The 144179-nt window shown below is 39.9% G+C and overlaps 7 protein-coding genes, 2 long non-coding RNA genes and 4 other non-coding genes across 17 annotated transcripts; 4 read left to right on the top strand and 9 right to left on the bottom strand.

Moving 5' to 3' along the window:
* Positions 1–36339: 36339 nt before the first annotated feature.
* On the bottom strand, positions 36340–37732 carry cxcl18b (chemokine (C-X-C motif) ligand 18b). The gene is made up of 4 exons (XM_046401409.1): positions 37572–37732; positions 37235–37349; positions 37047–37139; positions 36340–36477 (listed from the first exon to the last, which is right to left on the bottom strand). Exons 1-4 carry the CDS (start codon positions 37642–37644, stop codon positions 36417–36419), a joined length of 342 nt encoding a protein of 113 aa, XP_046257365.1. The 5' UTR covers positions 37645–37732; the 3' UTR covers positions 36340–36416.
* Positions 36403–40538, top strand: LOC124065737. Its single transcript, XR_006844485.1, has 3 exons — positions 36403–36539; positions 37273–37337; positions 38550–40538. It is a non-coding gene; the product is annotated as an uncharacterized LOC124065737 (long non-coding RNA).
* Positions 40539–43757: 3219 nt separating this feature from the next.
* Positions 43758–49363, bottom strand: LOC124065723. 3 transcript variants are annotated; one of them, XR_006844482.1, is made up of 4 exons: positions 49241–49363; positions 48634–48700; positions 46208–46406; positions 43758–45466 (listed from the first exon to the last, which is right to left on the bottom strand). XR_006844482.1 is itself a non-coding variant. In XM_046401393.1 (2 exons), the coding sequence occupies exons 1-2, from the start codon at positions 46447–46449 to the stop codon at positions 45073–45075; spliced, it is 636 nt and encodes a 211-aa protein (XP_046257349.1). In that variant the 5' UTR covers positions 46450–46497; the 3' UTR covers positions 43758–45072. The 3 variants fall into 3 exon arrangements, 1 of the variants encoding a protein (XP_046257349.1); XR_006844483.1 differs by having other exon boundaries at positions 46208–46397; XM_046401393.1 differs by lacking the exons at positions 48634–48700; positions 49241–49363 and having other exon boundaries at positions 46208–46497.
* A 5183-nt stretch (positions 49364–54546) lies between these two features.
* On the bottom strand, positions 54547–56151 carry LOC124053547 (ladderlectin-like). The gene is made up of 4 exons (XM_046378803.1): positions 56016–56151; positions 55584–55709; positions 54939–55038; positions 54547–54683 (listed from the first exon to the last, which is right to left on the bottom strand). Exons 1-4 carry the CDS (start codon positions 56097–56099, stop codon positions 54616–54618), a joined length of 378 nt encoding a protein of 125 aa, XP_046234759.1. The 5' UTR covers positions 56100–56151; the 3' UTR covers positions 54547–54615.
* A 226-nt stretch (positions 56152–56377) lies between these two features.
* On the bottom strand, positions 56378–59578 carry LOC124053291 (ladderlectin-like). The gene is made up of 4 exons (XM_046378364.1): positions 59275–59578; positions 58026–58151; positions 56643–56742; positions 56378–56454 (listed from the first exon to the last, which is right to left on the bottom strand). Exons 1-4 carry the CDS (start codon positions 59455–59457, stop codon positions 56378–56380), a joined length of 486 nt encoding a protein of 161 aa, XP_046234320.1. The 5' UTR covers positions 59458–59578.
* A 3777-nt stretch (positions 59579–63355) lies between these two features.
* On the bottom strand, positions 63356–74889 carry LOC124065709 (ribosomal protein S6 kinase beta-2-like). 2 transcript variants are annotated; one of them, XM_046401368.1, is made up of 18 exons: positions 74654–74889; positions 73687–73708; positions 73441–73495; positions 73125–73162; positions 72913–73027; positions 72264–72332; positions 71952–72099; positions 71695–71752; positions 71451–71551; positions 71057–71147; positions 70641–70731; positions 69479–69586; positions 68613–68675; positions 67428–67505; positions 67112–67219; positions 66805–66917; positions 66444–66648; positions 63356–65802 (listed from the first exon to the last, which is right to left on the bottom strand). In XM_046401368.1, the coding sequence occupies exons 3-17, from the start codon at positions 73492–73494 to the stop codon at positions 66471–66473; spliced, it is 1413 nt and encodes a 470-aa protein (XP_046257324.1). In that variant the 5' UTR covers position 73495; positions 73687–73708; positions 74654–74889; the 3' UTR covers positions 63356–65802; positions 66444–66470. The 2 variants fall into 2 exon arrangements, with proteins under 2 accessions (XP_046257324.1, XP_046257315.1); XM_046401359.1 differs by having other exon boundaries at positions 63356–66648.
* Positions 74890–83675: 8786 nt separating this feature from the next.
* trnak-uuu lies at positions 83676–83748 on the bottom strand. The gene has a single exon. It is a non-coding gene; the product is annotated as a tRNA-Lys (tRNA).
* Positions 83749–84092: 344 nt separating this feature from the next.
* Positions 84093–84165, bottom strand: trnat-ugu. The gene has a single exon. It is a non-coding gene; the product is annotated as a tRNA-Thr (tRNA).
* A 466-nt stretch (positions 84166–84631) lies between these two features.
* Positions 84632–115312, top strand: LOC124065698 (E3 ubiquitin-protein ligase DTX4-like). 2 transcript variants are annotated; one of them, XM_046401345.1, is made up of 12 exons: positions 84632–85145; positions 86232–86458; positions 100717–100931; positions 101091–101971; positions 110140–110201; positions 110303–110464; positions 110663–110724; positions 110823–110989; positions 111074–111227; positions 111322–111411; positions 111562–111660; positions 111779–115312. In XM_046401345.1, exons 2-12 carry the CDS (start codon positions 86248–86250, stop codon positions 111908–111910), a joined length of 2235 nt encoding a protein of 744 aa, XP_046257301.1. In that variant the 5' UTR covers positions 84632–85145; positions 86232–86247; the 3' UTR covers positions 111911–115312. The 2 variants fall into 2 exon arrangements, with proteins under 2 accessions (XP_046257301.1, XP_046257291.1); XM_046401335.1 differs by lacking the exon at positions 84632–85145 and adding an exon at positions 85305–85949.
* A 194-nt stretch (positions 115313–115506) lies between these two features.
* Positions 115507–115594, top strand: trnay-gua. The gene is given in 2 exon segments: positions 115507–115543; positions 115559–115594. It is a non-coding gene; the product is annotated as a tRNA-Tyr (tRNA).
* Positions 115595–116064: 470 nt separating this feature from the next.
* Positions 116065–116136, bottom strand: trnae-cuc. The gene has a single exon. It is a non-coding gene; the product is annotated as a tRNA-Glu (tRNA).
* A 5630-nt stretch (positions 116137–121766) lies between these two features.
* LOC124065621 lies at positions 121767–123528 on the top strand. Its single transcript, XM_046401148.1, has 3 exons — positions 121767–122065; positions 122238–122516; positions 122603–123528. Exons 1-3 carry the CDS (start codon positions 121849–121851, stop codon positions 122737–122739), a joined length of 633 nt encoding a protein of 210 aa, XP_046257104.1. The 5' UTR covers positions 121767–121848; the 3' UTR covers positions 122740–123528.
* Positions 123529–139688: 16160 nt separating this feature from the next.
* Positions 139689–142119, bottom strand: LOC124065690. Its single transcript, XR_006844479.1, has 2 exons — positions 142041–142119; positions 139689–139975 (listed from the first exon to the last, which is right to left on the bottom strand). It is a non-coding gene; the product is annotated as an uncharacterized LOC124065690 (long non-coding RNA).
* Positions 142120–144179: the final 2060 nt, after the last annotated feature.

Here is a 144179-nt window from a genome sequence, read left to right as displayed (position 1 = left end):
GATATTATGGGTGGTGGGAAGGTTGTTATGATACCACTTTTTAAATTAACCAATTTAATGTTTCATTCAATGTCAATACAACAGCACTAGTGGAGCATCATAATGCCACCAAGCCCTGATGTCCAAAGGTACAATAAATTTGTTTTGACAGATTTTGCAGCCCATCTATATTACTAATTACCAAATATAAATACACAGCGGCCTTCCTCTGTATAGCCTCACTACAGTTAACCAGAAGAAAGTGCAAAAGTCATATAATTGAATACACAAATAAATAAATGGGCCAAGAACACAGCAGCGGGGGCAAGAAGTGATATATAGAAATAAAATAACTGCTGCTGTGCTGCAAAGAGATCTGCACACTTTTACATAGTGTGTAGCACACACATTCACAATGTTACTAGGCAACAGAGTGAATGTACTCACTTGTACTCACTGTATGTACTCACTGCAAGTCTTGTGTACCATGAAGTGGTTCAGCTTCTCTGCTTGACCATCCCTCAGCCTGTCTGTCCCACTGTGACCAGTTCACTCACTCACGTCACCATTAATGTTGGTGCATTATTGTTTTTACTCTGTAACAGATGCAACTCGAAATGTATAGCAACGTACAAAACACGTTATAGAAAGTACAGGAAAATTACAGGTGAAAAATACTCAAAAAAGTACAAGTAAGCAAAAAACTATGATGATATCGTGAGTAAATGCAGTCTGTCACTTCCATACTTGCCAGTTACAGTTTGTTGTGAAGGTATCACCAGTAACCACAGGTATGGCCTTATTATCATCAAACATCACAACTTTAAAGGTAAAAATATGATATTCCCTGCCCCTAGAAAGCAAACACAAAACAAAGAAAAAAAAGAACTAAACCCACACTGCTCACTAAACTCAGATGGAAATTAGACAGAATAAGAAGCAAGCCTCTGTTATTCCATTACCTTAAATGTTTTCTGAACCATGTTTCAATGTGCTGTCGGCAGATGGCCGCCATTTTGTGTTTCTAACAAACACACATCAAACTGTAAAATTAAGAGGTACTGATCAAGTATGAATCAAGATTATTTTACTGTATAGCCTCAAATGTGAAACATATTTTACTGCACTGTTCAGCTATACACTACAGTAACATGAGTGTGAAGTATTTCTCTGTTCAGGATACCATTATTATGATTATTGTTATTATTATTATTATTAGGCACTACAAAGCAAATTGCTTTACATAGCAAATTGTTGTTTGCTACTATATTAATGTTCAAAATACCATTTAACCTTTAAGGGCTCTTTTAATTTTTTTCATATATTTCAACTAATGATGCATTGCACTAATGGACAAAATCAAACAATAGTGAATACAACTACACTTAATTAAATTAAAACACTTTTGAATGGTAAGTATTACAGGAAAAAAGTTTTATAAATGAGAGCAGAATGTAATGGCATGTTCATTTGCCTGTGTTTGACCTCAGAAAGACACAAACACTGCCTCTGTAAGTTTTAGAAACTACTATTAACCTTAATCTATTTAAGTTGTCCCATTCTTCATAGCACAGTTTGTGCTTTAAAACAGTTCAGTGAATCTTGATTTAGATATACTTTCTTCAAGCTTGTATTTTAAGCTGTAAGATAAATGACAGAATGCAAAGAATACCATTTATACACACCTACTGTTTCAGACACAACTGTGCCGAGCCTTTCCAGATGTCTGACAGTGATGTATCATTAAAGTCACTGTCAAGTGACCTCATCACAGCTTTCATATTTCTGAACCTTTTCTGAAAACTTCTCATCTCATAACGTGTTGTGTGATTATTTTTTGCACTAAGCTCAGTCAGAATGAAGTCCAGGTGTGCTGCAGGAGATATATTGAAAGGTTTCACTATAGAATATACTGCATAGGGATGGAGGTATTAAACATATTTTCGGTGTCAAGGTGTGAAAAATATCACTGAAGATGCACTTTGTGGCTTCTACAAGCTGAGATGTTATGTCGAAGTGCACAGCAGCAGACTGAGACTTTCCAGACACTGAAATGGCCACTTTAAATGGCTTTGAATATACCAAAAAGCTATAAATCTGAAGTGTGTCTTTTAATATATTTTTTTAGCCATAGCAGCGTTGTTTCAGTCATTTCAGTAGCTCAGTTACAAATGACAGCTTTCTGGTGTTGTGCTACTCACTGGAATCAACCAGCAGAAGGCAAGCAGCCGCCACAGGGCAGCTAATCAGCCGAATCAATCTTATATCTGATTATTGCAGATACCAGGAACGACTGTCACAAGTGAAGAACAGGAGCAGCTTCAGTGATTACTCAAGTCACCAAGTTAGCAAAAGAGGCCTGTGAGAAGGATCCAGACATTAAATGATGTTGTTAGGTTGTGGAGGTTGTCAGTGAATCTTTAATGCAGGCATGACAGCATACCAGAATTTTATATAGCAAACAGTTTGTGTTTCTTTCTTCCTGTCATCTTAGGTTTCCACTGAAAAAGGGGAAAACAACCTATTTTTATTGACCTGCAGAGACTGTGAAGGAGTCTGGACTGAGACTGACTGAAAGGAGAAAGGTAAATACTCCCTCTAGTGGGATGTCATGCTGTGTATTGAGCAGAAACCCAGTGATCACGGGATCAGCTGGTTCAATATGGAGCAAGATACTTAAGAGCCTCTTCTTCTTTAACGAGACAACACAAAATCGCCAGGAGAGACTGGCACTGTCTCACATTTAATATTGACACAAGGCTTTAAATTAGCTGCCAATGCAGCCCCAAACCATAAATACAAAAGTGTCAGTACTGTGCAGACGAATAAGCTGCCATTTAACAAGTGGCTGTGCAGACGAATAAGCTGCAGACAGTGCCAGACTGAAACACTGTAAACTCAGAGCCACTCGTTTCATATACATTACTGGAAAGAAAAAAATCTTTTATTATTTGGAGGTTATGAAAATAGAATTTCCCATCCAGAGCTGACGAATGAATTGACAGTGACTGTTTTCAGCACTCATAAATGTTTGATCCTGTTATAATGTGTACACAAGACAAAAAATATTCAGTTGTTGGTAATTCAAGGCAAATAAGTCATTACCACTACTTCTCCTTCAGATTACTATGCTAATGTGATTATTTTTGTGTGCTCATTCCGCAGTGATTGAGGAGTGCACAAACCGTGGCTGTCATTTGAAGCTGTGTGCCTCGCTGATTTGAAATGTGAAATATTGTACAAATGACCACAGTCATTTGCTGGTGTACAAGATAAGATAAAATATATGCAGGGAAAATTGTCTTGGAAGCCATGTGCTGCAGAGTGAGAGAGAGAGAAAAAAAAAGAACATGCTCATGATGCATACTTAGTACACATGCACACACTGCGTATTAATTCAAGAGGCATAAATATGTAAATGAAGTCATAAAACCAAACATTGTTGACAAAACATGAGTCAAAGTCAAATAGATTTTGTAGATGAAGGGCCACATCAGTCAACTATTCCTAAAATATCCACGCTGCTATTTAATCCTTGTCTGCATGCATAAATGAAAGATGAAGTACATGTTGATTGCACAATGTAATGGCACTTTGATTAGTTCTTGGTAAACCTCACTTTCACTCTGCTTTTCTCAAGCTTTCCTTTTTGTACTCAGTTTAATTGTAGTCCCTGTGTTACCAAGCATCCAGGACCAGAATGAGGACCCACAAACAGCACCACTTTGTAGGAGGATTACGTGAGGGTTGTGTTTCAATTTAACAACCATATTAACCTTATCAACCATTTAACCTTAGGTTATGTGATATGATATGCAGCTTATGAAGTGTACCTGTGACCTTCTTAAATAGATGTGATGTCATCAGCTAGACTGTCTTCCCCGCCCTGTTGTACTGCAAAAGTATACAATCCATTTGCAATAGAGAGATGAAGAAATGGTGTAATTGTCAGCTACTGTTTTGTTCGATGTAGTCAAGCATTTCTTTTATCTCTCTTTCTGAAAAAAAAAAAATTAATGTGTTTACTATCCTTGTTGCAAGACAAAGGATCTAATCTATTTACAAACTTGTCATTAGAATTGTGATTTTAACAAAGTTAAACATTCAGTCAAGGCCTTATGGGAGATGGTAAAAAAGTCACTAAAAATAGCCATCCACTGTCCTGTAAGAGCTGGAGTTTTAGTTGTTTGTGGGATTACAAATGTCAGTGTGATTTTCAACTATGTGTCCGGAAGTGCTGCTTTTGTTTGGATCGCAATCGTGTAGTAGTGTTAAAAAGTATTTCTAACAAACAGCTGTTGGCCCAGTGCAGACACCAGCTGTAGTCCACATGCAGAGAATATATTGGCCTATATTTACAGAAGTCACAATAATTAGCTCATGCTAGTATATTGTGCTGTCTAAATATATTAGTTTTTGTTAGCTTTCACACAGCAAAAAGCAACTTTAGCTGCCTACTACCTGCTGTAATACTGTTCTTCTTGCAAAAGGTACAAGATGGAAAGGTAGATAAAAGATTCAGTATGAGATTTGTTAACCTCTGAACTTAGCAAATGTAGGGTTCTCGTCTAACTGGACCCTTCTCCCCACTGGCTTTGGACTTGCTGTGGTCTCTTTTCCATAATCCACATATAACCGGCTACTGAAAGCCAGTCCTTGTCTCTTACATGATCTATTGTCAGCAAATTTTTAACTATCAAAAACAATGGTCAGCACAGGCTAAAAATGAGAAGCCTGTCGGTTGAATGTTTTATACGTTAGTTTTTTGCCAATTTGAGCAGGAAGATAAAAGATTCATCAGCCTTGGGGCAAACCAGGTATTCTGTGAATCTGGACACCACCAGACTCTAAGACATTAAATGACTAGAGGAGGTAGTTCAGTACCATTTTGTCCCTTATAACCAAACACAGAAACTGTGGATGAAGGATGAAGGATGTCTAGCAGTCCTCTGCATGTTGACGTATAATCCATTGAGCAACAGCTGTATGTTGAAGAATAGCACGATAATCCTCGGCCTTAAATTCCCCCTGCTGAGAGGACTCAGTCTTAATTTAACCTTTTTCATCGTGGCTCTCGTACTTGTTGGCCAGAGTGTAGCTGTTCGGGATTTGAGCACTATGAAGACAATAACTTGTGACATTACATGGAAACACTTCCAAGGATAATGCCTCAAAACACTCTCTCCTCTCCTCTGTTCTCTCTCTCTCCATCTTTGATTCTCTATTTCTGACTTTCTCTGTCAGAGTGAATAACGAACAGGCTGCTCCTCTTCTCTTACCCATCCATAAACATCGACTCCTTGCTCTCCAAGCACGGCACAGGCTGAGACATATAATACTCCTTGCTTCACCATCAAAGCTAATACAGTGACAATAGCCCACAATGCACCTATTAACAATTCAAACAACAGCGTAAACAAGCCTCACTGCAGCACTTGACATTGTTTTCAGGATTCTTATATTACTGTATTTCACTGTTTGAGCATGTCTGACCTAAAAATGAGCAGTCAGGACTTGTTTGATTCCAGTTTCTTCAAAGAAGAAATGTCTTGGGAACCAATTTGCCAGCTCTACAGGACGGCATTGTTTAAACTTTTTCTGTAATGAAACAAAATATTTTTAGACAGATTTTTATAGCTCGTCCCATCTTGTATTTTTAGGGTCTTACAAATACAGTGCAAACTGCACTGAGCTATCCCAGAACATTGACTCTTGAGTCAGAGGTGGCATATGGTGTCTTTTTTTATTTTTTTTCTGCGTAGCATTTCCAGACAACGAGGGTGACAACTTTGTGAGCTGAGAATGTGCAACTGAGAGCTGAGAGAACTAAATACATAGGTAATCAAAGCAAAGTCAGAGGGAAGAAGATACCATAACCAGAAGTGCTATAAAAGTGTAGCTGCTCTTAAGAGCTGCAGAGAGTTTGGAGCCCAAAGACATGCCAAGGGCTTGTACAGATGCATTTAAGACCTGTACCAGGAAAACTCCCATTATTGGCCATTAAATGTCATTACTTATCATTCTGGATGGAGAGATACTGACGAGACATATTGACAGACAGAGCCATAGCAAAATGCTGCAGGCACGATTGATTTAGAAAAGAAGATGAGAGGAGAGACAAGGGGGGACATTTGAAGTGTCATCCTGTGACTTTACTGACACCAAAACATCAGAGATCTACTCCTGTCTCCTGTCTCTCCCTGTGTACTTCAACACTGATGACCACTGGCAACAGCTCACAGCACTTTACAATGCAGCAGCCAGCTTTTGGTTTGTGGTGTTTCTTTGCTGATATAATTAGACTAATGATCTTTGGTCTTGACCAATGACCAAAGATCAATGAAATAATAACAATTAAATTTAAAATTAAGAAAAAATACACAAGACAGCAAAACATACAGTGTTTCAGCATTTTATTTATTTATTTATTTATTTGTTTGTTGTGTTTCAAGGCTTTGTACAACTCAACTCAACTCATGGTCTAGAAACTAGCTCAGGGATGAACTCTGTTCACTTCCAGACACTTAAGACCTGCAGCACACACGTAGTTTAGTTCATTTCCTTGGAGCCAAGGGAAAAAACATATATGATGCTGTATTTCAGCATGATGCAGTCTTTTTCACACTGATGTTTTATGAAGGAACCAAAGGGAATAAACATGTTTTGGCCGTTGTCATCCTGCATCATCATTACAAAGACCCATATGGGGAAATCGAAGTCTTATGACTGACAAAGGTTTGCGCAGTACTTTAATGCTTCTGATGTGCATATTTATGTAGCTTGGTGTAACAAAGGCTGAGGAAGAAATAAAGGATCATGAATATTATTAGCATGATCAGATTGTAATTTGTCCACGGGAATAATTGACCGACAACATATGGAATGGTATGGAATACAAGTAGAGAGAGGATGTAAATAGGGCATCTTGTACAGTAATTATGCAGGGCTTATTACTGTGCAGTCACCATCACTTTAGTTAGTTAATTAGTTAAAATACCCCCACTAACAGGTACATGCACAAATAATTTGTATAAATATACTATATGGTTCATACAGGTCACTTGTAAGAACAGATTTCACTACCAGCAGATGGATGTAGAGACCACTTTAAAAGGTTTCAATTGGCAACTCTCACACTGGCACTAACCAGACAAACGGACCTGAGTTCTCTTCACCTGAGCCGAATAGGTAAGTGGTTTAATCACTTTTAAAATGTGGCTGTAACTTTTGCTGAACAGCAGCGAGTGTGACAAAGGTTAGAAAATGTGGGTTTGTGTTAAAAGGCATAATATACAAATATTTACCCATAAAAATGTCTAAAAGTCCATGTTCCACTCCATCCAAAAGCAGGACCAGACACAAGAGTCAGGAGAGTTAGCAAGGTCAGTTGCACAACAATGTAATAATAAAGATTTTAAAATGTGTATTTAACACAGGGTTTCTGTGCACGACAGGACAAGATCTGCTTGAGTTCATATTATACTTTGCTCCTTTATGAATTCCCAGAGTTAAAACGCACTAATATTTCTTACTTTCTGAATGGTCAAATCCATCCTAAATCCTACTAAAAGCAATATAAAAACAAAAATATATAAACAAATAAATAAATAACACTATACAGTATGTACCTTCTGCATGAATTAGTAAATTAGAAACACCCTCATGTCACTATAAATCTACAAATCTGTACATATAAATTGTTACATGTTCTCATAATTAAACCCAAACCCGGTGAAGCTACAAATATTTAAAACACAACTTCCAGGAGATCTGAGAATGGTCTCTACTACTACAATAATTACTACCTGTAAATTAAAGTTTACCACTGCTTGTACTTGGTTGTTGGTTGTTTTGAGATTATTCTCTCAATACCTTTTTCTTTTAGTTTCTCTTCTAGCCATTTCTTGCTGTCATTTTTTCTAAATATCATTTGTCTTAGTATGTAAAATGTGCGGTTGATGTTGATGTTATGTTTCTCAAAAAGGGGAACCCCACAAGCAGGACACACAAACCAAGAGTGGGTAAAGCTCAACAGTTTACTGAACTTAGAGAGATCTTCAACACAGAAGACGAGGAATCGTTAGCTAACAAAAGTATTCTGATGAAGTTGATTTGTGAGTGCTCGTGGTCTCTATTTTCTCCAGCAGGAATCCAAGGAGCTGAGCAGGGGTCTGTTCAGGAGCAGACAGGCAGAAAATACACAGAGACAGAGCATGGGCAGGTGAACCTCGGCAGAGCAGGAAAACAGGGCAAGGTAAATCCTGAGTCAGTCTTCACAGGGAAAGAACCCATCAGGATACCACTAAGGAAGTATCTGGACAACGTGGCAAAGGTGGAGAAGAGAGGCCGGTCTTAAAAAGGTGGCTGATTGAAGGTGGCTCATTGTGTTAACAGGAATGCCCAGCTCAGCTCTGGATTGGACCCTTAAGGGAGACTGAGCACTCCCACTCATACAACCAGGAAGGAGGTGAAAACACCAAGACACAAACAAGTCAAACCCTGCTGCATTGCCTAGTCTTGCTGCAGCTTACACAGAGAAACCTCAGGAAACTAGCATCAGTGATAGAAGCTGAAAGAGCAAACAGTGGTAGCTGAGGAAATATGAGGATTTACACTGTGACTGATCAGTTTTGAAAGGTGTAACTATCATCTAACAAGCTAAACAAGGCTCCAAATGATACACTGATCACATTGATGAGGAGATGTGAGCACAAGAGGAAAATATTTGCTGGACAGGAAAATCAAGCAGCTTTTTCACACAGAAACTCAACCAACCACGAGGTTTTAGTCAGATAGCAGATGGTCGAGCGCTGAAGGGGAAGTGTGTGAAGGACCTGACTACTGACCAGCTGGGTCCAATGCCAATGTGACAGTTTGGCTGTTTTTGCACAACATGAACATTTGATGTAGAAAGTATTAAGGAAATCATAAAAATACAGTCATATGTACAGCATTCAGTGTGCCCTGCTTCCTGTTTCTTATTACTGCTTTCTGTTGTCGACATGACCTTGACCTCGACCTAATAAATAACCAACAATTCTAAATCAGGTATTATCTCCATTTTGTGAACAATAATAATTCATATCTTATTATTAATTTAAGTGGCCTGTGAGCATTCTGTACTGCTGTACATGCTGCTTTCTACTCTCAATGTCACCATGACTCTGACCAGATACAAGGCAAAACAGAGTAATAGTTTAAATCTCACAAGGCTTATTTCTCCAAATCTGTCAGTTCTGTGGTATTCTCTATTCTCTATTCAGAAGGTTGAGTGTGTGAATCCTGGGCTAATAATGATGTTCATTAGCAATTGACTGACCTTGTGTTTTTTTTTTTTTCAATTAATCAAGCTGTTAGCATTCTCACACCTCGCTTTCTTACACCAAAAGGTTTGAATTCGCTAGCTTGATAAGCAGGTATTGATAATGGTGAATCAGTGGATTGAAATAGTTAAAAAAAACAAAAAAACAAATAAGGCGTTTAATTAGTGTCAAAAGCTGAACACTAACCTGTTTCATCTGTCTCCAAAGTGTCAGAACTCAATTCGACGAGCGAGCGAGCAAGTATTGAGCACCGCTCTTAGAGAGGACCAAGCTTGTCCTTTTCATAGCCCAGTCCTCGCTGAACAAGAAATACTCCCTCAAGACAATGCTTTCTCGTTTATGGGTGCTGTTCTGTGTGTTCATATAACATGCAGAGGGGACTTCTGACCAACAGTCAAAAACCAAAACATGTTCAATTTACAATTACATAAGACCAACAAACGCAGCAAAACCTGAAGAATAATTTGCCATTTTTGCTCAATAAATAATTGTCAGTTCTTTTTTTCTGTGTGTGTTTTTCTGTTTCTGTTTTATTCTGTGCTATAAAAATTATTCAGCTATCACTTAGCACTACACCTACATGGGTCCATTTAGTAGTCCCTTTAAAATCTACTTACTGTGTGTAACTAGGACAATGTTTGTAGAAAAAATGAGTTTTTAAAGCTCCATTATTATTGTTATTATTATTATTTCCATCTTTTGGGGCACACAACAAGCTGCAAAAGGAATATTGATATTATATCATACAAACAACAGACACAGATAATAATTAGCATACGGGGAGTCATGTTTCTGTCCATCAGGTTGTGGGATGTAAGTCCAGTATTCACTCTTATTTTAGCTGTGTATCGGTCTCTACCACTCTTCAGGGAAATATTTGCTTCTAAGTGTTCTGCATTGTTATGTAGCTAGTCACTACCTTTGCCATCTGTTTGGTTCTGGGCAGGTGGTATACAAAAGGTTTGTGTATATCAGATCAGCTTAGCAGGAAACTGCAGTGGGTGGAAACAAGACTAATGAATGGAGTGGTGGGTCAGAAAAACTGGCTAAATGGCTCCATTTAGCTAATGGCAACTTTAGAATTGGGTGATCATTATGTTTGTTGACCAGTTACCCATTATGCATAATCCTTTGTTAGCCATTGTTAGAGAACAATATTTATTAGTGTCGGTTTACTATTTTAGTATTTTAGAGGTTTGAACAAAGTTCCATTTCTCTCAGTTGTATTGGGATAGAAGCAGAATTCTCAGAGGTAGATATTGTGTCTCAAAACCTGGATAAATAAAACCACAATCATATGTAAATACCACTGGAGGTAAATGGCAAATTTTTTTTCAAAACCTGGTTGTATTAATCAGCCACTGTCGTCTTCAGCGGTTTCAGTGGTCAGTCATGTTGATCAGCAATGTTTTTGCAGGCTGTGAAATATTTTTAAAACATTGATGGCAATTATGTTCAATGTTCAGAGTAATACAGGACTAGTCTCTACAGCACACAAACTGAACTGTTGAATAAATGATTTATCTAGTCTAACAAGTGGATGGCTTTCACTCATTTCCTGTCCGCCCATGAAAACATTTAAGAGATGAGATAAGGTCTCTGTGTGACTAACAGATCTTACTGTGGTGGACCTTGAGTTCATGTGATGTGGTTGATATTTCAATTACAGCATAAGCTTATCTTCCTTTTGCAATTGCATCTCATAATAGTCCATTATCCACAGCTTTTCATGCTTGATTATTAAATAGGGTTTCAAGGCTTTGCAAGAGTTTGCCAGCAGCAACAAATGAGGCAGAGAATTGAGAATTGATTTCTTATTGAGCAGATAAAACACCCTCCCTCTTGAAGCCTGCTGAGCTTGACTACACGCTCAGATATACATGACATCTTTATCCAAGGCTGTCATATTTCATTGGGGTCGTTTTCCCATAAGAAGCAAAGAAATGGTGACGCAGACTTGCCCTCTGTGGGTTTTGGGATGCAGCAATGAACACTAGTCTCTGTGGGGAAAAGTGCTAACCGCAGCGGTGAAAGCAAAGAGCTTCACTGCTGAATTATGAGTCCCCAAGCCCCAGAGCTTTTATTGTGGCCTTTATGACACTCAATATATGCTGGCAGCCACACAAGCATATGTACATTTGTCAGCGCACACCCACGCACAGAATCAAACCGAGGTGCATACATTTACTCTACACACTGACACAGACAAATCTATTTGTACTCATTCATGTATACACACACACACACACACACACACACACACACACACACACACACACACACTTGCCATCACAGGCACATTGTTTCTATGTAGAGATACCAGGGACAGTTGAAACACTTTCAATTTTCCTAATAAATCAAAACCCATTTGCAGTGGATGTGTGTGTCAGCTACTGAAACAACATATTTAAAAGGTTTTATAAAATATGTACATGGTACAAAATTAAATACAGTCCCTTTTCTGTATACAACAGTTTTTACAGGTGCTAGGAATGATTGTAACTAAAATATACAAAATTAATCATTAAAATGAATTAATTAGAATTAAACGGTGGTGCAGTGGTTAGCACTGTTGCCTCACAGCAAGAGGGTTCCAGGTTCGAATCCCGGTCTGGGCCCTTCTATGTGGAGTTTGCATGTTCTCCCTGTGCCTGCGTGGGTTTTCCCTGGGTACTCCGGCTTCCTCCCACAATACCAAAAACATGCACATTAGGTTAATTGACTACTCTAAATTGCCCCTAGATGTGAGTGTGAGAGTGTGTGGTTGTCTGTCTTTGTGTGTTGGCCCTGCGATTGACTGGCGACCAGTCCAGGGTGAACCCCGCCTCTCGTCTGTAGTTAGCAGGGATAGGCTCCAGCTCCCCCGTGACCCTGACGGATAAGCGGTATAGAAAATGGATGGATGAAAAATATTGTGGGTAATGCACATCCAGTGATCAAAAACTGTAAGGACCTCCTCAGACAAAAACATTTTTTGTTTAGGTATGGGACAAGGGTGCATGTGTAGGACTTGATTGTGTGTTACTAATACCCCAAGCACCTCATTGTCAACCAGCAGGGTTTCACACTGTATGCTGGATGTCTATAAGTTGAGGTTGCTTAAGTTAGAATTTATTATGTTCGAATAATATAATTACCCAACAGTCAGAATAGCTTTATCAAGTATATTTTTTATGTTTCTGATAAAAATTTTTTTGCATGTGTAACTTAGTTTTAGTATATCTGTGCTCTGCGCTCTGACAGTCTCCCTTTAATTGATTTCATAGTTCTTCTATCTTCTATTTGTCTTTTTAATCATTCTTCTCATTTTAAGTGGTGCAACAGCATTGGGGGTTGTAGCCAACTTGTTTGGTTAAGGCATTTAAATGCAAAGAGCTGTCTGAGTTGCCTGATTAGCATGTTATAAAATTATACACTTGCTGCTACATCTGTCTTATTATCAACATTGTAGTCTATTTATAATGAATACATGTGAGAAATTTAATTTGTTACACAATAATGTTATAACTTTTTATTGGCATCAGTATGAACAGAAAAAAACATGGGAAATCTATGATGATAACTAAATACTAGACGTGTTCTGCTGTCACCTTTAGGGAATGGTCAGACTGGGAGTTGAGCGGTTTAATGATGGATTCACAAAGTAGAGGATGGAGTTGGAAAATAATATGATTCTATACAACTGGTGAACTATGAACTATGGACTTTTTGGCTTGTTGTAAGAGGTTGGGAAACTAATTAGCAATCACTTTCAGGAGGAACTGGGCCTGTTCCACTGGTGAGTAACACTGAATGTGCACATTTTCTGCATTTTAATTCATATTTTTAACATCTTTGGTGGGGCAGATGTGGTCTGCGGGCTGCTAGCTGACAATTGACTGCCTTAGAGTTTGAGTTTTTCCACCTTTAGAGGAATTGGTGAACACATAATTTGCAAGACAAGCCACTTTAAAAGCTGCTGGTGCATCCACACCAAACCACATTTTAGTGACAAACAGATAGTCTTGATTGTTGTCAGAAATAATGTTTGTATGTGTGTGCAGTCAGGAACCGTCTTTTCCATGTGAGGGTGGGTGTGTGTCTGTGGCAATGTTTCGGTGGATGGTATCTGTCAAAGTAGTATCCACATGAATGCCATGCCTCAAGATTTCCCAGCAGAACACTGCATTGAGAAGACCGAAGATCAGTATAGACTGCATTCTTTTCTGTATGCAAAAAATATTAATTTCACCCTTTTTCTTTTCTTTGGCAGGTCTTGTACTTATCAGAAGGTTGGTGGTTCAATCCCTAGCTGCTCCATTCTGCATGTCAAAGTGAAGTTGGGCAAAATACTGAACCCCAAATAGTTCCAGATGGCTGTGCCATCGGTGTGTGAGAGTGTCTGTGAAAGAGTATAGAAGTATCATGGGAGGCTTTGAACAGAAAGCCCTGTATGGCTCCTGATGAGCAGGTCCTTGTATGGCATGCAATGTACGAATGTGGCAAAGTCAGTAGAAAGTATTAATATAAATGCAAGTCCATTTGACATTCCATTCACAGTGTGCTCATGTTTACAGAAAACTGACCAGAAAATTGTATGCTTGGATGAGACCTTTCTGGACACTTTGTTTAAGAAGACAAAAATGTTACTGAAACACATTCTTGGGATGTTTATTTTCCTCCTTTTATATTGCACAAATATTGAGAACTGTAACCATGTGAAGAATTCTTCAAAGAGGAGATTGGAATTGGATGAAATTGGTTTTTCATGCAGTAGTGAGTGTCTATACAATTCAGATAAAGAAGACAGCGAGAGCTTCCATCAGAGAAACAAATATAAACAGGTTGTGTGATTTGAGGCCTGCAGAATTTTTTAATAAATATGAACAAATATTACATTATTCCTCTCCCATAGGCAGCCTTGGGCAGACTATTACCTAATAGAGATATTAGGTAAAGGGTCTATAACCTGAACTGAGGTGTCATAACTGTAAATTGTCAGTCATAGAAAACGTTTTCTTGAGACTTGCACAACTTTCTGATGGGTTAGTACGTCTATGCCATAATTGTGAATTCAAATAGTTGACATTTTCTTCATCCAGTCCTGTCATGAACTTTTAAATGGTCAGACTGAAACACTATCTGACAGATACTTGTGTAAAGATTGCCAGTAAATATCCTCTCCACATTAATCACTCTAGCTCAGGTTTGTGACTGACATATTAAATTATCAAACCAGAAGAAATTTTTCCATTCTAGAATCTGGGATCTTTGTGGCTCTGAACTGGCATTATTGATGATAATTCTCTATGGTAACTCAACAGAACGTTAGTGTGACAAAAAAAAAATAAAGTTCACTCACATTCCGCAGAAACATAATGGCTCTAATTTTAAATTGCTCATGGAATCAAAATAGATACTTTTATCATGTGTTTGTATGTTTGTTTGCATGTATGAATTCTGTGGTAGTTTTATGATAAATGCTTCTGGGCATGGGTTTCATTGATAAGTCTACAACAACACAACTTTGTAACCAGGGATGTGTGAGAACACTATTTTATGTAGGGGAGACATGGGCTTCTTGTGAAATGGGTAAGATGTCACATTTTTAATACTTTTACCACAAGGTGGTGCTACTTAAAAGTGGAATACTAGTTTTGTGAATCTGCATGGTTTGATGTCATATCCTGTCTGGGAAAAACAAAGCACAGTGACTATTTTCACTTTCAAAAGTAAATAATATCAACTTGATATTTTATGTAATAACCTTCTTCTAGTTAAACATTTTAATAATTATATATTTGGAGTAGTTACTAGCTAGTTAGAGGAGAGAATAAAGTGTCTTGTTAAACTTGTTAGTGTTCTAATGTGCTTTAAGCAAGTTTGGGGCAGATTGTCTCAGCAATTTTGGTGCAAGTTGGCACATGTGACAACTTACCCCAGCTTTTTCAGGCCCCAGCATTAACCAAGCCATTCTAGGCCCCAGCAAGCCAGCCCTGCCCATTAGCACCACCTCACCTTGTCATACCAGCTCCACCCACCAATCAACTCCAGAGGAAATTTGTCCACACTCAAAATTGCTAGTCCAAGAAAATGAGTCCGCCCACCGAAAAAATGAGAAAAATTGCTATTCTCACTGACACACCAGTAAAGGAGGCACCTGAGTCTGAAAGACAGGCACAAAGTAAAAAGGGTCTCTTTTAAAAGAAATGCAGCAACCGAATCTAAAATACCAGAAAAGCAGAAGGCAGGCAAGAATCAGCAGGTAAGTATAAAAAGAAAGACTTCAGATAAGTACCTGTGTCTGGTTTGTGAAGTCATTTGAGAACAATGAGTAAATCTAAGTAATATTTTCAATTACGCCTGAATGAATTGACTTGACACACATACCACATAAATTGAGTAAATGTAAGAGTAGAAAGCACTAAAGAAACCGAGTAAACATAATTGAAAACATCTGTAGGAGATAATTGCAAATTTGCTAATGACTTACTAAAAAAATGTGTTGTACTGACTGATTTTTTAAATTAAATTCACTACATCCTGTATTTGATTTAAGGATATTCATTAATATATACCAATATGACCAAGATCTCCCAAAACATTAAAATCTTATTTTAAGACATTCTTCCCACAGAAGATAACAGTATATGCACATACCTAACACATAAAAGTGCATTTTAATAAGGAATTTTTAAAATACTTATCAATGCTTATCAACTTCTCCATAAGAACTGGAGTTATATCACAGCAACAGAGGGGTTCAACTGTTTTCTCATCTGAACCATCAACAGCTAGCAATTAACAGTTATGTGGACACAACCCATAGCAGTACATTCGAAGCTGTTACAGGAAAAGCAATTCAGGATACCCAAGATCATCTTTTTTAAACACCTGAAAATACAAAACTACCTCCTCCTTTAGAAGTACAACATTTAAGTCACTTCTGGTGAAACTGCCTCGAAACTTTAAATTAAAAATTGGATGACTCATGCCTCACAGGAATGATCAAAGAAAAAACACATACACATATTAATGCAAAATGTAAATGTGAAATCAAAAAAACATCAGAGTCAGACAACACCCGGAGGTGGTTTGACGAAATGAACCCCTAGATTGTCCAAGTTTCTGTCCAGAGGAACCTCACTAATTACTGAGGATACAGTCTGTTTTTTTTTTTTTTTTTTGCCTTACACGCATGGTTCAACTGGTTATGAGTCTCAGCTGTGCTCATCTACCCCACAGACGACTATATCATTACATTGTTTTTATGTCGTTGCACCTTTGTTGCCAGGTTTACAGCGTCCACTTCAACGAGCATCTTTTGAAATACTTCATAAATGTATTTTAGAGTTTGAAGTATTTGAGGTCCAAGGCATAAGTTAGTCCAAGCAAGTAGTAGCAGACTCTGCTGAGATCCCCAAGGCGTTTGAGTACAATGGAACCCTCAGTGACGATCCCTACATCCCTGACTTGTCCATCTTCATTACGCACAAGGTACAGAGCCATCATCTCTGCTGCCAGCTCTTCTTCCACATTCATGGCTGAATCACCAACATTCTGTAGACACTGTAAAGGAAACTGATTATAGCTGGCAGGATGTCACCAAAATGAAAAAAATTTCCAAACCCACCACATAAATCAGCTATACAAACATCATGTTATAAGTTATGCATTATTTTAACTAGTCTATATGACATATTTGAATGATGTGAACAGACACATGAAAATAACAACAATAACAATAATAATATCGACTTCACCACTAATGAAGGTATCCATGCATATTCTCATTCATCCAGGTCATAGATAGATAGATCAAAAACATTGAATTAAGTCAACCGGACCTAGCGACATGTCTGCTGGTTCCATAATATAGTGGAGGGCGATAAACTAGGTGGGGCATGAAGAAGAAATGCTTTCTTCCTCAAATGTAATAAGGTCCTTCAAGAGAGGCTCCAGGACAGTTTCATAGCCAAATTTCTTAACATCACTGGCTTTGCAAAAAAGTGCCAAATTAATTGATGTCAACTGGGATCTCAGTTCTGATGGCACATCTGCAAGTACCCAACACACGGCTGTCACTTTATGTTTTTTTCTCTGAGGTTCCAAGTGGATTACATATTTCAAAATCATCCACATAACGTATAAGTGAAATGCTTAGCTCCCCATCCGTGTAAAATCGAAAGGATGAAAGCTGTGATGCATTACCTAAATGTCTTGTCAGTATTTTACTCACAATGTCTTTGTTGTTTAATAGTTGCTGTAAGGATTGTAGAATGAATACAAAAACAACCGTCCATTGGATCAAATATATATCCAGTTGGCTTGATAAAATGGAAGTTTTCTTTAAAGTATGTTACCCTCTTGTACTTAGATGTATAGAGAGTTGTAAGATGTAGGTATACAGAGTTTTTAGTAATTACCAGTAATTTTTCAACTAAATCACTGATAACATTTTCGTCAACAGTGCAGTTATTCTGTGTCAAATCGTCTCTCACTAAATTTGGAATGTACTGCGATGATGATGTACAAATAAACTGGAGTTGTTCCACTAAGTCATCTGAACATTTACCTGTGACATTATAAATGCTTTCTAACTTCAACAAGAGAGAACCAATTACTTCCACAAATGCACTTGCATGTCCTTCGCGATCCAAATCTACAGTAGTATCCAACTCCACATCATCAGTTGATTCCACTGATGAAAAATTGCTTTCATTCTGTTGAACACTGGTTGAAATAGGGAGTTTTACCATCACATCAGCCTTTAAGTCATCACATGAGTAAGATTGGTGCTTTCCACTTCTGTGAGCAGCATAAATACCATATATGTTTGTTTTGAACTCACAACCATCGAAAACACACACTATTGTTTCTAGTCTTTTCAGATGAGAGTTAATGTGTTGAATATACATACATAGACTGCTACAACCAAGTTTCCTAATTCCCTGATGGACAGATAGCTTTATTTGTTTTTAATTTTTTTTAAAAATAGTTGCTAATTGTATCAGCCTTTAGCTCGTCAGTTAGCCATGCAGCTAGGTTCAGTAATATTTGACAACATATTTAGGGTGAAAATGAGATCCATAAAAATCCTGTATTTTAAAACATTATACAGACATCAAGGATCACTTCCCATTTTCATCAAACAGTAAACTTGCTACACGTATGAAATTTTCATTGGAGTGAAACAGTGTCTTCTCAGAGGTTTAAAACAGATTAGTAATGAAATCCTGCTGCAACAAACAGGTTGTCAGCTGAGGCACCCAGCAAAATGATTCATTATGCAACTATTTATGGCGATATCTTGATATCTTGGCTGATTTCTTCTTTCTTTCTTTGCTCACCTGACAATAGCACAAAATGTTCCTTCTGGAAGCAAGAATATATTATTCCACTGTGTGTGAGCATCTTTGTGTGTGAGGGTAGGAGGATGACGGGGTGGCTGCAGGCAGGATAACAAAGGAGATAATTGTCACCGAAGTATGTGTTTAGGCCCGTGGCTAAACAGGGTCTATCAAGCAGGTGCACTGGCGATTGTTGTGCAGCACTATTATCGTTCCACCTCTTATTCCCCTCTCAACAATGGAATCTTGCGTTTGCATTTTTTCAGTTTGAGAACTCATCACACATTCATCCACCTGACTGTCCCTGAATGTAAAAACCTTTTTAGCTTTATTCTGTTTGGCTCCTTCGGGAAAATTAATAACTGAGAGCTTAATGTTCCCAGAGCAAGCACGACTGATTTAATGCCTCACCTCAGAACACCTTAGCATGCATATGTCTTTCTTACCTTCCTCCCTGAGCATCCTTCCACCTCCCTTGTGGGGCCTGGATTTAGTGTTTGTACAATGCAGAAGACTTGTACTCAGAGAGCTGATAAATCCTCCATCAGAAAAGATCAGATTTCATGAATAAGTCTCTGGTTTGTTAAGAGCTGGGCAAGAATAAGCAGGGTGGTCAACTGATGTCCCATAGGACAACACAATGTAAATCCATGAGGACTTTGTTTGTGGTGGATCTGAAATGATTTTCCTTTTAAAGCTTCAGAAAGTAAGTTTGAGGGAAAAACAGCTTGGTAAATAACTCCAACTCTTTCTGTCTGCTAGCAAACAACTTTCTATGCATCAGATATGAGCCACAGTAAGGGAGAGAGCTTTTTGGTTTCCTGTTTTGAAAAGCAGATAGCAGTGAAGTTATGAATATTGTAGAGAAAGAGTCGGACCTAGTTATATTTAACAAAACCAGAATTTGCATAATTCAAACAAACATATGGTATATATACAGGATTTAACAGTTAATCTGTTATATTAAAAGTCATAACTTGTCTGCAGTATATATATATATATAAAATTCATTCATTCATTCATTCATTCAAAATTCTACGCAAAATATCCCATAATGACAAAGTGAAACAAGCTTGCTTGAATTTTTTGCAAATTTATTAAAAATAAAAAAACAAAAATATAACATGTACATAAGTATTCACACCCTGTGATCAATACCTTGTTGAAGCCCCTTTGGCAGGCAGCAGTTACAGCCTCAAGTCTTTTTGAGTATGATCCTATAAGCTTGGCACACTTATTTTTGGGCAGTTTCTCCCACTCTTCAAAGCAGATCCTTTGAAGCTCCATCAGGTTGGATGGCGAGCGTCAGTGCATAGCCATTTTCAGATCTCTCCAGAGATGCTCAATAGGGTTCAAGTCTGGGCTCTGGCTGGGCCACTCAGCCATTATTGTGTTTTCTGTTATTTTGTCACGAGCTAAAAGGGCGACACTTCACGGTCTGGACAGATAATAACCCCTTAACATACATCTTAACTAAGCTCAGGTTAGATGCATGCGAACAAAGATGGGTTTCAAAGCTCGCAGCCTACAGTTTTGACCTACAACTATGTCCTTGGCACAAAGAATGTGGTTGCAGATGCACAAGTGGAGAGCCATATGTCCAGTTGTGCATGAACCACCGTCTTGTGACTGAACTTTAAGCTTTGCGGTTGAACCATATGAATGGAATGGAGGATAAAACAGTACAAGACACATTCAGATGTACTACTAACTGCCAGTTAGTTGCTGATCAGGCTGGGGAGGAGGCAGTGGTCCCTCCACAACAGCCCAACAGAATAGCCGGACAGTACAGGCTTGTCAGGCAAGAAACTACGACCACAAAGCAAAAGGGTCACCTCTCGCTGTTGGGGACAGAGTTTTGCTTGCAAATTGTGGCGAGAGAGGGAAGAGGAAAATTGGAGACAAACGGGAATCCACAGTTTATGAAGTGGCATCTGTGAAGCCTGGAATCAATGTGTACTGCTCCATCCTCGGAGACTGAAGTGACTGTGGTCCCACAAGCTGCGTGCGACGCCTTGAATACCTCTGATCCTTTGGTGCATGCTGCACAGTTGCCTCCTCCTGAGCCTTCCCTAGCCACACTCAGGTGTGCTCACACAGGGCAATGTAGTTTCCTCACAGCCACCTCCACTTTGCACTAGGTCAGGTAGACCCATAAAACCCCCCAGTGAGACTCATTTATGAAATGAATGAACAAGGTGCAGATGACTCTGTGTCAGCAGTAGATTCTTTGTTTTCTTTTGTGGGGAACCCGTTCTCTGGATAGTTTGCTAAAACTTGAGATTTCTGGTTTTTTTTGCATAAAAAGTTAGGCTGTTTTTTGGTTGTATATTATTTGTTTGAGAGTAAATTCGCCATGTTTTTTGTGGAGTTGACTATGTGAGTTGTGTGTTTTATTACCAATGGAAGACCCCCTTGGTTTTGCAAGCTAACATGTGCTATGTCGTGTTTCCAGATGGAGCATTGTTGTTTTTGTCCACATCAGATGACAATCCTTCCTCATTATCCTTTCTTGATGCAGGTATGTTGCAGTCAAAATATTATTAAAAAGGGTACCAGTTCAGTGTGGTAATTCTGTGTAGAGATTGTAATTTCTTTGTTTGTCTATTTTAAGCTAGCAAGTAAATGGCTTCTGTTCTGTTTCATTAATTTTATTTTATATAAATCACTCCAAGTCCACTATATGATCACTGTGTCAGTGTGTTGTACAGACTTACAGAGTATAGACTTTCATACTGTAACATGGGTAATCCTCAATGCAGCGGAGGATTTCCCGGAGACGGAGCATTGTTGTTTTTGTCCACATCAGATGACAATCCTTGCTCATTGTCCCTTGTTGATGCAGAATAAACCTGCTGTTACCACCACCTGGCCAGCTCCAAGAGACTCATTCAATTACCCAGAAGACATATCACACAGGTCATACTTAGTGTCATTGTCCTGTTGGAAGATAAACCTTCACCCCAGTCTGAGGTCCAGTGCACTCTGGAGCAGCAGTCATCTTTCCCTCGACCCTTACTAGTCTCCCAGTCCCTGCTGCCTCAAAAACATCTCCACAGCATGATGCTACCACCACCATGCTTCACAGTAGAAATGGTATTGGCCAGGTGATGAGCAGTGTCTGGTTTCCTCCAGACATGACGCTTGTCATTCATGCCAAAGAGTTCAATCTTTGTTTCATCAGACCAGAGAATTCTTGTGGTCTGAGAGTCCTTCAGGTGCCTTTAGGCAAACTCCAGACGGGCTTTCATGTGCATTTTACTGAGAAGTGGCTTCCGTCTGGCCACTTTACCTGATTGGTAGAGTGCTGCAGAAATGGTTGTCCTTCTTGAAGGTTGTTCCCCCTTCACAGAGCAACGCTGGAGCTCTGTCAGGGTGACCATTGGGACCATTGAGTGACCAAAGAATTTCCCCCCTCCCCTAAATAAAGGAATTCTGATTCTGATTCTTGGTCACCTCCCTGACTAAGGCCCATCTACCCTGATCACTCAGTTTAGTTGGCTTGTCAGCTCTAGGAAGTGTCCTGGTGGTTCCAAACTTCTACCACTTATGGAGTATGGAGGCCGCTGTGCTCTTTGGGACCTTTAACACGGCAGAAATCTTTCTGTACCCTTTCCCAGATCTGTACCTCAACACAATCCTGTCTTGGAGGTCTACAGATAATTTCCTTTGACTTCATGGCTTGGTTTGTGCTCTGACATGCACTGTCAACTGTGAGGGCGTATATAGACCTGTGTGTCCCTTTCCGTGTCATGGCAACGGGTGTGAACACTTACGTACGTGTTATATTTTTTGTTTTTCATTTTAAATAAATTTGCAAAAGATTCAAGCATGTGTAGAATTTTGAGGGAAAAATGAATTTAATCCATTTTGCAATGAGGCTGTAACATAACAAAATGTGGAAAAAGTAAAGCGGTATGAATGCTTTCTGGATGCACTGTAGCCTGTATAGCGCTATATTGTACAGTGTTTATTTCAAAACTGTTAATTAATAACTTTTTCTTTTGTTGAAGCTGTTTTGCACACTTTTGCTGTTAGCACTCTATTCTGTTCTTGTGAGTTCCCATGACAAGTGAATTTCCCTGCTCAATAAGGTTCATCTCATTTTATCTTGTATAGTTTCAGAGGACAACATGATTGTAATTTACAGTACATGTACCACAAGACTTCAGAGAGGAGGGAAAAGTTTACACGATTTAACACAACAAATCTTATGGAGCTATGGAATATTATCCATCCATCCCTACAGCTTAACCTGTGTGTAAACTACAGGTTGGGAATTTTATTTTTTTAAAATGCAAAATGTGAAATTCTGTATCTGTTATCTAACAGGTCAGCCATGAGAAGCAAGTTATCAGTATCAGTATCAACGGAAAAAAAATTCATGTGGTGCATCCTTAATATGTGTGGCAATTAAGAAAAGAAAATTCAGTATAATCTTAATTTGACTGTTCTTCTGTTTAGGCTTTAAGTGAGTGAATGGAATCACATCATCTGTGTTTTATGGACACGCTTGATTGATTAACTGACTGAAATAACAGAGAGTAGATAATTGTAAAGTCTTCACCTACACTGGTAGGGCTACCAAATAGTGCAACTGGTAGCAAAGATTCATCATCCCTGTTCTTTCTGTGACAGTATTCTGTGAAGGACACTTTAATAGAGTTTTCAAGAGGGTCTTTTTAGTATTAATTTCACAGTTGCATAGCTACAAGAGGATTTAATTTGTTCAGGCCAAACATGGTCTGTGTGACTCTTTGACTTGCACTGTTAGATTGGAGAAAGTCCAGTTTGGTGGCTACACAGCTAATTGTCTGTGAAATACACCATGCCTATTTCAAGCCAAATGATATTTCTCCCTTTTCATCAGCTGCAATTTCAAAGCAATGAGGTCACAGAGTGGCACTGAAACTAGTGAGGCATTACAAACCAATACATTTTTCATATTGTTAAGCACATGCTCTATGTTCAAAGTGTCCTCTAACAATACATATACTTAGCGTGGAATATGCCAGGCTTGTGAGTAGCATGCCCTCGGCGTACATCCTGCATAACAAAACAATGGTAAGACTCCTTTGAGGACCTAGAGCTTGATTTATCTCTGAGTTGGCTGCTGCAGTCTTCTTTTAAATATCACTCACTAGAGCTGAACAGGAAAAAAGAACAGTCACCCAGCTGATTAGATTAGTGGACACAGAGCAAATAAAGTGTCGGTCAGCTGATTGGGAGAAAACAAAATGCAGGGCAGGACCTGCTACTACAGATCACATTAATTGTGCTTTGAGTCTAGTGGCCTGTGGCTTACCTAACACTTCTTTTCAGGAATGCAATTAATATGAAATGTCTCCTTGTGATTTCACACACACAACTACTCTCACACACACGTGCACACATGCTACATCTCTGGGGGTGATTAGTGACTTTGTTAACTGCCTCCCAATGAGTTTTACCACAGTCCACATCTACTGCAGCAAGTGAGTCCTAAGGGCACTGCATTAATCAAATGCTCATGCTGATAGAAATCTTGTTAAGGTCTCTTATATTGTGATTGCACAACGACCATACTAATGCTTGTTGTGGCACTGCAGTTTAGTTCACCAACCTTCCCATTAGTAAAATAGATTGTACTGGTGTGATCTTCACCAAGACTCCAGAACACTTCCAGGAGCACAGTGCACAATGCCCACCGTCACTGGGCAGAGAGCTGTTCCATTTACTTTTGATACTGCTTAGCCGTGCAGGGTCGTCACGGGGCTGGAGCTGATCTCAGCTGACAACGGCCAAGAGGCGGGGCACTCCCTGGACTGGTTGCCAATCCAAGACAAACAGTCACACATGCGCACACACTCACAGCTATGGGCAGTGCAGAGTAGCCAATAAGTTAATGTGCATGTTCTTCGACTGAGGGAGGAAGCAGGACTACCCATCCGAATTCTGCACAGAAAGGCCCATACTGGGATTCGAACCCGGAACCCTCTTGCTATGAGGTGACAGTCTGAACCACCACATCACTATGCCGTCCCTATTCTGGACCAACAAAATGAAAATTAAGATTTCAAGGTTAATTAGTTTTTGGTTTAGGTCTATAGGTTTGACCTTAATGAGTTACTATATTCAAATGAATCTTTGTCTTGTCTTTCTTGCTCTTTCATACTTTCTGCAACTAGCCAAAACATAATATTTTTTCTACCTTTTACATCAAGACCTGTCCCTGCAAATTGGCTTTATGAATCTGCTTCATAAAAATTAGACCAGAGGAAAAAGGAGGGGGACTGGAGGGAAAGAGTCAGAGTTTATGGTGAGGTCAGTCAGGGTGAACACGAACACAAAGGCACACTCCTACACAATCCCACTATTAGTTAGCTTACAGATAGTGTCTGTATGATTTCTAAATATTGAATGGTTCAACAACAAAGAAAAAATGTTGCCCGTTGAGCACATTCTCATTCCCATGATGTCAAATCCCATCTTTTTTATGCATATCCCTCTAAATTTGTCTCTACTTTTATCCACAAACTCAGTGTGCTTTACATTTACATGAAACAAAACAAAACTGTTTTGGTTTACACATTAAAACTACATGGTTAGGTTTAGAAAAAGTTTGGTGATATGTGTTTCACACGGGGCACAAACTCTGGTCTCCTAGGTGAAAGTCTTGTGTGTGACCCACCGCTTAACCCCAGCCTTCACCCCTATTGGGAATTTTTGGTTGGTAAACTATGTCATATATTTGATCAGTTGCTCTGATGAGATGCAGCAGGCTTTAATGTACCTCCAATGGAAACACATCTGCATTAAACCATCACCACCAGAACTACTGCACAACATAATGTAGCATACAAAGCGATGGTCTGTCTTAAAGCACCTTAAGGATAAACTGTAAACTTATCTTCTAGCTGGCTGATTACTTAGCTGGCTGATTACTCACCCTTAGCAGAACAGAGATCATTTCTGTTCTGTTCACAGCTGTTTGATAGCTGTTGGTTCGAATATGACCTGCTCATTTATATCCAAACAGGTTCTGGGTGTTGCTTCTTTAAACATTTTACCTGAACCTTAAATATCTGTATCATTTATAGACGCTGACCGGTTGCCCTTTCCATGCTCCACTTCACCGTCATCGCTCCCTCTTCTCATCCTTGCTCATTAAAACCTTCCCTTTCACACTGGTTCCTCCCCATTAGTTCTCGCTGGCCTCTGGAACTTTCTCAACTCAAACTCCAAGTCCTCCCTCAGCCCCCACCTTGTCATTTTTTTTATCCTCATTTCTCCCTAACACTTTCCTGTGTTACCCTCCTTTCACAGGAGACTCGCACATCCTTCTGTACAAGTTTTAATTCTTCTTGATCTCAAGACAGTCTCCTTCTAATTCCCTGTCAGACTCTAGGGCCTACAGGACAGATTCGCATGGAATTTGTTTCACGCTGAAACTGAATATTGTCAGCTTTTTGGATGTTTTAATGTAATACTTGTGTTGCAGTGCATCTTCCTTCTTCATGAAAACATCTGCTCTTTATATTGGTGTCTGGGCACCTAACAATGTAGCTAGTCGCAAAATATTGTGATTTAGTTGTCGTAGTGTTTTATTTAAATAAAAGAACAAAGAAATTAAATGTTCATATTATTAGATTTTAAAGCAAAGTTGTGATTTGTGTTACATGTGATGTCATGAATGAGATCTGCCTTCTGTCCGAGTAGGCAGTTAAAGGTTTCTTCTTCACACTGATGATGAGACAAAAGTTACATGTTCAATTTCAGAGCTGTGTTCAATAACAAAGGGAAGTGTACAGTACGTAACTGTGCACGTTCATGTTTACATACATTCAGGATAAGAACATTATTCAGAAAGAAAAATGTTAGAGATTGATTTTATTAAAACAAACACCTATTTTTAATTTTGTCAAGAGGATTGTGAATGCAAGTTGCTCTGTCATTGTCCTTGTGGTCAAATCTTCTTTCTGATGCTTTACTACACTGGTCACACTGACACAAACTAACGCTGAAAGCTCCCTCACCAGCGCAGAGAGCCCATCAGACGCTCTGAAGTGAGACAATTATAAGTTCTATCCTAAATTTAACGCTTGTCCGACTGCATACCGTGTCAACCCTCAGATATCCTATGATTGTGCATCACACCCATAAACACGCCTTGCGTAGCTGAATAACTAACCATCTGATGTGAGATGACATTTTTTTAGATCAGAACAAATGGGGTCTTGCCCCTTTTCTTCCGTCCATGGCCCACTCACTAAACAGTTTAAAGTGCTAAGGGGCTATTTCCAACCACTGCCGTGAGCTTTCAATGGGAGTGGCGAAAAGGTTAATGAATTCAACACTGTAAGCCACGACTCCCCCATACAGTGGGCGCAGCGAGAGGTGCTCTGGGCTTCACCAGCATGCTGATGAGGGCACAGCAGTGCAGGAGAATGCCGCTGCCCCCTGTAGGTGGAGATCAGCATGTGCAAGGCTTGGGTGAGGGGCTTGTCAAAGGCAGATAGATTTCAGTTAAATATATTTCTGTAGTTAGATTATCTGTCTAGAATTCACAAGTGTGGCTCTTTGAATGAAGAAAAACTTAAAATGTTCGACTTAAGAGAGATTAGAGTAGGAGTCACATTTTTGAACAATTAACAATTAGTTGATTAACTGATCAGTGACCTGACAGAAATCAATGACAATTTTCATACTTAATAAATATTCAAGCATTTTAACAAGTTAAAATATCATTTTTATTTGGCTGGTCCACCTTTTCAAATGAAGGAAAATTTAGATCAGAGTAAATCAAATACCTTTAATTCTTTAATCTTTAATCTTTGAAACAAACAAAAACAAAATGAGCCATTTGAAGAATTTACATTTGGTTCCAGAAACACATGGGCATCATTATTTTTTGCATTATTTTTTTCATCATAAAATAAGCAAATGATTAATTGTAATTAATTGTAAATGTATTTGTTACATTGCAGTGTGTTGGCATTGGGGTAGGATTAAAAAATAGGCAGAGTGAACACTGCTGCATTGTATGATCACACTCCACCCTCTGCCTAGTAATCTTGTCAGTAAGCAGCAGCACATGCAAATTCACCCAGAAGCAGAGGAAGATAAAGAGAAAAGGAAAGGCTTAGAGAGAGAAGGAGAAACAGTTTAACTGTGTGTGTGTCTGTGTGTGTGTGTGTGTGTGTGTGTGTGTGTGTGTGTGCAACAGAGAGAGAGAGAGATGAGAGAGAGAGGGAGGATTTGTGTGTGTCTGTGTATTCCTGTCTCAGTATCTGAGCTGCATCTCACACTGCATCTCAACAACTTGACAGAGGGCGTCAGCATCGAGGGACCCGAACCAGTGACCAGAAACAATCCCCCGGCAGGCTGTGTATTTCTGCTTTCCCTCCACACATCCCTCAATCCATCCCACCCCCCTCCCTCCATTATAAATCAAAACCACATACAGCACGGCGTGCAGCTCCAGAGCAGGCCAGTGGTACATCAGGTGGAAGATTCAATCTATTTGATTGAGATATTATTTGCATAGTGTACACTGCAGCTATTATGACTGTGATTAAAACAATCATTCCAAATTCGTTCTTACGGAACACCAGCAGAGCAGAAACAACATTATGGCTGTGATTGGCTGCAGATAACTTTAGCCAAGCGTGACACTGGTAAGAAAAAAAAAAAAAAAATTCCTTTGGAGATGTATCTTTGCTCTGCATCCCATGAGGCTGTATCATTCATTTTGCACTGTGGCGCAGCATTCATAGTCATGGTCCAGCAGCTCTGTGTTTACTCAGTAGTTATGAAATCTAAGGAACTGATGCTCTGTGTTTTTATACTCCCCATGCACTTACCCCCTTCTGCACTTAAAATGACAAGCGGCGCGTATGTGGCCCCGTGACTCAGAGCAGGAAGGCGTCCAGTCAACACTGAGGGTGGCGGAGGGAGAGCAGTTGGGGTGGATGCACCATCCTTTATTTATGGGGTTGGAAGCAGCCATGACTGACAATCTGGGATAGCAGAGAAGTCCATCTCCCTCAACCCCCCCAAAGCCTCAGGCTGTCTCACACCCAAGATGCTGTCACAAACCTACACCCACACAAACATCAGCACTGCTGGGTGAAAACCTCCTATCTCCAAAATGTCATCTTGTCAGGGATGGTCTTTGCTTGACGAAAGGGTAGAATTTTGTCAACCTGTGGATGACCAGGTAAACTTTAACACCAGTAAAGCTGAAGCTGTTTGGAGACACATGGTTCTGATACACCGTGTGATATGTTGAGCCGAGTGTGGAGAAGAACTGGCGTGTTCTGTGATATGCACAGAGGAGTGGATATGAATGTGACAGACACATGAACAGACTTGCGCTTTGCTTGAGTCGCATCCTGCCATGCTTTCATTCTCTGAGAAGTCTTATTCTACATTACCGTTTCCAGCATATTTCTTTTGTCTTTTTTTGTTTTCCTTTTCTACTGACATGGTGTCCGCGCTCGCTGCCCGCCCCCGCTCAAGCAATGAAAGAGCACATGAAAGCCTTTGCTCCAACAGCGCTCCATAAATATTGCACCACGCAAACATGTTTGGCCAATTTACACTTTTTTCTTTGTCTGACAGCTCCATCAACAAGCAACTGGGTGGTTTCCATTCACATAAATAAAATATCAAGAGGAGCAATATGTGCGTATTTTAAAAAAAAGTTTCTGTCCATGTGATGCACAGTATGGATGTGTTGGACTACAGAGAAGCGAGTGACAGCTCTCACATGGCTTTGATTTTATCTGTTCCAGCATTCCAACAGTGGATTTTGGGGAGATGGCAGCACTAGTGTTTTTTTTTTTCCCTACTAAAGCTATATATATACTTCAAAGCAATAGAGAACGACACATAATATCATGGAAATAAAATGCAGAATCTCCATTCAGGACCCAGCGCTTGCCGCAGAATGTTTAAAATTTAAATATGCTTGTTGCAGCCTTTACAAAGTGCCTGACAAATTATTAGCAGCAACTGTGAGAACGTGAAATTCCTCCCCAGACTGAATGTCTTTAATAGTGTGGAGATGGTGGAAAAGTGTTTGCTTTGTTGGTGAGAGATCTCTTCACAGAGCTTCCATTGGTCTGACAGCCATGGAGAGCCATGTAATAAGTGCCTTAACAGCTGAAACACCCAGCAACAGGATGACAGGGCTTTTGTACATCATGTTTGCTGATCGATACAGGAAGAAAGCCAGCACCTTCTTAAGAACACCACTTGTCCTGAGACTTTGAAAGGAGTCTGAGAAATGTTGAGAGTTAGAGCGAGCTGCGCGGAGGTCCAACAGTAGGATTGAAAACATTGTTCATCGAGGTCAAACTTGATCAGCAGTTCACTGAGGCCTAAAGCATGCTCCGATCAGTATCTTTGGAGGCAATTCGACTCAGAGATGCATGAGCCTCAGCTTCGCCTGGAGCAAAGATGTTTTATTTGTTTTATTTTTTTATTTTTTTTTGCATGCAGTAGCCCTTTCCTTTCATCTGCTGGGTTGTAGCTTGTAGTGTGATTTGTGTTCTACTGTGGATACAGAGCACAGGCTCTGAGCTGCAGAGAGACACGAGCTTCCATGGCAATTACAGTGATGCATGTAGGAGATGTGTTCCAACATGGCTCAGTGGTCAAGCTGATTGCAAACAAAAATGTTAATGCTGGTATATGATATACATGATACTGCAATCAAATCTATATATGTGCCTGAGAGAGAGAGGACAGGACAGAAACTCATACTTTACTTTGTATGTTTTTCAAGCCAGTTTTACAGAACTTTGCCTATGAGGTCAACAAACTGCATTCTCTATTTCTAGATGTTTCATTTAGGCAAGGAAAAACTCTATAAAAATCAATAAATAAATGATAAATGTATTATAATAAATATAATATAATAGCACCTTTCATACAAGTATTTCACATAAAAAGACACTGGGTGAACATAAAAGCAGAGATACAAAATGAATGTAAACTAGATAATAATTGAAAAAAAAAGATAAAAAAAATACATAAAAACAGTAATAGAATGGCATGATTAATGTAAAATAAGATGGAGTATAACATCCAATTGATGTTCATAAGAAAATTAAGCTTACGTAAGGATGAAAATAAAATACAGAGAAATGCTGAATATAAAACAACAAAATGATGATAATTAAAATAGCATTAATAGAATGTATTAAAAAAAACAAAAAAAAATTTAATTTTCTTGCAAAGTGCAAGAGGGTTTTAAGTTTGTATCTGGAAAGTCGTAGCTACTTAAATGCTGCAGTGAATGGTTTTTAGCTTTCTTTTAAAAAATATTCAGTGAGCTAGCTTCCCTGATGTCTGTAGATAGAGCGCTTCATGGCTCTGAAAACATCTAGTAACGCAACAGCAGATTGTCACAGTGTTCACTACAGGGTAAGTGAGGTAGCATTGGTAGAATCACAGTATGAAGAAAGTTTCATGCCAAAATAACCAATGTGTGTGGTATTATTCCATCCATCCATCCATCAATCCATTTTTTATACCACTTACCCGTCAGGGTCGCGGGGGAGCTGGAGCCTATCCCAGCTGACTACAGGCGAGAGGCGGGGTTCACCCTGGACTGGTCGCCAGTCAATCACAAGGCCAACACACAAAGACAGACAACTACTCACTCTCACACTCACACCTAGGGGCAATTTAGAGCAGCCAATTAACCTAATGTGCATGTTTTTGGGATTGTGGGAGGAAGCCGGAGAACCCGGAGAAAACCCACGCAGACACAGGGAGAACATGCAAACTCCACATAGAAGGGCCCAGACCGGGATTTGAACCTGGAACCTTCTTGCTGTGAGGCAAGTGCTAACCAACAAAGACCAAGCTGGAGCTGAAAAAACAAATATTTGACATATAAGTTGGGACAGAGACATCAAAAGACAGGGAAAGTAGTCTACTACTCAAAAACACCTGTTTGGAACATTCCACAGTGTTATAGGAGCTTAGTCTATTACAAGCTACTGAGGGGTTTGACCCCGGAGTGACCTATCTGACACGCTAAGTTGTCCAAATTCCAGATTTCCTTACTAGATCAGGAATGAGTCCACACGTCTCCATTGATTGTTCCATCATATGAGGTTTATTCTCCGTGTAACAAAAAATGTGTGTCCATCCATCAACCCAACATTCAACACCTGTGTCTTAGCGGTCAAAAACCATTTGATTGACCGTTTGAGATTTCCCATTACCTTTAAACCCTTTTGGCCTGAATGACCACAGTCATGGTGGTGCAGTGGTTAGCACTGTCGCCTCATAGCAAGAGGGTTCCAGGTTCGAATCCCGGTCTGGGCCCCTCTATGTCGAGTTTGCATGTTCTGGTTTGCTCCAGGTACTCCGGCTTCCTCCCACAATACCAAAAACATGCACATTAGGTTAATTGGCTGCTCTAAATTGCCCCTAGGTGTGAGTGTGACAGTGTGTGGTTGTCTGTCTTTGTGTGTTGGCCCTGCGATTGACTGGCGACCAGTCTAGGATGAACCCCACCTCTAAACTTAAGTTACAATAATTTTAAAATCTTCCTCTCTCTCTCTCTGTCTCTCTCTGTGTGTGTGTGTGTGTGTGTGTGTTCGTGTCTGTGTTTTCTGAAAAGGGGCCGAAGTCCAGCATTTTCAACTCAACACTTTGGCGCCTCCAAATGGCAGCAAATGGCAACTGCTTGACTTTAAAACCCATGAAATAGTATACTGGAAACCCCCATTCTCAGCAGTACTACATTTCTTTACCGGAATTTCATGAAAGCAACCTCAGTTAATGAGGATGTTATCTTAAATCCTTCATGATTCACCCTGTTATCACATTAGAAAACAATGAAGAACTAATAAAGAAATTTTAATTATTGAATAACACTGACTTTGACCAGTCAATATCGTGGCCTGTTCTGGGAAGGCACCTATGCATGGCGTATGTTATCACAAGACCATACTCCATGACAACTGAACAAACCACATCCACTGATGACGATCTCTACATCAGACTGACAGTCGTTCTTTTCAAAGTCAAGAATGACTTTTCCTTCCCAGTTTTATAAGTTTTATATTTAAACTATATGTGACAGTCTTGGCGCTGGCTCAGATGTCATCATCTGAAGATATCATCAGAGTGGCTAATAAGTGATATGTTTGAGATAACACTCAGCTAAAATTAGCATCCAATACAGATCCCTTTTTAAGGGTATGAGCATAATCGCGTGAAATGTGAAAATCTCATTGGTTATCTGACTGAAGTTAACTCATTCAAAAACAAATATACCAATTTCTGATCAGCCCGTATTAACTCCAAGCTTATATTTAGGACCGAGTTTAAGCACCACCCATTTGGCTTCAGCCCCACTCATTTCAAGCACAGAAGTGATAATTTAGTTGATCAAACAGATCCAGTTAGTGGGCCTTTGAATTTTGACGTTTTTCCCCCTACTATAAAATATAGTAATGGGCATATACAGTATGATGTGTTTTTACAGTAACTTGAATTAATAGTGGGCGGAGCTACAAGGCCTGTAAAGTTGCTACCACAGCATGTCCCAGTCAGATCCAATCAGGACAGAAGCGTGGCAATGTGTATCCTGTCGCCTCCACCTCCTGAGGAGACTGAGGTCCTTTGGAGTGTGCAGGCCCCTCCTAAGGACTTCTTATGACTCTGTGGTAGCCTCTGCTATTCACTACGCTGTGGTCTGTTGGGGACCGGGCAGCACGGACCGGGACAGGAAGAGACTAAATAAGCTGGTCAGGAGGACCAGCTCTGTCCTGGGCTGCCCACTGGACTCCGTGGAGGAGGTGGGTGAGAGGAGGATGTTAGCCAAGCTGACATCCATCATGGACAACACCTCTTGTACATAGCTGTATATTGCACTGTGTTTACTTGTAAATTGTTAATTTATTACCTCTATATTTTTTTGTAGCTGTTTTTGCACACTTTTTGCTTTTTGCACTCTTTTTTTGTTCTTGTGAGCTGCCACGGCAAGTGAATTTCCCCACTGTGGGATCAGTGACGTTCATCTTATCTTAGAGCCCCTTGTGATCTGTGTGATGGGAGCTCTATAAAAATGCTTGATTTTTTTTTTCACGGCTTACAAGAGAATTTTCTTATTAGGCTGAGAAGTGTCAGCAGCTGACTGAGCTTTATGTGTTCTGGCCTCGGTCTGGTGTTAAAGGGCTTGCTGTTTGTTGTCTTGAGGCAGAACAGTTAACAAGTACAGCTTAATGACTGCCAGGCAGTGGCTCAGTGTGGGGGAGGCCTGCTGTTCTCACCCAGGGGACTTTTGTATGTAGCTTATATTTTAACATGTTGTTGTTGTTGTTGTTGTTGTGTTGTGTGTGTGTGTGTGTGTGTGTGTGTGTGAGCCTCAGCACTTAGAGAAAGAGTGGGCTTATTGAGGATCTATTCTTTCCCACACTCTCGTGCTCTGACCCAGACCAGGCCTGCTCTGATTTCCCTAGAGTGAAGCCGCAACAGCTCTGATATTCTCCAGCAAACTTTATCACACCAGGAAAGTTAATGGTCAAAGAATCAAGATGTGTTGGCTCAGCTGACCACTCAAAGAGAGCTGGCGTGTTTGAGAGGCAGAGCGGGCCCTGGCTAATCGATAACCCACTCAGTATTAGCGCGTTAGCATTCATCGACAGACGGGGCAGGGGATGTATGTGCTGTTCCCACTTGACCTTTTATCAGCCTGAGAAACAGGTGTGTAACCATGTTTTCTTTAGGCGGGTTGTGTTATCTGTATTTTTAGAATATATGTTTCTTCTTCTGCATCTGAAAAAGTCCTGTTACGTCAATTTCAGTTCGGAAGTGACGTAACAAGACATTGACCAGTCCAGTTTATTAACAACAAAATGAATGGATCTCACTGCTCGGTGAGGGATCAGCGTGTATGCAGATCTAAGCAGATATCATGTATCTGGCTTAAACAATAAACTAGTATTGACTCATTCTTGCATATAATAAAAACAAATGCACATGTATCAGCTGTTTCAGCTGTATCTCGTTTTGAATATTGTAACTCTACACTATGTTCTATGGTGTTCTAACCTAACCTCTAACCTTAGAGAGAGAGAGTGAGAGAGAGAGTGAGTGAGAGAGAGAGAGAGAGAGAGAATTGTTTGAATTGTCTACAATTAGCATTACAACTTTGTGTAGTGAGGTAATAAAGTATCTAAACCCAGAAGACATTGCTTTGAAATCATGTACTTGATGGTATATGTAAAGTTGACTTTAATAATTTTGTTTCTCTGTTGCTATTTGCATCATCACTAATTTCATCATACTGTTTGATGATGTCAGTATTAAGATAGCTTACAGGTGGTATGAGGAAGGAGGCTTTGTGCTACTGCGTTAGCCTCTGGACGAGCCTGTTGTCTCTGCTGCAGCAACACTTACTCTTCAGCTCAAGGCTGTTTAAGCACAGTTAACACAAAGTGAAGTAAAATTTCAGACATTCACTCCAAGTGAATCACGTACAGGGCCGACATGTGTTCCAGTCATTGATATAATAGCACTTCTCCACTTCCTCCCACTGTACAAAAGTGGATAAACTTCCTGCCCTGAACCAACCACGAGCAGCTGTTAGTCATGACATTTCTCCAGTTTTTATGACGACAAATTAAAACTTATCATCTTGATCGCCACCAGGGGGCGATCAGGATGCCTATCTTTATATACAGTCATTGGTTCCAATCAGTTGCTCACCACAAAAGAATACGAATATGAAGAATATGTCCACAAACAGTTCTACCATCTAAAGTACTCTCAACAGCTGCAGTATGTTGCAGCTTATACGTCTCCGTACAGAAAGTGAACACAACTAAAATTTCAGTTTGGCTTTAAGATTTGTTCCTTGTTGCTCTATTGGCTCCGCTATTAAAAACTTCAGCAGATGTAACTAATCACTTTTCACCTCAGCCAAGTCAAGAGAAGCTTCAGGAAGCCATCCCCGTTCTGTAATGTGGCAGCTGCTGCAAACAGCTGTGGTCAGATTTTCTCATGGGCAACATTTAATTGTTATCATGCAAAGCCCTCTTCTCCCTGAGGATAGAGCGGTTTTCTGTGATAACAATTAATTTTTGGCGCTCCCTGCAACAAAGTCACTGCGGTGTCCTCAAGTGCCAGCTGTGTTTTCTCTCCAGAATAATACCGGGGTTTTTTGGGGGGTTTTTTTTAGATGCTCATGACTGCTTGGTTGGTGGTGATCCACAGGTTTCATTAGGGGGGATAAGAAATAGCAGCTGATAGTAATTTTCTTACCAATGAATTTAAATTAGATTTTTTTTTCCTTGCCAGGAGTCACCTGGGATAAAAACAAACAGAATGCATGGACTTGTATCAAAATCAGTTTTATTTAGTTCGACTCACAAATATGTAAAAAAAAAAAAAAAAAAAAAGGAAAAATAAATCAACAAGAAATTGTAAAGAAAGTAAAATTTTAACAATAAATAAATCAGCATAAATAATAGTTATATCAAGCAAAAAATGAAGGTAGTGGTCTTCTCTCACAGGCTTGCTGTTGTAGTGCTGTACATATTTTTACATTATCTACCCCCTAACCTCCATAACTCCTCTTTACTCCAAACTGTTAATCATCTCCCCTCCGAGCACTCTTCCCCCTCTTGCTGTCATTTCCCAGTCCTCTCCAGTTCATGAGTTCAGTGAAAGCTCTGCTCTCAGCATTCTTAGGCATGTGTGCACAGTCTTCATGTGACCTCTGGGACTCTAGTCAGGATAATGTTCCTCCGCAGTCAGACCTCCCCCTCTTGTACTTTCACTCTGCCTTTCTTTTTCTCTCAATGCACTCCATCTTACGGCTCTCATCTTTGTTTATCCTGAAAAGAATGATGAAGAAAAACTGGGATTAGGCCAGAGGACTAATTCAAAACATCTGAAGGTTTGTGCAGCAAGTTATATGATAATGTGTGTTGAGATTTGTTGAGCCAACATTTCGTAATAAAACTTCTTATTTGCAGACAGATTTCTATCTCAGTGGATTTGTTGTCTTTGCAGTTAAGTGGAAACTTTGCAAGGCAGCATTTGGCTCTACAGAATATGTTCTGATGCAACATTCTGGGGCCAATCAAACATTTTTAAATGGTATGATTTTCTGCCACACTTTCTCCTCGAAGCAGTACAAAACCCAGCTGTCTGGGTTCAGTTCAGTCAGCATAGGTCAGATGCCTGCTTCAAAAGGCTTGAATATGTGTGCAGATTTAATCTCACATGGTATAAAGTGAGAGCTGATTTGTGGCTCTTAAACTGGTACTGAAGTTTAGCAGTTTCACAGCACAAAGCAACCAGAAAAGAGTAGCCAATGCCAGCTAAATCATCTAAGACGTTCCAAAAAAGAATCTGTCCGAGTTGAAGATGATGTTGCTGTGTGACAGCTAAGCTAACTTACCTTTCCCAGCATCTCAAAAAAGCCTTGGCCATCTTTCCCTCAGTATTCATGCAGATTTTCTCGGTAGAGTTATCTGGATTGTTCATGGTTACACTACAAAATACAAAACGAGAAATTAGAATCAAAACTAACACCACTGATGAGAAGAATATAATTTGTAACATAGTCAAAGTTGTATTCAGACTTACATTAATTCAGTTTTATCACATCCTGGTTGCCTTTCAAGGACTTGGAAATCTGACATGTTGCCTCTGATGAACTTGATTGTGGCGTGACATAAGCAGCGTCCAGGTAAGTCATGAGCTGCAGAGAAAGGTTTTTTAGAAAGTTAAGTGTGTACCCTTAGCAAAAGCAACTGCATCACATGCAGCTTTAGCATAAAAACATCTGTTTATACTGTAAGAATGAGAGTGTTGTAGTATAAATGAAATACTGCAATAATTTGATGTTTTTCATCATTGCATCATGCATCCTTACAATCCTGTAAAATACATTTTAATCATCATAAACTGTGTTTCCACTCACCTTGGTTTAGCTGAATGCAAACAGCAGCCATAACAACCAGCAGGACGGTGCAACTTTTCTGTGACAAAGCCATTTTTCTGTTGAGAGAGAGAACAAATCCACAGAGGAGACAGCAAGAGTTCGAGCAGGTTGAGAAGAGAGGAGTGCAGAGCTGCTGCGAGTCTCTTTCCCTTTTATAGGCAGTAGAGTGGGTTTTCCCACGCCTCTTCCCGCAAACCAAAACTTAAACGTCTTCTGGAATTTCCACACACATTGGAATGTGCTCAGACCTTTAACAGACAGCGGAAGGGAAAAAAATCATGCGTCCATTAGTAAATTTCTGAGTAGATCACACATAAATAAAGTGACTCAGTAGATATTGAGATGATTAATGCTTTATGGCAAACTTTTCACGGGCATGTCCAGGCAAAAATACGCTACAGCATCTGTCAAAAACGAGTACAGTTGCACCACGCTGACTTTGATAAAAGTTCCTTTGACCAAGTGTGAAGCTTGAGGCGTTAACGAGCCAGACAAGCTGGAGGTCCTGCTGTCCTGCTGTGCAATTCCGATTTATAGTTAACGGTTCTTACTGTATAAACTGAGCCTGAAGAATGTATTTACCCTGTGTATGTAGATAAATCATATCTGTTATTATGATGAGGCTTTCATTCTTGTTGTTCTCAGTAATAAATAGTGCATAGGAAGTCTCAAGGAAATTCAGTCGAACGCAACTGGACTTCTCATCACTTCTCATCCAAGAGGCTTCATCAGTTCAAGCTCGCTTGACTAGGCTGGGATTAGTCCCAGTGTTCAAAGACAAATAACTAAGTCCAGTTGCGTTCGATTGAATTTCCTTGAGATAACCATGACCTGGATGAATGAGAATATTCACAGCCTTAGTGCATAGGAAGGTGTGCACTGGAAACTGAGTAAAAACAGAGCAGAGAAATGTTTTCTGTAATGTCATCTTTTTTGAAATACAACTTTCTGTTTCAGATTCACATGTTCTTAGACATTCCTCACGCTCATTAACAGTTCCTGGCAAACACAAAAACATGATGACACACTGAGCTGACATGGTGGTCAACTATGTGTGTGTCAGGAGAGTGGAAGTAGGCCAATGGAGTGACACAGGCCTGGAGACAGGAGACCACGACTGCTCTGTGAAACATACTGTAACACTTGTACTGTGGATAATGGTTTAACACATGAATGAATGAATAATGAATAAACTCAGAGATCCGGTATTTACAAGTGTGTTTGCTTTCCATATACATGCTGTGGCAAGAAGCATCCCTGTCATGACCGAACAACTCACAGCGTGTGAAAAGTTCACTTTCCCATATCCTGCACAGGAGGCACATTTCACAATAGATAAACTTGTCTCTCAGTAATTGCTTTGCCAGATGCTGGTATTTTATCTTTTTGCAGTATTAATACATTTCAAGTTAGGAAGGTGCTACATGCAAAATACACAGTACTTTAAACAAATTGAAATCTCAGCATCCATATGTTTTTTTTCAATTGCTAATCAATCAGTTGGCACACTTGAGGTGTGAAAACACTGTGATTATGCTTACTTTGTTGTTACATATTTGTTCCTGTTTGAAAGGAAAATGAGTACTAACAGCACACACATCTTTGAGATGAAAATGTATTCTTGGCCAAGTACAGTGACAAATATAACCTAAAGCAAACAAAAGAAAAAAAGAAAAAAATATGCAAAAATGCCATGGAATCTGTCCACCCAGCAGATCAGCTCTATACAGTTCTTAAGCTGGGAGCATCAAGAGCTGATACAAGCTTATTTCTGTGGTCAGGATTTCACCCGTAAACAAAAGGAGATGGGTCAACAAATTGTTGGTCCGGAAAGTCATCTGAGGACAGCGGTGTCAGTGTTTCATAACCACATTTTGAATCACATTAGAGTAAGGAGGCCTCAGCAGCATGCACCCCGACCACAGAAACGCTCAAACCACAACAGGGCATGGCAAATCCTCTGCTGTACTGACAGAGCAACAGTCCAGAAGCCCAATCAGTCTTCACAGCTGCATCCGGCAGTCCAACACAGTGTGTGACGGCAGCAGAAAGACATACGACAGAGCTATTATTCTGCGCTGCGATATACTGCCGAGGTGTTTCTCTCTGCTTTAAACATTTGCCAGAGAAAGTCATACTGAAACTTACTTGAGGCCTCTTTTTTATTAACAACTTTATTACTTTATTTCCAAGTCAATATGGTCTTCAGCACATTACAGGCCAGCAGTCCTTCAGATCATCACATTTCAGTTTTATGTGTTTAGCTTTTCTCTGAGTGAACTCATCAGGCTCTGAGCTTGTAAACGTAAGCACAAAGATGAAATAGTGGTCTTAAAAGTGGAAACCCCCCCAGCATTACTCAGAGTTATTCTTTTTGGCTTATTCCAAGACAACCATATCTCCAGCCTACCAACCTCAAACAAACATATGTTTGTTTCTTTTGTTTCTGTCTCCTTTGCAGCTCCTGCTTTGCCTTCTGTCTGCTAGCGTCACTTAGCAGTAGCATTAGCGACATGGTTACCACTAGCAGCCTGGCTACTGTGCCAAGCAAGAAAAAACAGCAAGTCACACTAAAAACTTTGATCTCACTTTGAGTTGATCTAGTAGAAAGATTGCCATGTCAGTGCCGGTTTTGAACCCTGTCAAATCCCGATGATAAGGGAAAACATATAGTGCCTGTTAACAGACTTGGAAGTGAATGCTGTTTGCTCTTCACCACGGTGTCTATCACACTGCTCTTTCCACAGATACTCTGGTTGTGTTATCCCACCGTTACCTTGGGATAGCTACCAGGAAAATAAGTAGTCTTATACTGCAGACATGAATGTCATGTGCCATAAATCAAGTCTTCATTTTTCCAGAAAAAATCCAGCCCAGTGGCAGATGGTATAGCATAGTGAAAGCGAGGCTTAGAGAACCAATAGAAACACAGTGCAATCAGTATTTACTTAATGATGATAATGTTAAGCAAAGAAAGTTATCTATTTCCACTTTGAGTAAAATATTATAAAATCTTTTATATGTGACCTCAATGATTGATAGCATTTCCTGTGTTGTTTACAAAAGAGTGTGATACAGTTTTCCTGGCTCTGAGTTTATCTATCAGTTCTGTAAACATAGAGGCAAGTCTGAAGGTAAGTACAACTGCACTGTATGCTTCATGTCAGACCTATAATAAGCATTCTCCACTCCAGATTATTAAAACAAAATGTCCACACACACAACTAGACCTATTACCACTTCTACTGAAAAAGAAATCTCATGCAAAATGCTGCTAAGTGAAAGCAATGATCTACACAGTGATCTGCCACCCAGTCAGTCCAGCAGATATCGCAAACACATAAAGATGTGCTGAGATTAAACAATATGGACACAACTGAACACACGCATTTCTCAGTGGTTAGTAATGTGCACCATAATTTATTATCCATTTTTATCACTGTTTTGCAGCAGCTGCTTTTCAGGTACATTTTAAGCCAAATCAGATAATTGCAATGTTAAGCAAAAGTTTTCAAATCGATCTAGTTAAAAAAATAAATGACAAATAAAGAGAAGAGAAAATAAACAAAACATAATAACATTTTCTATTCTTTACAAGGAATGGTTTCACATTTTAGAAATATCACCTTTATTGCAGAGTTAGATAAAAAATCAATACTGCAGCAAGGAGGCAACTGGCATAGCTTGGCACAGACACTGGAAACAAGGGGAGGGTTGGCACACAACCAACACAATCAAGAAACAGAGAGTCATTGTGCACACTGTTTTGGAATCAGTGAACTTCAGAGCCAGTTTTTGCTACTTTAGGGTAAGGCCAGCATAACTGTTTACTCCTGTTTCCAGTCTTTGTTAATCCAATAAAGCTTTGGAAGCTACCTTAAAAGAACTGAAAGTCACACACTTGGTGTGTGTGCGCCGTGGGTCAGGTGTGGCTCATGTAGCCCCAGGTGGCTGCATTCAGTCAGATTAACTCTAGTTGCAGGACTCTGCTATACAAGCTATCATTAATGTTGGTGGCTCCACCTGAGCTTTTCCCTGTTGTAACAAGTCAAACTGACAGCTGTAAGCAACTGTTAAAATTTAGATGATTAATATGATTATTTTGCTTCATGTATTATTTTTGGTCCAGTTTGTTTTGTTTGTCCGCAGGAGGATTAAGTGGATTGTATCATATGAAAATTGGTTGACCGATTTTTATAAAACTTTGTGGAAGAGTCAAGGAAAAACCAATTAAGTTGTTGAGCAGTTATAATAATATCATAAAATATTTTTCACTTTTATTTATATTGTGGGATTTTGATCAGCAGAAGTGATCTCATTTCAGTTGGATGTTCTACACCACAGTTTGACTAACAGCTTTAACACAAGCTCTTACAAACCATACCGGGCAATTGCGTAAGGGTTCATTTCTAACGAACCAAGCAAGTGACGTGTGAAAGCACATTGCAGGTTCATCACCAGTGTGTGGCAAAATGAACTGAACATGTTAGGCATGTGCAAACCTGTCTTAATTAGTGAATGGTGTGGTGCGGTGAAACATGCAATAAAACAAATTCTCAGGTATGGCAGAAAAAAGTAATCTTTACATTATCCTTATTGCTTTTTCCAAGTTAATGTAGTTCTTATATTCTTCTTATTATTATTTGGAAATATATTCAGACGTGGTTGCATTTGCACTTTTGAATGTCATGGTATGGACTGTTGAGCTTGGTGGTACCTTCCTACTTGATCTTTGTATGTACTTTTAATATGAACCTTCCCCAAACAAAACAGGTGTAAACTTTATAGTTTTTCCTCTTAATAGTTTTATATCACTTCATAGCAAGTTTGGTGGTCTTAGTTCCAACCAACTGACTCAGTACTCAAATACGGGGACAACAATGGAGAGTTTAGGAGCTAAGCATCCAGATGTTTCTTTCAGGGGTCAAGTGGTAACCAAACAGAATTAACAGAAAATTAAATTTTTGGATTTCTTTTGATTAACATAATTCTAAATCAATCTATGAGCAGGCAGCTGCTTGCTGACACATTGACTGTAATATGATTTATCAGTGTTGTATTTACAGTTTATTCAGTGAATGGGCTTTAAAAATTAGCTTCAGGTACTGATTTGCAGCCAGTTTGAACTCAGAGGACTCTTAGGTAACCCTAACCGTAACCCTGAGATAACATAGCTGTCATGCTCAGAGCCAGAACGGTGCAACACTGTCTTGTGATTAAACAAGTTTGTGTAAAGTAAATGTATTGTGACTGTTTTTGTTAGATTCTGAAGGGCCATCATCCACATTAAAACCTGTTTTCCCTCTGTGATGACAGTAGCCTGCATGTTTAGACTCGAGCCCGCAGGCTTGCAGCTAAAATCTCCACGTTTTCTTTATGCTCAGTTGTAGTTGATTTGAAGTTGTTCATTCTTTTGATATTATAACATCAAAACTGAGATCTCAGAGCATGTTCTCACACATAGATTTATTTATGTAATGGCTTTCTTCAGCTGTATGTTGCACTAAAAACCACACTTCAGAGTGTTTACACATCACATGAGTCTTTGAGATATTGCAACCAAACTTTGAACTGACTACAGGAAATCTGTTTCTTATCACTGCTCTGACATGCTGAAGTTGATCTTATTGCAGAGCGCTGCTTACAGTAACTCAAATCTTTTCTAAATTAATGAGTTTTGGAGAATGATATATTATCTTCAGCACCATGCATTGGTGCATTGTTGAAGGAGTGCTGAAAGTCTTTTCTTACCAGCACACCATTAACTTACTGATAATACATGAGTCAGGTTACTCCTTAGGGACAACAATAATCTTTCTGAGGAATAAATTAATTTTCATATTCTGTGTGCTTGACGTATACAATGTTACACAACGTGAAAGAGGAATTTAGGGTCAGATAAAATAGGACTCAAAGGCTTGTTCTGTGGAAACGTCTCCAGGGGGGCCGTTCTGCTCCCTTTTTCCCTCACCACATGTTTGTTGAATGTAACTCAGGCGATTCCTGCCAAGACCCAGCTGGAGATGCTTTCCACACAGTCACAGAACTTCAGGGAAAAAGAAACCGAACGTAGATGGCTGAGCACACAGCATAGCCCTAAAAGATTGTTGCATTGTATGGAGTCAGAGCAAATGTTTACACATCAAGAAACAAAGTCATTGTTGAAGACTGAGTCACATTTTGTTCATAATGGTTTTATTCAATACTTAACAATGTGTGTCTTTAAATATAGAGAATTTAACTGAAACTTGCAAACTTCTGTAGATATACCATAGAATACAGTTTACAGTAATCAAGGTGCTTCGTTCATGTCATCAGTGACATATGAGAATTGACCTATGTGCATCATATTTCACTTTGTTTCTTTGTAATATGTGGTATGGTATGTAAAGTCATAAAAACTATGTGTGTGTGTGAGGGAGAGAGAGAGAGAAAGATAGTATGTGAATATTGAATTGATTTCATATATATATATTATATGAAGTGTAAAAATGTGGAATGACATGAATGAAATTTGAGACTAGTGAGTGACATCTGATGTTATCAAGGCACTGGTGTAATCTTGTGCTTTGGAAATGTAATATTGTTCCACATGGATGTTCCTGCAAGGAGTGTGTCACTACAAGTGAGTCAGCATGAGATCTAGCAGCAATTTTCGTGAATAGTAATGAAATAACACCCTGGCAAATGGATGTATATATATAGAGAGAGAGAGAGAAAAAAATGCTGTTAACCATATTCAATATGGTTTTGCCAAAGAGGAAATTTATTCAGCGTTACATTGAGGAAAACAACAATGAACCTCACAGTCTAGGCACTTCCTGCTTATTGGGCGAACATTAACCCTAAGTATTGGAATGTTACAGCCAATTCGGATAATTCAGAAGGCTATGACTTTGATGACAAAGATAACTGTAGATTATGGATATTCAAACTTTCATTCCATATATTATGACTTTCCAGTCAGGGCTCTCCCACAAATTTGGGCCTTCCCTGGTGGCTAAGGGGTGCTTCACATCCATTTACTTTTTAATTTATTTTTATTTTGGTATTTTAAATCCTCCATAGTTTGGGTCTTTAGAAGAATCTGAAAAAATCAGGCAGGGCATCGTAATATTAATAATTAAATCAGTACCTAAAACCCAAAAAGAGTTCACATTTCCAGCTTGTTTTGGGGCCCCCTGGTGGCTGAGGGGCCCTACGCAACCACTTAGCTTGCTCACACCTCAGGCGGGCTCTGCTCATTTGTTTGTTCTGCCCTTGATATTCTTCCTTTTCATCTTTTGTTTCACGTATTGCACTCATTTAGCACTTCAAAGAGAATACATATCACTTATGGAAAGTGACTGTACTCAGTTACTCCTTACATATAAATGAATCGTGCAACATGAAGCTGATGTCAAAGCACGCTGCAGGGATAACTGAGTAAATCTAGTACTGAAGTCATGAATCTCTTCACCCTGTATATCATACCTCTGACTCACACCAGACCTGCAAACAGAGATTGTCCAATCAACCTGTCCAACAGGTTCTGGTTAAAACGCAATGCTGAATCACAGTTTGATCGGTCAGTTAAAGTAATTGATACGTCTGACAGGTCAATTGGAATCCAGGACAAGTAGGTCCTTGAGGAATTTAAAAATACAGATGGAGCCACAGGAATAACTTTTGGGCATGAGCGTTCCATCCAACGGCGGTGACCTCTAAGGGGTCCGTGGAGAGGATAGGGGGCCGGCTGGGAGAGCTCTTTGATGGAGTCTACATACTCCTCCATGGTGTGTGAGCAACAGTCTGGATCCTCTGTGTCGCTCTCCTGCATCTCGTTGATGGTAGGAAGTCGGTCCACTGTGGAAAGGAGGCATTTGGGCTTCATCCTGCAAAGAAAGACTCCTTAATGTTGCTTTTGCAATGTCAACATTAAAAGCAGTCAGTTTATCAAGAATCCAGGATATCCTGTGCTCCTGTGAGTCATTTCCTCATTGAGGCTAAAGCAGCGCTGGAAGAATCAGTTGGGTTTAACAATGAGAAGAGTCTTAAAGGTCAACAGTCAAAATTTAAGACAAAGCAACTAATTGGAATATTTCACTGATTTTGGTCTATTGTTGAACTCACAGCACTGCTCTCCTTTGATTTTCCTCTCACTTTGTGTATCACATGTACAGTATAATTTATATAACAGAGTCATTCCCATAGCTAGCTTTTTGATCATATTTTCAGAAAGTTCTATCAAAACAACACCGAAAGTTCAAGGAAATTACTAATTGGCAACTGCTAAGAAAATTCAAATTCAAATAACATTCTCAAAACATTGCATCTATTTTTCCTATAATTTGTACCAGATGACAAAGTTCTTTCCACAACAACCCTGCACAGACCTGCAAAATAAATTATTACCCATTTATTCCTTATATGTGTGGAGTCCTCTTAATGCTGTCATCAACAACATGCTGGTGCGGAATCAACTGTTTGGGAAATACTGCATACACATACTAGAAGTAGCTTACCTTACCTTAGAAAAAATACAGGACATGATCTCAGGACCCTCACTGGTAGCTAAGGCCCTGTTTGAAATGAAGATTCTTTCTATTCAAATTTCAGTCCAAGCACAGACTCACCTAGAAATGTGATTCTTCCTGATGATAGTTTCTTTCTTCTCTGTGTCTTTCTGCTTCCCTGCGTGCCAAGGCTCCCTTGTTCTCCTCTCTGTTTTCACCCAGGACGCCAGCAGTGTGTGGGTGTCAACTGCGCTTTTGCAAAGGCTCTGAGCATGTACAGAGCACGTTGTGGTGTCATGGAGGTGTGAATCTGTAAGCACTGTCAGAGGATAAGCCAGACCAGGGGAGCTTTCATAATGCATTAGCCAGACTAGGCTAACAGAACCAATTATAGCTCTCAGGGCACAGGGAGAAAGTCAGGCTGTGATGGTGAATGTGGGTTAGAATGTACAGCACAATAGGAGGGAAACAAGGAGTGACGAGGCGATCAGGGAGTGAGTTATCGATGGGAGAATGTCATCATCTCACATCCTGACAGCTAGTGGCTGCACAAGTTTGAGCTGGAACTTGACTTTTAAAGATTGGTTAAGATTGTGTTTTAAAACATAAATCTATGAATTTCCTCTATTGAGAATTCTGGAGAAAAAAAACCCATACATTTATCTCATAAATACTATCATATGCAAAAAAAAAGTATCTACTAGGCCTCTGACATCATAGTGTATGTAACCTGTTACAAGGAAGAGTTGAGAATTTTTGATTCAGAAGATGAGATTAAATATAGGAGTGTTAAATAACTGAGCTGCTCTATTAACTCTGTTCGTTCTGGCGTTCTTCTCTTTATCACTTCTTTTTATTTCTTTGTTGTAGTAGAAAATGAAGAAAACGTATATTTATTCAGTCAAGATATGTTGCTATGCCATTTTCTATGAACAGTGTAAAAACAAACTGTTTATAGAGACTGAGTGATATTGATTTGATTAAATTATAAGAATTACATTTTAAATTATATGTCAGCCCAACAGAAGTGCTTCTTTCACAAATGCTAACGTGTTCTGCAAGGAAAATGAAAATACAGGGTCACTTGTTAAGACTTGTGTTATGAAACAATCACAGGATGAAACAAGATTAGTCATCTTCCCAGTCAACCCAGGCCAAAGCAACAAACTTCTTTTCATCTGCAAACCCAGGAATTGTGACGTCATTGTTTCCCACAAATCAGTAGTCCACCAGGAATGAGGGATTGCTTGTATGGAACTTTCAATCACAGCAATTTGCTGGATGGAGTGTTGTGCTGCAGTAAAGTTGAGCTGGTTTTACTTTTTGGCCAAACAATCCTATGATCTTCATACATTTTGTCAGTCTGGATCTGGAAGTACTGCAGCATCTTAGCTTGGTCATTCTCAACTACCTTTGGGGGCATCTTCCATTCTGACCTTTGCCGCACTTGATGGTAACTTGTGCAAATGGCTTTGAGTTGACCTCTAGAGTTGTCTAGTTGCCACAGCCCCATCGAGTTCTTTATGAAGGCTATTAGTGTCCTGTTGATGATAAATTTTCAACCATTCCAGTATCCATATGTGTGGCAATGAGTTGTGGGCTTTCTTGTAGTCAATTCAGGGGGTGCACAGGCTGGTCTGCCTGGTCTTGCAGTCCCGAGTGACTGCTCTGTCAACCAGTAGCTGGTGCTTGTCTCCCCTGGTATTGCTACAAATTCCGTTCTGACCCCCACTCATGTATGGATACATGTGCCTACTTATTTTAGCCACTATGATGTCTGACAGGAGCTTCCATGTCGGGCAGATTCAGGTTATTGGTCTGTAGCTGAACGGAATTGGTTATCAACTTAGTAGGGATGGTCTGTAGTGCCGCATTCACATCTTCTAGCAGACTCTCAGAAGGTACTCTGTCACTTAGCCATGGTAATTGACCACAGGGGTACAAGGTATCCATGAGTATCCAAGAGGTCTGTATGATCCTCACAGGGTGGACATCGACAGTCTCACACACTGCATAACGGACCATATAAACTTGTGTGTGGAGAACACTGTACCCACAGGAATGTGCACTGTTTCTCCAACAATAAACCATGGATGACTCCTGACACAGAGACCCTCCTTAAGGAGAAGAAGAGGGCCCTTAAGGCAAGAAACAAGGAGGAGCTGAAGGCTGTTCAGAAGGAGCTGAGGAGGAAGATCAGGGAGGGGAAGGCCTGCTACAGGAAGAAGTTTGAGAAGCAGCTGCATCGATACAATATCAGCAGGGTCTGTAAAGACCTAAAAACCATCCCATCAGACAGTGAGAGACTGGACAAAATCACTAGGAAGACTAAATCTCATTTATGGAGCCCCCTCAACCCAGTGCAGGTGCAAGGAAAGAGAAGATGATAGCCAAATTAACCTGCCAGAGAATAACTCTCACCCCCCTGCATGAAACTCTGACAGCACTGGGCAGCTACTTCAGTGACAAGGTGCTTCACCCCAAGTGTGTGTAATAATGATGCTGTAACTTAGGGACTCATGCAGGCCAATCTTATCTTATCTTACCTTATCTTTTCTTGAGTGTTTCAGCCTAATGATGGCCTCTTTCACATGCATAGACACCTCTTTGGACCTCATGTTGAGTGTTGGGTTCAATTTAAAATAAAAGACAATAAATAAAAATAAGAATAACAACTAATTCCTTTTATTACAAAACTGAAATATCATTATAAAGGCCAGGACATACTGTGTAAGTCTAAGTTCACAAATGCAAAGTGTTTCTCTTTTTACAGAAGCACATGGCATTTTCTTTCACCAAAGAAGAAACACACCTTATGTCATTATCATCTAATTACGTCAGATTAGATAAAACATGTCATATTTATGACATCATTGGTGTTACTTTGTTACGGTCAGATACCTATCCAATCCTGTGATCTGGTCAGGGATTTAGAATTTCAGCTACCCCACACTGCAAATGTGTTTATCATACTTTGCTGCCTAGTTTAATTTGTTAGCTGTTACCATATGGTACATTATTGTTTAGACAGGGTCACAAAGTTTGATAGCTTGGATGTATTTCTGATGTAAGTCTTGCAGAATCGCCAAGAGCAGACCAGAGTATGCTGTCCTGTGTTGTCACAAACAAAGCCAGCAGACCATATATACTCACTAAAGTTTGTTGCAAACTTTTAGTACACAGGTGTTGTCACGTGCAGGCAGGTATGTGTGCATGTGTGTCTCCTGCTGTTCTCTCTTGTGTTCCACAGGTGCAGGCTCCTAGAGTGGATCCACCTGTGTAGCCAGACTGTGCTGCTGATTGGTCCATTGAAGCTTAAAGGTGGCCAATCATCATTCGGGGCCTCTATCTATAAAAGCCAGCCCACCTGCCTGCTCTCTCTCCGGACCTTGATTTTTGTCTGTCAGCCTGTGAGGCTTGTGTTCACTTAGCAAATTAAGGTAAAGGCATGTGGTGGGAGATAGGGCTGACTAGGTAAGTTTGGGGTACCCTATACGTTTTTGCAGCACATAGAAGTTATTTGTCTACATACACTAAGTTTATTGGTTGGTGCCACCCACTGTATTTCATTTATTTAAGTCTCTTTTTAAGTAAGAGAGGTAGGCCTTTTGTTCTTTTCATGCAATCAGTAGTGAGTAGTCAGGCCTACTTTTATTGTACTGTTTTTGATTATTTTGGCACAACCAAAAGTTCCCATTTCTCCCCTACAGTCCTTTTGGTTTAAATTCCTGTTAAATTTAGTTTGTTATAAAAATAAAACATTTTTATTTTCTCCACCACCTTGGCTCCATTAAGTTGTTTGGTTGTTGTGTTACAGCCTCCGGTAACCCCTAGGCTTCGCCTCAGTGGGGGTGTAACAGGTGTACTACATGTGAGCTCAGAGGCCTCAGAAAACAACAAGAGAGAAATTAGTTCACTTATATAATCTGATGCCAGTTACATATAAAGTCCTGTATAGTTGTTTATTTAAAGAAGAGCCTAAAAAAGGATAATACTAAGAATAATGTGTAATGTTGGGTACATGCCAAGCAGAGGTCAGATGCAGGCACACGATAAAACATGTTTCATTCGGTCAGTTGAGGCAGACAAAATTAGAAAATCATTTATTTTCTGAAAATTGTATTATATGTGATATATGTTAGGGCAGCATGGTGCCACAAGGGGGTTCCAGGTTCGAATCCCAGTCTGGGCCCTTCTGTGTGGAGTTTGACTGATGACCAGTCCAGGGTGTACCCCGCCTCTCGCCCGTAGTTAGCTGGAATAGCTTCCTGCGACCCTGTCAGATAAGCAGCATAGAAAATGGATGGATACAATATGTTTTATTTACATTTATATGGACAGGTAAAAGAACAATTTTCATGTTTGAACCGACCAACCCCTATGTCCCTACAAATTTAACAGTAATATTCCTAGTAATAATAAAGAGAACAAAATACAAATGAGCTCATAGCTAGAAATAGAAAAATAGAAAGAAAGGGGATTTCTGAAATATTTCCTTTCCTCCTTGTTTACATTCCTAAAAAACTGAACTGCACTCCTTAATACTAAAAATTAGTTCTGGACCTTAGGAGTCAGTAGTATTGCCTTTTTCATGGGCATAGCCCTTTGCATTATAATGCTGTTTTACACCACAGCAACATTGTTGTACTGACCATGTTTAGACAACAGACTGGCATTAAATTACTTGATTTTTACACAATACATTATGTCAATGGAACTAGATACTTACTTGAAAAAGTTGAAGAAATTCAATTTTTTCCTCTGAGCAATGAAATTCACCCACAAAAGAGAATAACAGATGCGGCCTCCATGTATGAGTTATAGTCAGGGTGGTGTCATATTTGTTACGGTAACAAATTCCAGTTGGTGGAATCAGATGTGGGGAAAAGTGAGCCAGTTTTCTGTGAAAGCATGTTGGAACAGACACTGTCACTTGATAAGGATACAGCCAATCAGACAAACAATCTTAACAACTCATCAGTTCCAACATTTCAGTGATGTCTCACTTTTTAAAGTTGCAGGGGTAAATCAGCGAATTAGTAATTTCACCCACTTAAAGGTTCATGATGCTATTATTCCAGTTCCTCTCTTTCATAATTCTCACTTTACTGTATTTGTTAAAATGTAATGTAAAAATGTTCTCCAGTCACTAATGCAATAATAGTAATATGTTAAATGTGGCAATTCGTCCTCATTAAAATGTGAGTTTTATCTGGACACAGTTAGGTTTCAATGAAAATAAATGGCATAAATTTGCATTAATAATGGTCTTAATGTGTGCAGGAACTGAACTGCTGTTACCTCAGACACAACTCCACTGAGGGCTGACCTCAGGGACACGTAGCTAACTATAAAATAGTGTACGCTAAGCTTGCATGCTAATGAGCTATTTGAGGCACATTTCTTTGTCAACATGGCCAGACATAAACCCTGAGATTAAGACTTAAAATAGATGCTCTGTGTTTAAGAATAGATTCACTGTGAGGCTCAGGTGCCATAAGTACATGGATATTGAGGACAACTGAGATGAGCTGAGTGCACCATGTCACCTGATCCAGTGGTAGTCCACCTTAAGACCTGGGTAATCTGGCTAAAGTTTTTCCAGTAATGTTTTCAGTTTGTGAAGTAGATGGGTGGGTAAACTTTACAGTTGGTAAATCAGATGGAATTACCAATCATCTTCTTAAATTAGCTAGATGGCATTGTTGACAGCAGTAGGATGGATTAACTTGAAAGTTAACACATAATTGAAAAAAGTCAAGATTAAATGAGCAGATCATCTACAGCCAGCTGCAAGTTGTCATTTTTGTACTTCTATTTTGTTCAAACATGTTAATTAGTGCGCTAGGTGCGAATAGGAGGATTTTATAACCTGGATACATCTGAACTGTGCAAGTCTATACATAGCTTATGTAAATGGCATAATTAGCCATGCCTCATCCCCACACTATAAATATTTGTTATAATCTAAAATTACTATTTGACAATCAATTATTGATTGATTGACAGATAATCAATCAATAAAGTCAGCCTCTCTATGTAGCTACACTGAAATGGACAGTTATATCTTACTGAGTCTAGAGGCATTTTGGTCTGCACCTGCTGGTAATGTCCCTTAGAAATCAAAAATGAACTGCAATTTGCATTTTACAGGCTCTTTTCAGGTATAAATTAATAGCGTTCATGTTTTACTGTTTGACCCCTTAAATTTCATTACCAAAACATATTGTTTAAGAGCTAAATTAATATTTGTGCTGTTTTAAGTGAAAAGTTAGACAACTTTGACAAGACAGCTTTATTTGTATAGCCCATTTTTAAGTCAAGTCAAGTCAAGTCAACTTTATTTGTATAGCCCATTTTTACAAGAAGTTTGTCTCAAAGGGCTTAACATAACATCAGCAACATCCTCTGCCCTTCGACCCTCACATCGACTAAGGAAAAACTCCCAGAAAAACTTTTAACAGGAAAAATGGGAGAAACCTCAGGGTGAGCAGTTATGTCCTCAGTATAAGTCACAGAGGGACAAACAAGCAAAACAAGCAAATCTAGACTTCTGATAGTGGCCCAATAGCTAAATAATTAAATAATTGTTGCTTAGCAGTCAGCTGAACTATAACTTAAGTAATATATAGGTTACAAAGGTGTTATCACTTCACTTATTATAATATAAATATACAATATAAAATTCTTTTGAATTAACCTCATTTCCATATGGGATGAAAGATTCACTGCTAGAGAAAAAAAACATTGCGTACTACATGTGACAAAGCCTGTACTGTACTGTACTTAACTGTAATGTGTTTTAACTGATACACCTGGACATGATGTGTGTGGGAAATCAACAGCACAACATCTTTACTGCTTGCAGGAACGCAAATGTTCTCTACCTGAGAGCCTCAGGAAAGGAAGGACAGAGAGAAATGAAGACACAAGAGAAAGAAGATTATCAGTTCAGAGTAGGGAAAGAATGGATAGATAATTCCAAGAAGAAAGTAAGAAAACAAGAAAAGACAAGAGGCAGAAAGATGCATTAAATGCCTCTTAAACCACAGAGTAAAATTAATTTACGTTTTGTTTTTGGCAATGATCGCATTATTTGAGAAGAAATGTTCATTGCTCTTGCTCCCATGCTGTCTTCTCCAAGCTCTACCTGCAGTGGCTGTAAAGTGCCCCCAGCTGGTCAGAAGGGACTACTACACACTATCTACTTCCTGGTTGAGTCACGCAAACAGACTAGAGACTGTTAAGGAATAAAGATAAGAAGAATTAAAAGAGTCAGAGTCAACCAAACAGTCACTGAACCCCATAACAGAAAATGTGCAATTATAAGAAACATAAAAGTATCAAACCAATTTATTAAAGTCTTCACAGTAACATAAAAACCAAATGTACCTTTTGTTTAAAGTACATGGAGAAATTAAAACTTTCCTGTAAGAAAACATGAATGCTTTTCGTCCTGTTTAGAAAATTGGTAGTGGTATACTTAAAACTCGTGTAGTCAAAATAAGTATCATAACAACTATCACTGTCACAAATGGTCAGACTGTACACACTGAACTCTGGCTGTACAGATTACAAGGCTCAGATCTCTTACTTTATTTTACTGCATTACGTCAATAGGAAGTTGACATGAAGTTGGTGCTTGGACATGTAGATTCACCTAAATGTCTTCTGTCAAGAGACTTTGTGATGCCATCTGTTTTATAATGCAGCCACGTTAAACTGTTTTATATGCTGGTGCTAAATATTGATCTTGTCTTCTTGCCACTGGATGTCCACTGGTTGGATCAGATACAAGAGCAGCATTTATCTGTGTAAGTTCTGTAGCACAAGACAAGACAAGTGACAGACACAAAACACACATAAAAAATAAATAAATAAATAAAAATGCAAGGAATGCAGGCTCTTCTTCTGCTTCATTGAAGAAATGTCACTACATTGTCTGATGTTTTAGCTTCTCCTCTCAAGATGAATCCACAAGTGAGTCAGTCTATAGCTTCTGAATGAACAACTGCACAATAAAGGTTGAGCAACTCTGTTCAAACAGGTAGGAGTTTGAAATTGAGTGTGTTATTACTACAGAGCAGTGACATGGACACTGTGTTTTTCTCTAACCTGCAATAGTAGAGACCGACACGCAAAAATGCGAACAGCGGTAGCTTCAAAATGCTTAGAAAACAAAAAGTTAAAAATGCATGATAAATCAATCAAAAATGCCAAAGTTAACACTTGGGCATAAATACTTAATACAGTGATAGTAGCAATGATACTGAGTAAATAAATGAGCAAGTTCTCCCTTGTGATTTGGAGCTTAATTCCAGGGTTGGTGGGGACGTGGATGAGCTACAAATAAAAATCTTGTCTTTACTGTGTAAAAAAGGTGACACAGTCATACGATAAAATGAAAAAGTAACCACACCGAAGCTGTGAGATGACAAATGACTTTAATCTGTTTTCATTTGCACAAGACTTTTCAGAATACATTTAGGTTATACGTCTACTTGACTGAATTACTCTGTCTGTCCTGTTCACACAGAAGAATTCTTCACACAAAACGAAGGGAAGCTTTCGTTGCAGTCGAAATTGCTCCAACCATCTTTAAAGAGAGAAAATCAGAAAGCGTTTGATGCTGTAGGTGTAAAATGTGCTCATGTTCTACGCAGAAAACCATTCAATTGTAAGGGTTTTTGTAAACATGCAGGAATAGCTAAAGTCATTCTGGATCAGTTTTTAAAGAAACAGCTGTTATTCATCAGTCACATTTCAAAAGCTGGTGTTGGATCATAAAACAACCCTTTATTTTCTCAACCTCACAAACTAACAAAAAATGTGTAACAGATGTATGTCTTACTGGTAGTGTATGTTGAGAGGCATGGGTATATGCTGTCTGGAGACAACTGAGTGAAAAATCCAGGATAAAACCAGGAACCATCGAGCCACATCCACTGGTTCTGGAGTGAAACATTGTCTTATTGAAGTGAGGACATATGAGCAACAGTCACTGAACACAGTTTGTTTGCCAATGATTACAATCTAATAAGCTTTGTCCCAAAATGCAGTTTTCTGTAATGCCAAAAATCCAAAATCTCAAAGCCAAAACATCTCGATCACCTCCTGGTGGCTGACTGCAAGATATAGGATATATCATATAACACCGTATAACACCTCCTCCGCCAAGTCAGCAGATGGGACATAGACAACACTAAAACCTCAAGAGAAAATAACATTCATTACTCTGTGAACTTCAGGGGTGCTGTGTTAACTTCAGGGATTGAAGGTATATTTTGGCTAACTGTGCAATGTTATTCAACAGTAACACTGAATGATATATTAGTAGTACGAGTCAAATGATTTAGGTTTTTAAAGCTTAATACTAATTGTAAAGTAAAGCATAAATGACAATATGTTTTGACACAAACGTTTGGTAAAGAAATGCTTTGAGCGTTGAGTGGTGATCTTATATTAAACTCTGAGAGTAAAGCATAGATAATCTCACGTCAAAGTAGAATCCGCCCAACCAGGCTTGAGAGAATCCATAAGCAATGGCTTGGTGGTAGAGGAAAGAATACTCCTGAGGGCTGTGGACAGAAACCAGACTGGCCCCAGCATTTGCACAGCTGGCCTGGTGGAGACAAAGGAGACAGCTTGAGATGGGGGACAGAACGAATGAATGAACATGAATTTATCCAGAACTTCTCATCATTACCCAGCTATTTAAGACGCTGATAAATGTTCCACATAAATAAGGGTGCTACAAAGGACTGAAAAATCCTGGGTTGTGTCAAATCATCAGATCCAGCGTACTCAGTCAGGTGTACGATGTGCACGATAGATGAATAAATAAATGATTGAATTTATATGTCTCTAATCTGTGGCAAACAATATGGAGATGTGACACACTCTAATTCTAGTTATACAGTGTTTTTACATCAGCTTGAGGCCATGTCAGAGATTCAGAGTTGAAGTAGTAACAGCGACCGTTGAACCCCTGCCAGCCATAAGGACAAAGCATCGCTGGTGCTGCGGACAGCAAACAATAAGAAAAGCACACATTTTACATTAATCATGTGGGTTCAAATCCACATCAGTGAATTTTCACCTATGATAGCCCATCTTTCTACTACCACTAACTACTCAGAGGTAAGCTTGTTTCTCAACAATGTCATGATTAAAATAAGATGGCACAATGTAACATAAAAATTCTCATTCTGAATGTGTATTTTTTTAGATTATAACTTCTCTATGAACTTCCCATATATCTTTTAATGCAAAAAAAAAAAAAAAAAAAAATCACTTACGGACATTGGAGTTCTTCACACAGATGGAGGAATAGCTGAAAGTGTTGCATGGTAAACTGCCCGATGCCTCTGTGGAAAGACAAGATTAGAAAAGACTGTGATAATAATGGAGCAGAGCGTTACGTAACTATGCAGATAATAAAACTGTGAAGTGTCTGAAAGCTTTGATATGTCATTCTGAAAATAAAGTCCATGTGCTTGACATGTTAAATCATTCTCAGAGAGTCACTATTGTTTTCTGTGTGTGGTTTTCTTACCAAAAGTACTGAGTGTTAGGCAGGGGTTGGCGCTTTCTGGGAGCTCAAAGCTCCAGCTGTTGTTGTAGAACCAGGATCCATCAATCCATAACCACTGGTCCTGGAGGGAAAGCACAAGATCCTCATCAGTGCTTTGTTGTAGAGTGGCAAGAAATCAAATAGAAACATGTAAAAATGAGCACAACAGAAGAAATGTTAACAAACACCAAGGGCAAACATTACAATTTTCAATATTATCTGTACATAATATGTAAGTTTATACACAAGTTTGTTAGGCTAACAATATTAGCAGTCAACAATCATCTGCCAAAGGTTTGCTGAAAACTAAAGAAAAATAAAGCAATACTGAAAACTACAACTCTTACACTGGACTTGACATAGGACTTATCTGATTCAGTTTTGATAGAAATGCAAAGGGAGTTCTGAATGGATGCAACACTTCAACACTGTCTTCAAAGTAAAAACAACAAAAAAGCTTTTGGTAAATGATTAAAACTGCATGGCTGACCATGTCACACGCTACTCTGAGGACCTGCAGTACCATACATTAAATATGTGTTTTAAGCAGTACAACATGGCCCTGATGTAAATCTTGGTGACTTTCATGGTGTTTCATCACCATGAAAGAGTCCTTGATTTAGGCCACGATAAGTCAGTATGCAGTAATTAGTAAGTGCCTCTGCATGAGCAACCTTTGAATATTAACATTTTCATATTAAAATGTCTTAAAAAGACTAGACTTTTAAGCATTTTGTTGAGTTGTGTACTTTAACATCATCTGGAATGTTTCCGACAACGTGGCATGAATAAAACATTACCTCATCTGTGAACATTTCTGCCTGAGTCACGTCAGAAACATTTCATCAGTAACGGTGGCTGTTTAATGATGAGGACAGCTCCCATCATCCCATGCTACTTCACTACAACATCAAACTGTGTCTTTTGATTTCATTGTTTTGTATGAGAGACCCCTACTGGCAAAAGTACACAATCTGTGTTTAAACATAAAAGAGTTAAGATGCTCTCAAATAAAGCAGTTATCCCTGTTAATCCGTATTTATACAGCAAAATGTTCCAATCTCTCGGATCATCTAAGAAACAAGTATGATGTTTTATGATGTAATGTTATCTGTTTATTGTGTTCATAAAAGTGTCCACACAAAGAGGGATAAAAACATACACTCTTTGAGACCATACAAACATTTTCCCTGACATCCTCACTCATCAAAAGTCACTACCTCAATCTGAAAAACACATCACATCACAAAGGTTATCCTAAATTGTGTTTATTTTTTTTTCTCCTGATTGTCTCTAAAGCCTTTATTTCTTTTTGAAGCTGCAGATGACTACTCCATAGCTGATAACATTACATCACGATTGTACCTGCAAGTAGAAACCACCCAGCCAAGCTTGTGTATTTTCATTACTGTGGACCAGCTGCTGGAGGAAACTGTACTCCTCAGTGCTGTGGACAGAGGCCAGCATGGACTCAAGCAAGGCACAGTTTGACTGGTGGAGAAAAAGAAGACAGAGAGACAAAAAGAGACATATTTAAGTGGAGCTTTCTAAAATGCACATGGTCAAAGTCTTGCTTTATAAGGATAGATCATTTCCTTCACAGAAATTAGCTGGTGGTCAGGTGTGAGATTAAAGCATGCTAGATAATTCTTTTCTTTGGGTCAAAAATTATCCAGAATGCTTTAATACAATAATATTTTTTGTGACCTGATTAAATAAGTGAAATGGCAGCCCATTTCTGCCAGGACAAAAAAACCAATATATGTGAGAATGTGAGACCACATTTATTCTTGAACAGCAGTATAATCACGGCAAATCCACTTAAGGACTTGAGTCCTTCTGGATCACTCAGTATACTCAGCCGAGTTACTTGAGCCCTTTGAGTCACTTGAGTCAGTATCACCAAGAACCTACCGGTGAAACCAAACACCAAAGTCCTCTTGGGTCATGCAAGTGTGAGTCTGCACAATTAAGGGGTGCAGGCAAAATTACCATAAAACACATAACAAACAGTGTTACACTTCCAGCTAAATACTGGAGCAGAGCATAGTGCTATAGAATGTTTGCTTCCAACATTACACCAAAAGATTAGCTACACGTTAGATTGCTATGTGGTTGGATAAATAAAGTCAATAGGGATATTAAATAAACGTAAAATAACATTACTGATAACCTGAGGGGCGCTGTGCACCGAAACCAGAGTGGAGTCCTTAAAGAGATGAGATACTGTGCCAAAATGAATAAGTCAAAGTTTTAACTTTCCACTATTTATAAATTTATTTAAATATTACCAATAACAGTTTTACTCAGGAACTCAATTATTGATTTATAATTAAAATTGAATTCCTAACTTTTCATTCTGTACTTTTCTTGGCAGATATGGACTTCCATAAATAGCATTTATGAAAACCAGTGACTTAAAAATGGAAAATGGAAAATTAATTGTCTTATTTTTATTTTTTATTTTTTTACATGTATTATATATAACAAACCACATCAGGGAATATGTGATGTGTTCCAATCTATCAGTTAAAATAAAAATTAGTAACTAATCATTAACTTTAAGTCTTCTATAGAGAGTGTGTTTGGTGCCGCAGTCTTGTTGAGTGTTTACCTGAGCCTGAGACCAGGTCAAACCCTCATTCACAAAGTAGTAGCAACGTCCCTGGAACACCTCCCATCCTTCATGACACATAATCTGGCTCAGAGAAGGAGAGGTTGTTCCTGTTGTTGAGTCAGCAGTGTACAGTGTGGATGGAACGGTGGTCTGTATGGGAGTGGTGTAATTGAACTCCATCGCTGTAGTCGTGTCTGGAGTGGTAACAGTGTAAGTCTCTGCAGTAGAAGACACTTGAGAAAAGAATTAAATTATTAGTTCAAAACATATGACAAGATGATTGAAATAATGTCTTTCACAAATCAACATATCTTTTGTTAGCTTTAACAGAATGAATGTAACATATATTAGGATAAAGCTAACAGACTAACCTGAAGGGAAAAAAGATTTAGCAGATATTCCACAGTATACAGCAATAGAGGGAGAGGTCATGTATTTGGGACTCACATTTTTATTCTTATTTGCTTACAAGTTGTATGTGAAGCATTTTGTCAGACTTTCATGATCTTACCTAAGTTAAGATGGCTCATCCACAGTGTTTTGTGATTTATTAGAGTGATTTTGTTTTCTTTATGCAAAGGAAATTATAGTAATTTGCTACTCCGCTCTTCAGAAATTGAATTTAATCTCTCCATCTCTGTATATTTAGCCTTGTGCTTTTGAAGCCTGTGTATTAATGTGATGGCATTCAGTTGAGATTTCTACTTTGAAGGAAATGTTTTGGGAATGTTTCTGTGACATAGCATTCATTGGGAGTTGTGCTTCTGATTAATCTACATTTAAGTCTAACATACACTCTCCTATTAGCTTTGTTTGGTTTCCATTAACTTTTAGTTCAAGCTGTCTTAAGGGAGGGTTTATCTAAACTTTTAAATTCTGCATTTTAAAACCATGGCAATGAGAGCTCATAGCAATAGCTAACAAAGGCTAAAAAGCTCTGAATCGGATGGGAACTGCAGAGTAGTGTACATTGGTTCATTTGAATTAAATTACACACAAGTATATACATAAGTGACCATCGGTAGTTTCTTAGCCTTCAAGATAGTCTTTAGGAAAGGATATTTTCCCGTGTGGTCTCACACAACAATTATGTGTTTTGAGGAGGCAGTTGGACAAGATTGTACATTTGGGAGGTAAGCGAGTACCGGTAAGTTTTCAGATTTGCTGTGGTTGTAGAATAAGGTTGCAGGGTTTTTTTTGTTTTGTGTCTGATAATAATATGTTCATTACTACAAACTTCATCTTTCACAGTACACAAAGTTGATTGATATCAACAGGCTATAACAAATATTGATTGGCGCAGCTTTAAAACTGCACTGAACTGTAATTGGAGCTCCATGTTTGTCTCTGCAGAAGTTAGATGTTAATGAATTTTCTTGCTAAACCTAAAATGACTTTTGCATGCATCTGTTTAATAGACAGAACTCCATGAAACAGAGTACAGGTATTGTAACTGCAATTGCAACTAAGGTGAGGTGAGAGTCCAGTTTACGTACGTGATGCAGCCCTGACAGAGAAGATGGCACCCACGAGAACACAGAGGACAAGAGATGACTTCATGGCGACAAATGACATGTACCTGCTTTTGAAGAAAACGTTCCTTAATTGGTGCATGAAATTCATTCAAGCTCATATTATGGTTCTGATGAGGTAAAGATGGTAGCAAAAAGACTTACCTGGTTGTAATGAACAAGAGAGTCTTCAACTGCAAGGTCCCAAACAACTTTGAGATTTATAGTCCCACATCACACAAACACATTTCAGTCTCATGTGTACTTAACATGCACGTGATAAACTAATCAGCACGTTTACAGTCAGATTTCAGTTTATCAGTGTTTGTTCAAGTAGATTCCAGGTGGAAAAACGCATTTGAGCGCTCTGTACGTGTTTGAATGCTCTATTTTCCCCAGGAAGTTAGACAGCATAAGAAACCCAGACCAACAATCAAATATATCCCGGGATTTGAGTTGTGTACAGTATTTTTGTGAATATGAGCAGCAGTAAAGAAGGTGAGCAACAATGACAGTGAAAACTGGAAGATTGCATGTTGTGTTTTGGTACAACTTTTTCTTTTACATCAGTAACATCAGTCATTGACCTAAAGTTGCACTTGTTGACTTTGGTTTCTGGGAAATAGGCTGCTAATCGGTTAGCGAAGGACAATGAAGTCAGGTCACTTGTCCTTAAAGGTGCCCCTGATGATATTTACCGTATTTGCTGTTGATACCATAGTGATTTATGTATCTCGGAAAAAAACGTTAAGATCTGCTGTCACATGTGTATTCGTCGTATATATAAACTTGATTTAAATCATATTCAAATTCAACTACAATGATGAAACCCTGAAATAAAAGTCGCTTCAAATGTCAGCCTACTTGGACACATGGACATGGACACATAAATGATTCTGCACTTCTCCTTCACAAAGAAGCATTTTGCTGTCTTTCAGTACATTATTTTAGTTTTACAGCCCGCAGGTTCACTGTTTTGGTTGGTTGGTTTGTTTGTTTGTCTCACTGATCTCATGGGTGTTTAAATCTTTATTCATTGATGATTTTAGTCATTTTGATGCACTGACAAAGTATTATTACACTAGTCAGCAAACAGTTGCCTATGTTTCGGCAGGTGAAAAAGTCATATTAGCCATTGTATAAAATAGCAGTAAAGGTAATAATCTAACTGAACACCTCAAAGTGTCTTAAACATAGGTTAGATATCTCTTTTGAATAAAAAGTTCATGGAAAATATGTTTTAAAAGTACACACTACCATGTCAAATATAATGACTCATTTTCTCTATTTTCATCTACATCCTCCCTGCTGCTGCTCACTCATACAACACTTCACTCTTTTGTCGTTAATACTTCCCGATTGCATGTTGCTTTAATTAGTGTCTTCTCTTAAATTACCGACATGATTCTGATTCTGTTTATGTTCTCCTGATTGCTGCCACCGTCTGCTGTCACCGTAACCTCAGACCGTATCAGAAACATTGCTTTATCTCCTCAGATAACGAACAAAGGAAATCCAAGATATGACACAGCGTGTTGTGCTGCAAGACTGCGATCAAAGAGTTGTTAAATAAGTCACAGGGCTTTTCTTACTGCAGTTTTGCAGATGACACTCAACTAATCCGGTCTTTTCCACTGTATGAAAACACAAATCTCTCCCTATCTGGCAGTGATCTCTCAGTGTCTCCAAGGAAGGCATGTTCCTTCCATGACTCTGCCATCACCATTGAAAACCCTGAGGTGTCCCTGGTTCAAGCAAGAAACGTTTGTGCGACACTGGTGACACAGCTGTCCTTCACCGCCAACATTGCTGCGACAACCCATTCCTGCATATTTCAGATCATCACCCAGAAGGCAATGCAGGTTCTGGTCCTGGCTTTTGTCACACCTAGACTACTGCAATTCTGTCCTTGCTGTTGTGTGTGTGTGTGTGCACCATCTGGCCTTTATAGCTTATTCACAAAGTAGCAGCCCGACTGGTGTTTAACCTCCCTAAGGTTACCCACATTACTGTTCCTCCATACCGGGTTCTCCATATCTCATTCTCTTAGTGTTCTAAATGAAGCAAATGAAGTTTGAAGACTTGATGTGATTTTTGATTTTTTGGGTTATATCCACATGGTTGAATTGCACTTATTTTAAGTTGTTTTGCATGAAAGCATCAGCTAGGTGAATGTAATGTAATGAGAGGACTGAAAAGAAATGAGATGTAGAGAGGAAGATCTGTGAATAATACTATCCTATTAAGAAGAAAAAATTTGCAAAATGCTATCAATTTTTGAACATGACCAAAAGCAGAGGAAGTTTTTTAAGAACTGCCCAGGACAGATAGACTTCTTCACAGCTTTAGGAACTAAGTAATATTGATGAACCTTAATGAACTTAATTTTAGAATTCAGTACATTTGGTACCCACTGCAGTTTCAGACCTTCTGGTTTAAGGGGGATCCTTAAATGTCTGCTCTGATTAACTTATTTATTGGACATTAGAAAGTACTCATCAGAATCCTTATCAGAAATTTTTAAAATGTAACTAAAATCTAAATAAATAAAATTCTCAATACAACAATTCAACAATTAATGTTTATTCACAACACATCCATCAGTAAATAGAAGGAAATAAAAAAAAAAATCCACTCAAAACTAAACTGTGATCCACTCAATTAGGTTTTTCAATCTTGGGAATTTAAATTTTCCATTATCTGTGTAGAATCCTTTTCACAGCACTGTTCTCTATCACTCAATTATTATTCATTATGTAAATAAAAACACAAAGCTAAATACAATTAAGAGTTGTTCTTGCTGCCCAATGCAAATTTCGTAATGAGTGAGGCAACGTGGAGTTCAGACAAAAAGAAAAACAAAACACAGCTCTAAGTCTTTTTCTTTTCAGGCATTTCAAATATTTTACAATTTACAATTCATTTTGTACCGCAGTTTATACATCATCACTGTATAATTAAAGTGTCATTACAGAAATGTGTGCAGTGTGAAGGTTCACTCATTTTTCTGCGTATAATTCAGGATACTGCTGTGAGTAGAAGAGACCTACAAACATGAGCAGGAAACAAGAATCTTCCTTGTGAAAAAAAATGCAGCTTGGTCTTATGGACATAAAATCATTTAATGTCATTCCAGCAGTTTTTATTTCAAAATGTTTTACTTCCAAAGGCTATCTTGTTCCACAAAGCCATTTTCCGTTTGAGCAGACAGACAATTCACACAGCCACTGCAGCTGCTCTGTGATTCTGCACTTTGGTACCGCAGTACTCTGAAGTATATGCAAAAGTCAACATGCTCACAATAGCAGTGCCAACATGCTGATGCTTGGAAGGTAGGCTATAATATATATTACACTCACCATCTCAGTGTAACAGGCCAACATATTACAACTTAACACTAAACACCAAGTACAGCTAAGGCTGTGAGCCTCAAATGAAAACTTAATCACTGAAGTTTATTCTGAGGGGGACATGAATGTGTGTACCAGATTTCATAGAAATATGTCCAATAGTTTCCCTGACATTTCAAAGCCACAAATGTCATCCTCTAAAAAGCACTAATGTCTGTGGATACTTGAAAACTAGAAGATGATGGTGAAGCTTCAGGAGAGGTCAAATCACAACATTCATAGGGTTCAACACCCTGCCACCAAGAACGCCTGGGCAAAATTTTAATGTTTAAGATATCCTAGCATGTAAGTGGTGAAGCGGCCGACTGACCCTTGACAGACTGACATTCCCATGCCTAGAACCATGTAATTTCATGGTTCTCCTACATATTTTGTCTGTATATATTTATATAGTTATTTCAGTATTTATTTATGTAATATTGAACACTTTGTACATTCTTTATTCTGTCTTAGAGTCAGTGGCAGAGAGGCAATCATTTGAAGCACTGAAGTAAATGGATGACTTATAACAACAAATACAACCATGTTAACTTCTTCAGCCACGTTATTTACATTAATGTTTCCCGGAGCAGGAACTTTCCCATTTTGCCTCACCTTCACTCCAAACAATACTTGCTCTTCTCGGTTACCTCTAATTGTACATACATACATACATACATATATACAATCACTCAACTGGTGACAGTGACTCGAAAAGTGTATCGTTTAATGTTTAGCGCAATTTGTTATCCTAAAGTGATTTCTAATATTTATATTTACAAAACCTGCTCAGGAGAATTCTTGTCTTTGCTACCCTGAAGAGCTGCATGTACTTTAGATACTTTACTTTACATAAGTGCTGAATGCTTCCTGTAATACAATCTATAGTAGGATTTGGATATTCGAAGAAATAATAATGAAAAACTTGAAAGCTGATTTTTTTTGGCATCAAACAAACCTCATAGCCGTTCTATGATCCATCCAAGTGCTGAACTGGCGTTTGATTGAAAATGCCCGCAGTGATTTAACCAAGAATCTTTTCTTTTTTTTTTTTCTTCCTTTTTTTTTAATACTATTTGACCTAAGTTTCATGTGTAAAAATAAGTTTGTTTGGTAACCCAAAATACTCTTTGTATACAAGATTTATAGTTATTGAGAGCACCACTCTTAACAGTGCTTTAACTGTACATTGTAATAATTATGAATGTGTTTACATGAACACAAAATACTTTGATTATTATACAGGGTCTATTTTCATAAAGATTACAACCTCTTAATTCACCCAGTTAGTAAATACACTATATCCCTCTAGTCAAGTGCACTCAAGTGCACATTGTGGTGTGACTGGTCCGTGTGTACAATGTAAGCATGTGTTACGGCTTTGGCAGTAGACATGAACACTGTTCAGAATGGCACTGATGAATGTCAACATATTTTCAGACAAAAATTATCTCTAAAGATCAGCTGACATTCATGGACACATTTTGTGCGTACGATACAGCATTTCATTCAGTAGATTTCTTTATGATGCAGTCCCACCCCAACAAATCTTAAACTACTTTAAGTTTGTGCAGTTAAAAGTTACTTGATAGCCTGATGGCTGAAGGTCAGTTTCACAGCTCCACCTTAATGGAAAAGAATCAGAACTTCAGTAGAGTGATCCTTCATCAGTTCCCTAATTAAAATGTCAGCGATAGTCGACCTCCTTACACAAACTCTTATGAACTAATTAAAAGCTGATGGACTAATTAAACCCAAAACACTTTATATCACACCTTTTCTTTGTTGTAGTTGTATTAGCATGCACATATGAAATGAAGCCATGTTAACCAATGAGTCCATCATCTTCCTGACCTTGACTTGTCATGAAAAATGAGGTGAAGTTAGTAGAGAAATAGCAGCAGTTCTGTTGCCCTCGCTCTAATGCTATTTGTAGAAGAAATGGTTTTCTTATACATATTGTTTTGAGTGCCACAGTGAGAACTACAGTGCAGTGGAACAACTTTAGCCAATATAGTGACCATCTGAGACAAATAATAAAACTCACACTCTTCAATCTGACTTCAAAAAGTAAAAGCATGATATCACATATTGATTTGGGAATCATATAGTAATCTATGTTGCAAACAGGAAGTTCTGAACAGTAAGCCCGAAATACAACTGTGTTCGTAAAACACAATGCCAGCAGAAAGAAAACACTTCAGCTCTGTGCCTCAACGCTTGCTGGATCCTATAAAATGTGAATCTGACTAAGGTCACATAGCACCTTGCTGGCTCTATGAAGATTTCCTCCTCATCTGCGATGTCCTTTCTGCTTCTTGTTTCTCGCAGGCGTCCTGATTGGCTGACTGGAAGCGCCGTTTTCCAGTGGCACAGAAAGCGGAGCTGGCGGTGGAGAGGTGGGAGAGAAAAGGTCTGGCTCTCCATCGATGCTGCACTTGAAAGGTCCAGCTGGGGAAAATTTCAGTGGACTGAAAGAAATAGGGAAAAAATAAAATAAAATAAGACATACTACATGAAATACAAGTACGAGTGGTGATATTAGCAGAGCATTGTGTTGTTTTAATACATAAATATACCCACAGAATGCAAAGTAAACAAAGTATCTTGATGTGTGCGTGTGTTACCTTATGGGTGTGCGTGGGCTGCTGTTGTGTCTGCGCACAGGTCGAGTTCGGGGTTCAAATGAGAAGCCCTCCTTTAGACTTTCTAAGACTGATGGAGCCACGTAAGTGAAGCCCTGTTGGAAAAGTATAATTCCTTCATGACAGTCAATAATATAAGGACAGTGCTGCCATGATACTGGTGTCCTTACTAAAACATGTGTTTTTAGAATGTTAAAAAAGAGAAGTAGGCAGTAGTAATTACTGTAACTGCAACAGAAGTTTCATATTGAGCAGACTGCGGTTTCTAGCCTAAAAATCTGTATCTCACGGCAAAGGCAAGCTCTGCGCTGTTACTGAGTGACGTATCGTCTGGACTGTCAACTGGCGTCTGTCTGGTAAATCTGGTGTCAAACTGGCTGACGTCTTCGTCCGACTGCTGCAGAGACACAGACAGGAAAACAGGGGGGGCCCAAAGAGTTTTATTAAGGAGTACGTTGATAAAAAGGTGTGTTAGGAGGTAGCAAAAGACATGGACAGTAGTCACTGAGAGTGAGATAAGACTGAGATAAGAAAACAACAAGCATAATATTAACTCAACCACAACAATAACATAGTGGACACATAAATGACAACTGGTGACATACCAGGTGAGGCTTGTATGGTGGCTCCACTCTCTTGTTCAGCAGGTCATCCCAGCTGATGTGCCTGAAGAATGGGTGTTTCTGAGGTAGAACAAAAGGGCAAATTTATATATTCTCTACGAGTTGCTGAAAGCCAGTGAAAGGGGGAGTCTTTGTTTCTTGTTTACATACTCTGGTTTTGCTTATAATTGGGCAGCATTTCATTCACATGTTTCAAAAGTGAACTTTTCCACTCAATGGGCACCTTTTCCTCAACTAAAAAACAAACAGTGCCATACCTGTCTTTTCAATAACGCATAAGGCAGTTATCACCTTTCTGTCTTTGCACAAGGCTGTGCTCTCTGCAGATCTCCAGCCCTTCAATGTCCCTGATTTATGCTCAGGGCCTGTGCTGGGCAGCAACTACTTCATCTTGTACCAGAAAGCACTGCAGAGGGTGGTTAAAATTGCCCAATGCAGCATCTCCTCCACTGAGGCTATGCAGCAGACGTGATGTCTGTGGAGTTTTGTCAAGGACACCTGTCACCCTAGCCTCAGACTGTTTTCCCTTCTCTCCACTGGGATTATAGCCATCTCTGTTTCGGCACTAACAGGTCCAGGAACAGCTTCTTCCCATCGGCTGTCACCTTGCTGAAATCTGCACCTTGATGATTTCCACTAAAACCGCCGCTGTTAGTTATACATCATATTTATATGTTTATGATTCTTATGTTTATCTGTATACACATAATGTCAGCCATTACTTGTACTTATATCCGCACTGTACATTTTTGGTTTATGCTGTACATATCACATTCATAGTGTTCATACTCCATACAATTTAGCATATTTATATCTACAACTTGTTACTGCTACATAATCTGCATTTTACTGATTTTTGCAGTTTTGGTCAGATACTTATTGCATTTCATTGTCTCAGTGCCTGCACTGTGTGCAATGACAGTAATAATCTAATGTTTTTCCCAAAATCAGCTCCTGCTGTGTATGTGGACATGCTTTTATATGATATACTCGACTGAGGGAGGTAGGTTTGAATCATCACATTTTCCAATATGTCTCTTGTGCCTTTACAGATGGATTTGACGCAGTGTCAGCTTGTCCACCTATAGGAATCTATATAGGCACATGGTAAAAAGCTAACATGGTCAGTAGTGAGTACTTCTAAAGTGTGTGAAGAAAAGTAATTACCTGGATATCAGCACAGTCTGCTTTACTGGAGCCAAGTCTCTGTGATGGATTCTTCTTCAACAACTGAAAAAAAAAAAAGAGAGCGGTCACCATTAAGATTCATGTTTCTATTAGTTTTGATATAAATCATTTTTCACAATACTGCTTCCAGGGAGCAGTCCTACTATTAAAATAATGAAATCTAACCAGAGAGGAACAGACAAATACTTTCATTAGATTACAATACAGGCAGTGATGTTAATTCATATGGAAGGACAACTCTTTTCATATTAAAATGCCAATATTTGTTACATTTGTGACATACAAGACTAAATATCGGCATACACATATCAGAAAGAAGTCATTTGACCTAATTATATTGATATTATTATTAGTAGCAGTAATTCATTTTGATTTTCATTATTTGTAAGCAGTTTTACTGTCATTTCAAATGTAGATGTAAATGCAGAGGTGTAAAGTTGATATTTGCTATTTATAGCCAACTGGAAAAAAGTGATTTGGGACAACTGATTTGCATCTTGAGAAAATGTACAACTGTAAAAAAAACCTGACTGATCCTTTGTGATTTTTTCAAAATCTAAACTCTGATAGCTGGAAAAGCACCAGTCCCCAAGGAGATTTACGTCCATTCCAACACTGTTGCACAGCTTTAAAAGAAGTAATTCTCTAAGGGAGGTTAAGGAAGTACTTTTATTTTGCTCGTCAGCTTTTCAATCATTATTAGAGGATGCACTTCTTGTAACTCACCCCGTAATAAGAAAGCCTGTGCCAGCCTTTTGCAGACTCATATTACAGCTACATTTGGACATTATCTGTGTGTGCGTTTGTGTGTGTTTGTGTGTGTGTGTGTGTGTGTGTTACAGTACCTTCTTGATGAGGTCCCTTGCATCGATGGTCAGGTACGGGGGCAGGTTAAGTTTACACTTCAAGATCTTGTCAATTGTCTTCTTCCTGTTTTCAGCTGTAAATGGAGGCTGGGGGAAAAAAAAAATCACATGAGGGAGTTGGTAGTTACTAAAAGGAAATCAACACTTCTCGTTTCTCTAATCTGTGAACACAGATGTAAATCCACTACAGTAGGGACAAAGAGCACCTATGCTAAGCCGTACTGAGAGGTAATGAATTATTTTACAGTAACACATGATGATATTATCTAATAAAGTGTAGTCCACAAACTGTTGCTATTATTTGGTCCTTACACAACACTCCCATCATTATTTAATAATAGAAGTTTATAATATTTAACAATAATAATATCCACTATTTTTGTGATTGAGCTACTACAGAAATCACAGAAGAAATAAACAGCTTTCCAAATGTCTGGACTAAACAGAAAGTTTGACTGAATCCTTCATTAATAGAAATTAACTGACTGGTTTTCTGTTTCTTCAGTTATGTTAACTGAGACTAACTCCAATCAAAGGAATGATTTCTTTCTCCTTTCTTATAGTTTATCTCTTCCAAGAAAATACTACTTTCTTTCTGTAGGTCATCAATACAGTTCATACAGCTACTCATAAGGTGAAAGCGGACAGTTAGAAAGGTTACATTTTCTAACATTTTAGTAAAAGTGAACAGATATTACATTTGTTTTTATTGTACAGCAGTGGAAAGTAACAAACTACATTTATGCAAGTACTGGACTTAAGTTCAATTTTGATGTACCAGTGCTCTTGTGGAGCACAAATAGTGGAGTATTTACATTTATCCCCTACTTTGAATTGTACCTGCGTAGAAGTATAAAGGCAAATATTGAGGCGAAGAGGTAAAGACTTCAGGCTCTAGCAGCTACTGTTTCATAAAAAGAGGAGCAGACTGGGAGCAGATCTGGACACCCAGTCAGGCTGCCATCCTGGAGGATGCCTCCCTATAGAGGTGTTTAGGGTATGATTATGTAGAGATGTCTACAGCAAGTTCTTATCCCACAAATATCAGTTGCAAGTTAACAAAAGTAAAACTACTAGAGCTCATCAACATCTCCTGTTTTCTCATAATTAATAACTTTTCTCTCACACAGTTTCAACTTACTGATCCAGTCATCATATCGTACATCAGGGCCCCCAGGCTCCACCAGTCTACTGCTCTGTTGTGACCTGATCTGGTCAGGATCTCTGGAGCCCTGGACAATGAAAAATTAAAAAGTTTAACAAGTTTTTTTTTAAAAAAGTGCACAGATGTGTGTGGGAGGGGCAAACTGGCTGCATGAAAAAATAAACTGTATCAGAAGTATTTATCCTCTAAATGCATTAACAACTACTATGCAATATGTGAAACAGATAAATGTTTACAATCATTTGTATCTTATAACACAAGAGGATAACACAACGTTATGCCTATAAAACAGTTGATGGAGAAGAAAATAGCAGCAACCACTTTTACAGGTAGATAAAGAATGTGGCAGTGTGTCTGTGCGTTTAAACAACAGTGAGTGCAGTTTTACCCACATGTACTCTATTGTGCCACAAAACGTGTGTGTGACGGTTCCATCATGAATTGATTCCTTGCAGAGACCAAAGTCTGTTAGCTTGATGTGTCCTTTAAAAGAGACAAAAGGTACGACTGAATTTATACAAGAAGAGGAAATCACACCATTGCACGTTTCTACCACAATACGAAGCTGAACAGGAAACATCACAAACACACAACACGGTGCTCCTATTTACTCAGGCAGGAGGAAATGAGCTCACATGTCAAACCTGAACATTTTCTATGACAGTTGATGAGTTTGGGAGCTACTTTTTAAGTTTTTAAAAAATATTTTTTTTTCCCTTTTACAAACACATTTAGCCATAAGGTCATGGATCAGGTTATTTAGTTGATCAGTTTGTGGTGTGTTACCTTGATGATTAAGCATGATGTTTTCAGGTTTGAGGTCTCTGTAAATAATCCCGTTAGAGTGGAGGTGACCTAGAGCCAATGTGATCTCTCCTAGATAGAAACTACGCACAAACATAAATAATTTCAAGATATATGACAGGCAGACTGATCTGGATTAAAATGCAAAAGTAAGACTAATAAAGGAATGATGTAACGTTTTTCAAACAATGTGTGAGCATTTACCAGTTAGTGTATGAGTCCTTACCAAGCAGTGTCCTCCATGAAGATGCCTTCTTTCTCTAGCTGCATGAATAACTCCCCTCCTGGTGAAAAACAACAGTGGGATTAGTGGAATTTGAGAATCTTTCCCTCATTCCTTACCTTCCCTATTCATCCCTGTTTTTCTCCCCCTCACTCCTTCTGTTCATACAACCTTGTGGGCATAAATGCCACAAAGGGACCTGATAGAGGTGCAGATACATTCGCTTAAGTTGGTCCATGGTATCAGTGCCTCTGTCTTACCACTGAGACACTCCAGAATGAGGTAGAGTTTCCCCCCAGTTTGGAAGGCATAGAGCAGATCCACAATGAAGGGGTGTCTCACTGTTTCCAGGATCTCCCGCTCCGCTCTTGTATGCGCTGTGTCCTTAGCATTGCACACTATCTTAGCCTGAAGACAAATTATGACAAATTAGCACAACAGAGCATTGAAAGAGACAAAGGAGGGGAAAAGGAAAACGGGACAGAAGGGACATAGAAGGAGAGGAAGAATATATCCTGTTTACCCTATATTTTGTGTCTTAGGAGGAAACTGTAGGCTGAGACAAAAAGTACCTTTTTCAGGACCTTCATGGCAAATATTTTTCCAGTCTGAGCACCTTGAACCTTCCTCACCTGGAAAACCTGAGACAAGACATTTAAATATTTTGTTATTACATGTCAGACATTAATTAATATGGCATTATTAATGTTTTCCCTAGGTTTGTGGAAAACTAAGGTGCATTTATATTTGCTATCGTGTTTGGGTGTACCCCTCCCCCAAAGAAATAAATACAAAAACACACAATTTCACACCATTTTTGAACACCAGTATTACAATATATGTGTATACAAAGTCAGAAAAACTAGGGCAAATAATAAATAAACAGTAAGCTTAATGATAAAACTTGCTATAGCAGTTCACTGGGGACTAACTACTTACTTTACTTTTGATGCTCTTCATGGTGATTTTACATTTATTTGACTGAGGTGGTGACCAAAAAGGCTTGGCTCGCAATAACAGGGAGAACCCTGATAACGTTTATAGCATCATTAGCGGTCGTACATCAAGATCAGTGAAATATCAACACTTGCTCCTCCAGGAAATTACAATTAACACCTCACTGATAAATAATCTTCCCTCTGTTTAATTATACTAAACAGGTGTGAAATGCTGGCATACGATACAGCACACACACTCACTCACTCACACTCCCCTACACACCTTGCCATAGGCTCCTTTTCCCAGCACAGTAAGAAGCTCAAAGCAGTCAGGTCCCACTCTCTCACTGTCTCTGTTGACACTCTCACTGGTCAACTCCACCTCCTCTGTCTGAACACTGAGATGAGCATAATACAGAAAAGTAGCAGTACTGGTATATTTTTTGTACTTTATCAGCTTATCTATTATTTAGATTTAATGGTAATTCAGCTTACTTCTCAGGTTCTGTCACAGTGAAGTCACAGACATCATCCTGCAGACACCAAGTCAGTGAAGTTAAACAAAGTTATAACAGTAAGACAAAATTGTTGTAGCCAAACGTTCATTGAACACACAAAAAGACGTGTACTACATTTTAGATTTAAATGTTCACGGCTATGTATCAAGATTCGGCTTTTATCAACATGGGGCACCACAGAGAAAGAGGCACAAATACACTGCACTAAGAGATATTAACTGTTTTCAAATTGCTGTGTATCTGAGGTATTAACTGATAAGCAGTAGTCTTCTCAGTGAGTGGGGGATACGCACCTCTGTATCACTGATGTCCTCAGTTTCCAGATCTATATCAAACACTCCTGCCATGCTGAAACAGAGACTGTATGGTCAGTCTGCTGCGTTACATTCAAGCGGAGGCTTATTAACATTTTCACCTCAATGAGGAATGCAGCACTGCAGGTATAAATATAAAATGAGCACATTTCCTGATCAATAGGCAGTGACTAGCCTTGTTATATACTGACAAGTTACAGACAGACCACAAGCGCTCATACGTACCTTGATTTGTCAGATATCAGTTCTGTGAAAAACAAAACAGATACGCCAGTGTGTCAGATTGTCTATACTTTATTTTCTCAATAGAATTTCCATAAAATGTGTAACATCACAACATGCACTAATGTTGCTAAAATTAAAATTACTGTTAGCATGATAAAGGATTTTTATCTGTATGACTTGATCTTATGTCAGTCTACAAACTGATTGTTAATTGGTATTTATTAGCCAAGAAGAAGCCAATTTATTGCATACATTTTTGCATTTTCTGTAAGCGTACTGACTGTACATACAGAAATAGTAGTAGCACGGGGGTGAGTGAGTAACCGATTCGTCCGCGCTTAATGTAAGTATATTTTTCGTGTTTATCGAGCAGAATTGTGAATTTCCAAGTCGAAGACCTCCCTCTGAGGGCCTAAAGTCGTCGCACAATTTGCGAACAACAGGCTGAGTCATGTGAGTTGTGAATTAGCGTACCAAACCAATCTGCTGTGGTCGTATTTTTAGTAAACGTGTGGGCTTGTCAAAACTCATATATACACAAAAACACACAAAACCCAACCTTAACCTAGCTTCCATCGGGTAGTTATCTTGACAAATTATGACACAGCTACACCTCTGAGTTAAAAAAAAAATAAAATAAAGACTCTGACAACCGACTCTGAGTTCATGTCCACAATTATATCATCTCATGTTACTGAAGTTACAGACGTTTCATTCTGAAAAGCTTTGAGAGCTAGCTTAACTTCTCACGTTAGCATGCTAGGTAGTTAGATGGCCACCACAACACGAGGGAACAAGGCAGCAAAGTAGAGTTTTTTTAGACACTGTATGCTTGTTTGGGCGATTCTTTGTACTGTAAAAATCCCCCATTGATTAAAATCGGCTGACAACAGCAAACGTGAGTTAACATCACGTTGACAGCTGCTTTGACAGGCAGTCAACAAACATGCTAATGCTAGCGTTTCACCTGGGAACGCGTCTTCATCCGGCTGCTCCTTATCTCAGTTCACAAACCGCTGTCAGTAGTTTGAAGATAAGGTCGTTCTTACACACTCACCGCCTTTGTTACACTTTTCGCAAACTAACAAACAACACCGCGAACACCTGTTTACGTTCCCGTCATGCTCCTCTGTTAAGCATGAAAGCTCTGCGCTGTTGATGTCGTTGAGAGGACCTTTAACCTCTTACGTCATTAAGGGTCATGAAAAGAAAAGACTAATGATGATAATAATAATAATAGCTTTCGTGGTAGCCCTTTATCCTGGTCATCTTCTTATAATTTTCCTTTTCATGTTACCTAAATGGGTTTTCTTACCGAGACTAAGACCTACGTACATCATACAGTATGTCACCCCAAACGCTTCACCTGACACTACCTTTTCTAATAATGTTCACGTGGGATCACAGCACTCAGAACATTAACTTTCTGAGATGAGAGTTCAACATTTTAGGCTATGAGCGTATTTGCTTTCTTTCTGAGTGAGATAAGCAGACGGATGTCAGTGTCATGTTTGAAGCTGAAGACAGGACATAGTTTAGCTTAACCATAAATAAATAAACCCTAAAGACTCGACATTGTCTAAAGGTCAAGGCCTCCCTACACTGCTACAGCAGTGCCAGTCTGACCGAGAGTCCCCAGCTGGGTTTTATGTCAGAGGTCTACCCTCTACTGCCAGTGATGTTTCTCCAGTCAACAGGACTTTTTATGTCTTCCATGACGATGGTCCAGCCACAGGGTCATCTGAAGGGGTTCCAGTCACCTACTCCTATTAGACAGATCCAGCTGACTGGTCTTCTGAGGGATAACTACTTTCTCTCTCTGATGACGAATATGCAGATGCCTGGTCTTCTGATGGAGCTCAAGTCAAAGACTTCTGTGCAGCAACACCAGCTTCTGGATCATCTAATGGAGGACTACATTTTCTCTCCTGTGATACAGATGTAGATTCCTGGTCTTCTGATGGCAAACACCCTCAGAGCTTCTATGATGAAGAGCCAGACGTCTGGTCTTCTGAAGGAGCTAAACCAGCAGACTGCACTGCTGTAGCCTCGACCTCCTCTGATCTCTCTAGTAACTTAAGAAGATTCTTCAGAGAAATCACAACTTCCATTTGTTGCTGCCGGGGTCCTACTGTGGAGGACTGATTAAATATCCACTATTTCTTATGCTTTCTCAGATTTTTATTCAATCACGTGTAATCACCTTAACTTTAACTTCACTTTATTCACACAATAAATAAGTACAGTTGTTTAATTTCTTGCAGCAGAGACAGCATCCGTTATGTAACACACCCTCTTCTGAATATTTCAAACTTTCTTCCGTAACGAAACACTGGTGAAGCCTTTGTTGCAGCTCCTCTGCATAGGGAGAAGGTTAAAACAACTAAGCAATTTGTTCTGTGATCAGATTTTTTTGCCAAGTTACTTTACTAGTTGGTGACATCATCAATTGGAAAACATTTTTATGTTTATTCAATTTGAATAAAACAAAAAATATTAAAATATAAAAGACTCGTTTGGAATTAAAATCACAGATTTTGACATTAACATTACCTACATTTGTTATGTCTATCACGATGCAGAGAGTGGGACCAAAATGTCCACAAACCCCAGGAAATGCTACACCAACTTATAGCTGACTGGCACTGGCAACACGGCCACCACTTCAACCTTGGCTGAGTCCATTTAAATCTTGTAAAGAAATTCCACAAAAGACAGGAATAAGGCAGGAAGAGGGTGAAACTCACATTTCTCAGCTTTTACAAAGAGCTGATGATCTAGCAGAGTATGTTTGTCTGGGAGAAAATTGGGATGTCATCTAGACAACAATGGAGCTATAGTGCCCGAGGAATGAAATGTCAGGATATGTTTGGTGACACTAGCAGTACTTATTGATATGAAAAATTTGGTGTTGGTTTTCAGTAGTTTTTAACAACAGAACAATATAGAGTATCACTAGAGTTATCCTTTAGGTTTGCTCACATTTTTTATCCATTTGCACTTCACTTTACATAATTCCAGTCAGATCTGATTTTTTCAGTTCAGTTACTTCTTGGGAAAGAGGAAGTTAAACGTGAGGCCAACCTTGAAACAGTTCTCACTGTCACATTGAATCTAGCGTGACACATTATAGAAAGTGACCTCATCTGAGACCTCATTACAGGACAGTTTACTCTTTCTGTATAATCTGTTACACCATACAGCAGAACATACAGCAATATACAACAGAAGAATTAATTTATTGCATTTCCTCCACTGGCTCCTCAGTTTTAACACGGAAGCGAAGTTTTGTAGTTATATTCTCACGTCACTTTCAATAACCTAACATTTGTTGGTTTTTGCTTTCCACGAGACCAGCTCACACTTCAACTGATAAATCTGTTAAAACTTTTTACTCATGTTAGTATAGTCCAAATACAGTCCAAAAAAAAATAAAGATAGAAATCAAATTATTGCTACTTGGATCCTGGTAAAGTGTAAAAGCTTTTATCATAGACAGACCAAGATTAGAGATAACGAAACAAAAGCTAGAGGTAGGTTTCAGTGGAAACTGTGACTTGTAGTTAAAAAGGAAGTCTATGTGGTCGAGGTTAGACTAAACGCCATCACTGCCAAGAACAGGAAAAAAATACAGACGCAAAAAAGCTGAAGTCTTTCTGGATTACGATGATCCTTGTTTGTGAGTAATAAATATAATAATAAATAATATGTGTTACAACTTTTGACTGACAGGTAGAAAGTCACTTTCTAAGTGAGGAAATTTCACTTTTCACTATAATAGATTATAGAAGATCAATGTTGAGTTAGGCAGGTGGAGAAACATGATTGAGACAGCAAGGGATGACACAATGACACAATTAAGATTTGTTTGTACTGACAGCAGCAGGATGGATGTGTTTAATTTTGCTTTCCTTCATTTCAAATGTTTGTTTTTTTTTAAACTGTGTCGTCATTTAACAATCTCAAAAACGGGGGGGGGACGGGGAAGACAAACAAGATAAAGTATATAAAAAACTTTAATTGATAAAAATCAACTACAATATATGGCTGAAATATTAAAAAGGTGAAAAGAACAAAAACATAACTAGAAAAGAGTAAGTCTGGAGCAGAGATTTAAAGGACAGTGCTAAATTGGCTTCCTTGGGATACTCAGGAATGGGGTTCAAAGGGTGTGACTGATCTGCCACCAACTGCTATTGGTCAATATTGTGGTCTGATCAGAAGAGCTGATAGGAGAAACACACAAGACAGTTTCTCTACATGCTACTGGATTGCCTTTGCACTGCAGGGCTTGAACAACACCTTGTCGAAAATGTGCTAGGGACAAATCACTGAGCAAATGACAAACTGAACTGAGTGCCGACCACAACATTACTATCACTGGCTATATAAAGACAATGAAAAATACTAAGATTTTGAAATGTTCCTGTAGTACCAGTCCATCTATCCACTCAGTCACAAACAGCTTACTCGCAAATATACGCTGCTCAAAAAAAATAAAGGGACACATCCTAGATCTGAATGAACGAAATATTCTTATTAAATACTTCGTTCTTTACATAGTTGAATGTGTTGACAACAAAATCACACAAAATTATCAATGGAAATCAAATTTATTAACCCATGGAGGTCTGGATTTGGAGTCACACTCAAAATTAAAGTGGAAAAACACACTACAGGTTGATCCAACTTTGATGTAATGTCCTTAAAACAAGTTAAAATGAGGCTCCACGTGCCTGTATGACCTCCCTACAAAGCCTGGGCATGCTCCTGATGAGGTGGCGGATGGTCTCCTGATGGATCTCCTCCCAAATCTGGACTAAAGCATCCACCAATTCCTGGACAGTCTGTGGTGACATGATGTCCCAGATGTGTTCAATTGGATTCAGGTCTGGGGAACGGGCGGGCCAGTCCATAGTATCAGTGCCTTCGTCTTGCAGGAACTGCTGACACACTCCAGCCACATGAGGTCTAGCATTGTCTTGCATTAGGAGGAACCCAGGGCCAACCGCACCAGCATAAGCTCTCACAAGGGGTCTGAGGATCTCATCTCGAGACCTAATGGCAGTCAGGCTACCTCTGGCGAACACATGGAGGGCTGTGAGGCCCCCCAAAGAAATGCCACCCCACAGCATTACTGACCCACTGCTAAACCGGTCATGCTGGAGGATTTTGCAGGCAGCAGAACATTCTCCACGGCGTCTCCAGGCTCTGTCACGTCTGTCACATGTGCTCAATGTGAACCTGCTTTCATCTGTGAAGAGCACAGGGCGCCAGTGGTGAATTTGCTAATCTTGGTGTTCTCTGGCAAATGCCAAACATCTTGCACAGTGTTGGGCTGTAAGCACAACCCCCACCTGTGGACGTCAGGCCCTCATGCCACCCTCATGGAGTCTGTTTCTGACCGTTTGAACAGACACATGTGCATTTGTAGCCTGCTGGTGGTCATTTTGCAGGGCTCTGGCAGTGCTCCTCCTGTTCCTTCCTGCACAAAGGCGGAGGTCACAGTCCTGCTGCTGGGTTGTTGCCCTCCTACGGCCTCCTCCACATCTCCTGATGTACTGGCCTGTCTCCTGGTAACACCTCCATGCTCTGGACACTACGCTGACAGACACAGCAAACCTTCTTGCCACAGCGCGCACTGATGTGCCATCCTGGATGAGCTGCACTACCTGATCCACTTGTGTGGGTTGTAGACTGGGGGTGTCTTGCTAATTGCCTTTAATTTCCACCTGTTGTCTATTCCATTTGCACAACAGCATGTGAAATTGATTGTCAGTCAGAAGTGTGATTGACTTGGAGTTACATTGTGTTGTTTTCCCTTTATTTTTTGAGCAGTGTATTATACAGACAAAGGTAATCAGATAAACCTCTTTATTATAGAATTCAGGTGTTATGGGGCTGTTTTTCAGAGGTTGGCCTCAGCCCCTTATTTCCAATGAAAGCAAAATGCAACGCTTCAGCATACCAAAACATTTTTGACAATGCTATGCTTCCATAGCATAGACTGGCCCGCACAGGGCCCTGACCTCAACCCCATCAAACACCTTTTGGTTGAACTGGAACAAAGACTGCAAATCAGACCTTTTTGTCCAACATCAGTGATTGATCACTAATGCTCTACTACATGAATGGGCAAATATTTCCTCAGAAACGCTCCAAACCAAATCTGGTGGAAAGCCTTCCCAAAGAGTGATGTTGTATGCAAAGCTGTCTGTGTATTTAGAATACAATGTCAGTCCTTGTTGATGTAATGGTCAGGTGCTCTAGTGCTCTTATAGTGCATGTTGCATTAAATCAAGAGTGCATGGCAAAATTCTGTTGAAATTAGACAGTTAGCTGTTAGTCCTGCAGTCCTGTCCTCTGTTTGGCCAATTGTTAATAAGCTAGTAGCTGAAAGATAATCTATAAAAGTACTTTGCGTTTGGAGTCACAGACACTACTGATAGGTGACAGGTGATCTGTGATTGATATTGGTTGATATTGCTTCCAACAGACTTACTGAATTGTTTTCATGTCAGTTAACAGTTTTATGTAAATAAGATTGCTCACTGGGAATGAGACGGAGTACAGGTCAGTCATCGTGGACTTTGTGGACTGGAGTGAGCGCAACCACCTGTGCTTAAACACCAGTAAAACAAAGGAGATGGTGATTGACTTTCGGAGAAGGTCATTACCACATACACCAGTGAACATTCAGGGCTTGGACATTGAGATTGTGGACAGTTTCAAGTACCTGGGTGTCCACCTCAACCATAAACTGGACTGGTCACATAACACCGATGCCCTGTACAAGAAGGGCCAAAGTCGCCTCCACCTTCTGAGGAGACTGAGGTCCTTTGGAGTGTGCAGGCCCCTCCTAAGGACTTTTTATGACTCTGTGGTAGCCTCTGCTATTCAGTATGCTGTGGTCTGTTGGGGACCGGGCAGCACGGACCGGGACAGGAAGAGACTAAATAAGCTGGTCAGGAGGGCCAGCTCTGTCCTGGGCTGCCCACTGGACTCCGTGGAGCAGGTGGGTGAGAGGAGGATGTTAGCCAAGCTGACATCCATCATGGACAACACCTCTCATCCTCTGCATCAGACAGTGGAGGCTCTGAACAGCTCCTTCAGTGGCAGACTGCTACACCCTCAGTGTAGGAAGGAGCGCTACCACAGGTCTTTCATTCCCGCTGCTGTTAGGCTGTATAATTCTATGGTCTAGTCCTCTTTCTTCCCTTATGAGGACTTGTATATAGCTTTATAGTGTACTATTTTTACTTACCTTGTAAATTGTTCATTTATTTCACCTCTATATTTTTTTGTAACTGTTTATGCACACTTTTTGCACTCTTCTTGTGTTCTTGTGAGCTGCCACAACAGGTGAATTTCCCCACTGCGGGATCAATAAAGTTCATCTTATCTTATCTTATCTTATCTGACATTTGTAAAGCTAATATCCATTTTATCTACTCTAGGGTTTACCACCATGGCTGGGTTTTGGATTCCTTTAGTACCTGCTGCTGAGGTCCAACATGTCCAGATGGGTTCAACAGTTACTCTGGGCTGCAACTTCTCCTATCTTTATCAAACAACATGGTTTAAGCACAACCCAGATTACACCCCCACTGTGGTCCTCTATGCCAGCCTCAGAGACGGAACACCAGTCCAAGGTAGTGCATGATTTCATATACTGGTTTGAACAAATATGGAAACATGAAAAACTGAGTTCTAAATTCAAATAAAGTGGGGTCCTAAAGAACATAAAAGTCACAAGTGATCTGTACACTACATCAAACTATTTAAGTGCAAAGCCTGTTATATAACAAAAATTCAAACTGAAAATTCAGATCAGAAAAGCTACCATTTATACGAGGAAGTCTTGGGTGGCCACTCACCACTTGTCTCCTCCTGAGATGCAGAAGCTGAACTTGGGAATACCTCCTGACAACTTTGGAAATTCTAATTACAGAGCAGTTATTCTTGTGTCTAAAACTGATAACAGATGCTTTTTTGTTTCTCAGGGTTTCAGCTCAGCCCTCGTTTCTCTGTGAGGTTGATTAACCGATCTCTGGCACTGAGTATCACTGATGTTGAAGGGAGAGACCTGGGGCTGTACTACTGCATTGCTAATGTGAACACACAGTTAAAGGTTGGGAAGGGAACAATTCTTCAAGGTAAGAGAATATATGTTACATTTTGGCAACTTTATTACAGCAAAACATAAACTATCATGCTTTGACAACCCTTTTCAGATATGTTTGAATATTCAGTTTCACTCTGTCATAAGTTGTTGTCAAGTGTGCATGACAATCACTCTCAAATATAATTTACATAATGTGATTAAGGCAATCAATGCCTAGTTCTTTTGTCATGCACAATTGTTTGTAGGAAGTGTAATAGCCTCTCTCAGTTGCACTCTGTATCTCTCATGCAACATCCTTTTACAAAGCCAGCAGTGATGGTAAGCTTTGACCAGCCCACTCATCCCTTGATGTCACTGGTGACACATATTTCCCACCACAGATCCTAAGTCCACTACACTTAAAGACCCATCATAACATACTTTACACAAGCAGAGGAGATGCAGAGCAGCTGTTTTGGGGACAAGTGTGATTTTATGAAGATGCAGTGTGATTTTATTAAATACAAACAAAATAAAGTAGAAGTTTAACCTTTATTTTCTCTTTGTGTCCTCAGTTTCTTCTCAAAGTCCATGGTCATGGTTTTTCGATCACTGGTACTGTGTGATTGTGAGTTTTGGACTGCTGATTATGATCCTGGCTATTTGCATCTCCAATTGGAAAGCCCGGTCAAAAAAAGAGACCAACAACGAGACCCCCACTGCTAACCATGGAAGACAACGACAAAAACACTTCCAACGACAAAAACAATCACAACACCACCACCAGCTAATGTAATATAACCGTCATACGGCAGGCATTTCAACGTTCTGTTAGAAAGTGTACAACTGTCACTAACAATGTTTGTGAAGGCCCTGAAACAGCCACACTTCATGGAATGATCTTAATCCTGCTTTTCAAGATGTGTTGATTAATAATCATTCAGGGATGTTTCTTTCTTTAAAAAAATAAATTTCAAATAATTATTGATCATACATAGTACACAGTACAGCAATATGAAAACAATGTATAAACCATGACTTGCCATGACACTGGTGGTGATTTTCTGACTGTACCTAAAATAAGATCTAGATGTATCAGAATCAGAATCAGAATCGTCTTTATTGCCATGTAAGTGAAGAGGTTTCACATTACTAGGAATTTGTCTTGGTGATTGGTAACATAAAATAGTAGAATAAAATAGAACAAGGCATCTGTGCATCTGTAACAAACTGCCTGTCTACAACTGTGTCCATGTCTAAATTTTTTATCAGGCTTATAATTAGTTAATGTGGGTTGTTTGTGTCTGTATAGTAGTAGTGGCTGTAGTTTTTTCTTTTTCTCTTTTCTTGCAATTTGTTTGCTATATTAATTTATGTATGTTGCTAGCTGCTATATGCACTTGAATGCAAAGGACCTGTAAGAAAATTGGCAGCTTTCTCCTGAATGTAAATGTATTTTATAACATGTATTTTATAACAAGTAAGAATAAGCTTGCACTAACTGTAGACTGAATACTGTTGAAGAGTTTGGAATGTATTTTGGATTTATTAACATGTGCTAATAAGTCAGATAGCAAATAATGGTAAATAAACTGGCTTGTTTGTTTTTCTTTTTGGGCATTAACTTATTGTATTCTGCCAGATTTTCAAGGCCATGTAGGATACTAATTTTTCATAAAATGTTAAGACATCATTATCATAACATAGTTTAAATGAAGTTGTTCTTCAACAGTTTGAATCAAAAAGTATGAAAAACAATTTTCAAAAAAAAATGTATATGTTAATTTGTTTTCCTTGTATAATTTTGTCCACCCAGGCATATGGTTCTCTGAGTGCAGGATATGGGGGAGCAGTCAAAATGACGGAGTTCACCTAAAAAGACTAACGCCCGAACAGGGACTTGAACCCTGGACCCTCAGATTAAAAGTCTGATGCTCTACCGACTGAGCTATCCGGGCTCTGACTGACTGTACCTTACATTTATATATGTACGCGTTATGGTTAATTCTATAGTTGTATATCATATAAAGCATAAAGAATGTGAACGTGTCAAAATTAATATGTGGTGTTTTCATTTCCTATCATAGCAATGGAAAATACTAGCGTTAAAGCCTTTTGCGATGATGTATAGGCTAACATTACAGTAAACGTTAACAGTAGTCGCCACAACGCGGTTGCCTGTTTGTTTTCGTTACAAAAGAACACTTAAACTGAGAATTAAAAAACACTCAAAGGAAATCTGTTAATGTTGCTTTCGTGCACAACTTGGCCATTTACCTTTTTGAAAAGGAAAATGGAAAGCAGGCCCCAGCGAGATTTGAACTCGCGACCCCTGGTTTACAAGACCAGTGCTCTAACCCCTGAGCTATGGAGCCGTACTTGCTGCTAAGTGACGTCACAAACGCCTAAATCATTGTCAGTCCTATACTACTGCTATTACTGATAACAGTATAATATATAACTAATAATATATATATGTTGCTAAATATATGACAAAAGACACTGCACACTACAACACTCTCCAACCCACAGAGAAAACATTTTCCTAAATGACAGTATGTAAGTAACGAGGCTAAAGCGTCCATGAAATCGATGTAAGTTTCTCCATTTATCCACCAGGTGGCAGTACGTAATCACCCCAAGAGATGAACGTCTGTAGCAGTCTTAAAATGAGTCTCAGTAAAAGAAGCTGCCTGTTGAGGAATTTCATTTTAATACAGCATAACGACCACAAATTGAAACATGCCTTTAAACACATGGTGTGCGTAAAATTTGTTAGAGATTACGATGCCGAATAAAAACAGGCAAATGTCTATATCAAGGAGTATTAAAGAAAAGTCGTCGCTGTTGCACAGTGCTTGGTTTAAACAGAGGAGAATCTAACTCAAAATGTGGTTGAAGCCAGAGTCCTCCCATTGGTTGTCGGTCCTCATCACTGTGGGGGTTTCTGGGCGTGGAGATTGTCAGGAGCCGGGGGAGCAGATGTCGTCCCAGTCCCACTTGTAGCCTCGTACGAAGTTTTCGCACGACAGGTCAAAACATGGACGCGAAAGGATGGCAGTAGGATAAACATGGCAGAATTTATTTCAACGCATCGGTGGGGCATAACGTTCTCCTACCCTTAACCCATTGGAAGGAATCCATTCATTCCGTATTCGGATTTTGCATTTTACTACTTTATTATACGGGGATTTGGCTTCATGCGACCACCTGGGGTACAGGGTGAGAAAAGAGCCATGTTAGAAACGAGAGGACGAAAGGGTAGATTTATTTCATGAAGAAGCCTATGACGATTCTGGATTTTGCTCCAAGTGTCTTGGACTAGGAGAGAGGACCCGGTAGTTCATATCAGCAGGTGAATGTTTGATTTAGGTCCTACCCTTTCAGTGTAGTGGTGAAAACGACTGAGCAGACATTTTAAAAGCCTCTTATAACCAAGTGTACAAATGCAATATCTACAGTAGCTGCAAGATACTAGTACTAACACTAAAGCAACTTGAAATAAGACATAGAAGTAAAAAGTACCTATAAAACAACACTTAAAAGTAGTGCCTCTGGGACCAAATGCAGATTGGACAGTTAACTTTTTGGTGTTGTGTTCCCGGAATCCAGACCAGTTGAACCTGTTCTGATGTGACCCGGGTTTGGGGAGTGTTACTCCTGAGGTTGCGCTACTTTCTCAACATTTCGTTATGCTACGCCCCAAACTACGAAAGAAAAACACACACTAGCTGTTGCTATCTTCACCCTGCTAAGGCTGCTTCTGTCGGGATTTATATGCAGACACACCGAGCTCACGCTGTACAAGAAGTAACAACCGAAGCGTTCATTTTAAACACATTTTCCCCATACGGAGGAGAATTCTTCCTCTCACTCAAGAATCCCACAAAACGTAAAAAGGCCGTCGCTGGAAACAACCGACTCGCCGGAGAAGCTATCGTTGCGTCCGGAGCAAACACTGTGGAATATTTACCACAACATTTAGGCCGTTTCATTGTCTGTGTACTTTGGGGACATTTCAAAATCGCGTGACGGTGTTATAATAAAGAGAGTCTGGCGTGGACCGTGATTTCCTTCTCCGCTTGGCAATGCGAGGAGCTCGGATTTTCGTAGAAGAATGTGCCTCCCTCTCCCGGCGTTAGCTCAGCCGCGGCTCCATGTAAGATAAAAATGGCTTTGTTTTAGCTGTTTGGCTACAGGCTGCCTTTATTCATTTATCACGAGGGACAAAACACTCGTGCACTCAGAAAGGATCCAATTAAAACTGATCAGATAAATAAAGAAGTGCTGCTGCTGTTCGCTATGTCGCTGGCCTCTGCCTCCAGCAGACAGACTCTGTTTTGGCAAACAAACCCCTCGCTCATCTCCGAGGGGGCTTAACGATACTTTTAGCTAACAAATGACTGTTTTCGTGGTATTTCATCATTTGTTTCCACTCCAGGGCCAACATTAACAACATGCTCCTGGCCTCTGCCGTGGTGGTGTGGGAATGGCTGAACGAACACGGCCGGTGGCGGCCCTACAGCCCCGCCGTCTCCCACCAGATAGAGGCGGCGATCCGGAGTAGCGACCCCCGTGGAGGGAGCGTCGTCCTCGGCCAGGTGGACAGTCGGCTCTCGCCGTACATCATAGATCTCCAGTCCATGCACCAGTTCAGACAGGACACAGGTAAGACAGGGAGCGATAGGGGGGAGAGAATGCACAGCGTAAGGGTGTCATGTTTGGCCTTTTAGTGTCGGTTCAGGACCACAAAGCTACCCTTGTAATATAGCAGAGGTGGGCATTACTGGACAGGCTGCTTCTTGGCATCTGCCTGTTGTTTGCTGCTGATTTCTGTCTTGGCTTTTTTAACATAATGCCTTCAATCACCGTTGACCTAAAACACACCATTTGTCTATGCTGTATGGTTCTTTAAGAGACAAAATTGTAATCTCTGTAGTCTGGATCCTTAATAAAAGAAATTATGAATATTACTTGAGATTCAGTCCATCCTCCCTGTGATCCTGACCAACAGCAGTCAGCCAGATGTTGACCAGAAAAGATTTATGTGGGACTTTTGCGGCATTTGAGCAGATCCATTTCAGCAGACACCAGCTCAGTGTTTTCATGATGTAGAGCTTTGCATATCTTGGTCTGGATCTAGGATTTTATGCCAGATCTCCAGCACGTTTTCAGTGCAGCCACATTAAAGTTTGATTAGCAGCTCATGTACAAAGACAGCCATATCTGGGACATCTGTGGCGAGTTTTGACTAAAATGTGGAGGACAAGAATGTAACAGTTTTTGAGTTTTCTGAACTGATCCAATGACTTGTGAAGATGCTGCTCAAAGTAGGGGCTTGATTAGAAAAGAAATTGCAACTGTTCTTTTGTCAACAAAGTAAAGACAGTAATCAACATGGATTGATTTATTTAAAATGGATTTTTTATTATTGTGCTGTAAAACCTAACTAAAATTCAGTACTGTAAGCTTTGAGGAGTAAAATCAGCATCTTGTTTGTTACACAATTTTTCATAATTGCACCATAATATAACCAGAAAACATTCATGACATGTTTTAGTATTGAGCCTTCAAATTGGAATTGACTGATATGGACAATAGAGATTATTAGTAATCTAGAAGACTAATAATTGCTAATTGGTATGGAGAAGGAATTTCTTTAACCTTGCTAGTTTTGTACTCAGCAGTTTCACAGCACAGTGGCTTGGTAGTTTTCTCTAAGCAGGAACATATTGCCTTTTTGGAACCCATCCAGGCTAAATAGTACATGCGTGTGTTATAAACTATGTACTGTTGTTTGTATTTAAATAAATATTTGCTGCAGTCATATTGTTAATATACAGGCACTCGGTGTCTACGCCAGATAAACCTAATCTGTTGAATTGCTCTACAGACTCTTGTGTTGGTTTGGCCCCTTTTCAAAGTGTGTGTGTATGTGTGTGTGTGTGAGAGAGAGAGAGATGGTTGTGTTTGGTTGAGATTCGACAGTATGACGGTGCGCAGCAGCTGCGAGTGGCTACTGCACCACTGAGTTAGCTGCATTCTTTAGCCCTTATCCACTACGCACACAGCAGCTGCACACTCCTGACATGAGGAGACAGAGACAGACCCTGATTCTGTGGAAAGAATGGAATATTTCAAGGCCTAATGAGCAGAGAGTTGCCCCCCCCTCCCTCTAAGTGTTTAGTTTCATCAATAGGCGAAAGTCCCAAGGGCCTTTCGGTTTTGGCTTTGACATGAGTGAGATAGAAAGATATGAGTGTGTGTGTGTTGTGTGTCATGGGGGGGGGGGGTGTAGAAGGAGTGGGAGTGGTTGTTGCAGAAGGAGTGACTTTCACTCCTCTTCCATTGTTGGATTTTGTTGAACAGATGTGAGTTTAATTCTTTATGGCTGTGGGACACACACACACACACACACACACACACACGCACTCACACTCACACGGGATGAAAGTCTGAGGGTTTTGAGGAGGCAGAGGGGTGTGGCTGGCAGATTTGGGGCTGCTGGTTGTTACAAGTTCAGTTAAAATGAAGGAGCGAAAGAAAGATGAAGAAGGAAGGCAGTGACCGTGATCACCTAGGTTCCACTTCTTCTAGGTTAGCGAAATAGTGGGCTTTGAGTTCTTACACTCCTGCTCCCACGTCAGATCAAATCTTTTATTTCTCCTAGCTGCTTTTAATTTAATGAGTAATGTACAAAACATTCATGTAGCGTGTTGTCATTGTGTAGCAAGCAGTGATCGTTGTTTTCATTGGTGTTGCTGGCTGTCAGGAATCAGCTGTAGCTCATTAACATGACCTCAGCCTGTAATACAGTGTGGGGGCACTTTAGTGTGCATGTTTGCATTGAGGCAGCTTAGTGTGTGGATGTATGATGTGGCAGACAGGAAACATGGAGAGAGAGAGAGGAATGTGCAGCACATCAGGCATGGTGGTTGTGTGAAATGTGCTTTAACCATTCGGCCATGTGGGTTCCCCAAAAAAACAATGACAGCATGATTTATACACTTTCCACACATCTTGTCATGTATATAAGGATACCTTATTGAATTTATTGAATTTATTTTTTTTTTAAGAATTTTTGTTTTTGCATTTTGCACAAGAGGATGAAAATGTAAATTCCCACAAAACCAATGACAAAGGTTTGAGCGTTGATGCCCTCCCCTCCCTCGGCGTGCACACACACGCACAAACACAGAGTTCACTGACAGTGTAAATGAAAGTGACCAGATTGTTGGCTTGGAAGATATCAGCTTGGATGTGGAAGATAATTTTCTTCTTATTAAAACCTTCATTCCAGACTTTGTCGGCTGCTGTTTATGTAAACACTACTCAAAGCTACTGTGCAGCTCAGTGACGGAGACAGATAGAGACAGACGGCAGCAGTGGTCGAGAGAGTGAGAGGAGAGAGAGAGGGGGGGAGCGGTGAATCAGACAAATAAATCATTATTTTATGATTGTTTTGTGGCACTTATGTTCTAAAGTACAACAAAAAACCCTGTGGGAAGGTGCTGCATGGCCAGATTTTTGTGTGAATTCTGCAGAAGTGCACACTTTATCCCGTCTGCTGTGTGGAGCTGGCCTTGCGCCTGTGGGTGAAGTTTAACCACGTCCAGCGAGGGGGTCATCATCAGAAACACACATCGATTCGGGTCACCTGGGGGAAAGTTTTAAGCGCAACACACACAAAAATGTTATTTCTTATTTAAAAGTAGCACAGATGTTAGCAGGCTGTATTAGCTGTTTGGACTCGTGATAGTCTCACAACCTGTGACTTATAGTTACAGAATCAGAATGGGTACAAGCATATGCTAACCCTAGTCCAAACTGCAGGATTACATCCCCGATTTTCCACTTCCTGCCTGCTTTTGGAAGTCGTGACTAACGCCAGAAGCAAATCAGCACACGCAGTCCAGTGCTGTGTGTGAACGTTGCCAAGAGCTTGCAGAGGCCTCACAGACGCCCAGAACATATCAAGCAGGTTAAATGTCTGGCTGTGTCGGGGCTGTTAAGAGCGGACTCATGCATTCTTCATGCATCTGTTTGTGTGGAGGAAGCCCGATAATATCGCTCCCATCGAAATACATTGGCATACAGTGGAAGGTGAAAAAACTTTCTTATTCCCCCTTATGATCTTTGGCACAACACAGTAAACAAGACGACTGTTTTCAGAGTTCAGTGTAGATTAGGTTCTTATATTACCTTACAGACATTCTTTCTTTCTTTCTCTCAACACACACAGCTAATCCGTTCACCTGTGTCACGGCATCACCCCACTTTCTTATCTCCACAGTGTAACCAAGCATATTCGGCGGTTTTATTTCCTGAAAATTATTGTCTATCTCAACCTTTTCTGCCTAAAAACAATAACTTGATAATTTGTTAATATTATGCATTGTTGTAGGTGAATATACATTTTGAGTCTAGAGACATATTCACCACAATAGATGCAAGCTTTTTGGTATTTGTAACTTGTCGTCTTTCTCTTATCTTTAATCTCTTATTCTTTTATTTGTTGCAAATAAGCGTATAAGCAACTTGGATTGTTCGCTGTTCTTATGTGGTTTCCCCCCCCCTGTGACAAAACACCATCAGGGATTCCTCCTGGTGAAAAATCTTTGTCGCATGTGAAGCCCTCTCACTGATCAGTCATGTGGCGTGACAACCACAACAACCTCAAGATTCACATTATTATTAAACATACAGTTTTGTAATGTGCGCAGTACAGCGACAACTCTTATTGAGGCTAATCGTCACGTGTACGAAAACTGAGGTGTGTTTGTTAACAAGGTGTCACCTTTCGAGAGGTGAATTCACAGGAGTCGGCTGAATCGTGTTTGGATTCTGCTTCAGCTAGTCAGCCAGCTGTCTGCAGATGTCAACATCATGTCTTGTCAAGAAGCCCGAGCATCAGGAGCAGATGAATGCTGAAACTGACTCTACAGGTTTCAGGGATGGGCAATCTGATTATTTTAGATAACAACTGGTTTTGAAAGAGCGCATAATCTACTATTCAGGTGAAATCGACAGGTGGACTGATTGGACAGATTTATTCACTGGCTTTGATGAAAAACTATCATCCTTGTGCACTTGTCAAACATGCATTCGGCGAGTAGAAGACAGCACAGATTCTTTATTCTAATTGCAGCGTATCTATGTTTCACTCACGTGTAAATGAACAGGCTGCAGACAGGCGCCTCTTAGGTTTTGCACTCTGAAGGAGCATTGGAGTCTATTAGAAGCACACTTGATTTTTTTTTACCCCATTTAAACACAGCGAGCAACAAGTTGTACAAGTTCGGATTGGTTGCCATCTGTTGCCCTCCCTGTGCCTTGTGGTTGGAAGAGAGTGTCTTTCCTCCTTGCCTCGGCCTCTGAGCAGAATCGTGGACAGATAGGACAGGCAGCGTTAAGGAAACCCCTGCGGTCCTCAGCTTAGCCTCTCTTTGAAAGCCTTGTATGCCCGGCGTAACAAGTCAGAGCACATGTTGCCTTTGATTGCTACTAGTGCTTATCGGTGTGTTAGACAGGATGGTCATTGCTGTGGCGTTGGTCTGGTTTCTTGGATCGTCTGAGCTTTCAATGGTGTCGCTCCTTTGTTTGACTGCTGAGTCATGGCGACATAAACTGTTCATGCTGACAGTTGGGCTCTTTCTTCATCCCAAACAAATACAAAAAATACAAGACACATCGCTTCTTGTGTACTAGAGGGTGTAACCGCCTCGATGACCCATCTTGAATCACTACACTGTGCTCTCGGTTTACAAGAGAGAGTCGGAAAACAAAACCTGTAAAATCCTAACCTTAACAACTGGTGACCTGTCATGCTTTTCTCGCTGCGCTGTTGTGCTCTCTTTGAAACCATGTAGGCTGAGTCAAGTATTTATCGTAATATAAAATATGATAAGAAATAGGCCTTTCCATTTGGTCATTTTATATTCATGAAATTTGTAGAAAATGTGCTATATTGTGATTTGTATATCTATCTGGGATGTCAAATGAGTCATATTGGCTGTGTGAGATTTCACTCATATCGCTGAGCTGTTATTATTGTATGCACCATGTGTGCTTACCACAGTGTTTCGGGGCATCTCTGACATTTGGGGGAGGTCTAAAACCAACCCCACCTCACCCCACCCCACATCGATGGCGCCTCTGCTTTCATACAGTTGTTTGTGTCTGTAACAAACAGGTCTTCCTGTAGATTCAGAGGGAGATTGTAATCTGACACTAGATTAACTCTGTGCTCCTTTTAGCTTTAGAACGTAAGTCTTATTTTAACCTGCAATTCAGACGTCAGTACACAAAGTGTGTAACATATTTCTGTTTTAAAAAGTCAAGCATAGTGTAGGAGCATTGGACTGACAAACATCAGAAGTGTCCAGGTAGCGATGTGTCCATTTTACACGTATTTACCCGAGTTGCCTGTGACAGAATGGAATAATCTGATGAATTTGGTTGGAGTTTGGATTTCTCTGCTTTAGTTGTGCAAACAGGAACTGAGAGGGGACTTTGGTTGATGCAATGAGGGGCTCAACATGAAAATGAACATTAAACAGAAAGATGTCACGCTGTCAGCATATGTTTACCCTTCTTTGAAATTAGTTAATTCAAGCTGCTTGGACTGCAGCCACTGAGAGAAGGCTGTGATTTTTTTTTTAAATGAAAAGACATTTATTTTATGACATTTTGGTAAAATGGGAGAAATACGTTTTTATTTCATGGGGCTTCTAAAGCGTGGCTTGTCGTCAGTCTCTTTGTGGGGTGCTTCTCAAACGTTGAGGGCCTGCTCCTGCAGCATGTTGCTCTTCTCGTTCCAGCTGGTCCTGCTGAAGGAGACACATTCCCAGACCCCCACAAAGCCCCGGGGCGTGAGGGTCATGGTAGAGGGGGAGGCAGGCTTGCACTGGGGACTCCCCAGAGACACAGGGGGTGGACTGTCGTGACAAGAAAGGGGGAGGCAGTGGAGCCAACACTGACTACATTTACTTGCACACAACAAACAGGGTTACTGGGACAGTTCAGGTTATGACAGGAAATTACAGAACATGTTTACGTGACCTGCAATAACTCATTTATATGATGTTTCCTTCAGAGTTTTTTCTAAATCTGGTCAGATTCCTAATCATTTCTTTGGTCAAATAGTTCCTGATTAAATATATAATTGAACGGTATAAATTGATTTTTCTTCTTTTGCTCTTTTTTATGCTACAGTGAAACAAACTGGAAACACAATACTGATATACAGTATTACTGCCTTATATTTTTGTTATAGTTAGCATGTTAGCATTTAAGCATTCAGTAGACATAAAGAAACAAAGGCATTTATTTGAATATAAGTTCAGTATCGAGTGTTCTGAACTTCTGAGGCAAATCTCTGGCTCTTGATTCAATAAATGCTCCACTGTGGTCACCAGCTACTTGCTAATTTTGTCTGTCTACGTAGCGCAGCATGATTATTCACTTAAAAAACCAGTGAGACTGAATCAAAAAACCAGTACCACGAGCCAAAAAAGGCTAAAAAAGCTTTATACTGCATAAGAATGCTGATTTCTCACATTTAACAGGGGCTAGTTGAATTTTCATAGATGATGGCAATTGCTAAACCACTGCTTCCTGGAGTACAGATTTCAATGCATTTTGTTTTGTTTGACCATTGAGGGTAGGGTCTCTTCTTCATTCGTTTCAAAGCCTCCGCTTTGCATCATACTTCCTCTGCTCCACCTGATCCGTCTTTCACTATCTTTCTCTTTTCTCCTCCATCACCCTCTTTCTCTGCCTTTCTCTCACACACTCTGTGAAGCTGAAAATTGACTCTGAACCCAAAACCCAGGAGACTGGACTCTTTCAAGGTAAGACAGAGTAGAGACAAAGACGGAGAGAGAGTTGAACGGAGTAGGCGGTACTACAAAAGTTTGGGGGGGGGGGTGTGAAAAAAGTGTGGAGAGGGCAACAGAAAGTTAAAAAGCATCAGAATATTGCTTGAGGGAAATGGAATAAGAAATAAAAGGGATTAAAAATCAACATGTAGAAGGAGGAAGATAAAAGATGACAAGACCTGACAAAGAAATTGAAAGAGGACAATGAAAGAATAGAGGCTTATGTGAACACTTTCATGTAGATAATTATGATGGATAATGGCTTAATATACTGTAGTTTAACACGTGTTTGAGTCTTGATAAGAAACTTGTTCTGAGAAAGCAGTAAGCTGTTTTTCCATCCAGTATTAAGGCAGATGCATGACGTCTTTTCAGAAACTGTCAAAACTAAAACTTTGACCATCATCTATTCAACATATGCATTTAAATCACACTATTTCTCCACTGGAAGAACCAAGTTAGCTTCGAGTTAGCGTACTGGGTGCCGTCTGTTCTGTCTGTTTTCGACGTTCACACATCATAAATCACAAGAAAATAGCAGGAAGGAAAGCCAGAGAAAGACGATGAAAGAGGTGGAGGGGTCAGAGCGCAGCCTTTTCCCTCCCACTTGATGTTGTGAAACTCTGCGTGTCGAGTTACTGTGGGTCTCTGGTGGGACATCACTCACTGCCTGTGCTGCAACACACACACACTATTGGTATATGTATATGAAAACACATGACAAACACATCAGTAACTATGTCACTGCTGTGTTATTTATCATTCCTTGACTTTGAACACTCCAAACTTAAACCTATTAAACTTAGTCACCAAACATAAGCACCAAAGGACGCGTTTCACGAGCGCACACAGGCTGACGACGCTGATGATGTCATGTGATGCATTTAGAGGGGTTCACAAGGAGGCTAAGAGACGAAATGGAAAGAAGAATCACCGCCAGACAATGTGTGTGTTTTTGACAGATAGAAATGTGAGCCTGTTTCTTATTGGGGAGGGTTTTGTTTTCAAAATCCAATCAGTACACACACACACACACGTCATTTTCAGTCAGTGCTGAAGCTTTGTTAGCTTGCAAGGTTAATGTTTTTCTCATCCGAAATAGAATTTAGCTATGATGTGCACTGTGGTGGTATAATCTCTGCTGTGGCTCTGCAGGGAACGTTGTGACGTAAAACAAAGCAAACTCAAAGATGTCATGAGGGTTATCCCAACTTGGGCTTCAGACTTTAAACATGCGTAACATTAAGCCTTGTGTTGATGATGACTTTTTGGGAGGCAGGGAGGGAGTTGTCATTATGGGAACTGTGAGATCCAGGGCTAAAAATGTATCTCAGCCTTTACTACTTTGATGTGGACAGTTCTTTAATAAATATTTGTCTAATGTAAGTTCTCAGCTTAATGGACATGCAGTAATAAATTAATGGACTGTACACAAAGAGGTGCCGTAACAGTTTGTGTTACCGTTAAAAAGTAAAGTGAAAACATTTGAAGAAAGGAAGAGATATCGGACAGAAAAGGGTAGGCGATCAAGTTGAAACAATCAAAAGATAGAGGGAGTGGGAAGGGAATGATAAAGAAAAAGGAGTGCTAGAAGATTTTTGTTGCAGACCTCAGGCCAGCTTGACCTGCTAGATAGATTGTGAGCTTGTTCCTCTCTGTTTCAGTCTCTTTGTCCATCTCTTGTACTTAGTCTTTTGACTCTTCCTCCTCACTCTTACGTTTAAGAAACAATTCCACTGCGTTTGATTCAGCATCAACTTTTTTTTTTTTTTTTTTTTAAAGATATTAAACCTTGATAGAGACTCACACATCAGTTATGTCATTTTCTCAACTGCCTTCCCATCTCTTATCCCTCTGCTGCCCACAGGCACTCAGGGCTCTTTGAGGATGATGAGTGGAGAAGTAGAACTAGAGGTCAAGCAATATTTTTGAGAAGTGCTTTAAGTTATCATTAGGAAAATAGCAGCAATTTCATCCAGTTTGCCTCGGGCTGGGTTCAGGTTAGGACAGAAATCATTCTGAGTTCAAACTAGGACCTGTCAAGTTTCAGGGGTGAGAAATGGAAAAAGATATGACAGAGATAATGAGGAGTATGTTGTTATTCCTCTGATGGGTGGATACAAAGTCAAAAAGGCATGAGGTCACACAGTTTTGGTATGCATTTGTGGCTGATTTAGGAGGGACAGGTTGGCAGGGAAGCTCAAGATGATTGTGTGTGTGTGTGTGTTTTTGTGCAATAGAGTCTGTGAAGTACCTTCCCCTACACTAGCCGTGTGTCAGTTTCAAGCTAACTTTGATATCGCAAAAAAGGACAAAGCACTTTGCTTGCGCTTCCATTCACTGGTTTGGTGCAAATAAACTAGGATACGCAAAGGGCTCTGCTCTGTTACACATGGTTATAATAAACTGAGACGAAATGGAGGTTGCGAAACAGAAACAAAACCAGCTGTTTGCCAACCAAGAAGGAAAAGAAGAAGAAGTCGCCAGAAATGATGTGGTCTACTCATCATTCCACAAGTACTTCTGGCTACTAATAGCCATATTGTTGTATATAATGGGACTATACGGGAGGATGCCAAGAACTAAGTTAAATATTTTCTGGTTTAAAATATGTATAAAAATATGTTGGTGGAAACACAGCTACTGTCATCACTTTGATGATGGCTAGACTTGCCATTGCCCCAGTTGTTATTTTGTCATTTCAAAGATAGACAAGATTCAGAACGACTTGTTCACTGTGATGGTCAGCAAGGGTATTTTGGTAAACGGCCTCATTTATTAGTGGTTGAGTGGTGCTGGGAAAGACCACCAGGCGTCTGACTCTGACACCACAGGCTGGGATGGGAAGCACAGGCTGCTATGCAGAAATGAAAAGGAAGCGTTGGCTCATCCTGAATGCTGAATTTTCCCACAGAGGGTTTCTTGATAAGTGAAGGGGGTACAAACACCTTCCTGCCGTGCATGAAGCATGACCCCACCCTAACATGTGCTAGCCTGCTGGTCAGTCTGCAGCCGTGTGTGTGTGTGTGTGTGTGCGTGCAAGGAGGGGTCAGTGGAAGAGAGAACAATAAAGACCAGATGGCGAGTCTCTTTCTCCACCTGCCTCAGGCCTCTTTGTCCTCTCCCTCATTCACTCTCATACATTTCACACTCTTTCATTTCTCTTCCTTATGTTCTTAAGTAGTCACACATATTTCCGCACACTTCTGCCACGCATGTAACAACAATTTACTCTTCTTACGGATGTGGACAGTTTATTCAGCTCAAGTGTATATGCTTTTGTTTTCTTAAAACAACTTACACCTACTTTCTTTACAGTAGGTTAAACATAGACCATGGGTTCACATTTTTAAAATCCGGCACTCACACACAAACAGTCTGACACTACATAAATCCAATGTGAACACACCCAGACATGTTGCACTTGATTTCAACTGTGATTGCCATATGTGAGCAACAGCCCGCCTTGTGTCGATGCGGCTCTCACAGGAAAAATTTAGAAGGGGTGTGGTGCTATGAGAGAGCAGTGGGATTAAGACATTGGCTGTGTACAACACATACACACTTTTACTGTTTAACGCAGAAACACACTTCACTACAGCTGTGACTGTCAGAGCCAGTAATACTTTCCTTTGTCCTTGTATATAATTTCTGAACAAACACACTCACAAAGTTATCCAAAGTTATCCAACAAAGTTAGCCTGATTCCTCTAAATCGCTGCCCATGTTGCAGATATGTTGAACAATTCAAGGTACAGGTCTGGCTTTTTTCTTTACCCTGGGCTACAATTGTAAGTAATTGATCTAAATCAAAGATAATCATTTATCATACACGATATAGGCAAAAGTATTGGGCCACCTGACCATTATACCAACAGGGACTTTAATGACATTGCATTCTAAATACACAGACAGCTTTGCAGAGTGTTTCTGTGGGAATTTTTGCCCTTCCCAAAACTGTTGCCACAAAGTTGGAAGCATAGCATTGTCCAAAATGTCTTGGTATGCTGAAGCATCGAAATTTCCCCTCACTAGAAGTAAGGGGCAGAGCCCAACCACTGAAAAACAGCCCCACGCCACACCTGAATTCTATAATAGAGGTTTGCCTAAATACTTTTGTCTACATAGTATATGTAGTGTATGTGAGATTTGGGATGTACCTGTTGAACATTTATCTCCAATACCAGTTCTGAGATCTCAGCTCATGGTATCTTCTGATATTAAACATATCACATAAACACATATATTACAGGTCTAATACCTCATTAATAACCCCACCTCACCTCGGTGGGATTGCTTTGGCATTAAAAACTGAATTGGTGGCCTGTCATAACAGAATGAATGTAACTTAAAGCGAAAATGCAGCCAAAAAGCGACATTGTTGCCAAAGAAATATGACTAAATCGCGAACTAACAATGGGAGCAGGACTCTTCATAAGCTTCATAAGCTAACGCTTCATAAGCTAACGCTCTTGCAAATCAGCCTATTATCCTCAGTCATAACAATATAACACCAACTAGGCCGAACATGTATAAACTTGACTATATCTTCCTGATTGCCTCAAGAATTTGTGAGTATTGAAGATTATCGCTTGTTCACCGTTTTGTGCACTGACTATCACAGGATCGATGGTATTTCACCGTCATTCTGGACACACAGCTCACATAAAGGATTTTGTTGTATACGTACAAGAATTCCTTGGGCAACAATAAAGCTGAACGTTTTGCCTTTTATTATGAGCCATCAGGAATCTTTGGACAAACGTTCACCATTTTTTGTTTGTGTCCTCGTCTGTGCTTTTCAACACAGCTTGCGTATATAATAATCTTTAGAATTTAGTCATTTGGAAGAATTCAAAGTTTTTCTTTTGTCAGTGTGAAAAGATAAGACATTCTGTTTAAACAAACCTTGAGGAAATAACTTAATGGCACTGTTTGATCTCTCTGGAAGATGATCAGCCCTCTGCTGCCCACATCACAAAGACAGACAGACAGACAGACAGCAGTGCGGCTCGGCTGCAGTCTGCTGATTGTCTGACTGTGGATGAACTCTGCAGTTTGAGAGAGAAATAAAGTTTCACCTGGTAATCAGCAGGTCAAGTGCTCCCTGCTGTGCTGGATTCATTCAACCAAGAGTCACAGAGGACGAGGGGGTTGTATGGTTTAACAAACACTGTTTTTTGCCTTTATCTCATGCATCTTAAAGCCTCTTCATAAATTTCTCTGTCTCTTCCTGTAACACACCTTGTCCTATTGGCATGTCAGGATTTTCTTCTTAAGTAGTCCTCCAGCAGATGAACTTCTGGACAGCTGTAGACACAACAGTACAGTGGGTGATGTCTCAGTTTATTTATTCACTTCCTCTCTGTCTCCGTCTCTCTGTCCACACCAAACAAATGCCCACCCCCCATCCTTTCAGTCCCTTGCTTTTGATGTCTGTGTGCTGATGCCACTATGCCAATATCACCTCTTTGTGCTAGTCTCTCACTCACTCTCCAACACACACACACACACACACTCACATATGCCTTCCTTGCCTTGTGCTGGCATTGGCTGAATAGCCTGTTACCCCTGGAGACAGAGGCCGTTTCTGGTTGGTTGTTTTGGGGACCACCCCCACTCCCTCACCCCTCCGACGTACTGGGAGAAAGAGTCATTGTTGTCTGCTGGTTATTTATTTGTATTTAAAATTATTTATTCCATTGTTCTCCAATTTTTTATGGGTGTGTTTTTCATTGAAATATTGGGGTGAAAGTTAAGATGCAAGTATATGAGTATATGATCAAATCATGCATCTGGTTAGAAAGGCTACATCGAGGCTCTGTAACCAGTGCTTGTTGCATATTGTCAGTCGTAAAGTATGTAGTTCTCATCACATTGAATTGGAATGAACTGCAACTGATGAGACATTAAAGTTGTCCTTTTTACTGCAAATGTATATTGATTCAAAATATCAGTTGTCAGTCATTGTGATATGAACATCCATGACGAAGAGGAGAAAAATTATTTTATTTTGGCCAATTAGGTGAAGCCCCAGCTAGCCATCAGCTACCCTCAGACTAATGCTTCAGCCATCAGCCTGAATGTTCAATCTGTAGATTCACTGTAACATTTTAGTCCGTTAATTATAAATAGAGTATTGCATGTATCCCAGGTATTGTAGCTTAGTGTGTGAAGATGCTGATGTAACTATGCAGGCGTGTTTTACAGCTTAGTGGACTGCATATTCCTAACAGTTGGCCTGTTGTGTGTTGGCTCACTTGCAGCAAGAAAGAACATTCTTCTTGAGATTTTTTTTTTGTCTGCACACATGGCTCCTCGACTGCAGCTTAAGTTTGCGTAGAGCCTCTGGCTTGTACAAAATGTGACTCTTCTGATGCTTGAGCACTGAGCCCCCACTCATTTCCAGAATCTAGAGCAATGACGCGACTGTTCATTCGCTGTGTACATTCACTGTGTACATCTGTTTTTGTATTGTTGCTTTGTATCTTGGCTGCACTAGCACTCAGGGCTGGCATAGGTACTCGATATCTTTAAGGTAGTGGCTGAGATAACATATTACTAATTAGTATTGAAACTTAACTTAAAACACACATGATACCTGAATTTGATTCTTTTTGTACCCAGATATAAAAAAAATTGCCAAATCAACCCGTACAGTTTGAGGTGTGGTGAATGGTGTGTGTTTGATGTAAACATATGTTGGGAATCAAATTAAATACTCTGTTTGTGTCAGTATCATTTTAAGGGTACCGGTAATGTTTTTCAAATGATACCCAGTCCTGCCAGCATCACTATATGATACTTTTTAAAAATTTTTGTCAATTCAATGTAATTTATTTACTTTTTTTTGTCATTGCTGAAGCTCTTACCAAGCCATCTAAAAATAATATGCTAAATTTTGCAGCGTTCCCCACTTGATTAGCTTTGCTTTTGAAACCCTGGGTCTTTTATCAGGTGGAGAGTTTCCTGGTTAACTATTAAAGAAACATGTTTGGGCAGAGTCTATTAACTAATGTACATTTTTTCATCCTCTTTCCATTCAAGGTACCATACGTCCAGTGCGGAGAAGCTTTTATGATCCTGCTTCGGCCCCTGGTCAGGGCTGGCAGTGGGAGTGGGAAAACGATGCTGGTACATGGACGCCCTACGACATGGAGGTGGCCATTGCCATCGAGAACGCCCACCACCGCCAGCAGCCCTGCCTCGACCTCACACCGCTTGGCTTCTGCTACCTCATTGATTTTCAGAACATGACACAGGTGTGTTTCTTCACACACACACATCAGTGACAAAAGCAAACTGAAACTTCTTCAGCCAATTATTTAGCTTTTAACAGCATCATCCTACTAATGTGATTACGAGGGTCAGCTAGTAATCCGAAATGTCAGATGCTAACGTCTTGTTCTGTTCTCCTGCAGGTGAACAGACAGAGCCAGAGGTGTCGGAGGATTCAGAGACGTGCTGACATGACCTACCCTTTGGTGTCTGGTCCTCTCCCGCTGCCCAAAGGGGGAGGTGTGGGAGGAAGTGGAGCCCTACTGGGTGTTGGGGTTTCAGGGACCACTTTGGGAACTGGAAACTCTGTCTATCCCAATGGGGGCATATCAGCTACTGGACTGGGCCAGCCTTGTTCCTGCCAGCAGTGCATGCTGGTCCTTAGTGTGAAGACCAATACAGGAGGAGGAGGGGGAGGAGGAGCAGGTATACAGACTCTAGGTAGACGCTCACTAACCATGCAGCGGCCCAAGAATTCAGCACCTGCTGCCTCCAAACCTCTGAGTCCATCTAAATCAGCCACTTTGGGACGAGGACAGCAGCAGAACTCCAACTCCAACTCCAATTACTACCAGACGCTGCCGCATGGTCTTGCCATTTCCAAAAACACAGCTTCTCCGCGAAGGAACGCCCAACTCTTTGCTCAGTCGCTGGCTGCCCTCACCGCCGGCACCTCCTCTCTGGGTATCTCCTCCAGACCACCTCCACCATCCCTCCCGCCTCCTCAGCCACCGTCATCCAACCCAAATATGAACCCTCCGTCCATTCCTGCCAAGCATTCCTCATCGTCAGCCAGCGAATCGGTGCCAACTGCCACATTAATTTCCCCTGCCAGCAGCGTGACCACGCCCCCTTCTCCTGTACCCTCTCCATCACCAGTGGTGATGAAGCCACAGCGCACCCCGTCGTCTGCAGCAACAGTGTGCCATGCCCCGTTGCCACAGAGATCAAGCTTAGCCGGGCTGAGCAGACCAGCGTTACAGAGGATTGCGATGGCCCAGTCCAGAGCGCTCATAGCATCAGGGTGAGTAAATACAAAAGCAAGACCTCTGACTTTGGAAGAAGACAAACAGCACCAGCAGCTTCATTTATAGTTATTTGCATGGTCTGAAGATGGTGTGCTCAAGTGTTGTTATCATATGTTTATTTATTTTACTTTTTGCACTGTGAATTTCCACAATAAACATCACAAAGAGCTGCAGGGTCAGAATATCTGAGAATCATAAAGCTCCTGCCCTGCTTTACCGTTCCTAAATTCAGATTTAGTGTTACCAACTGTCGGTCTAAATTTAAATGTAGACCAGCATTATGGCCCCCTTCTTTTTTTCTTTTTTTTTTAATTTGGCTCAACAGAACAAGGTGTTTTAGGTTGAAGGATTACGCTCGCAGCATGCAGTATGTTGTCACAGAGTGTAACTGATACTGGATTTTCTCCCTATTGTAATCACAAACATTTATTAAATCTGTACAGGCATGCAGTAAGAAATTCTCATTAACACAGGGTCATTTGCATGATCAAACACACAAGAATACTCATGCAGATATGCCTGGCTGTGCCTGCAATGCTAAATAAGTATGTACACATAAACTCATATGCATACATCCAACCCTTGCGCATCAGAATGTGTTATGCTTGATTGTATTATAATGAGTCATGCATTTGTTACTCTGCACTCTGACTGTAATCTGACTGTGATGTTATTTCAGAGGTGTGACTCACGCTCATTTCTTCTGTTGTTGCTGTGATTGTATCTTGGGGTTTCAGGCCTGTTTAGCGTTAATATGCTAATTTCTTTAATGAAATACTTGTGCGTTATACAAAATCCACTAAACTAGAAAGAAGACAGATAGAATGACAGGCAAAAGGCACAGCAGAAGAATTATAATGGGGACACAAGAGAGATTCAGTAGTTGGTACTGTGTCAGCTGCACTCACAGGCAGTGATTTCTGCTGACCTTACAATTCAGAATCAAATGTATGTTAACAACTAATGTAGACTAACTACAACCAAATAATCTGAAAAATGGAAACAAGGCCAGGCTGAAATTATAAACTGACATTGTAAATGTTTACTTGAATTCCTGTGGAATATGTTTCAGCATGTGCATGTCTGTTTGCCATTGGTGTGTTTCAAAAGTGAGCCGAGTCCTCTGTGTGCTGTCCATCTGTGAAGTGGCATCTGTAGAGCAGAAGGGGAGGGGGGGAGGCATTGTGGGAGAGGGCAGATGAACAGTGTGAAGGCTGTGGCTCAGCAGGACCTCCTTCTCTCTGAAGCTATTTTATGCATGCAGCGGTATGCATGGTGCAAAGGTCTGGCTCTGTCAGGGGATCCACATGATCGCCTCAGGTTGGAAACATGTGATCCAGCCAATGGAAAAACACACTTGTTGGATTGGAATTTACTGAAAAACATGTGGACAAAGAAAATCTCACAATCACGGTGAGATGCCAGAACAGTACTGTAAAGTTAACGGCGTGTTTTCATGTCAGTCTGTCTTCACCATCACCAAGATAACTCCAGCTAAATCCAGTCAGGTGCATTTGGACAGCTGCTATTGAACTCGGTTGTGTGAGCCTGCGTATTCAGTGCAACTTGAGGTCTTCTTGTTTGTTGGCACGACAGTGTGAGGAGAAAACACAAACAGCAGTTGACCAGTTGCAGATGACAGCGAATGGGGCGGACTGGGGGAGGTGAATGAGCTGCTAGGAAATGATCTCTGCAAATACACCACATCTGACTTTGTTTGGGGGTAAACTGGCAGTCTTACCTGCCCTGCCAGGTAATGGTTGTTCTCCTGAGTCATAACTCCGGACTCGGAGTGACATCACATCAGTTAAAAACCGAGCTGGATGCATTCTGTTTGCCGCAATGCAACACAGGTCATTTGTAACGTTATCGTACGTTATCACATCCATTGTTGTGATAGCAAGATCAACCGGTTACAAGCAGCACCAGCTGATAAACAACTCGTTATGCTGTATTTTACGCCTAACAAGACCATAGCTTTATGGTGATAGACAGCAGTAAGACAGTATTGTGTACATAGCCTACTAAACTGGACACAAAAAAGACATAAGCACTTAAAACAAGCAAAACCACATCTTTATTTATAGTTGATTCTCTGGGCAGCCATCTTGGTTTGCGAACTCGGTGTCCTCTGAGGTCAATCGAGATGGCGAGTTGGAATTCCGACTTGGTGGCGTTTGATTTGTCACTTTCAGCTTCGGATGTTAGGAAACAATTCAGAAAAGGATTTACAAGTACAATTCGAATGCTGCGTGATTCTCCAGTCATTGTAATCTCTTTTCTCTATGTATATAAAAATTATATTTTCCTTTCAGCCATGGAAGCTAAACCTATGGGTGGCAGTGACTGTCTGTTGTCTGTCAGTCCATCCCACTACCATGCAGTGTCAACATTTAGTTCAAAGCACAGCTGTGCCTTTAAATGAAGCCATAAAGCACTGATGAGTGCACTGCTGTCTTTTCCATCTCCACCATGCTTGACAGTCATACAGAGGAAATGAAAGTGTTTACCCACAGAGGCAGATTTTAAGCAGTTTTCGTCACAGCCTAGCTTTGACAAACCTTGACAAAAGACAGACTAGATCTTATAGTCACATTTTCCAGCGTTCCATGATGTCATCCAACAGGGGTGTCATGTAAGTGAATGTTCTTTGTTCTCATGAAGAAGTTTACCTCTGCCTGCGCAGGAAGTGATGCATTTTCAGTTGAAGTATTCAAAGCTGTTCATGTGAAAGTACTAATACCACAAAAATATTCCACCTCAAGTAAAAATCCTGTTTTCAAAACCTTACTTGAGTAAAAGTATGTATTATCAGTAAAATATGACGAATAAAAGTACAAGTACTCGTTGTACAGTAAAACGTTCCTTGTCAGTGTCATCTGAGCTACTTTATGTCTACAGCAGTGCATCAGATTCTGTAAGATCATCATATGTTAGCAGGGCTGCTGTCCTGTGAGCTAAGAACTTTCTCTTAAAGATATACCTCTTAGATGTAGTGGAACAGAAAGATAAAGTAGTAGTTAAAAGTAGTTAAGATGTAATTACTCAAGTAAATACAGATACCTTCAACTTGTACTTACATTCCATAACTGTTTGTACCAGAGGCTGAAAAAACAGATTCTTGCAGATAATCGCTTTCAGACTGAAATCAAGGTCAGATGGTTTTGAGATGTAGATTTTTTTACCCTGCCCCCTCTCCTCTTCCCTGACTCCTCTCCTCCCTCCTTTCCCGTCGCGTCTCGGCAGGCTGGGCCCCTCAGAGCCTCATTGTTGGTCTCCACAGTAACCTTTGTTGGATCACTCAAGCCTGGGCTGCATTAGCAGCACAATGCTGAGCCTCCACTAGTTTTCTCTTCTTTCTCTTCTCTTCTCCTTCCCCCTCTGTCTCCCCAGTCATTTCTGTATTCATGTCCTCCAGTTTCTCTCCTTTGGTCCTCTGTATTTTTTTGTTGATTTTCATGAGTTTCCTTCACCTTAGCAGTCTGTACAGTTTTGTGCTATTTTACACATAATTCTGCCAGATAGTGAAGATGTCTTCACTTCAATCTTATCCTTATAGATTCCTTTAGCATTTGTCGGTCGCAGGGGGGTGGGTGTTCTTATAATGCATATTCATTATGGCCATATTCCTCTGAGGCACACAATGGTACTGGTCCAGTCAGCATTGTTGCTACCCCCAACAGTCACAACTCTGAGGAGGGGAGGGGTCTGTAGATACATGCATGTGTGTTTAGACAGTCTCAGACTCAGACAGCACCCAAGACAAGGTCTTATGGGAATGGGGTGGGGGCGACGGTGAGGGGTGTGGTGCAAGACAAAGAAACGAGTCAGCAAACTATCAAAGATTGATCACACAGTGGTGCGAGAAATCAGGCCAACACCAGAAAGAGAGAGGAAGGTCTCTCTCTCTCTCTCTCTCTCTCTCTCTCACACACACACACACACACACACACACACACACACACTGTCCTTCTCTGATACACACACACAGTAAAAGTAAATATTGACAATCCTAAGGGGAGATGCAGTTAAGAATGTGTGCTGTCCCTTGCTCTCTTTCTCCAGTGGGGGGATTATAGGAATGAGACAAAGGGAATGAATGAGTTGGCGGTGGGGGTCGGGGGTACATGGATAGCATACTAAGGAAAAGCAAATTAAGCAGGAAGGGGTGCGAGAAAGAGAGTCTGACTTCATTAGGAAGAGAGATGAGACCAGGGGAGCAGTGAGAATGTGTTAAGTTCACCAACAGGTTGCAGGAGTCCTCGCTGGAATCCTGTGTTGTGGCCCATAGAGGGAGCTGTGACCGCACACAGGGAAACATGGCTTTTTCACACTTTGAGGGAATATGTGCAGAGTGAAGCCTTGGACAAAGAAGAATGAGGGGAAAAAAATTAGACAATGTGGAAGGTTAAAAAGCATTCATGTTCCACAAGTGACATAGGCCTTGACGGATGTGGCTGGTGGTTGATGAAATAGGTTTTAACGCTCAGATTTGCAGTAATTTGCTAAAATTCTGATGATAACAAAGAAGAGAAACAGTGTGTTTGTTTGTTGGTAGGAAAGTGTGCGAGGTTGTGGGCGCAGCTTTATGTGTGTGACAATATGTTGTGTGAGAATGTGTGGGAGTGTGTTATTGTCTGGTGTCTAAATGAGTCCAGCTGATGTCCATCTGGGCCAGGGGGGAATAAGAGAGGGACACAGGGGACAGGGAGAGTGTGTGAGACAAAGCTGAGGGAGTGTGTGATCCGGTGGGAAGCGGGCGGAGGGTAGGAGGGTGGGTTTGGGGTCGCAGAGGGTCAAGAGACAGGGAGTCCCAGGCCCTTCCCCCTCTGGCATCTTGGAAAAAAAAAATCTTGTGTACTTTTTCTTTTTCACTGCCAACATTAAAATACTTCCTCCTTTTGTCTTGTTTTGAAAGCTCAAAATGACATATATAAGTAATTGTATAGTTTCTTGGTTATTTAAACAAGTAATTCAGTCAAATTGCTTTCCAGCAGCTTCGGTGTAATGACCCTTCATTTAATGTGGCTTTAGGGTTCTCTAACGCAGAGTAGCAAACCTCATCAGCGAGTGTGTGCACACTCTCTGTGCCGAGGACTTTTTTTCTCTTTGCTGTAGAGAGGTGTCAGATAGAATTTTTTCACACTAGCATTTAAAGTTCTAGCATCGTGACAGCCCCGATGCCCTGAGCCCTGAGTATAAAAAAGAAATGGCTAACAAGGTCTGACCATTCAACATCAGTGGGGCAACTGGAAAGTATGTTAATGAGCTGCATGAAGCTTATGGAGGATCAGGCTTGACTCAACACTCCCCCCATCTCCACCCTACCTCATACCATAAAGCCTTCCTTGCTAACACAGCAGGCCTCTTAAATATTAATAGATCCAGTGACTGTCAACAAGTGATTACCGTGTGTGTGTGTGTGTAAGAGAGATGAGATCACTGTCATCCTTTCTCACTGACTTGATCCAACACAGATCTATTCTAAGTGTTTCCCATCCGTCATCAACAGACAGCCTATTTGTAACAGACGAGGCTCTCTGTCTGTCTGCCTTCTGTTGTCATAAATAAATCTTTATGACAAGTTTAAGATCTTAAACTACTTTGACTGCATACGACAGCAGAGCACTGATATTACAGAGCGATGCTTGGACTAATCTCATCAACGTAGATGGAAATTTGATGTGATTAAAATGTGTCAGCTAACCAATGTCAGTATTTGGCTGTTGGATATTTGACCAAATATGGACGGAGTCAGAGCCTCCAAGAGATCGAGGTCGTCGGGTTAAACTGCAAACACAGCTGCTAATTCGGGTTGAAATTTTGTAAATGGGCACAGTGTGATGTGTGACATTTGTACCTGTGCAACAGTATTATTTCTTTTTGAACAAAGTAGGATGAGAAGACAGTCACACAGCATCGTCAGGCTCTGTAGTGGGAAAAGGGGAAAATATGCTTATTGAGACATGGATGCCAGCAACACATGTCAAACAAGCTGAGACAAGGCAAACAAAACACGTTCATTGGTAACAGCTGATGGTATCAGGACTGGGTGTGAAAGGAGCGTCCTGAAAAGGCTCAGCCGCCCACAAGCGAGGATGGGGTGAGGTTCACAACTTTGTCAAACACATGGTTGTATTCAAGATAATACTACGCTGCATTTGACAACACTTATGCCACAGTGTGATATATTGATATCCAAAATCTAAGACAGTATTATGTGTCATATAACCACATCAGTATAATGTATTATACTGCATCCACGATCAGCCACAACATGATTATCACGTGCATAATATTGTGTAGGTCCTGTTTGTGCTGCCAGAGCAGCTCTGACCTGTCAGGGGAAGAGACACCAGGACCTCATATGCTGAAAACTTTTCTTATTTTTTTTTCCTCTGTAGCTCAGTTGAATCCTGCACAGGTTCTGTGTAGACACCTGTGGATTTCTACATCTGTGTGGTTTTAACGTATTCTGTGACTAGTCCCACTACTGCTCTGTGCATCTGACCCCTGTGGCATTCGACTACTATATAGGCAGGAAAGGAAACCCACTGGTGTTGTCTGTGAATCAGTTTTCCATTAACCCGTCTTCGCTCTGATGTGACCCCGACTGCACCACTATCACCTGGTGACATCTGTTCATTTGTATTCATGGCAGATTACATCTGTGCTTTCTGTTTTTCTTACTGTCCTTCTGCTCACACTCAGTGTTCTGCTTTTCTTCTCTGAAGTGTTTGAAGTAATACCCCGTTTCACGTACGAGGTCTTTCTCATACACTTTCCCTCATTCACACTGGTGCAGACTTACACACATTACAATGAGTCATTTACTCGCGTGTGTCACTCAGTGGGGTTAAGTGAAAGCAGCTTAGTGCACTCACAGAAAGCCTGTTAAAGTTAAACCAGCAACAGATCATCACTGTCCCTCTGCCTGTCACACAGCCTACAGTCTGTTAGTATGACTGACTGGTTGTCATCCTCTATTTACTGACACAATGTTAATTAAGAGCAGTGTTAGTTAACAGCAGATGTGTTATCAGACACTTGGAGCGTGAACACAGCCTTCACATGTCCTCAATGTATGTGCGTTTATTTCCTCCAGCAGTCATTTCGCAACTTGAACAGTAAAGACAGTCCTGCGCTGTGATGACTGTAACACCACACACTCTCGGTCCGCAACGTGTGCATGTGGGTGGATGTGTGTGTGTGTGTTTTGTTTTACAGAAGGAATATCCTCCCAGTCAATAAGTGTAGCCTACAATGGACTAACCTGCCCCTGACCTCAGCTGAACAGCTGTGCTTGCACATACAGCTGTTCAGCTGAGTAGGCTATTATCACCTGACCCCTGACATTCTGAATGCACAGAGCTACATATATATTAGGATTATTTTGCTGATTATCTTTAACCGGAGTCGATTCCTTGTATGTGTAAACATACCTGTTCAATAAATCTGATTCTGTTTGAAGAAGCTAGCAAAGGGAAAACAGCTAATGCTAAAGCTAGCCAGAGCTCAGTCCCGCTTGGGTTGGCTGTACTGAATATCAAGACTTGGCTCAAATGTAAAGCTCAAATTTCTAAATAGACAAGCAGATCACTACCATCAAATATCCTGGACTCTAAGAGCTAATGATGTTTAGTTTCCCTCGGGATCAATAAAGTATCTATCTATCTATCTGTCTCGATCTGTGTGTGACACGTGTGTGTGTTTGTCACTTAGAATGATGATGATGATGATGGGCTTTGTGACGAGGCGGATAATCCCTTGCATATGGCTGTGTGACGTCCATCTCTTTGAGCTCACTAAACAGATAAACTCACACACTGCCTGTTGGAGTCATTCATACACTCTGGTTGCTGGACAAAGTACTGGTGAAGTCAGACAAGGAGATACAACCAGAGGAAAGGAGAGATAGAAAGAACGGCAAGAGGAAAACACAGAGGGAGAACTGAGTTGCTTTTCGCGTGTTTTTCCTTAACCTTTGTCGGCACTTTGATGGGACGTTAATTAGCTGGGATCATTGGCTTGTTGTCTTTATTTTTGTCAGTTTGTGTGAAATGACAGTCATCTGTTTTTCAAAGTGAGTATCTCTGAGGTGGATTCTACAGGTTAGCTTGAAGTTTTTGCCGGCCCTTCATGTCACTGTCATCTTCTCTTGCAGAGTACCCACCGTCCCAGTGAAGAACCTTAACGGCTCCAGTCCTGTTCACCCTGCGCTGGCGGGTAAGAACTCGGTCAAATCACAGGTTGCTGCAGGTCACAGACTGAAAAAGATGAGAATCTTGTGGAACTTGACATTTTGTTCCTCTGCTGCTGTATTTCAGGGATCACAGGAATCCTGATGAGTGCAGCTGCTCTTCCCGTGTGTCTGACCAGGCCTCCTAAACTCGTACTGCACCCTCCACCTGTCAGCAAGAGCGACATCAAACCCGTGCCAGGTTTCGGCCACTGCTGCAGGAAGACCACCAAGAAACAGGCTCGCAAGGGTAAGCTCAAGTCAGGACTCTTGCTCAAGACTAGCCACAGATGCTTCAACAAATGTACTTCACCATGTGCCCGATAAAAGTCCGTTTATCATCAGCTTTTATTCTGAGATAGTGAATTTATGCCGTCAGTTTTAGAAATGATTGTATTCATTCCTTTCATTCTTTCCTTCTTCCGTTCCCTCTCCTTTCTGTCTGTAGGTAAAACCCCTGAGGAGGTGGTGAAGAAGTATCTGCAGAAAGTAAAAAGCCCACCAGAGGAGGTATGAGAAGTATTTCTGTCTGTATCATTCATAGTGCTAACTCATATGACACATAACGTTGGTTTCACATTAAATGATTTGATTCTTGTCTTTCAAAGGACTGTACTATCTGCATGGAGCCGCTGGGGGGTCCCTCTGGATATAAGGGTCCAGGGGTGGGGCCTGTGTCTCGCGCTGAGTCAGTTGGACGACTAGCACAGTGTGGACACCAGTATCATTTCCAGTGTCTGGTGGCCATGTATAATAATGGCAACAAAGACGGCAGGTAGACACGGAGGCCATTAAACTCTTCATTGTCTCTCTCTTTTCTTTTAGCAAATAATCACTCAATCTTGTCCTCTCTCCTCAGTCTTCAGTGTCCCACCTGTAAAACCATTTACGGCGTGAAGACAGGCAACCAACCGGCAGGGAAGATGGAGTACCACGTCATCCCTCACTCTCTACCGGGGCATCCTGACTGCAAAACCATACGCATCATATACAACATACCGCCGGGCATTCAGGTACTCCAGAAGAAGCGGTCTGGCAGTGGCGTTGGTTTTATTTTCATATCAGCATGAGTGCCTACTGATAGTAACCCTGTCCCTCTCCTTTCAGGGACCAGAGCATCCGAACCCAGGGAAGCCCTTCACTGCCAGAGGCTTTCCCCGACACTGCTACCTCCCAGACAGCGAGAAAGGACGCAAGGTAAACGCAATCCAGATGCAACCCATATGCAACCCATATGCAACCCATATGTATTCATTCGTAATACTGACACACATTTTGAATTGAATTTTTTTTAGTTCAAGGCTTTCTAGGATTCTCCTTGTAAATTCACCTTAATTGCCTTGTTAGGTACTGAGACTGCTCCTGGTAGCATGGGACCGCAGGCTGATCTTCTCAGTTGGTACTTCAAGCACTACAGGAGAGTCTGACACCGTCATCTGGAACGAGGTACCTAGCAGAACTGATACTCACAAATGAAATAGATTGAGAGGAGTTTGTGAGTTGTGCACAGCAGGGTTGTTTTCAGCTGTTAAGCAAAGCGCAACATTTTTGCCCTGTGTTCCAGGTTCACCATAAAACCGAATTTGGCTCCAACCTGACGGGCCATGGCTTCCCAGACCCCGGACACCTCGACAACGTCCTGGAAGAGCTCCGAGCTCAGGGCATCACAGAGGACGACGGACTGATGGAAAAGTGATAGGAAGAGTAACTAGGAGACATCTGTGTGTGAGGACAGAGAGAAGACAAAGAGAACTGGGCCGAACCATGAAAATAAGAGAAGCAGGAGGAGCAAAAGACTGAGACACTCACTCTGCCAGCACTTAAAAGGGGTGCGGGGGGGAAGTTTCAGTTAAAGAAGTCATTGATTTTTGGTTAATACTGTTCAAGGTGTTGATTAAATCACTGCTGGGTTCGCCTGTCAGCGCGAGACTGCCCAGACGTCACAGTTTTCAGGCAAGCACATCAGCTGAAGCAGGGAGGGAGTGTGCGGTAGCTGCAGCACAGAAAGAAAAGCAACAGAAGAATGGCACTCGTGGTTTCTGCTACTAAAATGATAGGTACTACAAGTGAGAATGAATCGGTACTAACATTTTGGACAAAAACAAGTTTACTTTACTGAGAGAAAGCATAACCAGGAAAAGATTTTAAGTAAGACTCCAGAGCAGTTCAGTGAAAACTGGGAAAGAAAGAAGAAAGGAAAAAGAGACAGAAGTTGGAGTGGTGGGGGAGGGGGAGTAGGGGTAAGGTAACAGAAAGACAGCCGGGTGGTGTACGAATGTAGCCTAGGATAGGAGTAGAGTAAAATTAACTTGTATGGTGCTTAACAGGTACTTTAGCTATTAAATCACATGTGAACCAAGAGTGATGAAGGGGAAGAGAGAGAGACCATGTGCTTGCTTTGTTCAAACCACCTGCTTGTTTGTGGTTGAAGTGTTGTGCTGTTGCTCCCTCTTGTGGTGACATTGATGAATGACACCTCAGTCTGCAAGCTACTGGAACAAATCAAATCGTTACTACGAGTGATCCACCTGTGTCATTTTTTTAACCATTGTTACTATAATCCTCATTTAATGTCATTCCATTCTTTACCTCTTATTTTTGACTTGATAGGTTTTTTGTATGACCTATGATTATGATTGTGCGTGAAATGACAAAAGACCAAACCAAGACCTAATCATTTGGGTCTATTTGGAGTCTTACTATTGAGCCACTGTGGTACAAGTTAACCTTAGCTATACAGGTACCAGTATTTTCATATCTTTATTTTTGTCCCTTTTGAGCGTTCATTGGTTTCAGTGGATGTGAAAGCTTTTGTGCATCAGTGAGACAAAGTGAGAATGTGATAAACACCTGATGAAGATGACTATTTTTGGAGGTTGCCTATAATTAAGTGCTGAAGATTTGCTTCAAGGCCTAAATGTTTTAGTTGCTTGAGCTTCACTGTCAGAAAGGAATGAACTAAGAGCCTGGGGCTGGTCTTACAGCCAGAAAACCCCTCAGATTGGGCAGAGGGTTGGAAGGTGCAGGACAAGAGGTAGAACAGAAGCAGAAGTTATGGTTTGGTGAGCCCAATGCCACACAGTACCAGTAAGGTTGCTGGGCATATGAGTACCACCATTCTTCAAATTTAAAACCCACAACAGACAAGGATGCTGTTGGCAGTCAGATCTGTTAAAGGCCCCATATTGATGTAAATGGAAATTGTCTTCACACGTGTGATCAAGTTAATATGGATTAAAGTGTTCTTCATTCTTACTTGGAATGTTCGATATCCAGTCCAAACAACCAGTTTTAAGGGATTCCCTAGATACATATTTCACCCATGGGTGACACCTTATATCCTACATCACACACAGTGTTTTGTGTTGTGATTTTTCAATAAACTAGCAAATCTTAACCCCAAGATTAAACCCACGGAAGACCTCACGCCTCATTATAACTTCAAACAAAGTTCGCCAGTTTAACACCAATGGCCGGGACAGATCACATGTGGACTTGCTCCTGATTCACAGCATTGAAATCTGTCCAGTCAGACCAGTTTACAGTACCAGAAGGCCAAACAAGTTTCCATGCTGGCCAATCAGAGACCGGCAATGCCATGATGTTCTGTGAGAATCTTAATTACTGAAGTAAATATTTGTATAGATCTGATTTTTCTAGAAAGTACATCTCAAACAGAATTTTTTTAGCACCTGCACCACAGAAGTGAAAGCAAAGAAAATGCCAGACTACAAAGGTTCCACAATGTGGGGCCTTTAATATGTGATTATTGGCCACCACAGGATAATAGGAAGCATCATCTCACCTGACCAACTCTGCTCTTCTTGTCTCTACCCCTCCTGACTGATAAAACACTGCCCAGTCTCTGAGTTGGGTCTGTAAATGACCCCCTTATTACAAGCCCTGTTGGTGTGTGTGTGTGAGAGTGAGAGAGAGAGAGTGAGAAAGAGAATCTGTGTACTGTGTATACTACCAACATCCTGTGTCCTCCTGGTTTAGGGTATTATTTTGGTACTCCATGGGAACCACATCATCCTTTATCTCCAATGATGGTACTCCCTATATGGTAACTTTTTTTATATGAAATATAGTTACATCTTTGCTTTTTAATAGCATTTTTCTTGACACTATCATAGAGTAAATTGCCTTTTTTTGGTTTTGTACATTTATTTTATGTTGTATTAATTATGCCCTTTTTCATTTGTTACAGTTGGATTACAGAGACAGTATTGTTCAATACAAAGTCTTTTTTCCATTGTGTACAGAAGTTAAGCTGATTCGCGTCATCTTTTCTTTGGAAAAGGAATTTGATGGTAGACTTTATCTGAGTGTGAAATGTAATGATTTTAATAACAAGTCAAACCCTTGTACCCTTGCTCTTCTGTGAGGTAAAGAATACTTTCATTTTCTGCATATCATCTGTCCTGCTGCTTTTCTGCACTGAATATTTGTGGCCCTGAAAGGTTTTGTGGTAGATTTGTTGATGGCTTTGGTCAAATGTCCACAGCAGAATGTTCAAATGCTGGTAAGATGATGAAAATGATTGTTCTAAGCATTGTGAGATGTTAGAAAATCGCCATTTCCTCCTATGTTGTAGCAGGTTTTTTTTCTTGCTCTGTTAGTCCAAACATTGCACAACGACTTGGGGAAACGCTGATTCTGTGTGATCAGTAATTCAGTATGTGATTTTGTTATTGCCGAGTTAAAAAGACAAATTATTAACATGAACCTCAAGTGTCTTTGGAAGAAAATAAAGGCTTTCATCCAGGGTGTGCAGTGTCTGAAACCATTAGAGCGATGTAGCGAACAGCTGCGACTAATGACTATGTCAGTTTTATCACGTCTTTAAATGTGGATTTCTTTCCCATCAGCAGTTCTCATCCCTACTGAAGGCAATACCTCCACCACAAGTCCATGGATAAGGGACTTCCATCTTGCTTATGGGTTGTAGGATGGGAAAGAGGTGATAAAATGTGCTGTTATGGGAGAGAGACCATAGAACATGGGATGAGAAAAAGCTAAGTGTATATAGTGCAAATTAATTGCTGGAGTATGAGTGATTAATACACGACAAAAAATAAAGAATGAATGAAACTTACCTGTTGTGTTCGAATTGTATCCGTCAACTAAGCGTTAAAATGTAAAGTTATTTTTAAAAAAAAGAGACACATATATGATAGATAGATAATAGATATAAATATATTATAGATATATATAATATTGTTAAAGATGTATTCATGTATTGTGCAGTCTCCTTGCAAAAATGCTGTGCCACTGCTTCATGCGCATGTCCCTTCGATAGCTCAGTTGGTAGAGCGGAGGACTGTAGGTGCATAAAGCAGTGATCCTTAGGTCGCTGGTTCGAATCCGGCTCGAAGGACATACCTTTTTTGCTCTCCACATTTGAGTAACAGTAAGTTTTGTACACACAGTTCAAAGGAGTCAATAAATTACTAGCACAGTGCTCCAAAGCTTACATAGCGCCCCTCGTAAATCATTTGTCCTACAACAACAGTAATAAATATATGGTTGAGTGTTTTGTTAAAATCAAGATATGCTTTGGAAAATCGATCCATGAGTCACTGTTTCAGTTAACAGGTTACAATTAAGTGCTTTGTGTAATGTTTAGGTGGAGACGCTGTGGCAGTATACTGTCGTCGATGGTGTCACACCTTCAGTGTACATATAAAATAGTACCAGCTGTTTTCACCATAAGTAATGTAACTGCTATGGAGAACAAATTACTGAAGTGTCAATAAATAAACAAACATTTAAAAGTTAGTGGTAAAATAGGATCTTAAACGTGAACGTAAGAAAACGTACCAAAAATCAAAATAAACAAAAGACATGTTCCCTGACCGGGAATCGAACCCGGGCCGCGGCGGTGAGAGCGCCGAATCCTAACCACTAGACCACCAGGGAAGTTGCACAACTACTTCGAATCGACTATCAAAAGGACCAGGTGCTACATAGTTGTGCCTCATGGCTCATTGCAGTTCTTGTAATAAGGGTAGCCAGCTGCTGAAACTTTCAGATGATATCGCTGTGCTCTCTCTTGTTCAGGGCTCACAGTTAGATCATGGTTGTTCCCTACCCCCCACCACTACTGTTTTCTCACTGGACACCTAACTTTACCCAATAAAGCATAGAAACAATTCCTCAAATCAGTGTTATGTTTGGAACATTAATGTGAGAAATTAGCGATGCTTGAGCTGGCTAGCTAGCCAGCCAGCATAATCTTGATAACAATGACTAACATTGCTACTTTGTAACATCACTTAACATTTCGGTAACAATTTCTGACTTTGTGTTGTATGAAATGATGCTCACGCTGTACTCTCTGCAGTTCTCTGCAGGAAAGAAATATACTTGATATCAGTCCAGAAAGTATAGTTCTTTAATAATTTCAATCAAATTCAAATCCTATGCACAAAAGCATTTAAAGCACCATTTTCTCTAAACATATTTCTTCTGACTGCAGCATGATGTGTGGTGGAAAGTTGTTTGTTACAGAAGGGAAACCAGATACCTCTTCCTGTCATACTTGCAGTCAGACTTAAAGGCAGTTAAAGCAGAAGATGTGCTGTTGCTGTCCAGTCTTTCAAACCCTCTGGTCTACCACAGCTCGGCGTAGTGAGTTAAAGCCTGCTTAAGATATTACCAACCACAACAACTACACATAGCTTGCTTTCATTTCTTTAGAAACTGACCACAAAGAAGGATTTTCTGTCAGGTTCTCACACAAAATGCAGTCAGTCCTGTGTGACTGCTGGTGTTGACAGATTGTACAAGTGATATTTTTTGTTATTGCTGTGTTTGTGGTGTTGGTCATTCAAGTGAGTGACTGACAACTCTCTGAAAGAGTAAAGCTGTTCTGTAGCAAATTAAAGTTAGGAGCATATTGCTTTTTATAATCTGCTCTTTGTAACTTTACTGAATTATTACATTTTTCTGCTACCTCACTTTCACAAACCTGTGCCTGACTACTACTACCTAAAACCAAATCTGTGAAAACCAGCTTTTCATGTAGTCACCTTAGTTGTAGTCGTAGTTGTTCCCACCCTCATTCTTTGAAAAAGTACCACCTGCTGTTGGTCAGACACAGTGGCTATAAAACACAGCATTGATACATTAAACAGGAAGCATGTAATGACTCACTACATTTATGTTTAGAGGTTGAGTAAGACGGAAAAAGCTGAAATCTTTTTTTTTTTTACTGTTTTTCAAATGCACCAGCCAAATTCAGTGTCACATTCTTAAAGTCTTAATAAAATAGTCAATGAAAAATAAGAGAGGTGAGGAGAAAACAGACTGACAGAAAAAACTGTATATTAGTATGTGAAAAATAGTCTCATCTGCAGTTTGTAAAAAGATAAGGCTGGCTAGGAGGCAGGGTGGGGAAATAATGGCTTGTTAAATAAATAGTGGAGATGTGAAGTCAGACCACAGCTGCAGTCAAACATCAAACCAAAGGAAACCCCTCTTCTGTCCTCTCCAAGCCAAGCAGAGTCTTCTAAACTGTCAAAAAAATACCATACATACAAAACAAATATTTCATAAACCGCTGTGTGTGCTCAGTGGACTGGAGCTCAGATAAAGACCAGGTTGATAAGATGTTAGCAATAAAAACAAAATAACGAAATAAAACAAACGCTACATTTGTAAAACCCATATCATTTTTTGTTTGAAATTAAAATAAGTGTGTAAAATATGCATATTTGCACATTGCCCTGTATTTTTGAGGATGCAACTTTACCTAACACACACACACACACACACACACACTCACACATTAAATAAATAAATAACCATGTTTTTGTGGATGGTGACATTCTTCATCATGGTACTTATTTGTTGATTGTCCAGTTAAAACTTCTACACTGTTGCTCCAAAGAGAAGAAACGCCACCACACGTTCTGTCACCAAAGCAAATTATGTTATGTCATGTCTTTTGTGGGGCTCATCCTGAACACCACTGATGGTGAGAGTAGCTTCTCGAATGAAAGGCTTGATGAATACAAACACACCGTTGTATTCACTGTCATATCTTCAGTCAGTCAGAGCTATGCAGAGTGCATTTACAAAAAAGTTCACTGAAAAAGGTCATTGAAAGTGGTTGATTTTAAAGACAAATGAGTTGAATGCTCCTCTGTCCTGTAATATCACAGGCGTCTCCTCATCACTAGCAACAAGAGACACACAACCTTTTGAAATAAAAGGCAAGTAGGAACTTAAATCAGGATTCGACAGCATGACAGGTGGTAACTCGTTTGGCTGGTCAGCAATAACAAGATTGGAAACTGGATCAGCTAATGCAGCTGGCTTCACATGCACTCTACAGTGCTCGTTATGCACAGTGCAGTTTTTTCAGTTACCTTTTAGAAAAAAAAAATGGCAGAAATAACAAACCCAGACTCACAAATCCTCAGCCCTGTAAGAAACCCTAAATGAGAACACCTAGCTCTGTCAAACAGAATAAATAAATCATAAAACTTTCAAATGTAATTCCTCTATCGCTTTAATGCTATCTGGCTCTGCCTCCTTGCCGCGAACCCTTCTCTGCTCATTTCCATGAAATGCAACATGTCCATGAAAAGGACATGTTGCATTTCTCTTCATCTGTTCATTTGCTTATTCAGAATCAGAATCAGAAGTCTTTATTGCCACGTAAGTGAAGAGGTTTCACATTACTAGGAATTTGTTTTGGTGATTGGTGCATACATAGAACATAAGAATGAGTAACATAATTTATAATAATAAAATAAAATAAAATAGAATAAGGTAAGACAAATTAAAATAAGATAAGTAAAATAAATATAGTTCTGGAGGTAGTACAAATGTGAAACTGAGTGTTTTGAAGGGTAACATTTGTCACTATTAACAGAGAAAAGCCAAAAGCACACTAATGCACTTGGACTTATGGCACTTATTTTATTGAACTCTTGAATATAATTTGGTTATCACTGTTAATGTTATGTACCTGTAGATGTGACACAAATTATTATTTTCTGAAAGACCTTGTGAAAGACAAGAGCAAAATTCACTTGTTTTAAACTTTAATGGTAACAGACAACATTGCATGCATTACTTATAACTCATGTTTAAAATGATCATGAGGCAAAGATATTAATCAAACTCATGGAAATTTAAGGTACACACAGTTTGTTCAATGTTATCTGACTCTCCAGACATGAAAATGTTTTTAGAGTTGTTCACGTCTGCCTGAGTGGCTCATTTGGTTGCTTTGCCACTTGAATGATAAAGATACTTGTGACAATGAAAATTGTTTTATAACAGCGTGTATTTGCATGTAACTTTTGTGGTTGAGAAAAATGTCAAAAGGAACTATTGGTTCCCGGGCATCTTCACTTTATCAAATCCAGCCCTCTTTGCAAAGAGTTTGGACACCCCTGCTGTAGTGATTAAATTAAGAGCCATATATAGAGAGGGTTGGGTTAATCTCTCTTGATAAACTTGTGCAGTCAGTGTCGCGTGTGAAGTAGATTGAATGAACGATTCTTGCTGGGTCTCTCGTGTTGCTGCTTGCACATTGAAGATGTGTTCCTTCTGAACACGGACGTTTTGAATGGGAAACACATTAGTTCAAATGAAAATCTTGTTTTGTATGAAATATGCTTCTTATTCTTCCTGATGATGAACACAAACTTCCTTGTTGTCAGCTGATAAAGTTGATAACTGACAGCTTCTACCCTCAGTGTGGACATTTCATCTCATGAACAAGAAATTGACATTTTCCTTTACCGAATTTAGTATTACTGCAACTAATGTTACTGGCACTGTGTGGAAGCCTTGCAGACGGCAGAAGACAGATGTCCTGGTGTGAAATGAATTATACAAGCATTACTAATATAAAACAAAGAAATTCTCGTGAAAATAATAGTAATTTCAGTAATTTTACTGCTAAGATCTTTAGGGGTTAATGAAGCATTTAACTTTGGGGAGGTTGGACAGGAAGCTGCGGTGATGATGCTTGTGTCTGATTTGAAACAAAGCTCTACTCACGAGTGACACAAACATGTTTCAGCTTTCTCACAAAGTTTCAGGTCTGACATCCAAAAACAACCATGAAGTTCCACATGATGACTTTCATCGTTTTCACAGGTAACTCTTTATGGACATAACTGATGTAACTTGTTAGTGTGATGTTCAGTGTTTACGTGTTGAGAGATGTGTGTGAATAATTTTGAATAATTTCTGCTGAATCTGTTCAGTCCTTTAAATGTCATTTTAAACCAAACCTGCATCTTCAACATTGACTGACTAATATTTCATTTTGGTGAAGCTGGTTAGAAAATGTGTGGATGACTGAAATGGTGCACAGATCCAAGTTTTATTTTCAATTTAAGCATTAATTCAGTATGAATTGAATCCACTTTCAATTCATATAAATAGTTTCTGTGGCATGTTAATGATAACTGTGTAAATCTTCAGTGTGTAATAAATGTGCCACCTTGAACTGAAAAAAATACAGAAATATATACAACAAAATACAATACAAAATACATAAACAAATAGAACCGACTGTATTGTCCATATGTAAACAAGCTAAATGGTCAGTGGTATACTGTTAGAATCTGTGGTGTTTATTAAAAATGACTCAGGAAGCATCACTTGCTTTAAGTGCAGTAAGTCCAGGAACCAAGAGAGAGGATTGTAATAAAACAAGCTTTAAATCAGCTTCAGCATCTTTTAATAACAAAATAATAAAAATTGTAGAAAAAAAAACGTTGCTTGTATTGTATGTTTGTGACTAAGATAAGCTTTTCCACTTAGAAAGGCTTATGCTCACTTTTGTCTTATTGCGTCTCGACTATCACAATCCCTGTTGAAATTTTCCAGTCAAGCAGCAGTGGCTCAGCTTCAGCTAATCAAGAATTCTGCTTCTCATATTTTAAGACCATTTGTGGGTCTCAAAAACTCTCTCCTCCTTTAACTAGTTGCCAGGATTGATTTAAAAGTTCTTTTCATAACTTGTAACACCAAACATGGTCTGACCCTCAGTTTTATTATAGAGCTACTGACTCGTTATGCTCCAAGTCATGACCTGGGAGCCTCTAACCTGTCCTTGTTAGTTGCTCCTCCGTCCAGGCTGCTGACTTCAGGTCAGCTCGTCTTTTGTCCCAAACCTCTGGAATATCCTGCTTGAGGAGATTAACCTCACCTTAACCTGTTACTGTGACTTTTGTGCTTGTTGTGTTTTATTTTCTTTTGTTCTTATTCACAACTATGATTTGTATGGTGACCCAAGCAGACAAATACAAATAAAGTTCTTCTTCTTCTTTTTCATATTATTGTTATTATTACCTGTCGGTCATGACTGCCTGAAGAGCTGTGTTCCAGTTTATTGTTTGTCTGTCTCTGTTTACTCTGTTTACTATGAATCTGTCAGGGATGACCTGCTAAAGCAGCACAGGAAGTTTTCTGCACATGTGGGAATCGTTTAAAAATGTCTTCATAATTTTAAACACTGCAGTTTTCTATAAATGATAACTTGTGACCTGTGCTAAACGTTGTATCTGTTTATATTTGACAGTGACAGTCTCATCTGATGCTGAGGAAGTGAAGAACTTGACAGGCACAGAGGGAGGGTCCATCACTATACCTGACTCTGTGATGGATGAGGGATTTCTCACCTTTAGAGGAAAGATTCTTGCTATGGTGACTGAGAGGAAGTTCAAGACTTATGAAATTTACAAGAATAAAGTTCTCTGGAACAACAACACTGGACTCTTTACAATCACAAGACTACAGAGGAACGACTCAGGGATTTATCATATTGACAGTAAAACAGGAAGCTTGTTCCCTAGAACTTATAGAATCACAGTGTATGGTAAGAAAAACTTCACTTGGTATAGTTTTGCATACTGAGCTTTTAAAGTTAATGTATTATCGTAAAATGCATTTAATGTATTTTTAATATTAATATATTAATATTAATGTTGGGCAGCACAGCACGTGAACTGAGCCTTTAAAGAGTGCTGTGTGAAAACTCTCCTCTCCAGAGGCTGTCCCAACTCCTACAGTGATCACACTGAATGTGAGTGCTGAGAGCTGCACCTTGCTGTGCTTTGTGGAGAAAGCTGAAGAGACGACTCTGTTGTGGTACAGAGACGAGGACAAAGTGAATCAGAGCAGCGTCGCTCTCTCTCTGCCTCTCACTGTACACCAACAGGATTTCAGCTCCTCTTATAGATGTGTGGCTGCAAACCCTGCTGAACAGAAGACTCTTCTAGTCAATGTTGTGATATCCTGTGGTGGACAGAACAAGATGGACGTCACAAGTAAGACTGATTCTCCTATTTTCATATTCTCAGTAAAACACAATGTGTCAGCGTGTTCTCCTCATGATGCTAAATGTTTCCCATAGGAGACACTAACACACGGTCCTGGCTGTTCCTGATTCCCGTGGTTGTCTTTGGGACTGCGGTTACTGTTGGCATTATTTTGACTGATGTGAGAAGAGAGAGAAAAAGAGCTACGACTGTTTCATCAGCTCTACACTGATGTCAGCCGCGTTTTAATTCTTATCCATCAAATAATAACAGAGGAAACACATGCTGCATGTGTTTTTTAAATCTGATAAGTTCATCTCTTTCTGTATACTGTGTCTCATCTCAAAGGAGTCAACTTTAGTGAAATGCCAGAGTGAGGAAGCTGTTTGGCCCAGTTCTAAATGCAGAGTGTGACTGGTGGAATAAATCATATTCCAGGAGACAGAGCCTGAAGGGACTTAGCCACGTTTACCTCAGTGTCTCAACCCACTGCCTCCAACCAAATGCCATCCACCCTGCATTAAATGGAAAACGGAGTCATCGTCAGCTAGCTGATAAAGAGATTGTGTCTCAAGACCAAACCATAACTTATCAAAAATATGACTTTAAATTCATAAAAATGTTGTTTTGGATCTAAATTCAGAATGTACTTTTGCTGAAAAAAGCACAGCTGTCAGATGTTAACCTGCCATCTTGCGTTTTCAGCTTGCTGTGTAGATTTTCTTTTTTTGCACCAGATGTAAAAAAACAGCACAAAACCAAATCTGATATAATACAGTTTAACAATGAGTGTGATGTTATTGCTCTCTAATCTGTTATTGCTCTTATCTTTCAACCCGCAACTAATGTTTTGGCCACTTGGGGGCAGCAGAAACAAGAAAAACATTGACATTAGTTACTTATTTACAAATCTCGCAGACATGAGGCAACATTAACGATCATTTGAAGCTGAAATTGAACCAAAGCTGTAAAGCTGAGGGGAGCTGCTGATTCAGGTGATGTCTCTCATACACTGCCCTGTTGCTGTAAATACTCTCAGCACCATTAAGTCCTCTTTGCTCCCAGCTGATGTAGAATTCCTTGTACAGTACAGTATGAGAAAGCTGACTGAGTGACTGAGCAATAACATTGATAATATGAGATGTCTGCCTTGTTCTTGTTCAACACGGGATCTGCCTCCTTCAAACTGTCTCCACTGCCTTGTAGATGGTTTTGCTTCTGTCTCTTTCAATATCTTCTCATCTCTGTTACAGCCCACAGCCGTCATGACAACAACACATTTCTACTGCTCTTAAAAATGAATGTTGGACATGAAAACTTTGTCTGAAATACAAATATGCTGCAGTATTAGGAAGCTGCAACACACATTACTGATGGTTCAGGTCAGCTGGCAGAGCAGCAGCCCCCTCTTGTGTCCCGTCCTCAAAACATCTGTAGTGTTATAAAACTTTACACGCCTTCAAATATGTAATAACAAAGTAAAGGACATGACTAGAGACTGAGTCAGATGTTCTTATTCATTTATTTATTCAGCTTGAGCAGCATATATACACTTCTGTATATATTGTGACGTGATATTTTTGCTTGAAAAATTACCTTTGAATCAGTCAGAAAGGTTGTCATTGATTTTTGTTTTGGTTAATCAACTTACCAGTTAATCAATCAACTGTTGCAAGCTAATACATTTTTATTTTCTAATTAAATCACTAGTTCCTTGCATGTTTTGGGTTGTGACCCCAACCAAAATCAAGTTCTGCCTAAGAGTCTAAAAACTTCATAGAAATTTGTGTGGCAGAGTTTGCTTTTTTCAAGGATTCAAGGAGCTTTATTGTCATTTTACACATGTAGAAACATGAGGTGGAACGAATTTAGTTTCCCTGGTCCCGGTATAAGCCCTATAACCTACAATACTAATGTTATAAATATAAAAACAACACTATATAAATATAAAAACAACCAGAATAAAAGATATAACCAGTGAACAGGGAACAGATGGCACCAATATTTACAGCAGTTAATGTAAATGTTCTCTTTTCACAACATCTCAAATTTATCCTGTGACCTTTTGGAAAGACCCAACCGCTAGTTTGGGACCGCTAGACTAAATTACCTCACTGTATATGAAGTTTATGTAATGGAGTTCAAACCAACCAGCTACAACAGTAACATGCACAAGTATATTTTGGTGATAAAAAAAGACACAAATTCAAAGCACCATCGAGCTGTGTTGGATGAATCCATTGGTTACGATGATCCTTTCATAAAAGATAACTGAAATGTTAATGGCTTGATAGTGAGGAAGAACAGAAAACCATTTTATCTGATGCTCACAGTTCTTACCAGTCACAACAGGGAGGACAGTATTGTTATTATCTTGCTTGTGTGTGTGTGTGTGTATGTGTGTGTACCAACATGGCAAAATGGGGTCAAGGAGAAACTCACTGGTGATGGTTTTGTCACGTGTTTAAATCCGTCTATGGACAGATTTTGTCAAAGGGATTTTGTCACCACCGTGCAAGGTGCAGTAAAGAAACTTTTCAGATGAGTGTCTGAATTAATACTGAAAATGAAACATGACATTCAAAAATAATTGTTAGTTGCAGTCCCGCTGAGTACTCAAGTAATACTGTAGGAATGACTACAAAGTGTGATAGTCCATGTTACAAGAAGCGTCTCCAGGATCACATTTTGCCATCACACACACAAGCACACACCAAGAACAACAAGGTTAACACAACACCAGCCATGCTGCCATAGCTGGTAAATATAACAGAAACACTGGCCATATTTTAAATTCTTTATTCATATAACCCAAACACAGTTTAGACAGCTTCAAACATTACTTGAAAACTTTTTTCAAAGACAACTTTTCAAACATGTCTTTCATAAATCCAGTAAAGAAAATAAACCCATTTCTTATATGCATATGCACATGGTCCTAGCTGGCCACTGAACAACCTGAGGAATCTGAAAGACCTGAGAAATTTACATTCTTCAATTCTTAAATTTCAACCAAAAATACAAAGTAAAATGGAGAGAATCTGTATTTTTTCCACCAGACTAATATTCTTGAAGGCTTTGGAGTAGCAGAGAAAATAAAAAATACAGATAATATATTAAAGTTAAATGTGTACTTGGAATGGAAAATAAGAAATTATGACAAGTAGAAAAATGCAGTAGACCCAGCAGATGAGCAGAATATTGCCATCAAATTCACTGAGGACAGGAAGAAGCTGAATAAGCAGAATTTATTCATATTGTTGTGAAACAGCATGTTCTGTAGAGCACTGGTACATACAGTAACTGTCTTACAACTATGTTAGAGGTAATCAACAGAAATATAAACAGAAATGCTGTCTGTGTAGATTCTCAGTCATCCAGGCCATCTTGTGTAGAAGAGCTTAAATTGGGTCAACTGGATTTCAGTTTGAAAGTGAAGGCGTTTCACCTCTCATCCAGAAGGCTTCTTCAGTGCTGATTCACTGGCTGGGAGTCCCAGGTATTAAACCCAGACAGGAGACCTGCCCAGCCAACATGTGACCACAAGGTGGTGAATGGGTCGTTGTCACACACAGCCATCATGTGACTTGTTAGAGTCTGATGTGTCCAGGTGTGAATGACTCACCTGCCCTCCCAGAGCCACAGTGTGGCTCGTCGTCGGTCATCAGCCCACCCTTTCATCATGTGACTTGTAAGGTTCACATGGTTCCCATAACAGAAATATTGTGATGTTGATCAGTCAAAGTGAAGTGCAAGAAGTGTTGTGTATAGCAAAGCCTCTGCTCACTCTGATACGTCACCCGATTACATCATACAACCCCATTCAAAATCATTTAGAACAAAGCATTAACCCTCTGGAGTCATTGTCTGTTTTTGACTACTTGTGATTTTACCTTTAAATTTCAGCTTAAAAATGGTTTATGTTGCCTTGCCTATAAATTGTAAATCTCAAAAAAATTCGCAAACAACAACAAGTTATTTACAACTATTCACCTTAAAATGCAGGAAATGCCTCAGGTGTTTTTTGTACAGCTATTTACAACACAATCAGGTTTATGAAACGTAAAACTTATTTATATTATTTCTAAAAACGCTGACAATGTTCAGAAAAAAGCATCGCGTATGTTAACTCAGGTTTTACTTGACAAAATGTTACAAAATTTAAAAACTTGTGTTATTGTGTTCAATGCTCTATGTAAATCAATTCATTTGAAGGTAAAACTGAATGTGAGTGCATCCAAAAATTGGACAGGAAACAACTATGTGTGCACAGCTGTAGTAGGTATGGGGGGTCAAAGTCAAACCACAAAGTCAGTCTGTAAACTGTGATGGACTTTGACAGTTTGTTTTGTTTTATTTTTCAATGAAAAGGAATCATGGTATGCACAGATATTCCTTTCAGGAATGACTGAAATAAACAATGCTACCTTTGCTGGTCATTTATTGAACTAATTATTATTACTGTTAATTTAAATAAAGGAGCATGACAGTAATTATAATCCACAAACAATGCTCAAAATGCCCCTCAATATATTGCTATGCTACAATAGCAAATAATCATTAGTAAATGTAATCATAATCATAACTAAAGTCAACAAATTGCCATTAAAATTGCTACCAGTTCTATTACTACAGAACTGGTGTGTGGTTTGTTAAAGGGGTTGCTGTACCCCAGCAAAGGCTGTTGCTCCTCTCCTGTATGCAGGTGCAACAAGTGTCAAAAACCGTGCAGGCTTTAATATGACTTAATATAATATATAATAATTAAAATTAAGAAATTACAACAATTTTGGCTACAATATGCAATCTGGTCTTTATATAGTACATAACATACTTCTCCGTTTATATAATTACAGTTATAGTTGTACCTTATTCATCTATAATCTCTGACATGAAATCTGAAAATCTGAAATCTAAAAAAAAAAAAAAAAAAAAAAAGTGGAGCAACATAATTCAGTAAACTGAAATCATGAAGTTTCAGCTAAATGTATGTGTGATACCACATTGGTCCAGTAGGTGTCACCCTTGTGCTTTGGTTAATATAGAATATACTGTATACAGTAGTGTGAATTTCCACTCAGGACAGTTGCTACTGGTTGGAGGAGCACAGCTGTTTTTTGAGTACTACATTAGGCTAACTATATGTAACTTCAATTAGCTTATTGCTCTGAGCCACAGTAATAAATGAAGGTGACTCAAATGAGTGTATCAACATTTTTATCAGCTACTCTTTCTCTCATTTGGATCAGAGTGGGGAGACAGTAAAAAAGAAAAAAAAATCTGAAAGATTTTAGTAATTAAGTCAACCTGAAAATATAACAGTGAGACAAAGAAAGACCTGGTGGCATGTTGCATCTTAACAATACAATACAAAACAATTCAACAGGTGCTTGCTTTTTCCTTTTGCCCGCCATTAAATCTCAGTATTTGCCCTCCTCGGGAAAAGGTTTGGTTGCCCACCGTAACCGTTACACCAACAATATTTCTTACCTGTATGAGATGCCAATTCTCTCTGTTATCACCTCAGGTGTGAAGCTTGACTGAGCCTGGAATCCAGAAAGCCGGAAAGAAATTAGTTGTTTTTCCAGTGATACCAAATTGGACTGTGGTGCTCTAAGACAACTAGTACTCACATGATCCACTCATTCGCTCATCTGCATCATCAGTTGAACATAATTTGTCACATATTTCAACACGGTATTGTATTAAACCAAGAAATATAAAGTTTTTACTCTGGAAAAAGTTGGATAACAAACCATAGAAATTCTGAGCTTCTGATTTACACACCAACCAGGAAATCGAATAGTTTTGTAGCAATATAATTAATCCATGTGTTATTATCCCAATATACTCGATTCTGTAATATTATTATGCCACTTCTGTTTGCTAAAGAAGAGCTTTTGCAGTCTTTTTTCTGTTTTGTCTTGATGTGTAGCACCAATTTCAAAAACATTTGTATCTCTTTTACAACATACACAGCCAAGTTTTATGACAAGCCCATTTATTCAGCTGTGAAATACTTCTTGAATACTGTGAATACCTGTGTAATGTTTGTAATACTATCTACACTTTATTTTTACCAGTCATTTATTGAAAGTCTTCTAAGTTTTCCTTTATCAGTTGGTTTAATGGTCTATCTGTGAAATAAAGCTGAAAAGAAAAGCTGAAACAGTATTGTCAGTTATTCAGTAAACAAACAAGGAAAAGTCTGAAACAATAAACATTTTTCTTGTGCAGAAATCCATGTCCTTACTTATATATGTATTGTATTAATCGACTGGCAACCTCTCAGGTTCATTGTGAAGGCCAGTTTGGGTACCACTGCTTTAAGTGTTCAAGTCACAAATAATCCTGTGACATTAATTTTAAACATGTATGAGTTCCTCTGGTTGTTTGCATAAAAGATCTGTAAAACTCTGCTGAAGTCGAGAGGCGAAATGATGGCAATCAGCATCAGACGCAGTGTGAGGGATCTCTCTTATCTCTCTTTATCACTCTAAAAATCAGAAAATACTGTCAACAGCCATCATTTTCTCCATGTTTTTCAGAAAACAATTCTAATTCTAAAATTGGCCTCTGAGTGATATATTATTGTTCACCTGCAGGTGGAGCCACTTGAGTAATAAATTTGTGTACTTTTGACACCACTGCACATCAAATGTCACTAGGTTGTTCAGCTACACAGAGTCTTGTTTCCAGCACTTGTGGGGACATTACACAGATTTATATTCATTTCCTGGAGGCTTAAACACCACCTAACCATAACAATAAATCATTTACGTTGTGGGGACTTGCATTTTGTCTCCATGTGTAAGACAGGACTAAGACAGATCCCCACAGTGTGAATGTGTAAACAGACTTTTGTCCCCACAACTACAGGAATATGCATTCACACACACACACAGAGTACAACTGTAATCTGTGAGCTTCTCTGATTTCTACACCACAATAATCACTTTAAAAACAGAGGCACAGTAGAAGAAAGTAGTATTGGTTATTTAGATTTAGATTTAGATTAAATACTCATTTAGGACAGCGAACAAAAGCAATACGATGTTGCAATAATTCTTACGTCATAGTGGATATGACTGGTGTCTCAGCCTGACTGAAACAGAAGGGAAATGACTGGTGAAGCTCTTGGTGAATGGGAGGAGAATGTGTGTGTGCTTCTCATCCCTGGCAAGATCACCTGACACATGCAGGGAGGAACGACGAGAACTTTGTGTTTCACACTCTTTTGTTCCTCTTTATAAAGCACCTCAAGTCGTGTATGTTTTTGTATGTTGTATGTATGTTTTGCCCCTAACAGGCCTCCCCCCACACCCATGTTTCAATGGATTTGTGTGTTTTTGTGGGAGAACTGAAAGACATCAACACAATTAATTAAAGAATTTCCCTTCTAGGATAAATGAAGGAATTCTGATTCTGATTAATCACACAAATGTGTGGCTTGTTCTTCCGTGCCCACTGTTTGCTTTGTAACTGTTAGCAAAATAAAAGGATGTAATTGGTTGGTCAGAGCAGTTTGACAGTCTTCCATTGTTCCACTGCATGGAATTTGCCTGAAGGGACGTTGGTATTAAAGTTGTCAGCCTAATGATCCACATGTATGAAATAACTTGCAGTGCATGCAGTCTCCTGAGTAATAAAACATTCTTATTCAAGAGACATGTTGCCATACACTGTGATACAGTGTCCCATGTGAAGTCTGCCAGCAGCTCTGAATAATAAGGAGACAACATCTGAAGGCAGTAGTATGACCACTACATAACCCACCTGGCTAGTTAATGACACACACACAGCCATAAGCCAATCCAGGCCTGTCACTCAGAAGAGGACCAACAAATATGAGCAATGGACTGCTGTGAGTAAGCAAATAAGTAAAGTTTATTTAATTACAACATGATGTGCAATGCAAACACTGAAGAATAAACAGAAAAACTGATAAAAGGAAATATTTAAACAATAAAATGATAAGAACTACAAAGAAGTCAAAAACGCATTACAGGACAAAGTGCATATGAAACAGGTGAGTTTTTAACAGCTTTTATAACTGGTAACCTTTTGTAAAGCTAGGAGCAGTTGTTCCAGAGGCTGGGGGATCAAAACTCAGTCACCTTAGGTTCTGAGCTTAGAGCTTGGTCAGTGATCTGACAATAATTCAGAAACATAAAGTTTAAAATCAGTTCTACATTGTATACCCAGCAAATGTAGGTGTCCTCTGAGATCTGAAGCACACTGAGCAGGCCTGCAGTCAGAGCACAGAAGCCTGTTTGCACTTGTTGTCAGTGATTTCAGGAAGACATTTCAGAGGTACCACACGTGACATTAACTACATGTATTCATTAAAATAAGTAGGGGCTGAAGCTTCGGTCACGGTTACATGATCAAAAGTCATTCACAAGTCACTAATGTCGATCTCATGCTTGAACAAGATCTCGAAAAGTCAAATTGGCAAATTGATGAGGTGTCAGCATAAACAAGGTTAACACACAGATGGAGATGTTACATGTATGACTAGATCCACAAAGAAGGCCCAGATTCCCACACTCAAACAGCACAGTAGTACACACTACAACAACAAAACAGTGTGTTCACTTAGTGCTCTGCTGCAGTGGGACAGGGTGACTGGGGTTAAGTGAACAGCTGACCTGTTCTGTCAGCCAGTCCCATCAGCAAGTCAGTGCTTTGTGTAATAAATATTTTCCTTTTCAAACATTAGCTTTTACCTCCCCCAACACACCCACAAAAACAAAGAACAGTTAAATAATTCACAGTCAGAAATACATTAAGCATTTGGTAAAATAAGAACAACAAAAAACATGTAAAAACTGGCTGAAAATGGATGTCATACAACAAAACAGAATCCCTGGATTGGATTAATGCATGGCCTCATTCTTCATCAGGGCTTCTGAGAGGGAAACACCTAGAAAAATATTCTCTAGGAACTCAGAAGAAGCTGTTTCCAACATGAATATCATTACAAGGTGACCACATACTAACAGCCTCATCCTCAACTGATGAAGAAAACCTGCACGGTTCAAGTGTAACCAGTTCACAGTTCAGTCTGATATTGTCCCAGCCAGTTAAAGGACACCAGAGGAGTGAAATAAAACAAACGTCCATAATGTCCAAATGTCCATAGCTACACATTGTTCATGAAATTCGACCAGGGTCACACTGCAGGGTCAGGCTCTTTACACCCTCCTGTGAGGAAGACAAAACATGAAATCATCTTTAACATGTAACGAGGTCACAGAGGGAACAAAGCACAAAATATACTGAGGTTCTAATAAAACTCTTCTTCTAAAGCCTGTTAATACTGACCTTTCATTGTCTTCTGTCTCACTCTGAAGGCCATCACAGCGCATAATGCAATAAAGAGGCAAACTGGTACAAGACACACTGTGTGGCTCCTCTGGTGGGCAGCTAAGTTTTTTGAAGGTCCAGCAGTGGGTGGGGTGGGATCAGCCTCTGTGAAGCAGACAAGTGGACATAATGTGTCAGCAGTAGTAAAGTACATTAATGTTTACATACTTGTATGATATCAGTATGTTGTTCCTGATACACACACTTTTATTCATATTCATTTCAGCTGTTTAATATATACACAAATGTAACTGTAAAAGTAAGTTTTACAGGAGTTGTGTGCCAGTTTCTTTCAGAGTTGTCTGCTTACACCTTAAAATGAACTTCCTCTTTAATAATTTGCACCACAACTCAAGAATGTGGATTTTTTTGCCAGCTGAGCTGACAGGAAGTTCTTTTAAGACAGTGTTCGCTGCTGAAGTTTTTCTGTGTGTAACTCTGTGTGTGCAAACGCAGACACACACATTTCCCAATTTCCAAACACTCACCCACAACAGTCAGGTTAAAGCGATGCATCCCTCTCTTTTTATTGATGATCTGCCCCTCGTAAAGGCCGCTGTCACTGACGCTGAGGGATCCAATGGTGAGGGATCCAGTGTCTCTGTCCAGCTGGTACCTTTGTGATTCACGCAGAATCAGTTTTCCATCAGAGAAGTGGATAAGGACGCGCTGCCCTGAACCATGAGACCAGATGATGTGAACATGCCCATGTAGTCCAGTAATCCCAGTGGGCAGAGTGATGTTCTGTCCAGCCCTTTCTGTCAGTGTTGTTGTGATAGCCAGAGCAATCTGCTGAATGACCACCACTGAGACAGACAGACAGACAGACAGAGAGAGAGAGTTGAGACAAACATCCAAACAGAATATTGACATTCAAAGGAGAGCACATCTGAAATCCAGACCCAAAGACAAGCCGAGAGCTGAGCTGAGAGCAGCTCGGCCCACTCCTCTGCACCTCCAGCCCTGCATTGGCCTCCACAGTAAACTTTGGGAGCCACTCATGACAAGACTGTACCACCTCTGGCTTTTCCTGAACCTTTACATAGGTTCTCGTAGGAACACAAAGGATTATATTCTGTGTGACTGAGTGACTGTCACTGGATTTCTACAAAATATCTCCAAAAGTCACACAACTTGTGTGTCTCATCTAACTTCATAAGACAACCGCAAGAAGTTAGATGTGTTTCCTGATGGTTTGTGAGTAAAACCTTTGAGCAAACCATTAAAGCCAAATCTCTCAACACTCTGAACACAAATGCTTAACACAGCTAAAACCACACTGTTGCCAAATGAAACACTGCACTCAAAACCACGTCCTTTCTCAAAACTGATTCACATTCACACACTTACACACTGTTATCATATGAATATCTGAGCATCAATTTAAAACATCATGTATGTTATGTTATGGAAGCCTGAGGCATTGTTTCATATGTACAAAACTGAGTGGAATCTGTTTCCTTTTGGTTTGTTTCACTGCAGCTGAAGAAATCAGTGCACAAATACAAAAGGTGGCAAAGCAAATACAGTATTTATTTGTCCCTGTGAGGCAGAAAAATGTTCAGCTGAGTGAAATGAGCGCAAAAAAAATCCAACTTCCACCACACCCTCGGCAAAGGAAAATGGTGGATGAGGTGGCGCGCTGAGAGCCGCTGCCACATGAGTTTGTGCACCTTCTCTCTCTCTAACACACACACACACACACACACACACACACACACACACACACACACACACACACACAATGAAACACTCACAGCATAACAGACTGGCACTAAGTGCACTTTATTTACTTTACTTTGTGTTTTATATTTTTTTTATTTTTCTTAAGTGCTCATTTTAATTTTTGGTGCCTTAAAGCCGAGAATCTTTCCAAAATGTCGTTCTGCTCGCATACTGACAACAGAGAACGGCTGCTCCATAACACAAACACGATGTGTATAAACCACGACATGTCTCGGCCGATGGACAAACATCATACGTTCCCTTTTTTGTCTTCCAGCACCATGCTGTCAATGACTTTGCTATAGGAGGAATCCCAGCCCTCCTCTAACGTGACAGCTCTCAGCACTGCTTTCTACTTTTCTCTTCTGTTTCTGTTAAGTTGGCCAAACTGTTCGAGATGTAACACAGCAAGTGCAGCAACATCCGAATATCTGGAGAAGCTTCCCAGATATTCGGAGGAGATACAGAAAGACAGACGGACAGAGATTCCTGTCTTTGTAGTTAGATAAAGCAACAGAGCGTATGGCATCACGAACACAAACTTCAGTATACTCACAAACGACTGCTGTCAGTGATGTTATCCTCCTGTACATTGTAGCGTAAACGTTCAAACAGCGCAGCAGCAGTCCAGACGTGATGTGCGTAACCCTGCGGCTGTAAACTGAGCAAAGTGCGAAGGACTGCCACTGCTGTACTCGGTGTAAGGGGTGTTACCTTGAACTACGTGACATTGTTTTGCTTTACAGCCTGTCCCAAAGAGAAGGGCGGTTGTACAATAACATGCAAACTGCCATATACTGACACATACTTATTAAATAGCGAATTAGCCCCTAGTTATTATTTCTATAGTATTTAGTCAGTCACATCGTAAATGTTAGTAAAGACCGTTAAATTAAAGCACTGGTACAAATGCTACCGCCCGCGTGGAACACTCTGTTACCCAAACTCAGCGCCGCTACCTGACGTAGCACCGACTCTTGGAAAACTTGCTCTAAAGCAGGGGTGGCCAACCCGCGGCTCCCGAGCCTCATGCGGCTCTTTAACTAGTTTCATGCGGCTCTTCAGGAGCTTTCACATGACATGCGTCAAATATGCTTGGCTGGCGTTGCCATTTATTCCCCCTACGGCTAGATGGCACGCTGACCAGGTAAGCCTGTTTGAGTGACGTGAAACGCGCGACGAGAATCTTTGGCGCAACATCATTTGCGTTGTAAACAATTTCCGTCAAGTTAGCTCTCAAAATGGCAGGGAAAAAAAGCACAGCCAAACGAAAATATGAAGAAGAACACAGGACGTTTTTGACAGAGTGGGAGAGTTTATATTTTTTTGTTGAACGTAATGGCAAGCCGATCTGCCTTATATGTCACGCAGCATTAGCGCATTTCAAAGCTTCAAATCTTCAGCGTCACTTCAGCTCACTCCATCCTAACATCGAACAGGAATTTCCAAAAGGGACTGAACTTCGCAAGCACAAGTTGGTCGCTTTGAAAAGATACTGTCAATGTTTGGGTCAACGTACGTCTGCGAGTCTGTGTTTTCTACCCTGAAACACGTGAAATCAAAGCATCGATCTGTTCTGACTGACACTCATTTGAAAGAATTGCTTCGAGTGGCAACAACAGAATACAAGCCAGATTTGAAGATGATAAGGATATGCTAGAAGTCTCACTAAGCAGCATAGTAAGAGAAAAATGTTATTGAAAATTATTCTATTTTTGTTTGTGGACTTGCTTGAACTGAGTGTTTGTGTGTGTGAGACAGTGCACACAATGTTAACTGTTGAAAATAACTAATATTATCATGTTGGTGTGGTTATTTTAATTAAATCTGGCTGAGCAGAGGTCTGTGTGTGCGTGCCTGTGCCTGCATACATGATTAAGGAATGGGATGATGTTCATGTGTTCATGTTGCCCATGTGTATGATGTGGCTCGTTGCAGTAACGCAGAAAAAAAGTGGCTCTTAGTCTCTGACTAGTTGGCCACCCCTGCTCTAAAGTGTAGTCGCTGGAAAGTGAAACTCATTCTCTGCTGTAGCACCGCCTCTTGGAAAACTTGCTGTAGAGTAAAACTCTTTCTCTGCTGTAGCACCGCCTCTTGGAAAACTTGCTCTAAAGTGTAGTCGCTGTAAAGTGAAACTCATTCTCAGAGGGCTCGCTGGAGCTGATCCCAGCTGACACAGGCTGAAGGCAGGACACACACTGGAGAGGACCAGGACAGTCAGTCACAGGGCTCACATACAGGGACAGACGACCGTTCACACCCACATTCAACATTCAGGTGTGTGTTTTCTTGCTGTTGCTCCAAGCTTCCTTCACCAGAACTCCTGGTGCTTCTGAACAGTAAACGAGTTGTGTTCTGACAGCCATAAACTCATGTTTTCACCATCTGCTTTCCTCGTTTCAAGCCACGTGAAGTTACTGTTGTCTGACTCTCTTCTGTCTCCGACTCTCTCTCTGTGTTCGTGTCTCGAATCGAGCCCTGCGAGTCTCCACAGAGCGCTGTTCAGCTGGGGACTCTTATTTAACATGTCCCGAGTTCGAATGTCCCAAATTCAACAAAGCACGTCACGAACCGTCTGGGAAGTATCACGGGTGGGGGAGGGGGCATGTCCCCTGCACTGTTTCAAAAGCCCAAAACGATGGTACGCTATTAAACAGAGAGTGCGTTTAATGGTAAAAAGTGGTTTGGTAGAGACTAAAAGTTTCATTTTCCTAAAATGACAGCATTAACAGCAGCTGTGCAGTGGGTGACTGACAGGAAGTGTGTCTGCAGTATGAGGGGTAATGACAAACAGGTGGACTCTGATACCATCTGAGTCCACCTGAGTCCATACAGTCCTGTATAGTTTTTATCTACCCAGCACTCACCCAAACACCTTGTTTCAACATCCAGCATGAATATTTCAGTCCCATATTTACTGGTCCCTGTATGCTAATTTGCCTGTTAAATTTTATTGAACAGTCTGAGTTTTCCTGCTGATTTCTTTATTATCTGATGTCTAAATGTATCATCAACCAGATGAGACTAATCTGATGATCTGATTTTCTCCCTTTATAGAGAAAATCTTCACTGTAGCCACAATTTTAAAAGTCCATGACCAGAAAACAGCTAAATTTTTATGGGAATAATAGTCACATTTGTGTTAATGTAGGATAACGACGATAGCAACAGACTGTTGTCCTGTCCTGTGGTGAAACTCACTGAAACCTTCTCCTCACACTTCTGTCCAGTTCATAACTCTGACCTGACCTGGACAAAACTCAGCTCTGAAGTCCAAGTCCATTGAGATAAAACTGAGTTGACCCCAGATGGCATATGTGGAAAACCACCATTTACATTTGAATTTATATGAAGTGGTCAAAAATGTGACCTTAAAGGAGAATTCCAGTGTTTTCAAAGCTGGGTCCCATACTTGGATATTCTGGTGTGTGAATGACTTATACTTAGCAAAATTTTTGGGATTAGCTGAGGTGTTAGTTACTTATTTATTTAGTCTTAGTGACTATAGCTGTAGACTTGAAGTGAAGTGAAAAAGTGATGGCTAAGCAGGGCCCTGCATATGCATCCAAATTTCACTCCATCTACTGCAAGACTCTTCTCATTCTCTTCTCATTAGATACATCAACAAAAAGCGTGCTTTTTAGAAACCACGTCCTACTATCCTGCTTCAGTGTCGGACACGATGGGAAAAACAACCTTCTGTCTCACTCCTTGTCTTGCCTCCACTCCACAGCCTTTAGTCCTGAATCATTTTATTCTTCCTCTTTTTGAAAGCCTTCCTGACACTGATGGTACTTCAACACACATAGACGCACACTCTCACAAATGGCCTATACACTAATGGTAAATGGTCTACCTTCAGTCCCAATATGTCAGAACTGCTGCATCGTTTTCACAGCTTAATATTGGCAGGTATGTAGTTGCTGACAATTAAAGCCAGAAATGTCAACTTCAGGGGATCACCAAAGTCAGTAATACACCACATCATGTGGAAGACATGAATATGTGGACCAAATAGTTGTCCAAGCATTTCACTTTCAACTTAAAATATCAACCTGCTGTAAAGTTATACTCCTACATAACGAGACTGTGGATGCACAGTCATGCCAACACGCAGGACAGCAGAAAAAACGGACAGAAGAAGCCAGTCGACAGCTGGTCTAAATAAAGATTAAGCTGTTGTGTTAACGCATGATGTTTGGTCATGGACGCAACCAACATAATTTCTCTTGACACAAACTGTGAGAGTGTTTGCTCAGAGATGAGTAACATTATCTGCAGATGATCTTTGAACAGTAGGATACACTTGTGAAATTCCTCCATTTATTTATGTCTCAATAACACATCTCATGTTCTTTCTTTGTTAGAAAGGGTGAAAAACACATTTTGTGTGTCAGATGTATGTACAAGGCTAATGTTTCATAACAAGAAAGTAGTAAAAGCTGTGTAGTAACAGCTAAAAGAAGCAGCCTTCCTGTTGTAAGGACATTGTGTGCGTAGTTCTTAATTTCGAACAGTGACGGGGTTCCCACTACACAGCCATGCACTTGGAGAAAGTATTAAATTGTCCAAAAAAACAGAATGTAAAGTACAGAAGTATTATTATCTGTGTTTATTTATTGCATAACTGGGTACTAATGGTGGAAGTGCTCATTAAGCAGTTTGACTCCAGTTGTACATATATTACTGTTTTAACATAGCTGGTGCTGTATTTCACTGACAGTTGGGCAGTTGAACCTTTTCAATGCATTCATTTTAATAGAGTAACAGGCCTCTAGAGTACCTAGAATGTCGAACATACAACCTTGACCTCTGAAATGAAGAGAATTAGAAGTATGTAACAAAAAAGATGTACCTCCGTACCAGTCCCCCACAATCACTTTCCACTAACTAATCTATACTACAACAGCGTAAAAGAATTCCTGAAAGTCAGTTACAGGCTTTTGGTTTTGGTGTGCTGCCATAAGATTTTCAGTTTCTAAGGGTGCCACTTGCTAGTGTTTGTGTGTTTGTATGTGTGTACATGTTTTATGATCTCATAGGACCAAACCCTGTTTGCTCACCTACCTTATGGGGACTAAAGGCATGTTCCTGTGGGGAAATGATTTACTTGGTTAAAGACTTGGTTCAAGGTTAGGTTGAGTTTGAGGTTTAGGTTAAAGTTAGGGTAAAAGTTTGGGTTAGGGTTAGGCAAGTTATGGTTTTGGTTTGAGTAAGTCTGCAGGAATTGAATATAAGTCTATGTAATATTCCCACTGGGCATGAAAACCTACTATGTGTATGTGTGTGTGTGTATGTGTGTGTGTGTGTGTGTGTGTGTGTGGGAGATTAGCTGTGGGATGGCTGCATCATTGTGGTCAGATAAGCTGTAGCTCACAGATTCCAAGTTTACAAGATGCACCTAAATATTTTGTTGTATTTGCTGATTAAAAGCTGAGGTAGAAGCTCATAGGCTTAAGTTATTTTAGAAACATTTTTTGTTTTTGTGTACACATTTGCAATGTTTTTAGGGTTAGATTTCTAGAAAATCTCTTAACATCCAAACAGCAAAAGCAACAGTAAATCAAATGCTCTAACATAAATAACAAATCAATGTCTGTGGATGTTACAGGCCTGTAATAAACCCATCCAATCAGTTCAATGTGAATTAAAGCTGTCTTTAAACCACATCCTGTGAGGACTTTTAATGTAAGGAACTACAGGGCTTAGTCATATCTGGCCTTGTGGCTGACACAGTGTGGTTATAGAACCTTAATACTGACTGCACACCAATATGTTCATCAACATGATCAACACCTTTGAACTCTTCATATAAAATTAACTCAGCACTTTTCTGCAACTTGGCTCAGAACAAGGGAACAGGGGGTGTGGGCTGTATGTTACTGCTTTTCAGTTCTCATCCAGTATGTGTTAACATGACTATTTTTATATACAAACAATCCAAGACTGAGCCGTATAGACTGACAGGGAAGTCACTGGACAGCTGTGGTGATGTCCTGTTGCATCATCAGCGCTGCATGGAGCCATGTTGGGAAGTTTGGAGTCAAAGAGAGCTGACATTGACTTAAAGGGTGGTCACTGAAATTCACTTGTTTCATTTACATTTTATTAGGGAACTGCTAAAATACATAGAAATAAACAAAAATTCAGCACACCTCTGTTTTAAATCAGCTTCACTGTCTGATGCATCAGAGAAAATATTTGTACTCATGTGGTTACATGCATATGTGTTGTCACAAAAAGTCACAAAAAGATCTTGAGAGTGTTTACAATCAGTCCAGCATACAACACTCTCTGTCTGTATAGAAAGTCGATACTAACAAAGAGAAAAACAGAAGAAACCTCAGGCAGAGCCACAAAGGGGGGTCCCTTTCCTAGAACAGATAGACAGAAAACAGATAACGTTTACAGAATAGACCATCCATCCATTTTCTATAAGGCTTATCCCTCAGGGTCTCAGGGGGTCTGGAGCCTATCCCAGCTGACTACGGGTAAGAGGCGGGCTACACCCTGGACTGGTCGCCAGTCAATCGCAGGGCTGACACAGAATAGACCAGCAAAGTAAAATTCTGTAGTATGGACAATCAGGATACCACAATTCATCGATTACATTACATACCTACAGTCATCAAGTCACATGGTTGGTCTGCTTTGCTCTTATGCCTCAAAGGAGCTGTATGAGAACCGTCAGACCAAGACCATCCTTTCATGATTTTGAATGATTGCAGTTCAGTTGTTGAGTTTACATTTCCATTTGGGCAGCCAAACAACACCAAAACAAGCACACACACTGGAGACTTGGTTTGAAGCAGTAACTATGATTAGTCACTTAACGTCATTAACTCACATTAAAAGAATCCCAGTTTTGATTTTTGAGTTTGGACTATCATTTACTCAAATATTAACTGATGTGTCCATTAAAATGTGAACATGGCCTCAGACTATCATCTGCAAGACACCAGTGGTAAACTATGAATCTAAAGCTATGGCGCCATCTAGTGGCAGCTTCAAGAGATGCATGCTCTCAGTTGGCTATGTTCACATCCTGCTGCTCCTGGCCAGTTTCAAAACATTTATTAAGAATTTTCTCACATATTTTATTTGTCTTCAGATCTTTCTTGATCAACATGAACCACAACTCTGAATGGATGTGAACAAAAAATACCTTCCCTGCAATGTACTAAGAAAGGGGGAACAAAGTGGAAGACAAAAAAATAAATAAAAAAATCAAATGTGCATTGGCAGCCACTCGAAAAGTTCTTGTTTACAGAAAAGGCTGAGGAGGAGTGGCCTGGGGAAAGGGGGAAGACATTTCTCCTCACTCTCACTTCTGTCTGTTTGTCCAAGAATACAATTAGATAACAAACTGGACTGGTGAGCTAACACTGATGCACTCTATAAGAAAGGACAGAGCCAGCTCTATTTCTGCTTCAGGCAGGACCTCAGCCTTCTCTGGCTTCCTGCCGGAAGCTGCTGCAGATGATGTACCAGACTGTCGTAGCCAGCATCCTTTCTATGCTGTGATGTACTGGTGTCATGCAAAATGTCCATTATTCTCAGCTCTTCAACTCCTCCATAAGGAAGGCTGGAACTGGATTGCGTCACTGGAGAGTTCTCATTTTACACTTGGGTCACATTACATTTTGCATGCTTTCTTCTTCACACTTTCTTCATATGTTTTAGAATTGTTTTACATTTCACTGTGTCCCACAAAGAGTTCTAATAGAACGTGATTTTGCTCATTATCAAGGCAAACACAAACTGGTGTTTGTTAGGCACAAACACCAGTTAAAAAGATGTTAAAGCTTTCTTCAAAGTGCTGCTTTTTGCTGAAGACAAACAGGACATCAGCTTCTCTGCATGCTGCATTTTGTTGCAGTTTGAACAGACTGAATGCCACTGCTGAGCTTCTCCAACCTGCTGCGACTCGCCCTTTTGGACTTGTTTTTGCTTTGCTTTTAGTTTCACCTGTCAGTTATCAAGTATGCAGGTCAGACTTGATCAACAAGAACCACAACTCTGAATGGATGTGAGCGAAAAACACCTTCCCTGCAATTTACTAAGAAAGGGGGAACGAAGCAGAAGACAAAAAATAAATAAAAAATCAAATGTGCATTGGCAGCCACTTGAGAAAAACAAAAATCAAAATCCCTGAAAAAGTGCTGAGATCAGCAGTCAGACGGGCCCAGGCTTTCACTTATTGCCAACACAAACAACTATACCAAACTGAACTTTGCACCTTTAGCTGCAGGTGCAACATATCCAGTCTACAGACAACAGCACAGGCACAATCCAGCAGATTAGCAGTTAACTCTGAAAAACAAATATGTGTGCAGCCATGCATTTTTCCCCACATACAACACAAATACAAACAGAAGTCATAAACAAGAAAGCCAAAGCAAAGATTTTGCAAAGTAATTTGATGCAGTTTGTGCTCACCAGTAGTACGATCTGCCACAGGATTGTACTTGTAAACAGGCAGAAAGGGAAAGCATTTACAGATAAGGCTGAGGAGGAGTGTCCAAAAAGTCTGGACACGCCCCTGGTTCCAAACCAGTTATGTCATGTTACGTTACGTTACGTTACGTTACGTTATGTTATGTTATGTTATTTGATGCTCACACAGTATTCATGTTTAGTATTGGCTTTGGGTTGTGTAGATCAATGCATTCATGTTCAATAGAACACTGACAACTTAATTCTATTGAAGGAAATTCCATCATGTTTGGATGACCTCGCTGAATTATTCTTTGCTTAAGTTGATTGTAGGGAGAGAGAGATCAACAACAGGGTGAAAGGATTTTAATAAAAGATGGAACAGGAACACACTGTGCTGACAGTTCATCAGCTTGTGTGTGTACACCCATCAGCCGCAACATTAAAACCATCTGGGATGCACAGGATCCTTTTGGTCCCACCTGGTCGGAAGGTGGATTCAGCTTATTCAGCAGTTCATTCCACAGATTCTCAATGAAGTTGGGATGTGGGGAGCCGTTGCTGTGGTCCTTGTGACATTCCTGAACTGTTTTCAGAATTTGACAGGGTAGCCTATATTCCCAGTTGGGGGGAGGCTGCTGTCTGTCAGTGGTTTTAGGGTTGTGGCCGATTGTTGTATGCGCTGATCTGCTCTGAGCTGATCTCACGGTCCATGTCCATGTCCAGCTGAACCTGCACACTGGTTCTCTTACCATTATTGGAGTGACAAAAAACTATACTGGCTTTTATTGTGTCAAGTTGCTGCTGGCTGACAAACCCCATGTGCTGAGACAATATTCAGTGATTGACATTGACATTGTTGTCTCCTCCATTCTTTAATGTCTTACTCAGAGGAAACTTTACAAACAATTCAAGATGGTTGTGCAGGTGGCAGTGGGGTAGAAAACACAGTGCCAAGACAGAATATTCATGGATACTTTCCTTATTATTATCATTATGAGCTGAAAACCAGTGAAATTATTGCTGAGAGGTGAACTTGTATGGAGCACTCATCCTAACATTGAGAAACTTTACTACGCCTAACATGAAATATTGTTCAAGTCCAATGGGAAACACAACTTCAGACAATAAGGAAGTAATAAGTGAGTTCTTACAAGTAGTTAGAAAATAATAGCACACATTACCTCAAGTAGAATTCCCGCTGTTTGTCTTCTCAAGTTATAAAAGCAGAAGCCCTGTGGCTGTAGATATTACAATGGTAATGTTGGCTGGTTACCATCAGACACTAAAATTTATAATAAAATAAATAAATAAAAGAGCCTCTCTTTGTCTCTTTCTTCTTCTGAAATATCATAAACAAATAAAATGATTTTTTACTTCATGAACCTGATCGACTTTTGCTCTGTTCATCAAAGAGCCATACATAGTAAGAGATCTTGTGATACCAGTTTTTACTTCTGTTTGACAATTCTGATACCTGAAATATCTGAAGCATCATCTGATAATGAGTAACGATCTGATAATGCCACCTTTAATACATAGATAGACTGGATTTTGTGCAGTTTGTGCATAATCTGTTAAGTTGCACACAGGTGTATGGAACACTGCTGGGGAGTCCCATTGCAAGGATTGCAATTATGAATGAATTATGTGGTGTCTGATCAGATGTGTCAACTTGCATGCTTGTTCATACTCATATATACTACGTTTTAGACTGTGTCGGACACTTTTCTGATACTGGTACCTGAAATTTAATGCTGATCTATCTATCAGCTCTCTCACTCATCCAAACGTAAAGGTTATGTTTGAAATGTTTACAGTTGTTTCAATAAGCATGTATGATAAACATTTCTGATGTGGTGTTTTGTGCAGTGGTCTGCCTATAGTGGTTAATTTAATCTCTTAAAAAATAGTTGACCTGTAAAGTCTGAATGGGTGTTATGAAACAGCTCAGGGGCTGTTTCCAAAAAAACACATCTCTCAAGTGCAGGCTGGTATTACAACACCTTCACAATTTGTTGTGTGAAGAATGCACCCGATCTTACCTTGATGTGGTACAGAGGAGAGAAGGAAATCAACTGAACCAGCAATACAGACGTTTACACCAACCTGACTCTGCCTCTGGAGATCCTAGTCAACATG

This window comes from Scatophagus argus, chromosome 2 (genome assembly GCF_020382885.2).
Source record: "Scatophagus argus isolate fScaArg1 chromosome 2, fScaArg1.pri, whole genome shotgun sequence".
Taxonomy (NCBI): Eukaryota; Metazoa; Chordata; class Actinopteri; family Scatophagidae; genus Scatophagus; species Scatophagus argus.
Note: the sequence above shows the minus strand (reverse complement) of the source record. Positions and strands in the feature narration are given on the sequence as shown.

What these genes read in the sequence shown, in the direction of transcription:
- LOC124065723 (XM_046401393.1), bottom strand. Translation starts at nt 46,449, where the DNA reads ATGCATTATGAAAGCTCCCCTGGTCTGGCTTATCCTCTGACAGTGCTT. An exon ending in AGGAAGAATCACATTTCTAG is followed by an intron (nt 45,467 to 46,207) that starts GTGAGTCTGTGC and finishes CTTTCTTTGCAG; the next exon opens with GATGAAGCCCAAATGCCTCC.
- LOC124065709 (XM_046401359.1), bottom strand. Translation starts at nt 73,494, where the DNA reads ATGGCAGGAGTGTTTGATATAGATCTGGAAACTGAGGACATCAGTGAT. An exon ending in ACTGTGACAGAACCTGAGAA is followed by an intron (nt 73,028 to 73,124) that starts GTAAGCTGAATT and finishes TGCTCATCTCAG; the next exon opens with TGTTCAGACAGAGGAGGTGG. An exon ending in AGCCCACGCACACCCATAAG is followed by an intron (nt 66,649 to 66,804) that starts GTAACACACGCA and finishes TATTTCTTTCAG; the next exon opens with TCCACTGAAATTTTCCCCAG.
- LOC124053291 (XM_046378364.1), bottom strand. Translation starts at nt 59,457, where the DNA reads ATGGAGTTCAATTACACCACTCCCATACAGACCACCGTTCCATCCACA. An exon ending in TGGGTGGTTTCTACTTGCAG is followed by an intron (nt 56,743 to 58,025) that starts GTACAATCGTGA and finishes CTTTCCCTCCAG; the next exon opens with GACCAGTGGTTATGGATTGA. An exon ending in CCTAACACTCAGTACTTTTG is followed by an intron (nt 56,455 to 56,642) that starts GTAAGAAAACCA and finishes GTCTTTCCACAG; the next exon opens with AGGCATCGGGCAGTTTACCA.
- LOC124065621 (XM_046401148.1), top strand. Translation starts at nt 121,849, where the DNA reads ATGGATGAGGGATTTCTCACCTTTAGAGGAAAGATTCTTGCTATGGTG. An exon ending in TTATAGAATCACAGTGTATG is followed by an intron (nt 122,066 to 122,237) that starts GTAAGAAAAACT and finishes TCTCCTCTCCAG; the next exon opens with AGGCTGTCCCAACTCCTACA. An exon ending in GAACAAGATGGACGTCACAA is followed by an intron (nt 122,517 to 122,602) that starts GTAAGACTGATT and finishes TGTTTCCCATAG; the next exon opens with GAGACACTAACACACGGTCC.
- LOC124065698 (XM_046401335.1), top strand. An exon ending in TGTTCACCCTGCGCTGGCGG is followed by an intron (nt 110,202 to 110,302) that starts GTAAGAACTCGG and finishes GCTGTATTTCAG; the next exon opens with GGATCACAGGAATCCTGATG. An exon ending in ACAGCGAGAAAGGACGCAAG is followed by an intron (nt 111,412 to 111,561) that starts GTAAACGCAATC and finishes TTGCCTTGTTAG; the next exon opens with GTACTGAGACTGCTCCTGGT.
- LOC124053547 (XM_046378803.1), bottom strand. Translation starts at nt 56,099, where the DNA reads ATGCTTTGTCCTTATGGCTGGCAGGGGTTCAACGGTCGCTGTTACTAC. An exon ending in TGACATGGCCTCAAGCTGAT is followed by an intron (nt 55,710 to 56,015) that starts GTAAAAACACTG and finishes TGTCTCCACCAG; the next exon opens with GCCAGCTGTGCAAATGCTGG. An exon ending in TGGGCGGATTCTACTTTGAC is followed by an intron (nt 55,039 to 55,583) that starts GTGAGATTATCT and finishes GTTTCACTCCAG; the next exon opens with AACCAGTGGATGTGGCTCGA.
- cxcl18b (XM_046401409.1), bottom strand. Translation starts at nt 37,644, where the DNA reads ATGGCTTTGTCACAGAAAAGTTGCACCGTCCTGCTGGTTGTTATGGCT. An exon ending in TTGCATTCAGCTAAACCAAG is followed by an intron (nt 37,350 to 37,571) that starts GTGAGTGGAAAC and finishes CTTTCTCTGCAG; the next exon opens with CTCATGACTTACCTGGACGC. An exon ending in TTTTTGAGATGCTGGGAAAG is followed by an intron (nt 36,478 to 37,046) that starts GTAAGTTAGCTT and finishes CATTCTTTTCAG; the next exon opens with GATAAACAAAGATGAGAGCC.